Source organism: Salmo trutta, chromosome 1 (genome assembly GCF_901001165.1).
Source record: "Salmo trutta chromosome 1, fSalTru1.1, whole genome shotgun sequence".
NCBI lineage: Eukaryota > Metazoa > Chordata > Actinopteri > Salmoniformes > Salmonidae > Salmo > Salmo trutta.
In genome coordinates, this window is record NC_042957.1 from 39,402,953 (window position 1) to 39,547,131 (window position 144,179).

The following is a 144,179-nucleotide window of genomic DNA, read 5'->3' on the forward strand; positions in this document are numbered from 1 at the left end:
CCTGGCCCTGCGGCCTTGTGAATGTTAACCTGTTTAAAAGTCTTACTCACATCAGCTGTGGAGAGTGTGATCACACAGTCTTCCGGAAAACAACTGGTGCTCTCATGCATGTATCAGTGTTACTTGCCTTGAAGCCAGCATGGAAGTAATTTAGCTCATCTGGTAGGCTCGTGTCACTGGGCAGCTCTCGGCTGTGCTTCTCTTCGTATTCTGTAATTGTTTGCAAGCCCTGCCACATCCGACGAGCGTCGGAGCCGGTGTAGTACAATTCAATCTTAGTCCTGTATTGTTAGAGTCCTGCTCCTTGAAAGCGACAGCTCAACCCTTTAGCTCAGTGCGGATGTTGCCTGTAATCCATGGCTTCTGGTTGGGGTATGTACGTACAGTCACTGTGGGGACAACGTCATCGATGCACTTATTGATGAAGCCAGTGATTGATTTGGTGTACTCCTCAATGCCACCAGAAGAATCCCGGAACATATTCCAGTCTGTGCTAGCAAAAAGTCCTGTAGCTTAGCATTTGCTTTCATCTGACCATTTGTTATTGACTGAGTCACTGGTGCTTCCTGCTTTAATTTTTGTTTGTAAGCAGGAATCAGGAGGATAGAATTATGGTCAGATTTACCAAATGGAGGCCGAGGGAGAGCGTTGTACGTGTCTGTGTGTGGAGTAAAGATGGTGTAGAGTTTCTTTCCCTCTGGTTGCACATTTTTACATGCTAGTGGAAATTTGATAAAACGGATTTAAGTTTCCCTGCATTAAAGTCACTAGGAGCGCCCATCTGGATGAGCATATTCCTGTTTGCTTATGGCCTTATACAGCTCATTGAGTGCGGTCTGCATTGGTCTGTGGTGGTATGTAGACAGCTACGAAAAATACAGATGAAAACTCTCTATGTATATAGTGTGGTCTACGACTTATCATGAGATACTCTACCTCAGGCGAGCAAAACCTCGAGACTTCCTTAGATATCGTGCACCAGCTGTTGTTTACAAATATACATAGACCGCCACCCCTTGTCTTACCAGAGGCTGCTGTTCTGTCCTGCTGATACAGAATAAAATGTTGTATGTTGTTCATGTTCAGGCACGACTCGGTGAAACATAAGATATTACAGTTTTTAATGTGCCGTTGGTAGTTTAATCTTGCTCGTAGGTCATTGATTTTATTTTCAAATGATTGCATGTTTGCCAATAGAACAGATGGCAGTGGGGGTTTACTCACTCGCCTACGAATTCTCAGAAGACAGACCAACCTCCGCCCCCTTTTTCTCCGTCTTCTCTTCACGCAAATGACGGGGATTTGGGTGTATTCCCGGGAAAGCAGTATATCCTTCACGTCGGACTCGTTAAAAGGAAAAAGCTTCTACCAGTTCATGGTGAGTAATCGCTATTCTGATGTCCAGAAGTTATTTCGGTCATAAGAGACGGAAGCAGCAACATTATGTACAAAATAAGTTTAAAAAAAGATACAAACACAAAAAAAGAACAAAATAACACAGTTGGTTAGGAGCACTTAAAACATCAGCCATCCCCTCCAGCGCCATTCTACAATTCGCATTGTAGAATGATGGATGACGTTGTACACAATTGCACACAATTTTCAGGTACCCGTTTTGGCTTGTGAGATCTTTCAAAACTACTGACTGAAATGATACAAAACCTCTTTAACTGTTGTCTCTACAGGGCCCCTGACTACCTCTGGTGGTGATCACAATGTTTTTTTATCGTCTAAAAATGTGGGCACAATCAGAAAGTGGACAACAAGACAAATGATGCATGATTAAGTAGCCTAAAGCCTAATGATTATTATAGTCATCATTCACCAATAAGACAGCACGAATAAAAAAGTTATTTTGAGCCACAAATATTCTATGTCATCAGCTTTTTATAGCCTATTACAGGCTAGAGAAGACTCACAGGCTACCAAGTAAGCAAAATTACATTGAAAATACATATTTTCCAGACGTTGAAGTTAGGTTCATTTTAGGTTCTGCATGAAAGGGGAAAATACGACTTTTCCGGATGTTTAAAATATGTATTTTCTGTGTGTTAAATTTTTTTACAAATCTGGACGTTGAAAATAGGTATTTTCCGGCTAGTGAAATCAACGTAATTTCCTATTCTGAATGAAAGTTGAAATTATGTATTTTCCGGACTTTAAAAATGTGTTTTTCCCAATGTTTAAATCAGTTCTTTTTCAGTTCTGAATTAAAGTTTTCTACAGACGTTGAAAATACATATTTTTTGGTCATTGATTCTACACATGCATTCTCATTGAAGTAAGTATTATATCACAATAATACTTTTAAAATCCATTTAATGTAGGACAGAAGAGATTCCAACATATAATATAATTATTATTGCACCCATCTGTCACCTGCACTTAAGCTATATTTTTCAAAAGCTTTAAAACTGCCAGCGATGTGATGAGTTCCTAAGGATTCCAATCTACTGAATAAAACAATAGACTACTTTCACTACAATAACATTCTCAGTAACAGTTACAAAATATTTTTTCTTGCTATGACTGTGATTTGTTGTTGTTTATCTACCTTAGTTGAATGCACTGACTGTAAGTCGCTCTGGATAATAGCGTTTTCTAAATGACCAATATGTAAATGTAAAACAAACACTTGCAAAGCATTCTGCATAATATTCTAATGAGCTCCGCCCCAAAACAAGTACCAAGTCTGAACGTCTAGACTTTGTTTTACAAGTTTGAACAGCACAATACAGTATGGCACAGTTCAGTACAGTAGAGCATAGTAAAGTACAGTGGAGTACAGTACAGTATGGTACGGCACGGGACAGTAGTTATATTCAGTAGAGTACAGTACAGTTTAGTTCAGCAGAGTAGAGTACATCAGAGTAAAGTAGGTTACAAGACAGTACATTACACTGTATTGTAAACTGGCTGGTTCAAGCCCTGAATGCTGATTGGCTGACAGCCATGGTATATCAGTCCATATACCACAGGTATGACAAAACATGTATTTTTACTGCTTATAATGTTTATAATAACAGTAAGGCACTTTGGGGGTTTGTGATATATGGCAAATATAGACCTGTGCGGGCCATACCAAATCTGAACCAAACATAGACGTCTAAATCAGGACCCCAATAAAAGACATGCAGAAGACATTGGGATTTGTCCGTGCTTTATGGTACACATGAGCGTTCCAAAACTATTGAAAGTTATGGCGAGTATGAGCTGTGACGGTAAAATCAATCAATGAGATAAGAGGAGAGGAATTCCTGTCAATTAAGAAACTTTGCATTTACACCAAGATAATAGTTGAGTCATGCTGAGCAGAGTTCAGGAGTTCAACAAGGTTGCAGCAGTCGACACTGTCATATGATAAACACCACCAAATGAATGAGTGAATTCTACTCGGGGAGATTCTGTCAGGATTTGAGTTTGAAAACCAACTTTAATGCCGAATAATACGTTGAGAATTATTAACCCGTTTATACCGTCAAAACAGCGCGTGTTCAGTGGAGCTGTCAGTTTTTATTGCTCATTCAAACAACCTGCAGTAAAATTATTGAGTTGTCTGGAGCGCTGCCCGCCCGCGTTTTAAAGGGCCACGGCAGGTATTGACAAGTTTGTTGTCCGAACATTTCAGTTTGCCATCACATACCATTAACGGATCTGGATTCACAAAATTGTTATCATGTCGTCGGGAGCGGAGAAAAGGCTGGACAGCCGGCTGAAAAAGTTGGAATTCATGATCAGAGACCCGAAGTCAGCGTTAAACTTGGAGAGTTTACTGGTAAGGTTGTAACAATACATATGTCAAAGAGAGTAGCTTGGCTTTTTATGTGTAAATTTAGCTGACGCTCTTATCCAGAGCAATTTACAGTAGCATACATTTTAATATTGGTCCGCCGTGGGAATCGAACCCCCAACCCTGGTGCTGCAAGCTCATTGATCTACAAATGTAGCCACACGGGACCCTTATCAGAGTAATCAAATTGCTATCTCCATAGCTAACTAGCTATAGAATGGACGTTTGATCAGATAATCTATGAGATGGTGATATTCACTTGGGAATTTTATTTTGGATACTCAGGGAATTTAGAGATTAGGGGAGACTAGGGCTATACCGGAGATATAGGCTACTCGATATAGCCTATTCACGTCGCAGTTAGAGTGACTATTGCGCTGTTTGCTCCCGCATGTTGGAAGACCAAAGTGAATGTAAAATGAAAATTGGGACACAGAAGTGACGCTTCATGATAATCATAAATGGATTTAAAGTGAGTATTTTTGTTCAATGAACAAATTACTTGCATGGACACGTGGTTTTGTTTCGAAATTGTTGTTATTTTGACATTTCGCAATGTTAAACCAACCGAACCAAATGAAAATAGTCGAACTCAAGATTCAAACTATAGCTCAAAACTATGTGTGAAAACGTCCTAAGAAAGGGAAGCGCTGCATTGCATCATGTATAGGCTACCTCTATGGGCCACATCTGAGACACAGATAAAGACAGCTCAAAGAGTATTTGCTAAGTCACCATGTAGTAGGCTCAGCTGTTAGATAAGAGCAAGAGCTGGGTAAACACTCATGTTGGTCTCCCTGACAGCTAGCTACCTTGGTTATGGCTAGAAGAGATCCAGCTTTTGTCAAATTAAATCAACGTTTTTTTGTTTATTGTTGCTAATCCTAACCTTAATCCTTTTCCTAACCATAACCGAATTATCCTAACCTGCTACATTAATTCTCATAACCTGCTCCGTAAATTCTCCTAACCTGCTACTAAATATCAAATCAGACGTTAATTTGACAAAAGCTGGATCTCTTGTAGCCATGACCAGCTACCTCTCCTCTGCTTGGACAAGCCCCTTGTGACCTGGCTGGCAGACATTTAGGAATGCACTATCATATTGCTGAATGCCACCTTGTGTGGGTGGAGCTCATTGAAACTACAGTATGCTACTAACAACAAACATGGCAGCATGTTGTTAGCTGATAAATCAGGCGATAGGGGACTCACTTGGTTTTTGTTCTAGCCTGTTATCAGTGCATTCATTTGACTAAATCTCAGCACACACCCCATAGCCCAGGGATCATCACCTAGATTTAGCCGGGCCGATTTCGAGGGTCGGAACATAAATACAAATTATTTATATACACACATACATTACCAGTAAAAAGTTTGGACAGACCTACTCATTCAAGGGTTTTCTTTATTTTTACTGTTTTCTAAACTCAGCAAAAAAAGAAACTTCCCTTTTTCAACCCGTTTCTTCATTGTAAAGGGTTTAAAGACTGTTTCCCATGCTTGTTCAATGAACCATAAACAATTAATGAACATGCACCTGTGGAACGGTCGTGAAGATACTAACAGCTTACAGATGGTAGAAAATTAAGGTCACAGTTATGAAAACTTAGGACACTAAAGAGGCCTTTCTATTGACTCTGAAATACACCAAAAGAAAGATTCCCAGGGTCCCTGCTCATCTGCGTGAAGGTGCCTTAGGCATGCTGCAAGGAGGCATGAGGACTGCAGATTTGGCCAGGGCAATAAATTGCAATGTCCATACTGTGAGATGCCTAAGACAGCGCTACAGGGAGACAGGATGGACAGCTGATCGTCCTCGCAGTGGCAGACCACGTGTAACAACACCTGCACAGGATCGGTACATCCAAACATAACACCTGTGGGACAGGTACAGGATGGCAACAGCAACTGCCCGAGTTACACCAGGAACGCACAATCCCTCCATCAGTGCTCAGACTGTCTGCAATAGGCTGAGAGAGGCTGGACTGAGGGCTTGTAGGCCTGTTGTAAGGCAGGTCCTCACCAGACATCACTGGCAACAACGTCACCCTGTGGGCACAAACCCACTGTCGCTGGACCAGACAGGACTGGCAAAAAGTGCTCTTCACTGACCAGCCGCGGTTTTGTCTCACCAGGGGTGATGGTCGGATTCACGTTTATTGTCGAAGGAATGAGCCTTACACCGAGGCCTGTACTCTGGAGCGGGATCGATTTGGAGGTGGAGGGTCCATCATGGTCTGGGGCGGTGTGTCACAGCATCATCGGACTGAGCTTGTTGTAATTGCAGGCAATCTCAACGCTGTGCGTTACAGGGAAGACAACCTCCTCCCTCATGTGGTACCCTTCCTGCGGGCTCATCCTTACATGACCCTCCAGCATGACAATGCCACCAGCCATACTGCTCGTTCTGTGCATGATTTCCCGCAAGACAGGAATGTCAGTGTTCTGCCATGGCCAGCAGAGAGCCCGGATCTTAATCCCATTGAGCACGTCTGGGACCTGTTGGATCGGAGGGTGATGGCTAGGGCCATTCCCCCCCAGAAATTTCCAGGAACTTGCAGGTGCCTTGGTGGAAAAAATGGAGTAACATCTCACAGCAAGAAGTGGCAAATATGGTGCAGTCCATGAGGAGGAGATGCACTGCAGTACTTAATACAGCTGTGGACACACCAGATACTGACTGTTACTTTTATTCAATTTCTGTTAGTCACATGTCTGTGGACCTTGTTCAGTTTATGTCTCAGTTGATCACTCTTGTTATGTTCATGCAAATATTTACACATGTTAAGTTTGCTGAAAATAAACGCAGTTGACAGTGAGAGGAAGTTTCTTTTTTTCCTGAGTTTACATTGTGGATTAATAGTGAATACATCAAAACTATGAAATAACACATATAGAATCCTGTAGTAACCAAAAAAGTGTTAAACAAATATTTGAGATTCTTCAAAGGAGCCACCCTTTGCCTTGATGACAGCTTTGCACACTCTTGGTATTCTCTCAACCAGCTTCATGAGGTAGTCAACTGGAATATATTTCAATTAACAGGTGTGCCTTGTTAAAAGTTCATTTGTGGAATTTCTTTACTTCAGTTGTGTTGTGACAAGGTAGGGGTGGTATAAAGAAGATAGCCCTATTTGGTAAAACTCCAAGTCCACCAAGATTGAACTCTTTGGCCTGAATGCCAAGTGTCACACCTGGAGGAAACCTGGCACCATCCTAAAGGTGAAGCAGGGTGGTGGCAGCATCATGCGGTGTGGATGTTTTTCAGCGGCAGGGACTGGGAGACTAGTCAGGATCGAGGGAAATATGAACGGAGCAAAGTACAGAGAGATCCTTGATGAAAACCTGCTCCAAAGCGCTCAGGACCTCAGACTGGGGCAAAGGTTCACTTTCCAACAAGACAACAACCCTAAGTCCACAGACAACACAGGAGAGCCTTCGGGACAAGTCTCTGAATTTCCTTGAGTGGTCCGGCCAGAGCCTGAACTTGAACCTGATTTCTGTACTTTGCTCCGATCATCTTTCCCTTGATCCTGATTAGTAGGGATGGTGCAGGTTTCCTCCAGATGTGACTCTTGGCATTCAGGCTCAAAAAGTCCAATTTTTGTTTCATCAGACCAGAAAATCTTGTTTCTCATGGTCTTAGAGTCTTTAGGTGCCTTTTGGCAAACTCCAAGCATGCTATCATCATGTGCCTGTTACTGAGGAGTGGCTTCCGTCTGGCCACTACCATAAAGGCCTGATTGGTGGAGTGATGCCGAGATGGTTGTCCTTCTGAAAAGTTATCTCATCTCCACAGAGGAACTCTGGGTCTCTGTCAGACCATTGAGTTCATGGTCACTTCCCTGACCTTCTCTCTCGATTGCTCAGTTTGGCCGGGCGGCCAGCTCTAGGAAGACTCTTGGTGGTTCCAAACTTCTTCCATTTAAGAATAATGGAGGCCAATGTTTTTTGGGGGATCTTCAATGATGCAGACATTTTTTGGTACCCTTCCCCAGATCTGTGCCTTGACACAGTCGTGTCTCGGATCTCTACGGACAATTCCTTCGACCTCATGGCTTGTTTTTTGGTCTGACATGCACTGACATGTCAACTGTGGGACCTTATATAGACAGGCGTGTGCCTTTCCAAATCATGTCTAATCAATTGAATTTACCACAGGTGGAGTCCAATCAAGTTGTAGAAACATCTCAAGGATGATCAATGGAAACAGGATGCGCCTGAGCTCAATTTCGAGTCTCATAGCAAAGGGTTGGAATACTTACAGTTTAAGTCGGAAGTTTACATGCACTTAGGCTGGAGTCATTAAACAGCTTGGAAAATTCCAGAAAATTATGTCATGGCTTTAGAAGCTTCTGATAGGCTAACTGACATAATGTCCTAACCGACTTGCCAAAACTATAGTTTGTTAACAAGAAATGTGTGGAGTGGTTGAAAAACAATTTTTAATGACTCCAACCTAAGTGTATGTAAACTTCCGGCTTCAACTGTATATAAACAGTCAACGTATTAATCATAACCTGGTATCATATCATCATTCTGAACAGTCGTAACCTCCTTGCATCTGCAAACACCCACATCTTACTTATGATTTAGTACAACACAAATTGGTTTAATTGTTTACTAGTTAATTAAATGGCAACATAGGATAAACATACAGAGTGCTGCACCGGTTATTGACTGGAGACCTAATTTGCTGAAAACAGGTCCCTAGCGGAATTACAACAACATTGATGCTTGTGAAAGAAGAGATGGAGAGAGCGGGACAGAGACACTTAACATTGGCACGTTCAAAAACTACTCTCACCTACAGTAACCGTATACTTTGCACACAAACCACCGCCTGCTTTGAGTAAGAAATCATTCATGTATTTATGTGAAATACCTTGGTTCGCCGGGGGTCTCTTGGTGAACAGGGCAGCCTTGGAAAGGGGGTTGGGCCTTCTTCGCAGCATGCTTGTAAGGCTCTGATTGTTCGAACTGGTTCCAACAAGTCTTCTATTGTTGTCCCTCTTTGCAGTTGTCCGGTATCCGGTGACTTGTCGTGTAGTCCTGAACAGAACTACAGAGTTGACTTTTCTTCCATTCGCTCTTGAAGAGGCTTCTTTGAAGATAGGCCAGCCAGTCATATCAATAGTTTGAGCAGAGTAACAGGACGGTCCAACTTAAAATCGCTTTCGAAGATACTTTACTATCAGCCGTACCAGTGATTGTCCGGGGGGTGAGTTTATTGTCTCCACCTCATTTTAAGATTCAAAGTTCAAACCATGTGCAGCTTCATGTATTTCTGGTCTAATGTGTTTTTTTTTCTTAACCCATCATTTATACAGTTTGCTCGAAAGGGGCAGTTCCGGTAGGCTGGCATGCTTCCTGACTTCACTCCGGGCAGTAACTACTCACTGTACAATGTTAGGTAAAATAATTATTTCTTAATGCTTCTCAAATCACATCCCTCTCTTAACAAAAACACTTCAATCATTTTTCATTTTATTACATGCACAATGCAGAGTATGGAAACTTCATATATGTGGTGGGTATACCGCCAGTTGGGGAAACCTGCCTTAGCCTCAGGCAGTGGTCAGATGCCTTAATCTCTATGATGTTCTCAGGGTTTGGGGCACACCTAATGTGCTAAATGAAGCCCTTTAAAGAATACACATACAAATGTCTAGGCTGGATTGACATGCTTTTTAGGTGGGGGTGTACATACGGTATGTACCCACTCTGCTCATTTAATCTCTTTCAATCCCTCCCCCATAACGCCCATGTGCGTATTTAACTGGTTTGGAAAAAACAGATTATCTATGTAGTCAGATTGTTGTTAGGCAGATTAGATCATTATGGGATTATAAAAGAAAGATTAGCTAGCAAACTCCATAGACAGATTCTGAATCATACATTATGGGCGTGTATGTATCACGGATCTCAAAGTAGGATGGCTGATTTAGGATCAGTTTTGCCTTTTAGATCACAATGAACAAGAATAAATGTATGGGGGGACCTGATCCATATATTCAGCACTCTTACTCTGATACGCTTGATAAATATGGCCCCTGACCTAACAGAGGGTCTACTCTTGGAGTGGTTGGTTGACGTTGGTTGTAAGAAAAAGTCTCGTGCTCCAAGTTTCAAGTTTTATTAGTCGTATCTACTAGAGGTCGACCGATTATGATTTTTCAACGCCGATACCGATTATTGGAGGACCAAAACATCCGATAACGATTAATCGGCAGATTATTGTTATGATTTCTTTTTAATATGTGTATATATACACACACACACAGCTCTGAAGTGACAACGATACTGAAGAGTCTGCTTAGGAGACAAATTCTCTCAACTGTTTGAATAATAAAAATTGAGTTTAAGTTACCTGTGATGAATGCTGAAAACAAAAGCTAATTTCTATATGCAGGAAATCCTATTTTAATAATGGGCATGGTAAGAATTGACTACCAAAGTGCGAGTCACAATTCCCAATTCTAGCAAAATCTGAAAAGCGGTTCCTTCATTTATTCCATAGGATATTTTTAGATGAACTTAAAATAAGGTCTGTGTTTGGTTTAGGCTTACACCACCTTGCCAATTTTATAACTGTGTAGATATCCATACGATATAACTCTGATGAATATAAGCGAATATTATTTTTTTTGTAGAGTGGATTTATGAAAATATGTTGACAAACGTTACCTCGTGAGATTTACACGGGTATCAAAACGCCGAGGCGGTTTAAGCACAAAACACAGACCTTATTTGAAGTAGATCAAGATATTCTCTATGGAAGACATGAACAGTAAAATAACGAAGGAACCCCTTTCAATTTCAGCCGCAAGTTATTACAGGAATTATGACGCGTTGACTATTTCTCTCTAAACCATATATCTTTGACTATTACGAGCCTGCTGCTGCCTACCACCGCTCAGTCAGACTGCTCTATCAAATATCAAATCATAGACTTAACTATAATATAATAAACCTTAGGTCATTAATATGGTCAAATCCGGAAACTATCATCTCGAAAACATTATTCTTTCAGTGACATACGGAACCGTTCCGTATTTTATCTAATGGGTGGCATCCATAAGTTTAAATATTCCTGTTACATCGCACAACCTACAATATTATTTCATAGTTCCGTACAATTCTAGCAAATTAGTTCGCAACGAGACAGATTCTGTATACCCTGATTCTGCGTGCAACAAACGCAAGAGAACTGACACAATTTCACCTGGTTAATATTGCCTGCTAACCTGGATTTCTTTTAGCTAAATATGCAGGTTTAAAAATATATAGTTCTGTGTATAGATTTTAAGAAAGGCATGGATGTTTATGGTTAGGTACAGTCGTGCAACGATTGTGCTTTTTTTCGCAAATGCGCTTTTGTTAAATCATCCCCGTTTGGCGAAGTCGGCTGTCTTTGTTAGGAAGAAATACTCTTCACAGTTCGCAACAAGCCAGGCGGCCCAAACTGCTGCATATACCCTGACTCTGTTTGCAAGAGAAGTGACACATTTTCCCTAGTTAAAAGAAATTCATGTTAGCAGGCAATATTAACTAAATATTCAGGTTTAAAAATATGTACTTGTGTATTGATTTTAAGAAAGACATTGATGTTTATGGTTAGGTACACGTCGGAGCAAAGACAGTCCTTTTTCGTGAATGCGCACCACATCGATTATATGCAAAGCAGGACAGGCTAGATAAACCAGTAATATCATCAACCATGTGTAGTTAACTAGTGTTTATGATTGATTGATTGTTTTTTTATAAGATAAGTTTAATGCTAGCTAGCAACTTACCTTGGCAACGTAAAGCAGGTGGTTAGAGCGTTGGGCTAGTTAACGTAAGGTTGCATCCCCAAGCTGACAAGGTAAAAATCTGTCGTTCTGCCCCTGAACAAGGCAGTTAACCCACCGTTCCTAGGCCGTCATTGAAAATAAGAATGTGTTCTTAACTGACTTGCCTAGTTAAATAAAGGTTAAAAAAATAAACATAAGAAAAAAAGAAAATTGGCAAATCGGTGGCCAAAAATACCGATTACCGATTGTTATGAAAACTTGAAATCGGCCCTAATTAATCGGCCATTCCGATTAATCGGTCGACCTCTAGTATCTACAGGATACACATAGTATACACCGTTCAACGAAATGCTTACTTGCAGGTTCCTTCTCGACAATGCAACAACAATAAGAAATTATAAACGATAAGAATAAAAACATAAAGTAAATGGCTCAATAGAATAAAAAATGTTGCGTAAGTAAAATACTGGAAGGCACAATGTATAGTCCAATATTTACACGTGTTTTGGGGAAGGGGGGATTTGGGCAAGTGTTTAAATTGTGCAGTATTTAGCAATCATAATAAGAGTCTGGTAGCAGCAGTTGTGGTGTGTGTGTGTAGCATGAATGTATATGTGTGTGTTTATAGGTGTGTATGTGTTTGTGTGTGTGAGTGAGTGCATGTGTGCTAAGGTGCGGAGAATCAGAGCAGGTGGTCAGTCCAGTTCAAGTGTTCAACTGTCTCTGAGCCTGTTGGTATCAGACCTCATGCTCCGATATGGGTGGGATGCACAGTCCCAGTGATGTACTGGTCTGTGGTCGTGGACAGAGCAATTCCTGTACCAGATTGTGATGCGACTAATCAGGACACTCTCGATCGTGCAGTGGTAGTATTTGGAGAAGACCCGGGGTGGCATGCCAAATTTCTTCATCCACCTTAGGAAGTGGAGATGCTGTTGCGCCCTCTTGACAAGAGTGGTGGTGTTGTTGGCCATGATATGTCCTTTTAAAAAAATATATATATATATTTAACCAGGCAGGCTAGTTGAGAACAAGTTCTCATTTGCAACTGCAACCTGGCCAAGATAAAGCATAGCAGTTCGACACATACACAACACAGAGTTACACATGGAATAAACAAACATACAGTAGAAAAAAAGGAAAAGAAAAAGTCTATACACAGTGAGTGCAAATGAGGTAGGATAAGGGAGTTAAAGGCAATACATAGACAATGGTGGCGAAGTAATTACAATATAGCAATTAAACACTGGAATGGTAGATGTGCAGAAGATGAATGTGCAAGTAGAGATACTGGGGTGCAAAGGAGCAAGATAAATAAATACAGTATGGGGATGAGGTAGTTCTTGTTGAGTAGAGTGTTGGAGGCTATTTTATAAATGACATCGCCGAAGTCGAGGATCGGTAGGATGGTCAGTTTTACGAGGGTATGTTTGGCAGCATGAGTGAAGGATGCTTTGTTGCAAAATAGGAAACAGAGTCTAGATTTAATTTTGGATTGGAGATGCTTAACGTGAGTCTGGAAGGAGCGTTTACAGTCTAACCAGACACCTAGGTATTTGTAGTTATCCACATATTCTAAGTCAGAGCCGTCCAGAGTAGTGATGCTGGATGGGTGGGCAGGTGCGGGTAGTGATTGGTTGAAGAGCATGCATTTGGTTTTACTTGCATTTAAGAGCAGTTGGAGGCCACGGAAGGAGAGTTGTATGGCATTGAAGCTCGTCTGGAGGTTAGTTAACACAGTGTCTTACGATGGGCCAGAAGTATACAGAATGGTGTCGTCTGCGTAGAGGTGGATCAGAGAATCACCAGCAGCAAGAGCGACATCATTGATGTATACAGAGAAGAGTGTCGGCCCGAGAATTGAACCCTGTGGCACCCCAATAGAGACTGCCAGAGGTCTGGACAACAGGCCCTCCGATTTGACACACTGAACTCTATCAGAGAAGTAGTTGGTAAACCAGGCGAGGCAATCATTTGAGAAACCAAGGCTGTTGAGTCTGCCAATAAGAATGTGGTGATTGACAGAGTTGAAAGCCTTGGCCAGGTCGATGGATACGGCTGTACAGTAATGTCTCTTATTGATGGCGGTTATGATATCATTTAGGACCTTGAGCGTGGCTGAAGTGCACCCATGACCAGCTCTGAAACCAGATTGCATAGCGGAGAAGATACGGTGAGATTCGAAATGGTCGGTAATCTGTTTGTTAACTTGGCTTTCGAAGACCTTAGAAAGGCAGGGTAGGATAGATATAGGTCTGTAACAGTTTGGGTCTAGAGTGTCTCCCCCTTTGAAGAGGGGGATGACCGCTGCAGCTTTCCAATCTTTGGGAATCTCAGACGATACGAAAGAGAGGTTGAACAGGCTAGTGATAGGGGTTGCAACAATTTCGGCAGATCATTTTAGAAAGAGAGGGTCCAGATTGTCTAGCCTGGCTGATTTGTAGGGGTCAAGATTTTGCAGCTCTTTCAGAACATCAGCTATTTTGGTGAAGGAGAAATGGGGGAGGCTTGGGCGAGTTGCTGTGGGGAGGGCAGGGCTGTTGACCGGGGTAGGGGTAGCCAGGTGGAAAGCATGGCCAGCTGTAGAAAAATGCTTATTGTGGATTTATAGTGGATTTATTGGTGGTGACAGTGTTTCCTAGCCTCAGTGCAGTGGGCAGCTGGGAGGAGGTGCTCTTATTCTCCATGGACTTTAGTGTCCCAGAACTTTTTTGAGTTTGTGCTACAGGATGCAAAATTCTGCTTGAAAATGCTAGCCTTAGCGTTCCTAACTGCCTGTGTATATTGGTTCCTAACTTCCCTGAAAAGTTGCATATCACGGGGGCTATTCGATGCTAATGCAGAACGCCACAGGATGTTGTGCTGGTCAAGGGCAGTCAGGTCTGGAGAGAACCAAGGGCTATATCTGTTCCTGGTTCTACATTTTTTGAAAGGGGCATGCTTATTTAAGATGGTGAGGAAGGGTATTATAGCCCAGGAGTGGCTGTTGTGCTTCTTCTGCTAGCCGGGATATGGGCCTAGCATGGGCTAACTCCAGGCTAATTGGTGCTAGCTTCTGGACAGGGATGTGACGTTAAACCAGGAATAGTCACTCGGATTACAGCAAACTTGCTGTGGTGATCCGGGTGAAAAGGTTCAGAGCTTGCGGTAGGAAACTGGGAATATGGAGAGAGAATAGGTCCGGTATGCTTTGTTTTGAATCGCGTTGTACAGACTGGCGAGAGCTTTCCGAGCTAAAGGTTAGCTGATGACCGCTAGCAGTGGTTAGCCGGCTATTAGCTAGTTAGCTGGCTAGCTTCTGTTGGGGAATACCGGTTTGGAGGTGGATAATAATACTTTAGAAGAGACAGATCCACACCACATTGGGTGAGGCGGATTGCAGGAGAGTATTTTGAAGTTGAAGTTTAGAAAAATATAAAAGATATGCAAAAAAATATATATAAAAAGATATATACATGGGACATATTCAAGACGAAGAAAAAAGACGTCTGACTGCTACGGCATCTTGGATCAGTTGGTGATGTGAACGCTGAGAAACTTAAAACTGCTGACTCCCTCCACTACAGTCCCATTGATGTGGATCAGGGCATGTTCCTTCCTCTGTTTCCCAAAGTCAACAATCAGCTCAACAATCAGCTCCTTTGTTTTTATGACGTTGAGGAAGAGGTTGTTGTCCTGGCACCACAATGTCAGTTCACTTACCTCGTCCCTATAGGCTGACTCATCATTGTTGGTTATCAGGCCTACAACTGTGGTGTATTCAGCACATTATGGAGGTGGTGTTGTGAGAAGCCATGCAGTCGTGAGTGAACAGGGAGTACAGCAGGGGGCTGAGGACACACCCCTGGGGGGCTTTTGTGTTAAGAGTCAGTGTGGAGGAGGTGTTGTTGCTAGTCCTCACAGCGTGCGGTTTGCCCATCAGTTGCAGAGGGTGATGTCCAGGCCCAGGCCTCTGAGCTTGTTGTCGAGCTTGGAGGGAACAATAGTGTTGAATGCTGAACTGTAGTCAATGAACAGCATTCTCACATAGGTGTTCCTCTTGTCCAGATGTGTTACAACCATGTGAATTGCGATGGCAATGGAATTTTGCGTGGATCTGTTGGAGTGGTAGGCAATTTGGAGTGGGTCCAGTGTGCCTGGCATGCGGGTCTTGATGTGGGCCATTGCCATCCTCTCGAAGCACTTCATGATGAAGCATAAGTGCGATGGGACTATAGTCATTTGGGCATGACAATTTGTTTTTCTTGGGTGCTGGGACAATGGTAGTCTCCTTGAAGCAAGTGGGGACTACAGCCTGGGACAGGGACAGGTTGAAGATGTCAGAGAAGACGTGTGCCAGCTGGTCAGAACACACTCTGAGGACGTGGCCAGGGATGCCATCTGGGCCTGGGCTTTGTGAGTATTCACTCTTTTGAGAGTTTTCCTCAAGTCAGCCTCGGAGAGTTGAAATCACCTGGTCATCCGGAGCAGAGAGAGTCTTCCTGGATGGCTCAGTATTGTCTGCCTCAAAGCAAACATAGAATTTGTCTGGTGGGCACCACGCAGCTAGATTTGCCTTTCTAGTCTGTGATAGTCTGTAGACCTTGCCACACGCGAGTCTGAGTTGTCAAACATCAATTCAAGTTTGAGTCTGTATTGTCTTTTTGCGTCCCTGATGGATTTGCAGAGCTCGTACCTGCTTGCCTTGTATGCATCGCACGCCACCGAGTCATCAGGCTTCGTTCTGCTGACATTGAATGCTGCAGGCATGGTAAGGATATCTCCGTTCATCCAGGGTTTTTGGTTGGGGTATGTCCGGATTGTTATTGTGGGTACAACATCAACACATTTCCTAATGAAGCCTGTAACTGACGATGTATATTCCTATATTCCTGGATTAGTCCTGGGTGGATGAATCTTTGAACATATTCCAATCAGCATTCTCAAAACAATGTTGTGCCATTGAGTCAGCCTCATGTCCAGCGCCTCACTATTCTCAGTGATGGTAGCTCCGTCTTAAATTGCTGCTTGTAGTTGGAGTAGGAACAGAGGAGGAGGATGGCTTTGTATGTGTCACAGATGTTTGTATATACATGATCCAGCGCGTTGCTTCCTCTTGTGGGGCTTGATACATTATGGTGATATTTTGGAAAAATGTGTTTTAAATGTGCTTAAATTCACCCGTGACACTAAAGACTGCTTCCAGGTGAGAGGATTCTAGCTGGCTAATGAGCTTGTACAGTTCGCGGCGTGCCACCTTGGTGTTTGCTTGTGACAGTATATACACAGCTGTGATAATAACACACGTGAATTCCCTTGGCATATAGTGGGGCCAGCATTTAAGTGTCGGGAGAACAGGAGCTCGAGATGTTTTCAACCTTTGGTACACGAAGAATGGTTGATAAGGAGACATATCCCTCCTCCTACTCTTACCAGAAGCCACCGTTCGATCCATACAGAAGATGGAAAAGCCATCTTGTTGAATAGTAGAGTCGAGTGTATTGTCTGTAAGCCATATCTCTGTAAAAACAGACACAGCGTTCACTGATGTTCCTCTGTGATTAAAGCCTTGCTCTGAGTTCACAAAGTTTATTTTCCAGCGATTGGACATTAACCATCAGAATACTAGGAAGAGGAGGCCGTGTAGCCCGTCTTTTCAGCCTAGCTTGGAGTCCCCCTTACCTTCCTCTTCTTTGTCACCAGCTTGGTCAGCAGCAACAGGTAAGCCTGCTTGTGGGAAACAAAGGAGCGAATGTAGTATTCCAAATCTAGAAGGCTGAGTGTGTAGCTTCCGATTCATGATCCAGAAGTGTTTGTCGGTCGTAGGAAATTATTGCACAAACATTCTGAGCAAACAAATGAATAATTTACGCAAAAATAGCCATAAGTCGAGCTGGAACTGGCAAGACGTGCGCCCTCCTCAGCATCGCCATCTGATCTAAATCCACAGACATCGAAAATAAATCCATATTTTACCCACAACATCAGTTTACTGCAACTAGTTTGTTTTGGTACACCCAGCACATTCAGTGCCTTCAGAAAGTATTCACACCCCTTGACTTTTTCCACATTTTGTTGTGTTACAACCTGAATGTAAAATTAATTGCATTGAGATTTTTTTGTCATTGGCCTACACATAATACCCCATAATGTCAAAGTGGAATTATGTTTTTCAAAATTAATGAAAATGAAAAGCTGAAATGTCTTGAGTCAATAAGTATTCAACCCCTTTGTTATGGCAAGCCTAAATAAGTTCAGGAGTAAAAATTTGCTTAACAATGACTAAATTGCCTCACCTTGCTTTCCTGGTTGGCTGGATGCAAGTTACACCGTCCAATGATAATAAATTATCTATAGGAGTGCAAGTTTCACTATGGCATAGATTGTGCGGCGACATGTTGGCACATGAAAATTAATAGAATATGACAAATATGAGTAAATTCTTGCATTCTATCCATGCTGGTTTTTGTGGGCAACCTGAGATGTAAAACAGGTAGCTGTCGCCAATGTATTAATGAGCAATTTGCCTAAATGGGTAATGAAAACACTTCAACCACTTCATTAGAAAAAGGCCCATAGAAACCCTCAGACTAAAGCACTATTGTGAGATTACTAGAGCTTGATCTGTCATGGATTCAACTATAAGCATTTTACTTTACATTATAGGCTAGTTGCTATCCCAGCTATGCTAAGCCACACCTATTCAACCATACCTAAATTAATAGACAGTTGTTATTTTACAATGATAATCTATTGTTATTCAGATACAGTGCCTTCAGAAAGGATTCATACACCTTGAATTATTCCACATTTTGTTGTGTTACAGCCTGCATTCAAAATGGAATCAATAAATGTCTTTCTCCAGTCATCTACACAATACCCCATAATGACAAAGTCAAATCATGTATTTAGAAAAGGTACAATTTATTGAAAATGAAATGCAGAAATATAGTATCTAATTTACATAAGTATTCACACTCCTGAGTCAATCACAGGAGGTTGGCGACACCTTAATTGGGGAGAATGGGCTCGTGGTAATGGCTGGAGCGGAATCAGTGAAATGGTATCAAATACACCAAAAACATGGCTTCCATATGTTTGATGTCATTCCATTCTCACCGTTCCAGCCATAATTATGAGCCGTCCTACCCACAACAGCTTCCACTGGTCAGTCAATACATGTTAGAATCGACTTTTGTAGCGATTACAATTGTGAGTCTTTCTGGATAACTCTCTAAGAGCTTTGCACCCCTGGATTGTACAATATTTGCACATTATTCTTTAAAAAAATTCTTAAAGCTTTGTCATGTTGGTTGTTATCATTGCAAGACAGCCATTTTCAAGTCTTGCCATAGATTTTTAAGCCGACTTAAGTCAAAACTGTAACTAGACCACTCAAGAACATTCAATGTCATTTTGGTAAGCAACTCCAGTGTACATGTGGTTATTGTCCTGGTGAAAGGGGAATTTGTCTCCCAGTTTCTGTTGGAAAGCAGACTGAACCAGGTTTTCCTCTAGGATTTTGCCCGTGCTTAGATCCATTCCTATTATTTTTAACCAAAGAAATCCCTAGTCCTTGCCGATAACAGGCATAACCATAACATGATGCAGCCACCACAATGCTTGAAAATATTAGTGGTACTCCGTGATGTGTTGTGTTGGATTTGCCCCAAACTTAACCCCAAAAAATATGTATTGTTAGGTTCTAAATGAACCGAGTAAAACTCACGGCTCAAACCAAGTTTATTCCCCCAAGGGTCGGACAGCTGCACAGACAAAGACATGTTTCCACCAGTGGTACTGTAGTATATATATATAAACTACTCTCACCTACAGTAACCGTATACTTTGCACACAAACCACCGCCTGCTTTGAGTAAGAAATCATTCATGTATTTATGTGAAATACCTTGGTTCGCCGGGGGTCTCTTGGTGAACAGGGCAGCCTTGGAAAGGGGGTTGGGCCTTCTTCGCAGCATGCTTGTAAGGCTCTGATTGTTCGAACTGGTTCCAACAAGTCTTCTATTGTTGTCCCTCTTTGCAGTTGTCCGGTATCCGGTGACTTGTCGTGTAGTCCTGAACAGAACTACAGAGTTGACTTTTCTTCCATTCGCTCTTGAAGAGGCTTCTTTGAAGATAGGCCAGCCAGTCATATCAATAGTTTGAGCAGAGTAACAGGACGGTCCAACTTAAAATCGCTTTCGAAGATACTTTACTATCAGCCGTACCAGTGATTGTCCGGGGGGTGAGTTTATTGTCTCCACCTCATTTTAAGATTCAAAGTTCAAACCATGTGCAGCTTCATGTATTTCTGGTCTAATGTGTTTTTTTTTCTTAACCCATCATTTATACAGTTTGCTCGAAAGGGGCAGTTCCGGTAGGCTGGCATGCTTCCTGACTTCACTCCGGGCAGTAACTACTCACTGTACAATGTTAGGTAAAATAATTATTTCTTAATGCTTCTCAAATCACATCCCTCTCTTAACAAAAACACTTCAATCATTTTTCATTTTATTACATGCACAATGCAGAGTATGGAAACTTCATATATGTGGTGGGTATACCGCCAGTTGGGGAAACCTGCCTTAGCCTCAGGCAGTGGTCAGATGCCTTAATCTCTATGATGTTCTCAGGGTTTGGGGCACACCTAATGTGCTAAATGAAGCCCTTTAAAGAATACACATACAAATGTCTAGGCTGGATTGACATGCTTTTTAGGTGGGGGTGTACATACGGTATGTACCCACTCTGCTCATTTAATCTCTTTCAATCCCTCCCCCATAACGCCCATGTGCGTATTTAACTGGTTTGGAAAAAACAGATTATCTATGTAGTCAGATTGTTGTTAGGCAGATTAGATCATTATGGGATTATAAAAGAAAGATTAGCTAGCAAACTCCATAGACAGATTCTGAATCATACATTATGGGCGTGTATGTATCACGGATCTCAAAGTAGGATGGCTGATTTAGGATCAGTTTTGCCTTTTAGATCACAATGAACAAGAATAAATGTATGGGGGGACCTGATCCATATATTCAGCACTCTTACTCTGATACGCTTGATAAATATGGCCCCTGACCTAACAGAGGGTCTACTCTTGGAGTGGTTGGTTGACGTTGGTTGTAAGAAAAAGTCTCGTGCTCCAAGTTTCAAGTTTTATTAGTCGTATCTACTAGAGGTCGACCGATTATGATTTTTCAACGCCGATACCGATTATTGGAGGACCAAAACATCCGATAACGATTAATCGGCAGATTATTGTTATGATTTCTTTTTAATATGTGTATATATACACACACACACAGCTCTGAAGTGACAACGATACTGAAGAGTCTGCTTAGGAGACAAATTCTCTCAACTGTTTGAATAATAAAAATTGAGTTTAAGTTACCTGTGATGAATGCTGAAAACAAAAGCTAATTTCTATATGCAGGAAATCCTATTTTAATAATGGGCATGGTAAGAATTGACTACCAAAGTGCGAGTCACAATTCCCAATTCTAGCAAAATCTGAAAAGCGGTTCCTTCATTTATTCCATAGGATATTTTTAGATGAACTTAAAATAAGGTCTGTGTTTGGTTTAGGCTTACACCACCTTGCCAATTTTATAACTGTGTAGATATCCATACGATATAACTCTGATGAATATAAGCGAATATTATTTTTTTTGTAGAGTGGATTTATGAAAATATGTTGACAAACGTTACCTCGTGAGATTTACACGGGTATCAAAACGCCGAGGCGGTTTAAGCACAAAACACAGACCTTATTTGAAGTAGATCAAGATATTCTCTATGGAAGACATGAACAGTAAAATAACGAAGGAACCCCTTTCAATTTCAGCCGCAAGTTATTACAGGAATTATGACGCGTTGACTATTTCTCTCTAAACCATATATCTTTGACTATTACGAGCCTGCTGCTGCCTACCACCGCTCAGTCAGACTGCTCTATCAAATATCAAATCATAGACTTAACTATAATATAATAAACCTTAGGTCATTAATATGGTCAAATCCGGAAACTATCATCTCGAAAACATTATTCTTTCAGTGACATACGGAACCGTTCCGTATTTTATCTAATGGGTGGCATCCATAAGTTTAAATATTCCTGTTACATCGCACAACCTACAATATTATTTCATAGTTCCGTACAATTCTAGCAAATTAGTTCGCAACGAGACAGATTCTGTATACCCTGATTCTGCGTGCAACAAACGCAAGAGAACTGACACAATTTCACCTGGTTAATATTGCCTGCTAACCTGGATTTCTTTTAGCTAAATATGCAGGTTTAAAAATATATAGTTCTGTGTATAGATTTTAAGAAAGGCATGGATGTTTATGGTTAGGTACAGTCGTGCAACGATTGTGCTTTTTTTCGCAAATGCGCTTTTGTTAAATCATCCCCGTTTGGCGAAGTCGGCTGTCTTTGTTAGGAAGAAATACTCTTCACAGTTCGCAACAAGCCAGGCGGCCCAAACTGCTGCATATACCCTGACTCTGTTTGCAAGAGAAGTGACACATTTTCCCTAGTTAAAAGAAATTCATGTTAGCAGGCAATATTAACTAAATATTCAGGTTTAAAAATATGTACTTGTGTATTGATTTTAAGAAAGACATTGATGTTTATGGTTAGGTACACGTCGGAGCAAAGACAGTCCTTTTTCGTGAATGCGCACCACATCGATTATATGCAAAGCAGGACAGGCTAGATAAACCAGTAATATCATCAACCATGTGTAGTTAACTAGTGTTTATGATTGATTGATTGTTTTTTTATAAGATAAGTTTAATGCTAGCTAGCAACTTACCTTGGCAACGTAAAGCAGGTGGTTAGAGCGTTGGGCTAGTTAACGTAAGGTTGCATCCCCAAGCTGACAAGGTAAAAATCTGTCGTTCTGCCCCTGAACAAGGCAGTTAACCCACCGTTCCTAGGCCGTCATTGAAAATAAGAATGTGTTCTTAACTGACTTGCCTAGTTAAATAAAGGTTAAAAAAATAAACATAAGAAAAAAAGAAAATTGGCAAATCGGTGGCCAAAAATACCGATTACCGATTGTTATGAAAACTTGAAATCGGCCCTAATTAATCGGCCATTCCGATTAATCGGTCGACCTCTAGTATCTACAGGATACACATAGTATACACCGTTCAACGAAATGCTTACTTGCAGGTTCCTTCTCGACAATGCAACAACAATAAGAAATTATAAACGATAAGAATAAAAACATAAAGTAAATGGCTCAATAGAATAAAAAATGTTGCGTAAGTAAAATACTGGAAGGCACAATGTATAGTCCAATATTTACACGTGTTTTGGGGAAGGGGGGATTTGGGCAAGTGTTTAAATTGTGCAGTATTTAGCAATCATAATAAGAGTCTGGTAGCAGCAGTTGTGGTGTGTGTGTGTAGCATGAATGTATATGTGTGTGTTTATAGGTGTGTATGTGTTTGTGTGTGTGAGTGAGTGCATGTGTGCTAAGGTGCGGAGAATCAGAGCAGGTGGTCAGTCCAGTTCAAGTGTTCAACTGTCTCTGAGCCTGTTGGTATCAGACCTCATGCTCCGATATGGGTGGGATGCACAGTCCCAGTGATGTACTGGTCTGTGGTCGTGGACAGAGCAATTCCTGTACCAGATTGTGATGCGACTAATCAGGACACTCTCGATCGTGCAGTGGTAGTATTTGGAGAAGACCCGGGGTGGCATGCCAAATTTCTTCATCCACCTTAGGAAGTGGAGATGCTGTTGCGCCCTCTTGACAAGAGTGGTGGTGTTGTTGGCCATGATATGTCCTTTTAAAAAAATATATATATATATTTAACCAGGCAGGCTAGTTGAGAACAAGTTCTCATTTGCAACTGCAACCTGGCCAAGATAAAGCATAGCAGTTCGACACATACACAACACAGAGTTACACATGGAATAAACAAACATACAGTAGAAAAAAAGGAAAAGAAAAAGTCTATACACAGTGAGTGCAAATGAGGTAGGATAAGGGAGTTAAAGGCAATACATAGACAATGGTGGCGAAGTAATTACAATATAGCAATTAAACACTGGAATGGTAGATGTGCAGAAGATGAATGTGCAAGTAGAGATACTGGGGTGCAAAGGAGCAAGATAAATAAATACAGTATGGGGATGAGGTAGTTCTTGTTGAGTAGAGTGTTGGAGGCTATTTTATAAATGACATCGCCGAAGTCGAGGATCGGTAGGATGGTCAGTTTTACGAGGGTATGTTTGGCAGCATGAGTGAAGGATGCTTTGTTGCAAAATAGGAAACAGAGTCTAGATTTAATTTTGGATTGGAGATGCTTAACGTGAGTCTGGAAGGAGCGTTTACAGTCTAACCAGACACCTAGGTATTTGTAGTTATCCACATATTCTAAGTCAGAGCCGTCCAGAGTAGTGATGCTGGATGGGTGGGCAGGTGCGGGTAGTGATTGGTTGAAGAGCATGCATTTGGTTTTACTTGCATTTAAGAGCAGTTGGAGGCCACGGAAGGAGAGTTGTATGGCATTGAAGCTCGTCTGGAGGTTAGTTAACACAGTGTCTTACGATGGGCCAGAAGTATACAGAATGGTGTCGTCTGCGTAGAGGTGGATCAGAGAATCACCAGCAGCAAGAGCGACATCATTGATGTATACAGAGAAGAGTGTCGGCCCGAGAATTGAACCCTGTGGCACCCCAATAGAGACTGCCAGAGGTCTGGACAACAGGCCCTCCGATTTGACACACTGAACTCTATCAGAGAAGTAGTTGGTAAACCAGGCGAGGCAATCATTTGAGAAACCAAGGCTGTTGAGTCTGCCAATAAGAATGTGGTGATTGACAGAGTTGAAAGCCTTGGCCAGGTCGATGGATACGGCTGTACAGTAATGTCTCTTATTGATGGCGGTTATGATATCATTTAGGACCTTGAGCGTGGCTGAAGTGCACCCATGACCAGCTCTGAAACCAGATTGCATAGCGGAGAAGATACGGTGAGATTCGAAATGGTCGGTAATCTGTTTGTTAACTTGGCTTTCGAAGACCTTAGAAAGGCAGGGTAGGATAGATATAGGTCTGTAACAGTTTGGGTCTAGAGTGTCTCCCCCTTTGAAGAGGGGGATGACCGCTGCAGCTTTCCAATCTTTGGGAATCTCAGACGATACGAAAGAGAGGTTGAACAGGCTAGTGATAGGGGTTGCAACAATTTCGGCAGATCATTTTAGAAAGAGAGGGTCCAGATTGTCTAGCCTGGCTGATTTGTAGGGGTCAAGATTTTGCAGCTCTTTCAGAACATCAGCTATTTTGGTGAAGGAGAAATGGGGGAGGCTTGGGCGAGTTGCTGTGGGGAGGGCAGGGCTGTTGACCGGGGTAGGGGTAGCCAGGTGGAAAGCATGGCCAGCTGTAGAAAAATGCTTATTGTGGATTTATAGTGGATTTATTGGTGGTGACAGTGTTTCCTAGCCTCAGTGCAGTGGGCAGCTGGGAGGAGGTGCTCTTATTCTCCATGGACTTTAGTGTCCCAGAACTTTTTTGAGTTTGTGCTACAGGATGCAAAATTCTGCTTGAAAATGCTAGCCTTAGCGTTCCTAACTGCCTGTGTATATTGGTTCCTAACTTCCCTGAAAAGTTGCATATCACGGGGGCTATTCGATGCTAATGCAGAACGCCACAGGATGTTGTGCTGGTCAAGGGCAGTCAGGTCTGGAGAGAACCAAGGGCTATATCTGTTCCTGGTTCTAAATTTTTTGAAAGGGGCATGCTTATTTAAGATGGTGAGGAAGGGTATTATAGCCCAGGAGTGGCTGTTGTGCTTCTTCTGCTAGCCGGGATATGGGCCTAGCATGGGCTAACTCCAGGCTAATTGGTGCTAGCTTCTGGACAGGGATGTGACGTTAAACCAGGAATAGTCACTCGGATTACAGCAAACTTGCTGTGGTGATCCGGGTGAAAAGGTTCAGAGCTTGCGGTAGGAAACTGGGAATATGGAGAGAGAATAGGTCCGGTATGCTTTGTTTTGAATCGCGTTGTACAGACTGGCGAGAGCTTTCCGAGCTAAAGGTTAGCTGATGACCGCTAGCAGTGGTTAGCCGGCTATTAGCTAGTTAGCTGGCTAGCTTCTGTTGGGGAATACCGGTTTGGAGGTGGATAATAATACTTTAGAAGAGACAGATCCACACCACATTGGGTGAGGCGGATTGCAGGAGAGTATTTTGAAGTTGAAGTTTAGAAAAATATAAAAGATATGCAAAAAAATATATATAAAAAGATATATACATGGGACATATTCAAGACGAAGAAAAAAGACGTCTGACTGCTACGGCATCTTGGATCAGTTGGTGATGTGAACGCTGAGAAACTTAAAACTGCTGACTCCCTCCACTACAGTCCCATTGATGTGGATCAGGGCATGTTCCTTCCTCTGTTTCCCAAAGTCAACAATCAGCTCAACAATCAGCTCCTTTGTTTTTATGACGTTGAGGAAGAGGTTGTTGTCCTGGCACCACAATGTCAGTTCACTTACCTCGTCCCTATAGGCTGACTCATCATTGTTGGTTATCAGGCCTACAACTGTGGTGTATTCAGCACATTATGGAGGTGGTGTTGTGAGAAGCCATGCAGTCGTGAGTGAACAGGGAGTACAGCAGGGGGCTGAGGACACACCCCTGGGGGGCTTTTGTGTTAAGAGTCAGTGTGGAGGAGGTGTTGTTGCTAGTCCTCACAGCGTGCGGTTTGCCCATCAGTTGCAGAGGGTGATGTCCAGGCCCAGGCCTCTGAGCTTGTTGTCGAGCTTGGAGGGAACAATAGTGTTGAATGCTGAACTGTAGTCAATGAACAGCATTCTCACATAGGTGTTCCTCTTGTCCAGATGTGTTACAACCATGTGAATTGCGATGGCAATGGAATTTTGCGTGGATCTGTTGGAGTGGTAGGCAATTTGGAGTGGGTCCAGTGTGCCTGGCATGCGGGTCTTGATGTGGGCCATTGCCATCCTCTCGAAGCACTTCATGATGAAGCATAAGTGCGATGGGACTATAGTCATTTGGGCATGACAATTTGTTTTTCTTGGGTGCTGGGACAATGGTAGTCTCCTTGAAGCAAGTGGGGACTACAGCCTGGGACAGGGACAGGTTGAAGATGTCAGAGAAGACGTGTGCCAGCTGGTCAGAACACACTCTGAGGACGTGGCCAGGGATGCCATCTGGGCCTGGGCTTTGTGAGTATTCACTCTTTTGAGAGTTTTCCTCAAGTCAGCCTCGGAGAGTTGAAATCACCTGGTCATCCGGAGCAGAGAGAGTCTTCCTGGATGGCTCAGTATTGTCTGCCTCAAAGCAAACATAGAATTTGTCTGGTGGGCACCACGCAGCTAGATTTGCCTTTCTAGTCTGTGATAGTCTGTAGACCTTGCCACACGCGAGTCTGAGTTGTCAAACATCAATTCAAGTTTGAGTCTGTATTGTCTTTTTGCGTCCCTGATGGATTTGCAGAGCTCGTACCTGCTTGCCTTGTATGCATCGCACGCCACCGAGTCATCAGGCTTCGTTCTGCTGACATTGAATGCTGCAGGCATGGTAAGGATATCTCCGTTCATCCAGGGTTTTTGGTTGGGGTATGTCCGGATTGTTATTGTGGGTACAACATCAACACATTTCCTAATGAAGCCTGTAACTGACGATGTATATTCCTATATTCCTGGATTAGTCCTGGGTGGATGAATCTTTGAACATATTCCAATCAGCATTCTCAAAACAATGTTGTGCCATTGAGTCAGCCTCATGTCCAGCGCCTCACTATTCTCAGTGATGGTAGCTCCGTCTTAAATTGCTGCTTGTAGTTGGAGTAGGAACAGAGGAGGAGGATGGCTTTGTATGTGTCACAGATGTTTGTATATACATGATCCAGCGCGTTGCTTCCTCTTGTGGGGCTTGATACATTATGGTGATATTTTGGAAAAATGTGTTTTAAATGTGCTTAAATTCACCCGTGACACTAAAGACTGCTTCCAGGTGAGAGGATTCTAGCTGGCTAATGAGCTTGTACAGTTCGCGGCGTGCCACCTTGGTGTTTGCTTGTGACAGTATATACACAGCTGTGATAATAACACACGTGAATTCCCTTGGCATATAGTGGGGCCAGCATTTAAGTGTCGGGAGAACAGGAGCTCGAGATGTTTTCAACCTTTGGTACACGAAGAATGGTTGATAAGGAGACATATCCCTCCTCCTACTCTTACCAGAAGCCACCGTTCGATCCATACAGAAGATGGAAAAGCCATCTTGTTGAATAGTAGAGTCGAGTGTATTGTCTGTAAGCCATATCTCTGTAAAAACAGACACAGCGTTCACTGATGTTCCTCTGTGATTAAAGCCTTGCTCTGAGTTCACAAAGTTTATTTTCCAGCGATTGGACATTAACCATCAGAATACTAGGAAGAGGAGGCCGTGTAGCCCGTCTTTTCAGCCTAGCTTGGAGTCCCCCTTACCTTCCTCTTCTTTGTCACCAGCTTGGTCAGCAGCAACAGGTAAGCCTGCTTGTGGGAAACAAAGGAGCGAATGTAGTATTCCAAATCTAGAAGGCTGAGTGTGTAGCTTCCGATTCATGATCCAGAAGTGTTTGTCGGTCGTAGGAAATTATTGCACAAACATTCTGAGCAAACAAATGAATAATTTACGCAAAAATAGCCATAAGTCGAGCTGGAACTGGCAAGACGTGCGCCCTCCTCAGCATCGCCATCTTATCTAAATCCACAGACATCGAAAATAAATCCATATTTTACCCACAACATCAGTTTACTGCAACTAGTTTGTTTTGGTACACCCAGCACATTCAGTGCCTTCAGAAAGTATTCACACCCCTTGACTTTTTCCACATTTTGTTGTGTTACAACCTGAATGTAAAATTAATTGCATTGAGATTTTTTTGTCATTGGCCTACACATAATACCCCATAATGTCAAAGTGGAATTATGTTTTTCAAAATTAATGAAAATGAAAAGCTGAAATGTCTTGAGTCAATAAGTATTCAACCCCTTTGTTATGGCAAGCCTAAATAAGTTCAGGAGTAAAAATTTGCTTAACAATGACTAAATTGCCTCACCTTGCTTTCCTGGTTGGCTGGATGCAAGTTACACCGTCCAATGATAATAAATTATCTATAGGAGTGCAAGTTTCACTATGGCATAGATTGTGCGGCGACATGTTGGCACATGAAAATTAATAGAATATGACAAATATGAGTAAATTCTTGCATTCTATCCATGCTGGTTTTTGTGGGCAACCTGAGATGTAAAACAGGTAGCTGTCGCCAATGTATTAATGAGCAATTTGCCTAAATGGGTAATGAAAACACTTCAACCACTTCATTAGAAAAAGGCCCATAGAAACCCTCAGACTAAAGCACTATTGTGAGATTACTAGAGCTTGATCTGTCATGGATTCAACTATAAGCATTTTACTTTACATTATAGGCTAGTTGCTATCCCAGCTATGCTAAGCCACACCTATTCAACCATACCTAAATTAATAGACAGTTGTTATTTTACAATGATAATCTATTGTTATTCAGATACAGTGCCTTCAGAAAGGATTCATACACCTTGAATTATTCCACATTTTGTTGTGTTACAGCCTGCATTCAAAATGGAATCAATAAATGTCTTTCTCCAGTCATCTACACAATACCCCATAATGACAAAGTCAAATCATGTATTTAGAAAAGGTACAATTTATTGAAAATGAAATGCAGAAATATAGTATCTAATTTACATAAGTATTCACACTCCTGAGTCAATCACAGGAGGTTGGCGACACCTTAATTGGGGAGAATGGGCTCGTGGTAATGGCTGGAGCGGAATCAGTGAAATGGTATCAAATACACCAAAAACATGGCTTCCATATGTTTGATGTCATTCCATTCTCACCGTTCCAGCCATAATTATGAGCCGTCCTACCCACAACAGCTTCCACTGGTCAGTCAATACATGTTAGAATCGACTTTTGTAGCGATTACAATTGTGAGTCTTTCTGGATAACTCTCTAAGAGCTTTGCACCCCTGGATTGTACAATATTTGCACATTATTCTTTAAAAAAATTCTTAAAGCTTTGTCATGTTGGTTGTTATCATTGCAAGACAGCCATTTTCAAGTCTTGCCATAGATTTTTAAGCCGACTTAAGTCAAAACTGTAACTAGACCACTCAAGAACATTCAATGTCATTTTGGTAAGCAACTCCAGTGTACATGTGGTTATTGTCCTGGTGAAAGGGGAATTTGTCTCCCAGTTTCTGTTGGAAAGCAGACTGAACCAGGTTTTCCTCTAGGATTTTGCCCGTGCTTAGATCCATTCCTATTATTTTTAACCAAAGAAATCCCTAGTCCTTGCCGATAACAGGCATAACCATAACATGATGCAGCCACCACAATGCTTGAAAATATTAGTGGTACTCCGTGATGTGTTGTGTTGGATTTGCCCCAAACTTAACCCCAAAAAATATGTATTGTTAGGTTCTAAATGAACCGAGTAAAACTCACGGCTCAAACCAAGTTTATTCCCCCAAGGGTCGGACAGCTGCACAGACAAAGACATGTTTCCACCAGTGGTACTGTAGTATATATATATATACACTGCTCAAAAAAATAAAGGGAACACTTAAACAACACAATGTAACTCCAAGTCAATCACACTTCTGTGAAATCAAACTGTCCACTTAGGAAGCAACACTGATTGACAATACATTTCACATGCTGTTGTGCAAATGGAATAGAAAACAGGTGGAAATTATAGGCAATTAGCAAGACACCCACAATAAAGGAGTGGTTCTGCAGGTGGGGACCACAGACCACTTCTCAGTTCCTCTGCTTCCTGGCTGATGTTTTGGTCACTTTTGAATGCTGGCGGTGCTTTCACTCTAGTGGTAGCATGAGACAGAGTCTACAACCCACACAAGTGGCTCAGGTAGTGCAGCTCATCCAGGATGGCACATCAATGCGAGCTGTGGCAAGAAGGTTTGCTGTGTCTGTCAGCGTAGTGTCCAGAGCATGGAGGCGCTACCAGGAGACAGGCCAGTACATCAGGAGATGTGGAGGAGGCCGTAGGAGTGCAACAACCCAGCAGCAGGACCTCTACCTCCGCCTTTGTGCAAGAAGGAGCACTGCCAGAGCCCTGCAAAATGACCTCCAGCAGGCCACAAATGTGCATGTGTCTGCTCAAACGGTCAGAAACAGACTCCATGAGGGTGGTATGAGGGCCCGACGTCCACAGGTGGGGGTTGTGCTTACAGCCCAACACCGTGCAGGACGTTTGGGATTTGCCAGAGAACACCAAGATTGGCAAATTCGCCACTGGCGCCCTGTGCTCTTCACAGATGAAAGCAGGTTCACACTGAGCACGTGACAGACGTGACAGAGTCTGGAGACGCCGTGGAGAACGTTCTGCTGCCTGCAACATCCTCCAGCATGACCGGTTTGGCATTGGGTCAGTCATGGTGTGGGGTGGCATTTCTTTGGGGGGCCGCACAGCCCTCCATGTGCTCGCCAGAGGTAGCCTGACTGCCATTAGGTACCGAGATGAGATCCTCAGACCCCTTGTGAGACCATATGCTGGTGCGGTTGGCCCTGGGTTCCTCCTAATGTAAGACAATGCTAGACCTCATGTGGCTGGAGTGTGTCAGCAGTTCCTGCAAGAGGAAGGCATTGATGCTATGGACTGGCCCGCCCGTTCCCCAGACCTGAATCCAATTGAGCACATCTGGGACATCATGTCTCGCTCCATCCACCAACGCCACATTGCACCACAGACTGTCCAGGAGTTGGTGGATGCTTTAGTCCAGGTCTGGGAGGAGATCCCTCAGGAGACCATCCGCCACCTCATCAGGAGCATGCCCAGGCATTGTAGGGAGGTCATACAGGCACGTGGAGGCCACACACACTACTGAGCCTCATTTTGACTTGTTTTAAGGACATTACATCAAAGTTGGAACAGCCTGTAGTGTGGTTTTCCACTTTAATTTTGAGTGTGACTCCAAATCCAGACCTCCATGGGTTGATAAATTGGATTTCCATTGATTATTTTTGTGTGATTTTGTTGTCAGCACATTCAACTATGTAAAGAAAAAAGTATTTAATAAGATTATTTCATTCATTAAGATCTAGGATGTGTTATTTTAGTGTTCCCTTTATTTTTTTGAGCAGTGTATGTATATATATAGTATCCTCCTTCCCTCTAAACTTTCCCTCTAAACATTACATCTTTATTTCTAGGAAATTAAGTGATGCGGGCAGTAAACTGTTCCTTCTCCCTTAATGTGACCTGACCTCCATTCCTCACTAATCCACATCTCTCCACCCTTATCAGTGACTGCAACCATGTCATTGCCTTTCCTTTACTCAGTACATTCCAAGCTTAATTGCCTCCACCATATACATTCCTCCTACAGATAACCATTAACTTCTGGTGTAGAAACCAGAATATGGCTGTCAATATTTCAATAGGATACCTGAGAATTAACAATATTTAAAGTTTAGTAGTCAGAACCCATCAGTATTTAAGACATCAAGTTAATTTCTTTGCCACATTTTTTCCAGTTTTAAGTGCCTTGTGGCAAACAGGATGCATGTTTTGGAATATTTTTTTATTCTATACAGGCTTCCTTCTTTTCACTCTGTCATTTAGGTTAGTGTTGTGGAGTAATTACAATGTTGTTGATCCATCCTCAGTTTTCTCCTATGACAGCATTAAACATTGTAACTGTTTTAAAGTCACCATTTGCCTCATGGTGAAATCCTTGAGCAGTTTCCTTCCTCTCCGAAGATACATCTGTATCTTTGTAGTGAATGGGTGTATTGGTGCACCATTCAAAGTGTAATTAATAACTTTACCATGCTCAAAGGGATATTCAATGTCTGCTTTTATTATTTTTTTCTCCCATCTACCAATAGGTTCCGTTCTTTGCGAGGCATTGGAAAATCTCCCTTGTCTTTGTGGTTGAATCTGTGTTTGACATTCATTGCTCAACTGAGGGACCTTACATATAATTGTATGTGTGGGGTAGAGAGAAGAGGTAGTCATTCAAAAATCATGTTAAACACTATTATTGTATACAGAGTGAGTCCATGCAACTTATTATGTGACTTGTTAAGCACATTTTATTTAGGCTTGCCATTACAAAGGGGTTGAATACTTATTGACTCAAGACATTTCAGCTTTACATTTTTTCATTAATCAGTACAAATTTAGAAAAACATAATTCCACTTTGACATTATGGGGTATTGTGTGTTGGCCAGTGACACAAAATATAAATGTAATCCATTTTAAATTGAGGCTGTAACACAACAAAATATAGAAAAAGTCAAGGGGTGTGAATACTTTCTGAAGGCACTGTATCTCAATAACAATAGATTATCATTATCATCAATGAACCCTCAATCCACCTCACTTAGTTAAATCACACGCGTGGTAGGCTCAGATGGGTACACCTGGTGATATGAGGCCACTGAATGATACTAAAGCAGTGTAATGTTCGGGCGAAAACGTTTTGATACAGAGTGAATCATAGAGGTACTGCCACCTGAACTTGGCCAATAAGTAACGCAGATTTTTGTGTTCTGTTGTAAAAATAATTGCTACGCTGTGCCCTAATAAACACACCCAGCTCTCTAGAAGGCCTAACAATGAGGCATGCTGGCCCCAGGGTACCACCCCTCAGGAAGCTCTCTCACTTCCTGGAATTGAGCATGGAGATAACCCACCATGACCTTACAGTACTATTTGCTGTTTGTTCACGCTTATTTTGGTGTAGTCGCTGGCACTCAGCAACGTTTGTGAGGAAAATAAATAGGAATACATGTTTCAATGAGACGTGTGTCTCCTGAGTCAGTTTACCATAGGTCTGTTTGTTCCTGTATTTGTTTTCTTTTTTCATCTCACATTCAATCAGAATGTAAAGACAGGCCTGTAAGGAGTTTTTTTGTGAGAGAAATGTGATAGCGCTAAAACATTAAGAGTACCAAACACGACTCAAAGTTTAATGTACAGTAAATCATCTGAATGTAAAGTTATGTGGCCCTATTGCAAATGCATGCAGTCAATGACAAAATTGACTTAGTCACACACTCACACTGCCCCTTAAATGAAGTGGACCCTGAGCTCCCAGAAATGCTGGGTAAAGTCAGAGAACTCTGTCCCATAAGGGACTGTACGTTATTTATAATGAGGGCTACCTGGAGAAAATCTGACCTTTATGAAATTAAAATGGATGTCCTTCCCTTCAGTAAAATATATTTTACCCAACCCTCCCTGAAAGCTTGGAGGAAAAAAGCAAGTGGCCCTCGACTATACCCAAAATAATAATAAAATATAAGTGGATAGCAGAGAACATGTCTACCGTTTACCCTCACTCCTAGTACAGACCAGGGCTGGGTTTCCCAAAAGCATCGTAGCACTAAGATCATCTTAATTCCATTGACACTAAATGGACGGAAGATTATTTTAGTGCTACGATGCTTTTGGGAAACCCAGTCCAGAGCCTTAGCTATGCAGTTTTAGAAACTGGTCTTCGTTTTGTAAGCATTACATGGCAAAGTAGCCATAAGGTTGCGGACAAGGGTAGGGGTGAAAAGAGTTCGATTTTAATAAAAGCCCTGCATGAATCATTTGTTATTTAACACAGCAGCCGTATATCATCAGGTAGGCTTATATGCACTTGAAACTTCTTTCATTTGGGAAACTATAATTTTCTAATTTATTCTTATTTTATTCCATGATATTGTTGTTACAAAATAGATATGTGTTGACTGATTAGGGCATGGGAATATAAAGCTAAATTTACAAGCTAGGCATGCATAGCTCACTGCATGATCCTCAAACCAAAGACTGGCCAAACTTGTGTTTCTAAAAGCGAATTAAAAGTCACTGTAGAATGACTGTATAGCCTAATAAGGCATTTTTTATTAAATTATTATTTAATTCTAAGTACTTTATTTGCATGTTCTTGAAGTGCTGTTGAAATGCTGAGTGCCCCTGTTGGTGTGTTGTTGAAATGCTGAGTGCCCCTGCCAGCCTGTAGCCAAATGCTGAAGCCAAATGCTGAAGCCAAATGCTTCACAATTGATTTCTAAAATGGCAGGCAATAGCCTTGAAATAATAGTCATACAGCCTAAATAAGTTATTTTTGTTCCTTCTTAGGCTACCTGGCTTGCTCCTGACTGATTTAGAGTTAGTATGTTATTTAATGTCTAACGTCAATTGATATTGACAGAATTACACATTACTTCCCAAGCAAAGTCAATTTATTTTTGTCTCCTCAACTATAGAAGGTTGTAGTGCAGCCCCTGAATGACATAGAGACAAACAACATATATCCCATATGAATCAGAGTCACGTCTTTCCCTGGCATTTTACAGCTTGTTTCTAGCATAAAGCATTACGGACTAAAGCATTGTTATAGATCGCTTTATATAATCCGGTCCATTAAATGTTTTTCAAAGGGGTAGACCTATGCTTTTAGCCATTTTCTATAACAAAAGTCACTATCTTCACATACCCCCTCAATTCGAGCCCTGGTTTTAACTTAACACACCAAGCTCTTCGCTGAGATATTTAAAGAGTGACTGTCAAACAGGTAGATCTATCTCGTATTTCTTGAATAGGAAGAAATAGGCTCCAACACAAAGCACTCTTGTTTTTAGTAGCTTAAAGTCAAATTAAAATGAAGACTGTTTGAATGAATTAGGCCTTCTCGAATTGGCCTACTTTCAGCACCCATGCACACTATCTCCGCAGCTGCGCTTCATAGTAATATAAGTTATGTAAATTACTTGAATATGGCTTAATGTGAGGTCAATAACTCTGATAAATAGCTTCATTATTTTTTATTCAAATAAATTCTAGCAGTAGCAAGCTTACCTCCGGTCCTTCTTCTCATCTTCGTGCTCTCCCTCTCAAACTGAACTGGACATCAGTAGGCCTAGTCCACTTGCAATGTTCAGGGTTTCCATTAGCATGCAATTGCCGGCTTTTAGCTAATTTTGTCGTCTTTTGGCCAACATCCACAAATAAAACTGTTGCCGGCCAAAATGACCTGGAGAAAAGAAATCCCATTGCAAAATAATGCTTTTTATTCATTGATGGAAATACCACTCGATGTAAACACATTTGACCATCATGTTTATTCATCGATAGGTTAAATTGCATAATTTAAATTGACCTGTGCATTTTTGTTAGTCATCATGTACAGTTGAAGTCGGAAGTTTACATACACTTAGGTTGGAGTCATTAAAACTCGTTTTTCAACCACTCCACACATTTCTTGTTAACAAACTATAGTTTTGTGCATGACACAAGTAATTTTTTCAACAATTGTTTACAGACAAATTATTTAACTTATAATACACTGTATCACAATTCCAGTGGGTCAGAAGTTTACATACACTAAGTTGACTGTGCCTTTTAACAGCTTGGAAAATACCAGAAAATGATGTCATGGCTTTAGAAGCTTCTGATAGGCTAATTGGCATCATTTGAGTCAATTGGAGGTGTACCTGTGGATATATTTCAAGGCCTACCTTCAAATTCAGTGCCTCTTCGCTTGGCATCATGAAAAAATCTAAAGAAATCAGCCAAAGACCTCAGAAAAAGAATTGTAGACCTCCACAAGTCTGGTTCATCCTTGGGAGCAATTTCCAAACGCCTGAAGGTACCACGTTCATCTGTACAAACAATAGTACGCAAGTATAAACACCATGGGACCACAAAGCCGTCATACCGCTCAGGAAGGAGACGCGTTCTGTCTCCTAGAGATGAATGTACTTTGGTGCGAAAAGTGCAAATCAATCCCAGAACAACAGCACAGTAAATTGACCTTGTGAAGATGCTGGAGGAAACAGGTACAAAAGTATCTATATCCACAGTAAAACGAGTCCTATATCAACATAACCTGAAAGGCCGCTCAGCAAGAAAGAAGCCACTGCTCCAAAACCGCCATAAAAACGCCAGACTACGGTTTGCAACTGCACATGGGTACAAAGATCGTACTTTATGGAGAAATGTCTTCTGGTCTGATGAAACAAAAATAGAACTGTTTGGCCATAATGACCATTGTTATGTTTGGAGGAAAAAGGGGGATGCTTGCAAGCCGAAGAACACCATCCCAACCGTGAAGAACGGGGGTGGCAGCATCATGGTGTAGGGGTGCTTTGCTGCAGGAGGGACTGGTGCACTTCACAAAATAGAAGGCTTCATGAGGAAGGGAAATGATGTGGATATATTGAAGCAAAATCTCAAGACATCAGTCAGGAAGCTAAAGCTTGGTTGCAAATGGGTCTTCCAAATGGACAATGACCCCAAGCATACTTCCAAAGTTGTGGCAAAATGGCTTTAGAACAACAAAGTCAAGGTATTGGATGGCCATCACAAAGCCCTGACCTCAATCCCATAGAAAGTTTGTTTTGGAAGGATGATGTTGAATGACCTTGACCAGGAGGCCATCCTTCTGAGAGGCCATCCCAGTCCCTGTACATCAGAGGCAGAGCTCTACTAGTCATTGTGCCATATCCTTATTGTGCTGTCTATTAGCAGACTCATCTTCTCTCCCAGCTGTGTTGCATTTGGGAGAACACTGCTATGGAGGGCAATAAGGGATGATGGAGGGTAAAGATATTGAGTTCATTAGCCTAGTAGTTTTGATTTTTAACCATTAATATTAATACATTTTAATGTATTAATCATTGGGTTGATTGATGGAGATGAGACAGTAGCATACTACTTAGAATGCATGCCCAGCCCGATACAGTACATTGCTTCATTCTTAGTGCCTGTGTGGTTAAGTTATTGAAACATAGCATGTTTTAGTTAAAAAGATTTCAAACTTAAAGGGATAGTTTAGCAATTTTACATTGTTGTGTCTTTACTATGGATGAAATGATGACGTGCTGTTTTATTAAATCAATTCTCTGTAATTAATATTACCTGATTAAACTAATCATGTAAATGTAATTAACTAGGAGGTTGTGGAACCATAGAATAATGTTTTATAGAGCTGTTGTCTTCCGAATAAACTCTTAATCTTTTATATCAATAGCAGTCAATTATTAATCGTCACTTTATTCAGTCTCATCTGAACGTCATGAAATTCTTGGTTATCTTCACGAACCCTGGCTAACAAGTTGAATCAGCAATGCAAAATTTGGTTTAATTATTTATTTACTAAAAACCTAAAAAATGACACAGAATTACATATACACAGGATGGATCATACATTGATTACTAATTATGTCATAAAAGAAAACGTCCCTGGCGGATAGAACCGATATGACGGCTGGGTACACAAAGAAAGAGGGTTGGGTTTGAATGAAAGAGCGGGAAGACTGAGGAACAAAAGGATTGGGTCTCTATCGGACCTTATGAAGCTATGCTATCGTAAATACGGAATCTTATGCATTCTTAATAAACAGCCATTCGGAAAAGGAAAATGCAAGAAATACATTTACTCTGAGCTGCAATTCGATAGATTTGTCGAAGATGGAAGGCTGGGTTGCCCAGCAGAGATCTCCCTTGTCCTTTTGAAGAATATTTCTGGCTGGATACAGTGGGGGAAAAAAGTATTTGATCCCCTGCTGATTTTGTACGTTTGCCCACTTACAAAGAAATGATCGGTCAAAATTTTAATGAGGGAAATAAGTATTTGACCCCTCTGCAAAACATGACTTAGTACTTGGTGGCAAAACCCTTGTTGGCAATCACAGAGGTCAGACGTTTCTTGTAGTTGGCCACCAGGTTTGCACACATCTCAGGAGGGATTTTGTCCCACTCCTCTTTGCAGATCTTCTCCAAGTCATTAAGGTTTCGAGGCTGACGTTTGGCAACTCCAACCTTCAGCTCCCTCCACAGATTTTCTATGGGATTAAGGTCTGGAGACTGGCTAGGCCACTCCAGGACCTTAATGTGCTTCTTCTTGAGCTACTCCTTTGTTGCCTTGGCCGTGTGTTTTGGGTCATTGTCATGCTGGAATACCCATCCACGACCCATTTTCAATGCCCTGGCTGAGGGAAGGAGGTTCTCACCCAAGATTTGACAGTACATAGCCCCTTCAAATGATGCGGTGAAGTTGTCCTGTCCCCTTAGCAGAAAAACACCCCCAAAGCATAATGTTTCCACCTCCATGTTTGACGGTGGAGATGGTGTTCTTGGGGTCATAGGCAGCATTCCTCCTCCTCCAAACACGGCGAGTTGAGTTGATGCCAAAGAGCTCCATTTTGGTCTCATCTAACCTCAACACTTTCACCAGATGTCCTCTGAATCATTCAGCTGTTCATTGGCAAACTTCAGACGGGCATGTATATGTATTCTTGAGCAGGGGGACCTTGCGGGCGCTGCAAGATTTCAGTCCTTCACGGCGTAGTGTGTTACCAATTGTTTTCTTGGTGACAATGGTCCCAGCTGCCTTGAGATCATTGACAAGATCCTCCCGTGTAGTTCTGGGCAGATTCCTCACCGTTCTCATGATCATTGCAACCCCACAAAGTGAGATCTTGCATGGAGCCCTAGGCTGAGGGATATTGACAGTTATTTTGTGTTTCTTCCATTTGCGAATAATCGCACCAAATGTTGTCACCTTCTCACCAAGCTGCTTGGTGATGGTCTTGTAGCCCATTCCAGCCTTGTGTAGGTCTACAATCTTGTCCCTGACATCCTTGGAGAGCTCTTTGGTCTTGGCCATGTTGGAGAGTTTGGAATCTGATTGATTGATTGCTTCTATGGACATGTCTTTTTTACAGGTAACAAGCTGCGGTTAGGAGCACTCCCTTTAAGAGTGTGCTCCTAATCTCAGCTCGTTACCTGTATAAAAGACACCTGGGAGCCAGAAATCTTTCTGATTGAGAGGGGGTCAAATACATATTTCCCTCATTAAAATGAAAATCAATTTATAACATTTTTGACAAGTGTTTTTCTTGATATTTTTGTTGTTGTTCTGTCTCTCACTGTTCAAATAAACCTACCATTAAAATTATAGACTGATCCTTTCTTTATCAGTGGGCAAACGTACAAAATCAGCAGGGGATCAAATACTTTTTTCCTCCACTGTACGTTGTAGTCTGTCATCGTGTGGTAGAATGGATATGTTGTAGAACCCTGTCGTTCTGAAGAGATTGTCCGTCCTTTCCTAGGCCACGCACGTTTGCAGCTGCTGCTGATAACTCGACGTCTAGGATGTATCACTTCTTTAGTGAATAAGAGTTCAAAGTTTGTTCCAAGTTGCCATACTCAACTCGTGCAATATTCTGGCTGGTGAAGCCGAAATTCATCCTTCCAGCGTGGCGATCATCAACTCCACGTTGAAATTAGCCCTTTTAAACGTATGGACATCAGTCCTCACGTCATCGGGAACACAAGTGTGAATTTCGTTAGGTTGTAGTTGTTCAACCATTCGCAACCAGAGCTCACGCTGGGGTTGGCTTAGTCTGCCGTGAATTGTGTCACGGGGGCTCTTATAGAAATGTAGAAAAGGGGTTGGTTCATAATTTCCATCCAATGCCTATTCACTTGGGCGTGGCCACTGAGTGAGCATATTTTGCTTATGAAAACAGTTCTCTAATTTTAAAAACTAAAATTACATGTCATGATTTCACAAATAGTTTCATATTTAAAAGTTTAATTTGCAAAACAATCACAGGTGAATCCGATAACTAGAATGTGTAGACTTTCCAAGATACAGTTTATGTCGTCCTATCATCAGTAATAATGTTTCAGACGACAACTGATCTAACATCATATTCTTTAAGTACCAACGGATACTTTCAACTCGTTGGATTACCTAAATATTGTTCCGTTCCCAACCTTTTGATGTTACCATACTCTCTCTATGTTAACAAAGGGCTTTCCAAGAGTCCATTCTGTAGAGTAGAGAGAGAAAAGGGGGAAAGGTATTTATGGGGGGTCATAAACCTCAAAAACAGGGCAACGTCATGACAACATTTAGATCATCAGCTTTCAAGGTAAGTGAACAGATATCTAAATATGTAACATCGCCGAACTATCCGTATTTTTTATTTTTTTTAGCAGGGGAACTGAATTCTCAGATTAATTGTATATAAGACATAAAACCATTTCAAACACAGTAAATGTATTACATGTATTTTTCTTTTCCCAGGAGTCCATGAATGCATTGGCCCTGGATCTGGACTACCCGGCGCTACGGAAAAACAAAAATATAGACACCTTCTTAAACCGATGTAAGAGCTTCCCTAATATAATTTCTTTTGATAATAAGATTATCATGCATTGCATTATCTAGACTTCTTCCCTATCAGACATAATGGAAGACAGGTTCCTGATTGTTTTACAGTCGACTTCTGATATTCGCACATTTGACACTGTTGTGTGTTTGTGCCTAACTGAAGCATGGACATTAAAATAATATATATATTTTTAATTAGGACAGGTAGATTGCATTGTTACGGAGTTAGCTCTCACTGTATTGCAGTGGAGGGTTGTGACTAACAATTGAGGAGGATGGGAGAACCACAGTATAGGCGCGAAACAAACGTAGATGACAGAGTGTTAATAAAATTGTCAAGGACTGACAGAGGTTGAGGTGTTCATAGGCTTTAGTGCAGGACAGGCTCATCATGGATGGATGGTGTAGGAGAAGAGGTCAACTCCTCCACTGAAGACAGGACAGGATTTAATTGAAAAGACAAAAACAACAACAACAACAGATTGTTACGTGAAATAAGTTATCAATGTTTTTAAACCGAACTTCAATTAAACTACTCAGTCTGCCCCCCCCGCAGAGTGTGTAAGATTCTGGTTGAATGAAGCAGACGGATAGCCAGCCCACAAGGGTCAAAACGTTTATTTATGAGAGCTCTGAAAATCCTTACGATGTACAAAGCCTTTTATATTAACACACACACTAACTTACATCAGTAGAGAACTCCACCCAGCTTTAGGCGGCTGTATTTTTCCACAGTACCCAGACCACCTGTCTCCTTATCTTTTGCCATCCTAGCTGTTCCCAGGCCGTTGTTTCTCTCCCTAACTTAGGGAGACATCTTCTCCTGTTCCTTTCCCAAGGTCGTCTTATCAACTCTGCCCTGCTCATTTTGAAGTGGTAAAAGTGTCTTACTCACACACAGTATTGGAATATAGTTTTTAACCCATTATTATAGCCTTATTTCGAATACATTTCAACAGGTTATAGGGTTTCTGAGTGAAATCATTTAGTCAAACCTTTAATCATATAATTTCCATTACACAGATGAACTCAGACATCTCAGAAATCACAAAGTCAAACACCGACTGCGCATTTCGCCCACTTGACACACCAAAGTCGCCCAAAAAACGTTCCTGAATGAAGCCCTGATCATCCACATACCTGACGATAACTGACAACTGCAAGCAGACTGGTGGCACCGTAAGTCCCAGAGTGATGGGGCAATTTTTACCCCCTGGGGCCTGGAGTTTTTAGGACAACTCTGGACCCTATAAGGTATGACAGTGATTAATCAGTTGTAAAAATTATTTCTATGGGCTATGATGTGACCAGTTTTTCCTAATCAGGTCACATGGTTTTAAAAAACTCCTGGTCTTCGGGGGGATGAAAACCCTGTCAAACTGCAGCAACCTTATACAGTGCTTCAGAAAGTATTCAATACCCTTGAATTTTTCCACATTTTGTTACTCTAAAATTGATTAAATAAAACAAATCCTCAGCAATCTACACATAATACCCCATAATGACAAAGCAAAAAACAGGTTTTTAGAATGTTTTACAAATGTATTAAAAGCAGAAAACCTTATTTACATACATTACCCTTTGCTATGAAACTCGAAATCGAGCTCAGGTGCATCCTGTTTCCATTGACCATCCTTGTTTCTACAACTTGATTGGAGTCCACCTGTGGTAAATTTGGACATGATTTGGAAAGGCATACACCTGTCTTTATAAGGTCCCACAGTTGACAGTGCATGTCAGACCAAAAACAAGCCATGAGGTCAAAGGAATTGTCTGTAGAGCGCTGAGACAGGATTGTGTCGAGGAACAGATCTGGGGAACTGTCTGCATCATTGAAGGTCCCCAAGAACACAATTACAGCCTTGTGTCTTCTTGGGTATCACGCTACAAGCTTGGCACACCTGTATTTGGGGAGTTTTTCCCATTCTTCTCTGCAGATGCACTCAAGCCCTGCTAAGTTGGCTGGGGAGCGTTGCTGCACAGCTATTTTCAGGTCTCTCCAGAGACGTTCGATCAGGTTCAAGTGCAGGGTCTGGCTGGGCCACTCAAGGACATTCAGAGATTTGTCCCGTAGCCACTTCTGCGATGTCTTGGCTGTGTTCTTAGGGTCGTTGTCCTGTTGGAAGGTGAACCTTCGCCCCAGTCTTAGAACCTACTCCAGAGTGGCCAGGATTTCATCTGTACTTTGCGCTGTTCATCTTGACCTCGATCCTGACTAGTCTCCCAGTACCTGCCGCTGAAAACCATACCCACAGCATGATGCTGCCACCACCATGCTTCACCGTATTGATGATGCCAGGTTTCCTCCAGACGTGACACTTGGCATTCAAGCAAAAGAGTTCAATCTTGGTTTCATCAGACCAGAGAATCTTGTTTCTCATGGTATGAGAGTCCTTTAGGCTTCCATCTGGCCACTCTACCATAAAGTCCTGATTGGTGGAGTGCTGCAGAGATGGTTGTCCTTCTGGAAGGTTCTCCCATCTCCACAGAGGAACTCTGGAGCTCTGTCAGAGTGACCATCGGGTTCTTGGTCACCTCCCTGACCAATGCCCTTCTCCCCCAATTGCTCAGTGTGGCTGGGCGGCCAGCTTGAAGAAGAGTCTTGTTGGTTCCAAACTTCTTCCATTTAAGAATGATGGAGGCCACTGTGTTCTTTGGGGACCTTCTATGATGCAGAAATGTTTTGGTATCCTTCCCCAGATCTGTGCATCGACACAATCCTGACTCCGAGCTCTACAGACATTTCCTTCAACCTCATGGCTTGGTTTTTGCTCTGACATGCACTTTCAACTGTGGGACCTTATATAGACAGGTGTGTGCCTTTCCAAATCATGTCCAATCAATTGAATTTACTACAGGTTGACTCCAATCAAGTTGTAGAAACATCTCAAGGATGATCAGTGGAAACAGGATGGACCTGAGGTCATTTTCGAGTCTCATAGCAAAGGGTCTGAATACTTATGTAAATAAGCAGTGATAGAAAAAGTACTCAATTGTCATACTTGAGTAAAAGTAAAGATACCTTAATAGAAAATGACTCAAGTAAAAGTATCAAAAGGAAATGAAATTGCTAAAATGTAGTATCAAAAGTAAAAGTATAAATCATTTCAAATTCCTTATATTAATAAGCAAACCAGACTGCACCATTTTCTTGTTATTTTTATTGACGGATAGCCAGGGGCGCTCTCCAACACTCAGACATAATTTACAAATGAAGCGTTTGTGTTTAGTGAGTCCGCCAGATCAGAGGTTGTAGGGATGACCAGGGATGTTCTCTCAATAAGTGTGTGAATTGGACCCTTTTCCTGTCAAAATGTAACAAGTACATTTGGTTGTCAAGGAAAATGCATGGAGAAATATAACATTATTTTCTTTAGGAATGTAGTAAAGTAAAAGTTGGCAAAAATATAAATTGTAAAGTACATATACGTAAACAAAAAGTACTTAAGTAGTGCTTTAAAGTATTTTTACTTAGGTACTTTACACCACTGTCAATACGGTATTTCTGTTTCATATACATTTGCAAATATTTCTAAAAACCTGTTTCCTCTTTGTCATTACGGGGGTATTGTATGTAGATTGCTGAAGATGATTTTAAAAAAATCAATTTTAGAATAAGGCTGTAACGTAACAAAATGTGGAAAATGTCAAGGGGTCTGAATACTTTCCGAAAACACTCGTACAAACAGATTAAAAACATTAAAATGTCTGCTTCTGTGTGAGTGCTTGCGTGTGTCTACCTTTCCAAGGTGACTGCCTGTCTATAATGTACGTCTGTACGTCTAGCTGTGTGCATCTGGCTTTCCTCTGTGTTTTGCTGCTTCTGTGTGCCTTGTAATTGAGACATGTTTAGACAGGTCCGGAGAGTGAGTGTGTGTATGTCTGAGAGATATTCATTCTGTGTTTGTGTTTTGAGGTGTTGTGTGAAGAGGGGGCTTGGTGATCTGTGTGTGGTACACCACATTCATGTGTGTACATATCCTGCTGTGGGTATGTGTCTTATTATGGTGGTTTTCTGTGTTGTCATGTTGGTTGCAGGACGTTATGTTATCAAGGGTATTTGAGTTTGAGAAACAGACGCCTCGCAAGTCCTCAACTGTGCTACCTGTCCAAGACCTGCTGTTTTCAACTCTCTAGAGACAGCAGGAACGGTAGAGATACTCTGAATGATCGGCTATGAAAAGCCAACTGACATTTACTCCTGAGGTGCTGACCTGTTGCACCCTCGACAACCACTGTGATTATTGTTATTTGACCCTGCTGGTCATCTATGAACATTTGAACATCTTTGCCATGTTCTGTTATAATCTCCACCCGGCACAGCCAGAAGAGGACTGGCCACCCCACATAGCCTCGTTCCTCTCTAGGTTTCTTCCTAGGTTCTGGCCTTTCTAGGGAGTTTTTCCTAGCCACCATGCTTCTACACATTGCTTGCTGTTTGGGGTTTTAGGCTGGGTTTCTGTCGAGCACTTTGAGATATCAGCTGATGTAAGAAGGGCTTTATAAATAAATTTGATTTGAACTGGCAGCTTCATTAAATAGTACCCGCAAAACACCAGTCTCAATGTCAACAGTGAAGAGGCGACTCCGGGATGCTGGCCTTGTGTCTGTGTCTGTGCCAATGTCTGTGTTCTTTTGCCCATCTTAATCTTTTCTTTCTATTGGTCTGAGATATGGCTTTTTCTTTGCAACTCTGCCTAGAAGCCAGCATGACGGAGTCGCCTCTTCACTGTTGACATTGAGACTGGTGTTTTGCGGGTACTATTTAATGAAGCTGCCAGTTGAGGACTTGTGAGGCGTCTGTTTCTCAAACTAGACACTAATGTACTTGTCCTCTTGCTCAGTTGTGCACCGGGGCCTCCTACTCCTCTTTCTATTCTGGTTAGAGCCCGTTTGCTCTGTTCTGTGAAGGGAGTAGTACACAGCCTTGTATGGGATCTTCAGTTTCTTGGCAATTTCTCGCATGAAATAACCTTCATTTCTCAGAACAAAAATAGACTGACGAGTTTCAAAAGAAAGGTCTTTGTTTCTAGCCATTTTGAGCCTGTATTCAAACCCACAAATGCTAATGCTCCAGATACTCAACTAGTCTAAAGATGGCCAGTTTTATTGCTTCTTTAATCAGTACAGCAGTTTTCAGCTGTGCTAACATAATTGAAAAAGGGTTTTCTAATGATCAATTAGCCTTTGAAAATGATAAACTTGGATTAGCTAACACAACGTGCCATTGGAACACAGGAGTGTTGGTTCCTGATAATGGGCCTCTGTACGCCTATGTAGATATTCCATAAAAAAATCTGCCGTTTCCAGCTACAATAGTCATTTACAACATTAACAATGTCTACACTGTATTTCTGATCAATTTGATGTTATTTTAATGGACAAAAAATGTGCTTTTCTTTCAAAAACAAGGACATTTCTAAGTGACCCCAAACTTTTCAACGGTAGTGTACATATTACATAATTCAAGGATTATGTTTAAAGTGTTCATAAGTATGGTTAATTTGTGTACATTTCACTGTTTTCAAAATATATTGTTCAAAATAAGCTGTTCAGTTACCTGATGCTCTGCCATCAGCAGCTCTGGGTATTTGACCTGCCGCCCAGCGCTTGGATTCCATTGCAAGGCTATTACATTGCTTGCTGTTTTCACAGTTAGACCATTTGTTTTCACTTGTCGCATCTGTGCTTGTTGCATTTTCCCTGTGCTTGTGTCACTGATGCACTCGTGAGCTGGCTGCGCACTGCTCGTTCTAAAAATATAACTTTTGGTAATCAAAACAGTGGCAGCATGTGCAGCAATGGTGATTCTGTTTTTACATGCAAAAGTGAAATAGGTGTTTATGCTGTTCTTCAAATGCACAGATCACTTTATATATATTCCTGAAGAAACAAACGGTAATTTGAAAACTTTGGCTAATAATTCTGTCATGCTGTTTTGTGGACGTTATGTCAGACATAAATAAATCACATGAAGTAAATGATGATCTTCAGAAAGCAACCAAATAGCTAGGGCTTTACAATGGTGGTGAAATTTTGGTTAAAATCTTCCTATAACTGACACAGGGTTGATGGTGTGACATGTCAAAATGTGTGTGTGTGTTTGTGTGTGTGTCATAACTCATCATATAACTCGCCCCTCCAGGTCCGCCACAAGGCATCTCAGAAGGTGTACGCCATGAAAAAGCTGAGCAAGTTTGAGATGATCAAGCGCTCTGACTCTGCCTTCTTCTAGGAGGAGAGAGACATCATGGCTTTCTCCAACAGCCCCTGGGTCATCCAGGTGAAAGGGAGACTGAGACTCACACACACAAACACACGCACACATACGCAAACATGTGCACACCTACACGCATGTACAGTACACACACACACACACAGAGACCTACAGTCATCTCCAAAATGATTGGCACCCTTGATACATAATTCAAATACCGAGCTATCCCCATAATCTCCAGTGTTCTCTTTCAATTGCTACCATAGTCATGCATATGCTTTTTATATTTCTTCTGTTAGAAACATTTCAATTTGTCCCTATCCATATAGGCCTTTTTCCACAAGTATAAAGGGTTAAGGAACTATTGTGGCCTTCCATGTAGGGCTGCACGATATGAGCCAAAAATCGAATTGTGATTTTCTTACCAAATATTGTGCTTTGACTTGAGATATAGATCAACACACTTGGATGAACTGTTGGAATCATAGAAATACAATTATGTATATTAAGAAGCAAAGTGTAAATCAGCATCGTTCTTGTTTGTAACAATCTGTTTACTGCATTTGACCAAACAGAACAGCATGATAACTTACAGTGAATCTAACTGAGGAGGAGGAACTGCACTGCTTATGTCACGCCCTGACCATAGAGAGCCCGTGGTTCTCTATGGTGTTGTAGGTCAGGGCGTGACTAGGGGGTGTTCTAGTCTGTATTTTCTATGTTGGTGTATTAGTATGGTTCCCAATTAGAGACAGCTGTTTATCGTTGTCTCTAATTGGGGATCATACTTAAGTTCTACATTGTTCCCACCTGGTTTGTGGGATATTGTTTGTGTTAGTGTGTTTAGCACTACGGCTTTCACGTTCATTTTATGTTTGTTTATGGTTTTGGTAGTTTCACTATATAATAAAGTATGTGGAACTCAACTCACGCTGCGCCTTGGTCCGCTCTGTGCGACGATCGTGACAGCTTAATTGACAGGGGTGGGGCTTGGTGTGTGTTGGAAGCAGCCACAAGAGGACACGCGGCTGAGTGGTGTTTCAAAATATTGGATCTCTTGAGATATGGGTATTACACACGTCAATATTGCGATTTCGATGTGAATTCAATTACTTGTGCAGCCCTACTTCCATGGCTTCCTGTTTCACTGGGGTATAAAATGACTTAACAAGCATGTAAAATCACCAGGCAAAGAAATCACAAATGAAAAGAGACAAATGGTTGTTGACTTTCATAAATCAGGCAATGGGTAGAAAAATCTACTGAAAAAACAAATATACCATTTACCAATATTACGGCAACAATTAAGAGGTTTAAAAACCCCTGCAACAGTGGTAAACTTGCCTGGTAGAGGACCCAGGTGTATCACACAGTGAGCACGGTTACATGAAAACAATAATGCTTTGCAAGAACGATTTCCCTAATCATCCAGTTTACATGGACACATCTGAAATCAGGCTACTGATGGGACTTTGATAAATACTGAAAATCGCCAAACAAAATAAATGTTGTACAACAGTAACCATGTTATTTTTGCTAAGACTTATTTGATTCTGAGTTTGGACATAGAAGGTTTGTATGTGAAATCTAATTATAAGATGCGTACTTTACTTGCACATAATAGGAGGAGGCTTGCGATAACCGGTGTTGGCACGTGTGCAGATCAAATACAGAGCTGGAATGCTGATTTAAGCTGTTTACATGTCCTAATCATTTGACAGATTACCTAATCATTTGACAGATTACTTACAAGTGTGTAAGTGCTAAGGCAAAAACAAAAATGTGCACCCCTTTGGCTCCCTAGGACCAGGATTGAGAAGCACTGGGTCTAGGGAAGTGCTTCCCAATTCTGGTCCTGGGGAGCAAAACGGGTGCACATTTTTGTTTTTGCCTTAGCACTTACACACTTGACTCAACAAATCAAGTCATCATCAAACTTTATTTTGAATCAGGTGTGTTAGTGCTAGTGCAAAAACTAAAATGTACCCCTTTGGGTCCCCAGGACAAGGCTTGGGAAACACTGGTCTATGGCCTAGACTGGGCATTAAGGGTTTGCTGAGGGAGACTCCGTCCTATCCCGTAAATTGTCTTGTTATGGTCATTCTCTCTGAAATGGCAAACTCAAGCCCTAGACCAGAATTTTTTTCTGCTTTCGTCTCTTGAGCTAAAATTGAGCAAATGTTTTGCTATTTTCAAGGCAATGAACTGTGTCTGGCTGAAATCTGTATTTGAGAGAATTTCACTGCTCCAGTTGAACACCCTGTGGTCAGATTTGGAATGCAATGTCAATTTCCCCAGACAAATTGCATCAGATTTTGTTACTGAATCATGTCTTATAAGCACAGGTGCAGTGTGTGTGCAAAAAGCTGTTGGACAAAATATATGGGCCAGTTTCCCAGCCACTGATTAGCCCTAGTCCTGGACTAAAAAGCATGCTCAATGGAGACTCACCAAAGGTGCTTTTTAGTTCAGGACTAGGCTTAACACTAGAACCGCTGGCCCTCGAGGCATGGCAGACGTGTTGTTTCCTACTCTTACCACCTGGGGGCGGCCCATCAGGAAGTCCAGGATCCAGTTGCAGAGGGAGGTGTTTAGTCCCAGAGTCCTTAGCTTAGTGATGAGCTTCGTGGGCACTATTGTGTTGGAACACTGAGCTGTAGCCAATGAACAGCATTCTCACATAGGTGTTCCTTTTGTCCAGATGAGAAAGGGCAGTGTGGAGTGTGATTGAGATTGCGTCATCTGTGGATCTGTTGGGGTGGTATGCGAATGGGATTGGGTCTAGGGTTTTGGGGGATGCTGTTGATGTGAGCCATTACCAGCCTTTCAAAGCACTTCATGGCTACCGACGTGAGTGCCACGGGCGGTAATCATTTAGACATGTTACCTTCGCTTCCTTGGGCACAGGGACTATGGTGGTCTACTTGAAACAGGTATTACAGACTCGGTCAGGGAGAGGGTGAAAATGTCAGTGAAGACACTTGACAGTTGGTCCGCGCATGCTTTGAATACACGTCCTGGTAATCCATCTGGCCCAGCAGCTTTGTGAATGTTGACAGTTTAAAGGTCTTGTTCACATCGGCTACAGAGAGCATTATCACAGTCATCCAGAACAGCTGGTGCTGTTGTGCATGCTTCAGTGTTGCTTGCCTCAAAACGAGCACAAAAGGCATTTAGCTCGTCTGGGAGGCTCGCGTCACTGGGCAGCTCGCGTCTGGGTTTCCCTTTGTAATCTGTAATAGTTTTCAAGCCCTGCCATCCGACGTGCGTCAGAGACGGTGTAGTAGGATTCAATCTTAATCCTGTATTGACGCTTTGCTTGTTTGATGGTTCATCAGAGAGCATAGTGGGATTTCTTATAAGCGTCCTGATTAGTCTCCTGCTCCTTGAAAGCGGCAGCTCTTGCCTTTAGCTTGATGCGGATGTTGCCTGTAATCCATGGCTTCTGGTTGGGATATGTACGTACAGTCACTGTGGGGATGACGTCGTGGATGCACATATTGATGAAGCCGATGACTGAGGTTGTGTACTCCTCAATGCTATTGGATGAATCCCGGAACATATTCCAGTCTGTGCTAGCAAAACAGTCCTGTAGTGTAGCATCCGCGTCATCTGACCACTTCAGAATTGAGCGAGTCACTAGTACTTTCCGCTTTCATTTTTGCTTGTAAGCAGGAATCAGGAGGATATAATTATGGTCAGATTTGCCAAATGGAGGACGGGGGAGAGCTTTGTATGCATCTCTGTGTGTGGAGTAAAAGTGGTCTAGGATTTTTTTTTTCTGGTTGCACATGTGACATGCTGGTAAAAATGTGGTAAAACTGATTTAAGTTTGCCTGCATTAAAGTCCCTGGCCACTAGAAGCGCCACTTCTGGATGAGCATTTTCTTGTTTGCTTATGAGAGTGGTCTTAGTGCCAGCATCGGTCTGTGGTGGTAAATAGACGGCTACGAATAATATAGATGAGAACTCTCTTGGTAGATATTGTGGTCTACAGCTTATGATAAGGTACTCTACCTCAGGCGAGCAATACCTCGAGACGACTTTAATATTAGACATCGCGCACCAGCTGTTCTCGACAAATAGACACACACCCCCACCCCTCATTTGACCAGAGGTAGCATCTCTGTTCTGCCGGTGCATGGAAAATCCCGCTAGCTCTATATTGTCCGTATGGTCGTTCAGTCACGTCTCTGTGAAATATAAGATGTTACAGTTTTTGATGTCCCATTGGTAGGATAATCTTAATCATAAGTCATCAATTTTATTTTCCAATGATTGTACATTAGCAAGAAGAACGGATGGCAGTGGGAGTTTACTCGCTCGCCTACGAATTCTCAGAAGGCTGCCCGATCTGTGGCCCCTTTTCCTGCGTCTTTTCTTCACTCAAAAGGCGTGGATCTGGGCCTGTTCCAGTGAAAGCAGGATATCCTTCTTGTCGGACTTGTTAAAGGAAAAAGTTTCTTCCAGTCCGTGGTGAGTAATCGCTGTTCTCATGTCCAGAAGTTATTTTCGTTCATAAGAGACAGTATGTACACAATATGTACACAATACGTTTTTAAAAAGTTACGCAAAAAAAAAAAAAAAAATAGCAGAATTGTTGGGAAAATGTAAAACGTCAGCCATGTTCTAAGGCTGATGCATCCCTGCCCTATGATTGAGGGGAGGGAAGGGGTGGAGAGGGTGTCGGTAGCCACTCTGGGGGCGGGCTGGGTTGGATTGGGGTAATGAGAGGGGATGCCCCAGAACCGCTGCACCAGGCCCCAGATCAGATTCGAGGTACGTTCGCTCCTTCCTCTCTCCACTCTCACTGTGGCCACAGCTGCCTGTCATTAGCCTACCCGCTATCAGAGAGCATGCTGGGTAAGCAGCGCCGTAATTGGCCTCCGCAGAGCTAGAGCGGCATCTCTTTTTCCAATCTCACCGCACAACTCTTTTTCTCTTTCTTTCTTTCCCTCTCTTTTATCACTCACTCTCTGTATCTGTTACGCCCCTGAAAAAGGGGAGAAATAATCACGAGAGTGATACGGTATTGTTTCCTCAATGAGAACTTTTACTGTAATCATTTTACCAAAGTAACACATTTTACACAAGTAACACATTTTACAAAACAACAGATCTACAGGAAAGAGCTAGTGTTGTAGGGTACAAGGCTTATTCAAGTCACAACAGTATACTCTGTAATTCACTGAAACATACACTCATTTCAATGTAACTGTCAAGCACAAAGCTTTAACTCAGTAAACCATAACTTAATTTATCTACAGTCAACAAAGTGTTTGAAAAACCATTACACAAATAACACCGCAACATATCTTATTAGCAACGCACATGTTCATTCACATGTTCATTCACGATCGACATAAAATGGCAGCTACTCTCAGTACGAAGCTAGCCTTAGCTGCAACCGAGCAGGGCTCACATTACTCTGCAAACGTAACTCTAACTTTCTCAAGATGTTACCAAGACACACCTTAAACACTCTTGACATGTTAGCGAGTTATTACATTTAAATGACTCTGTTTTATCATCAATAACATACCTGAAAAAGGGGAGAAATAATCACGAGAGTGATACGGTATTGTTTCCTCAATGAGAACTTTTACTGTAATGAGGAAAAGACCGCGATTTCCCCGCGAACTTGGGTGGAGACCAGAGCAATCGATCTCAGGCTCATGGATTAAAGAGCATTTAGTAGATCACAGATTAACACTTTTACCCTTCAATTAGGCACCACAAAATAAAGTAATCAATATAACGTTTGCACATTCCTTTTACAATTCTTACCCTTTGTACACTTGATGGATTTTAACTTTAACACAATTATATTAATGTTATCAATCTCTATCAACTAATACAGAATGCATGATCTTTTTAACCTTAATGTTTTAAGATCCTCACATTCTATGAACTTACTTATACTTTTTAATGTATAACAGGCTATGAGTATTTCCTTTAACCTGTCACATATCCATATATCTTTCTCTCCTGTCTTTCATCCATCCATCTCTTGATCTCTCCCTACTGAGGGTCTGTCTTAAACTTGCTTATCTTTGCCTGGAGCCAGAACAGATCCTGTTGAAGAAAGGGGATTCAATAAGGCGGCTTAGTTTCCTGCAGAGCAGGCTTACTTTTTCAGCTTTCGCCTCCTGGCCCTTATAACTTATTTCTGTCCGCCTGCTCTGCAGCCAGGGGCCTTTAAAAGAGCAGCAAAAGAAGGAGAGTTGGTTCTATCTCTCCTGGAGTGTGTTTAGGCTGCATGTGTGAAAGGCAACAGTGTGTGTTGGGACACAAAGCGGGTACTGTAGGGGGAGAGAGGAGTGGCGGGTCTGGCGTCAGCTCGCTCTCCTCTCGCCAGCTCGCTCACACACACACACACACACACACACACTTAGAAAATCACAAACTATATTGTGAAAATAACCACACACTGATTGAGAATCGGAGGAACTGATGGTTAGCTCTGTGTTAAGGTATCTTGATTGACACCAATTTTAGCGCTGAGTTGGTTGATTTTAGACATATTTTAATCAGCTATGTCTCCCTCTCCCTTCTTTACCCAAACCCACACTATTTCCACCCCTTTTCTATCCTCTCACGCTCACACACACACTCTGCTTCTTTATGACTCTGCATCTCTCTCTCTCTGCCCATCTCCCCCTCTCTGCTTCTCCCGCTTCCTCTCTGCCTCCCTCTCGCTCTCCCTTCTTCAGCCGTGGCCCCAGTAGTACCAGAGCTGAGCAGTGACATAGACACCAGTAACTTTGACGAGATTAAGGATGACAAAGGCGACGTGGAGACCTTTCCCACACCAAGGGCCTTTGTGGGCAACCAGCTGCCATTCGTGGGCTTCACCTACTTCAAGGAAGACCAGTAAGACTAATTGGTTTCTATCTATTCTAAGAGTTAAGTTTAGTGTCCATACAGTGTCTGTGTACATTCATGTTAGTGTTATATTTAGCTTCAACAAGTGTGCCAATTATCTAGGAATCTGGTTTGGTTTTCTAAATTTACATTGGAATGAGTCTGCTGTATGTTTTTAAGGGTGTTTTTGTAAGACTCTCTGTACTGTGCAGAAAATGTGCTTAAGGTCATGTCTGTGCCTGCAGCTGTAGAGAGAGGAAATTAAAGAGGGAGAGAGTGAAAGAAAGAAGGTAGAGAGTTCTATGTTGAAATGTAACACTGTTTTAAGCCAGTCGTACACGCTGCGTCAGTACTTTACACTGCCTCCTTGTTCCAATAGCCCTTTTAATAAAGCCACTAAGCTCATGATAAAAGTCTGTTCTTATGCTCACGATCATGATCATTGAATGGGAATTGTAGAGCTGGACTCTGAGCTGGGTGGGTTCTTTGTTGGACAGGATGTGTTATGGGGCGGGATACGGGCTTGGGTACTCAGAGGGCGAGGAAGGTTGGCATTGAGGTTGGCATGGCTGGCAGGGCACCTCAGGTAAAGCCAGTTTAAAGACCTCTCTCCTCCCTCTTGCTTCTCCTTCTCTAACAGGCTGCTGAGAGGTGGGAATAAAGGGATATCTGTGGAGGACTGTAAGGATAGCTCTGAGGAAAAAGAGGACAGCATCGAAGGAGAGGTAGGTTGTTGCATTGTTGCGTACGTACATGCATGCATTTATGGGTTAGGGTTTGTTTTTAAAACAATAAGGGAAGACGTGTACATGCATGCATTTATGGGTTAGGGTTTGTTTTTAAAACAATAAGGGAAGACGTGTGCTCAGAAGGGACAAGACTGACATTTGAGTACAAATTCAATATTGAAATGGTCGGTGCAACGTAGTAGCTCTCAAGACAGACCAATGGAATAGAACACTCAGACAGACAGACTGAAAAGAACACTGAGACCTACTGACTTCTCGGATGACTCAAATACAACCAAGTTCACTCTAGCCTTTTGGGGGCCCTAAGTGAGATTTGGTTGCCCCTCCCTACACTTTTTGCAATGGGGCGGAGTGAAAATGTTGCAATTTTCTAACAAATTTCATGCAATTCTACTCATTTGGCAATGGGGCAGAAATTTAAAAAAAATATATTTTTTACAGCTAATTCCCTGTAATTCTACTCATTTTGCCATGAGGTGGAGAGACATTTTTTCAGTTTTAAAGCTAATTACCTGCAATTCTACACATTTTGCTATGACTTATGCAATGTTAATGATATCTGAGTGAAAGTGACTAACAAATCAATGGGGGACCCCTGGAGGTCAGGGCCCCTGGGCACGTGTCCTGAGTGTGGGGCAAGCGGCCTGGAGCCCTAAGCGACCGCTTATGTCGCTTATCCCTGGAGCCGTTTCTGAGTTCACTAAACAGGTGCCTCACAAACCCAACAAAAATACAAGGCCTACCCTGATTTGATGATACTTTATGGCAAGTTATGAAGAAGAGATACTGTTCTATAACAGTCTCTAAAATCTGCCCTAGATGTTACGTTTTAGTCATTTAGCAGATGCTCTTATCCAGAGTGCATACATTTCATACTTTTTTTTCTCTTCTCCGTACTGGTCCCCCGTGGGAATCGAATCCACAACCCTGGCGTTGCAAGCACCATGTTCTACCGACTGAGCCACACGGGACCATGTTGACCAACTAACCTATAAAGGAGTGAGAAACAACGTGACAATGAGTCTCAGGAAAGCCAAAGCCAATTTCTTTCTCAATATCATCAATGAAGCAAAAGGGAACAGCAAGGCCATATGGAAAAATATTAACAAACTCACTGAGAAAGATCATGCCGAGTCTACAATTGAAAGTCAATGGCTTCAGGACAACAGCTCAATCATCGCACCCACCTTTAATGATTATTTCATTGACTCAGTCTTAGAGCTGGGACCAAAGTTCACCCCAAGAGACCTGTCCATGATCCCCAGCAACGAAAGCCATTCCATTTTTTGTTGTTGTCCACCAGTGAGGTAAAGGTCAAGAAAATGCTCTCCTCACTCAAACTCTAAAGCAAAAGATGTGTTTGGTCTTGATACTGTATTTCTAAAAAAGTACAGTGACAGCCTAACCACCCCAATTACCCAGATAGTCAAGTTATCAATGCAAGAAAGTTCATTCCCAAAAGCATGGAAGACAGCCATCTTGAACCCCTGTACATAGAGTTGAAGTCGGAGGTTTACATACAGCTTAGCCAAATACATTTAAACTCAGTTTTTCACAATTTCTGACATTTAATTCTAGTAAAAATTCCCTGTCTTAGGTCAGTTAGGATCACCACTTTATTTTAAGAATATGAAATGTCAGAATAATAGTAGAGAGAATGATTGATTTATTTCATCTTTTATTTCTTTCATCACATTCCCAGTGGGTCAGAAGTTTACATACACTCAATTAGTATTTGGTAGCATTGACTTTAAATTGTTTAACTTGGGTCAAACGTTTTGGGTAGCCTTCCACATGCTTCCCACAATAAGTTGGGTGAATTTTGGCCCATTCCTCCTGACAGAGCTGGTGTAACTGAGTCAGGTTTGGAGGCCTCCTTGCTTGCACACGATTTTTCAGTTCTGCCCACACATTTTCTATAGGATTGAGGTCAGGGCTTTGTGATGGCCACTCCAATACTTTGACTTTTGTTGTCCTTAAGCCATTTCGCCACATCTTTGGAAGTATGCTTGGGGTCATTGTCCATTTGGAAGAACCATTTGCGACCAAGCTTTAACTTCCTGACTGATGTCTTGAGATGTTGCTTCAATACATCCACATAATTTTCCATTCCTCATGATGCCATCTATTTTGTGAAGTGCACCAGTCCCTCCTGTACCAAAGCACCCCCACAACATGATGCTGCCACCCCCATGCTTCATGGTTGGGATTATGTTCTTCAGCTTGAAAGCCTCCCCCTTTTTCCTCCAAACATAACGATGGTCATTATGGCCAAACAGTTCTATTTTTTTTTCATCAGACCAGAAGACATTTCTCCAAAAAGTACGATGTTTGTCCCCATGTGCAGTTACAAACCGTATTCTGTCTTTTTTATGGCGGTTTTGGAGCAGTGGCTTCTTCCTTGCTGAGCAGCCTTTCAGGTTATGTCGATATGGGACTCGTTTTACTGTGTATATAGATACTTTTGTACCTGTTTCCTCCAGCATCTTCACAAGGTCCTTTGCTGTTCTGGGATTGATTTGGACTTTTCGCACCAAAGTACCTTCATCTCTAGGAGACAGAATGCGTCTCCTTCCTCAGCGGTATGACGGCTGCGTGGTCCCATGGTATTTATTCTTGCGTACTATTGTTTGTACAGATGAACGTGGTACATTCAGGCGTTTGGAAATTTTTCCCAAGGATGAACCAGACTTGTGGAGGTCTACAATTTATTTTCTGAGATCTTGGCTGATTTTCTCTTGATTTTCCCATGATGTCAAACAAAGAGGCACTGAGTTTGAAGGTAGGCCTTGAAATACATCCACAGGTACACCTCCAATTGACTCAAATGATGTCAATTAGCCTATCAGAAGCTATGACATAATTTTCTGGAATTTTCCAAGCTGTTTAAAGGCACAGTCAACTTAGTGTATGTAAACTTTTGACCCACTGGAATTGTGACACAGTGAATTATAAGTGAAATAATCTGTCCGTAAACAATTTTTGGAAAAATTACTTGTGTCATGCACACAGTAGATGTTCTAACCGACTTGCCAAAACTATAATTTGTTAACAAGAAATTTGTGGAGTGGTTGAAAAATCCGTTTTAATGACTCCAACCGAAGTGTATGTAAACTTCCGACTTCCGACTGCAAATCTGGAGACCAGCTGGAAGTGGGCAACAACAGGCCTATCAGTATACTCCCTGTCATCTCTAAGTTTGCTTAAGTTGTAGGAACAGCTCACAGCACACCTGAATACAGGGTCTGTCCCTCTTCACCCCATGCAGTTTGGGTTTAAGGTGAACCGCTCAACAGAGGCAGCATGTTGTTAACGTCAACCGTAAAAGTCCTTCTCTCAAAACTCTCCAGTTTCAACCTCTCCCAAAATGCTCTTGACTGTGGTTCAGCCTATATATCAATGACCTTCCTCCTTTATGCCTGGGAGTGGAGATCCAAATGTACGCTGACGACACAGTCATCTACATCCATGGAAAGAGTGCTGAGCAAGTGGCTGCAAAGTTAACATCAATTATGGAGAATGTTTCACAGTGGCTCAATGACTCCTGTCTCATCCTAAATGTGGGGAAAACAGTGGCCATGTATTTCTCTGTCAATCAAAAGCAGCAGGTCTACCCCGACATCCTCATAAATGTCCAAAAAATCAAAACTGTTTCAGAATTCAATACCTTCAAATCAAAGTCAAATCAAAGTTTATTTGTCACGTGCGCCGAATACAACAGGTGTTGTTGTACCTTACAGTGAAATGCTTACTTCCAGGCTCTAACCAATAGTGCAAGAAAAAAAAGGTGTGTGTGTGTGGGTAAGTAAATAAATTAAACAACAGTAAAAAGACATTTGAAAATAACAGTAGCAAGGCTATATACAGACACTGGTTAGTCAGGCATATTGAGGTAGTATGTACATGTAGGTATGGTTAAAGTGACTATGCATATATGATGAACAGAGAGTAGCAGTAGCGTAAAAAGAGGGGTTGGTGGGTGGTGGGACACAATGCAGATAGCCATGTTAGCCAATGTGCGGGAGCACTGGTTGGTCGGACCAATTGAGGTAGTATGTAGATTAATGTATAGTTAAAGTGACCTTGGCATAATCCTTGAGCCCAACCTCAACTTAATAAAAAAACACATTAAAAAATGACCAACACAATCCAATATAGCCATGCCAATTTCCGGTTAATCAGAAACGCTCTCTCCATCGAGCCTTCCAGAATATTCTTGTATGCTTTGGTTTTCTCCCCATTTCGCCTACTGCATCACCAGCTGGTTAAAAGCTTGTGAGACATCCCTGAAACCAGTGGTGTAAAGTACTTCAGTAAAAGTACTTTTTTGGGGTATCTGTACTTTACTATTTATATTTTTGAACTTTTACTTCACTACATTCCTAAAGAAAATATTGTACTTTTTACTCCATACATTTTCCCGGACACCCAAAAGTACTCATTACATTTTGAATCCTTAACAGGATGGGAAAATGGTCCAATTCACACACTTATCAAGAGAACATCCCTACTGCCTCTGATCTGGCGGACTCACTAAACACAAATGTTTCATTTGTAAATTATGTCTGAGTGGATAGCCCCTACCTATCCATACATATAAAAAACAAGAAAATGGTGCCGTCTGGTTTGCTTAATATAAGACATTTGAAATGATTTATACTTTTACTTTTGATACTGAAGTATATTTTAGCAATTACATGTACTTTTGATAAGTACATTTCAAACTAAATAATTTTAGACTTTTACTCAAGGAATATTTTACTGGGTGACTTTCACATACTTGAGTCATTTTCATGTTAAGGTATCTTTACTTTTACTCAAGTATGACAATTGGCTACTTTTTACACCACTGCGTGTAACCTCTCAAATCACTCTACAAAGAAGCACTGAAAATATTGGACAAAAAAACACGTCACTACTACCACTGCAATATAATCACCAAGTTCAACTTGTTTAGTTTTTACAACTTAATTCTGTTCTCAGATATCGGCCTGGTTTACAAGATAACTCACAATCTAACACTTCCACCCCTGAGGGTCTTTGTAAACCTCTGCTCCAATCAAAATAGCAGGGTAACAATAACCTCCACCAGGGGGGACTATAACATCCCCAAATGGTCCACCACCTTTGCACAATCAACCTTCTCATTCAAAGCAGCTAAGAAATGGTATGGTCTCCCCTCTGCTTTGAAAACATGTAGCAGCGTCCAAGCGTTCTCGACTGAGATTGTTTTTTGTTTGTTTATGAAGTCCAATCAGTCATGCACTTATTGATTTGAACTTAAAACGCCATAATGACTTTTATTGCAACAGAAGACACATTAGTAAATATGCAGGTTTAATTTCATTATGTGCAATAACTGGGCTATGTACAATACTTCCTTTTTATTAATAGGTATTACCATTTCTATCCAATAGCAATATGTTTCTATGTGCAATGTTTTGACTTCTGTGTTGAAACACGTCTCTATGTCCTGATTTCTTTGGGTTTTGTTTACTGTATGATGTATAATTTTTTATGTATATAATTCACCTATGTCTAGATGTTTTAGGGACTACAGATAGAAATGAGCTATTAGCAAAATCTGGTGCGACATGTTTTCTCAGTGCTGAGTCTTATTTTTTTGGAGTGCATTGTCCCATCCAAATAAAGGTTATACTTTTTTTTTATTAAAAGAAGAAATATAACTCTCAGATAAACAAAATAGAACTTTCAGACAGAAGAAATAGAATTGTCATACAAAATACAACTCTCAGAAATAACAAATGGAACTCGCAGACAAAATGAAACTCCTACAGATAGACAAAATAGAACTCTCAGGCAGACAGACAAACTATAACTCTCAGGGTACTCTCAGGGCACACCCACAACCCTAACGCAATGGTAAATAATAGAGATGGCGGTAGCACTATAGGTCCAGGGGTGTGTCAGAAATATTTGAGCTATTTTCACTGTGGGAATTATGGGCGCAGTAGCTGGTGGTGGCGCGAAAGGGCTGGGTTTTGATTAATAAATAAATGGTTGGCTTGACCCCTCACAGGCCGATCAGAACGTGTTACATGACTAAGTATGTGGTTTCTCCAAGTTGTGTATTTACAGTCTTATGTATTATGTTGTCATCAACTCCAATTTGAATGTTAGTCCGTTATAGCCTAGTTTGTTAAATAGTCTACAGCAGTAATGGGCAACATTGATGTGGGTGGGGGCCACAAAAAATCTGAACCCATTATGAGGGGCCGCAGTGCCCAAAGAAAAATTTGGCATAATGGAACCGTCTTACAGATCGCATTCACACTTCTCCAAAGATAGGAGACGGCTCCTAAATTCCATTGCGTGTGAACTAGACATTTTCATAAAGCCAGGATGAGCAATCATTCAAACAAGTTTTTAAAAAATAAAACGAAAAACAATCAAACGTTTTTTTTTCAACAACACTATATTTCTAAATAGCTTGGGGTCAGAAGCAAGATATATTAAAATCGACGGGATAAAAAAGACAAAGGATTGCTGTTAAACCAGCCTTAGTTATAGCCTATAGGCCTAGGGTAAGGGGAGACTATGGAGGGCTTGGTTTTTAATCGTATGAAATAGAAAAGCAATTGTTACAGGAAAATAAGTTTTAAATACAAGGGTCACCAGCATCATCTCATCTCTCGTTTCATGATGGGCACATGGACACGGGTAGCCTACGTGGAAGGGTTTTTACACACGCCCAAAACAGGAGCTGGCTAAAATAATGTCACAATACAAAGAAAAAAAGGGGATGTCTGCTCAAGGTTTTGCTGCTCCCAAACTTGATCTTTTAATAAAGCTTTGGTGATTTAAGATTTATTTCAAAGCAGTCTCACAAGTCAAATCCTTTATTGATAGACTTGGCTACTTGGTGAACGCATTCGGCAGGACAAAAAAACAGCCTTCATCGAAGGGAGGCTATTTGCTTGGTTTTTAACCAAATGAAACCAAATGGAAAAAAAACATGAGTTTTTTATGTTTATTAATACGAGTGTTACCAGCACAAAGATCACATCTCCTCTCTTGTTCCATGGGCATTAGGGCATTGTGCATCACAGCTGGATAGGTTGCGCTTCCTCTCATAAAATCCATGCCGTTACCAACCGCGTTACCGCTAAGACCTTCTTTTCATTTTTCTTAAATGGTCACTTTTTGTCAGAAAGACAGACACAATAGAACTATCTGACAGACAAACTAGAACTCTAATACAAACTAAATATAATTCTGCCTGACAGACATATTGACACTTGAGTGTGCATCTGGTGAGCTCCATGTTAGTGTGTGTACTTAACTCTACCCCCTCTCCTCTTTTATTCCGATCAGCTACAAAATAAACTCCATTGTCTGGAGGAGCAGCTCAACCATGAGATGCAGGCCAAAGACGACCTGGAGCACAAGTGCAAGTACGGCTCACCTCAGAACAAACACACAAGCACACACACCACACACACACTCACACATGCTCCTCTCTCCCCAGGACTACCACTAGTCGTCTAGAGAAGCTGGTCAAAGAGCTCGACGAGGAGGTGAGACTAGCAATGTCCAATAGAGTTAATGGTCAGTAATATTTTGACTATGTACATCACACATGAACCCTTCCTGGTCCCTGTAGATGAGCAGCAGGCAGAGAGTGGAGTCATCTCTGAGGCAGCTGGAGAGAGAGAGGGCCCTGCTGCAGCACCAGAGTGCTGAGAACCTCCGCAGGGTGGAGATGGAGGCAGACAGGAAACGCAGCCTCGAGAATGAGCGTAAGCTAAGCCCAGTATACTGATTATAATGAGTTGGTAATGAGCTTATAATGCATTGAAAGACTTGTCATAAGCATGTATAACTGGCTCTTGTTTTATTATCACTTTACAGTGATCCTGACTATTACTTGCATTTGTGTAATTTTAACATTCCTTCACAGATACAATAACAAGGGCTTGTGCATGCTTATTACAAATCAAGACATTTTATCTGTTGGCTTTAATGCCAGGCACCACACCCTAATAGTGATTTTTTTAAATCATATCACAATACATTTTTACCAGTTGAATGTAGACACAAATATAATACTTTTTGTATACAATATGCAAATGACGTGATATCTCATTAAATATGCACATATTTGCATATCATACAAATCAATTTTTCTGGACACTGGATGAAGTCAGCCTAAATATTTTGGTTTAATTTTGTTTAGACACTCCAGGACTAGATTTATACAGAAGAGATTATGGATAAATACTTTTTTCATCTTTCCATCTGTAAAATTCTAAAGCCATTTTTGGCGAATTGTTCCAAGAAAATGTTATCTAGAATACAAATGTAACAACATATCAACAATTCCCTTTGAGTAAGTCTGGAGAATGTATCTAAGGATAACTACACAAACTGTGGTGACTGTAGATTATTCTGAAACTGAGAAAAATGTGTTGGCGTGTGGGAAGTCTGACTTGCGAGAAATCGAATTTAGCCTACCAATCGACAAATGCCTATTTTGACCATCATCTCTTCACTATCTCTTCAAAGTAAGTTACTTTATAGTTCAGTTTCTAACATTCTCTATGAAATGGGCTTGACAATAATGTGTGATTAAATGTAGTGAGCTTTTAAATGATAGATGTATGTCCATTTAAAAGTTGTTAAAATTCATGAAATGTTGATTACGGTGGTATGATAAACTAAAGAAAATATGCATTTACATTGTTTGTTTACTTTTTCAAGGTACTCATTAAAGGACCAAAATACCAAAAACATCTCAAAATTGGTTAGTAACGTACATTTTTGCCTGTGGTGCCTGGCCATTAAAGATATTTTTTGTTTTGTTTCGTTCCACTGTTCCGACCAGCAAAAGAAAGCTCTGAACCGATTTGAACCCTAAAAAAGTACCGGTTTATATTGTCCCTTTCTGTTCCTTTTTTAAACTGTGAAATCAACCTTTTTTTACATGTAGCTAATTAAATTACTTCACCAATCAGTGCAGATAGAGCAGGCAAGCTAGTTGTTTACATGCGTGACGGACAGACAAGTGGAGCCTATGGCGCAAGATGCGACTGAAATGCTGCAGGTGGGGAGAGAACGAGAGAGGATTGAGGAGGGGGCTTGATGCGCTGGGCATCTTGTTATAACATGCATTATATGAATTAGGTTCACATAATTATACTTAGGAGGAGAGGCTGCTATGGAGGAACTTTGAATGTCCTTTGTGATAGCTAGCTAACAAGCTTGTGTGGGAATTTAAAAACACATCTTCAAATCAAAGTTTATTTGTCACGTGCGCCGAATACAACAGGTCTACGTAGACCTTACAGAAATGCTTACTTACAGGCTCTAACCAATAGTGCAGCTTTTAAAGTTTTTAAATCAAACGTGAAGAATGATAACTATGCTTATAGTAACCTTAACTAGCATTAAAAAGTGAATCCCTCCGGTGCACGTTTTGGTTTTTGCCCTAGCACTACACAGGTGATTCAAATAACCAACTCGTCACCAAGCTGAGATTGTTTTAATCCATTCCATGACCATGTCTAGTTAACAGCCTGCGGGACCAGCTTGAAGAGCTGAAGAGGAGGAACCAGAACTCTCCGATCTCCAATGAGAAGAACATCCACCTGCAAAGACAGGTGAGGGAGAGCAAGCTTGTATGCATGCATTCCTTTGAATAAGTATGCTTCACTATCTTGTGATTTTCAGATCACAGAAATTAGTGTTTTTTTGCTTTCTTAACCCAACCTGTTGAGAAACACAAACACACACACAAACTCCATGAGGGGATGTAAGCTTGGGTGCCTTGCTCAAGGGCACAATGACAGGAGTTGGCTTCTAAAATACAAAGAATATATGATAGCCGACCAGGAATGGACTGACTACTTTCACTTTATTGAATACAAAAATGAAGAAATTAACATCATACAAATTGCATAGAAAATATCATAAGAAAACACTTACTTAGGCACAATACCTAAATAAATAAATATTCAGCTTTTTCTTATTTATTTCTCGATGTATCGTTATAAATGTTACTTTAAAAACATTTAACAACTACAGTTATTGTACAGTCGAACAGCAGCGGTAGAGTGGCATTTCTCAGGCGGTTCCTTCTCTCCATCTATATCTCTCAGCTGGTGGAGGCAACAGCGGTGCTAGCCGAGGAGCAGGAGGCGGCGGGGCGGCTGCGGAGAAGCCAGTCAGAGGCCCAGAAGCAGGCCCAGGCCCTGGAGTTCAACCTCAGGGAACTGGTGGACAACTGCACCCAGCTGGAGAACGCCAAGATGGGCCTGGAGCAGCAGCTGATGGGCCTGCAGGCTGACCTGGAGGCCGAGAGGAGGGACCGCAGCCTAGGGACAGAGATTATACTGGACCTGCAGGGTGAGACTGGGGCTGGGGCTGGAGCAAGGGTTGTCAGATCGGCAGAGTTTGCACTTTTACTTTTTGTTTCAGTGTCATGGACACGTTTAAATAGAAAACAAATTGACAATACAACTTTCATAACAGATACATACCAATAAAAAGAGACTAGCCTGCTGGTTTACTGGGTCGATAGGAACATTAGCCCGAGCTATTTAGGAAGGATATCACACCTGGCACAAATTGTTGTCTAGTTCTGTTTTTCCTGCCGAGGGGTACCCTATTCCTGCTCCCAGAGGGGAGTAGTTCAAAGTCCGGGTACAGGGGGTGGCTTGGGTCTAAAACGATTTTGTGAGCCTTGCGGAGGGCCCTGACCTTAAAGATCTCATCCAGGCCTGTCTGTTTGACTCCAAGTACCTTGCTTGCTGTGGTGATAATCCTTCTCAGCATATTTCTCTGGCTGACAGTGGCATTGCCAAACCAACAAACAATACAAAAAGTTAAAATATTCTCAATGAAAGGTTTGTAAAAACAGAGTCAGTATAGTACAGTGTACATTAAAAGATACCAGCTTTTTGAGAAAGTTGTCACGTCCTGACCATAGAAATAAATTTTTCTATGGTAGAGTAGGGTTTTGTCTAGTTTATTTATGTCCATGTTGGTTCTAGTTTATTTTTTCTATGTTGGGGGTTTTGTCTAGTTTATGTATTTCTATGTGGGGTTCTAGTTGTATTTCTATGTTGTTTTTTGGGATGATCTCCAATTAGAGGCAGCTGGTCATCGTTGTCTCTAATTGGGGATCATATTTAAGTGGTTGTTTTTCCCACTTGGGTTTGTGGGAGATTATTTTGAGTAAGTGTATTTTGCACCTCTTCGTCATGGTTTGTTGTTTTGTTTATTCGTTTATTTGTATGTCTTGCATAGTTTCACAGTTATAATAAATATGTGGAACAATACACACGCTGCGCCTTGGTCCCATTCTTCAGACAGCCGTGACAGAATCTCCCACCACCAACGGACCAAGCAGCGTGGTCAGGAGGACTGGACCTGGGAGGAAATCCTGGATGGGGCAGAACCCTGGACAAGGCCCGGGGAGTATTGCCGTCCAAAGGAGGAGATTGAAACAGCGAGAGCAGAACGGTGATATTACGAGGCGTTATACCATCAAGGCAAGCAGGCGAAGACAGCGAGAGAGGAATGGCGACAATACGAGGAACTAGCACGGCAACGACAGAAGCCCGAGAGGCAGCTCCAAAAAAACATTGGGGGGGCACACGGTGAGTTTGCTGGAGTCAGGTTTGGGACCTGAGCCAACTTCTCGTGCTTACCGTGGAGAGCTGAGGGGTGAATCAGAGCCAGTCAGGGAGACGAGTGAGGAACTCGACGCAAGATTCCGGAGAGAGGTGGTGGCATTGGGAGTGCTGCAGAGCGGGCGTGCTGAGGAGCGTGACACCAGTCCGGTGTCATATGCACCAGTTTCACGCATCTGGCCTTCAGTGCGCCTCCCCAGTCTGGTACGTCCTGTGTCTCCTCCACGCACTCGCTTGAGGGAGCGTGTGACCTGTCAGGCACCATGTTTTGCAGAGATAAGCACGGTGTCTCCAGTGCGCATTCACAGCCCAGTGCGTCCTGTGCCAGCGCCTCACACTTGCCGGGCTAAAGTGAGCATCCAGCCAGGACGGATTGTGCCAGCCCTACGCTCCAGATCTCCAGTGCGCCTCCACAGCCCAGTACGCCCTGTACCTGCTCCTCGTACTCGCCCTGAAGTGCGTGTCACCAGTCTGGCGCCACCTGTGCCAGCCCCACGCATCAGGCCTCCAGTGCACCTGCCCAGTCCGGTGTGTCCTGTTCCTGCTCCACGCACTCGCCCCGAGGTGCATGTTACCAGTCTGGCGCCACCTGTGCCAGCCCCACACATCAGGCCTCCAGTGCGCATTCCCAGTCCAGAGAACAGTTCCCGTTCCAGAGCTTCCGGCGACAGTTCCCGTTCTAGAGCTTCCGGCGACAGTTCCCAGTCCGGAGCCTCCTGAGACGGCCCGCAGTCCGGAGCCTCCTGAGGCGGCCCGCAGTCCGGAGCCTCCGGCGATGATCCACGGTCCAGTGACACGAAAGAGGGGGGGATCAGCTAGCGGAGCTGGGGCTACGCCCCGAACCGGAGCTGCCTCCTATGCTGGCGGATAAGCAGGATGTGAGGGTTCTTTGTTCTGCACTAGAGCCGCCATCGACATTAGACACCCACCCTAACCCTCCCTGTTTTTTTTTTTGTTGTTTGGGGTTGTGCGTTCGGAGTCCGCACCTTTGGGGGTGGGGGGTACTGTCACATCCTGACCATAGAAAGCTTTTATTTTTCTATGGTAGAGTAAGTCAGGGCGTGACATAGGGTTTTGTCTAGTTTATTTATGTCTACAAATCATTAAAATCCAGACAGAAAATAATTACACAAGAAGCAACATAATATCACACAGTCAAACTCTGTAATTTAGTAAGTTCACCATTCTAGTTTATTTTTTCAATGTTGGGGGTTTTGTCTAGTTTATCTATTTCTATGTGGGGTTCTAGTTGTTATATTTCTATGTTGTTTTTTTGGGGGGTGATCTCCAATTAGGGGCAGCTGGTCATCATTGTCTCTAATTGACGATCATATTTAAGTGGTTGTTTTTTCCACCTGGGTTTGTGGGAGATTATTTTGAGTAAGTGTATGTTGCACCTCTTCGTCACGGTTTGTTGTTTTGTTTATTAGTTTATTTGTATGTCTTGCATAGTTTCACAGTTATAATAAATATGTGGAATGATACACACGCTGCACCTTGGCCCCATTCTTCAGACAGCCGTGACAAAAGTACAGTCTCTGTTGGCTCTTTTTGTAGATCAGGTCTGTACATTTACTCCACTGAAGCTTATTGTCCAAGAGGACACCCAGATATTTGTATTCCTCTACAATTTCTATGTTCTGATCTCTGATAGATGTTGCAGAGGTACAGTTGAAGTCGGAAGTTTACATACACTTAGGTTGTAGTCATTAAAACTCGTTTTTCAACAACTCCACAAATTTCTTGTTAACCTCCTAGGACATTATGTTATACAATACATGCATGTTTTGTTCAATCAAGTTCATATTTATATCAAAAAACAGCTTTTTACATTAGCATGTGACGTTCAGAACTAGCATACCCACCCACTTCCGGTGAATTTACTAAATTACTCACGATAAACGTTCACAAAAAACATTATTTTAAGAATTATAGATACAAAACTCCTTTATGCAATCGCTATGTCCGATTTTAAAATAGCTTTTCGGTGAAAGCACATTTTGCAATATTCTGAGTAGATAGCCCGGCCATCATGGCTAGCTATTTTGACACCCACCAAGTTTGGCACTCACCAAACTCAGATTTACTATAAGAAAAATTGGATTACCTTTGCTGTTCTTCGTCAGAATGCTCTCCCAGGACTTCTACTTCAACACCCAATGTTGTTTTGGTTCCAAATAATCCATAGTTATATCCAAATAGCGGCGTTTTGTTCTTGCGTTCAAGACACTATCCGAAGGGTGACGCGCAGGCGCATATCGTGACAAAAAATGTCAAAATATTCCATTACCGTACTTCGAAGCATGTCAAACGCTGTTTAAAATCAATTTTATTGCGATTTTTCTCGTAAAATAGCGATAATATTCCGACCGGGAGATGTCGTTTTCGTTCAAAGACTGAAAATATAAAATGGACTCTTCACGTGCACGAACGCCCCCGTTTCATTGTTCTCAGATCGACCACTTTCCAACTGCGCGTTTTTCAGCCAGGGACTGCAGAGTCATCATTCCCCGTTCTGGCGCCTTCTGAGAGCCTATGGAATCTTAGAAAATGTCACGTTACAGCAGAGATCCTCTGTTTTCGATAAAGAGGCTATAGAAGGCCAAGAAATGGTCAGAGAGGGCACTTCCTGTTTAGAATCTTCTCAGGTTTTGGCCTGCCATATGAGTTCTGTTATACTCACAGACACCATTCAAACAGTTAGGGTGTTTTCTATCCAAATCAAACAATTATATGCATATTCTAGTTTCTGGGCAGGAGTAATAACCAGATTAAATCGGGTACATGTTTTATCCGGCCGTGAAAATACTGCCCCCTATCCTAAACAGGTTAACAAACTATATTTTTGGCAAGTTGGTTAGGACATCTACTTTGTGCATGACACAAGTAATTGTTCCAACAACGTTTACACATAGATTATTTCACTTATAATTCACTGTATCACAATTCCAGTGGGTCAGAAGTTTACATACACTAAGTTGACTGTGCCTTTAAACAGCTTGGAAAATTCCAGAAAATGATGTCATGGCTTTAGAAGCTTCTGATAGGCTAATTGATTTCATTTGAGTCAATTGGAGGTGTACCTGTGGCTGTATTTCAAGGCCTACCTTCAAACTCAGTGCCTCTTTGCTTGACATCATGGGAAAATCAAGAGAAATCAGCCAAGATCTCAGAAAATAAATTGCAGACCTCCACAAGTCTGGTTCATCCTTGGGAGCAATTTCCAAATGCCTGAAGGTACTACGTTCATCTGTACAAACAATAGTACACAAGTATAAACACCATGGGACCACGTAGCCGTCATTACACTCAGGAAGGAGACGAGTTCTGTCTCCTAGAGATGAACGTACTTTGGTGCGAAAAGTGCAAATCAATCCCAGAACAACAGCAAAGGACCTTGTGAAGATGCTGGAGGAAACAGGTACAAAAGTATCTATATCCACAGTAAAACAAGTCCTATATCGACATAACCTGAAAGGCCGCTCAGCAAGAAAGAAGCCACTGCTCCAAAATCGCCATAAAAAAGCTACGGTTTGCAACTGCACATGGGGTACAAAGATCGTACTTTTTTTTTTTAGAAATGTCCTCTGGTCTGATGAAAAAAAATAGAACTGTTTGGCCATAATGACCATCGTTATGTTTGGAGGAAAAGGGGGAGGCTTGCAAGCCGAAGAACACCATCCCAACCGTGAAGCACGGGGGTGGCAGCATCATGTTGTGGGGGTGCTTTGTTGCCATATTCTGACATTTCACATTCTTGAAATAAAGTGGTGATCTAACTGACCTAAGACAAGGAATTGTGAAAAACTGAGTTTAAATGTATTTGGCTAAGGTGTATGTAAACTTCCGAATTCAACTGTGGGTGTTGTACGCTTCCTGAAGTCTATGCACCTTCTCTTTGGTCTTGTTGGTATTGCGGACCAAGTGTGATTCGTCACACCACTATACAAAGTCATTTAGGACCGGGTCATGGTGTTCCTCGTCGTCATACAACAGGGTGATCGAGGCAGTGTCATCAGTGAACTTAACGAGGTGTCTGTCAGGATGGGAACTAGTACAACTATTAGTGTACAAGATGTACAGGAGTGGGGACCAAAAACACATCCCTGATGAGAGCCTGTGTTGGTGGTGTGTATGTCTGACACGTGGGGACCTATTTTGACTCAATGTGCCCTCTGTCTCAGAAAGTCCAACAGCCGCAAAACTAGCCCCCCATCTAAGGAGAAGTCCCGAATGAGTCTCTGTGGCAGAATGTAGGGCTGGATTGTGTTGAAGGCAGAAGAAAAGTCAACAAACAAAGTCCTGACATGGGATTTTGCACAATCTAGATGTCTATAGACCATGTTGAGAAGAGTAAGAATGACATCATCCACTCCTCTGCTTGGCTGATAGGCAAACTGAAACGGGTCGAGGAGCTTCTGGGTGTCGCTGAGAACATGACTTTTCACAATTTTCTCAAGGCATTTCATTACTAAGGATGTCAAGGCGACCGGGTGGTAGTCATTCAGCACAGAGGGATTAGATGCTTTAGGAATTTGGTATAATTATTGAGTTTTTCCACAATACTGGCACGTGTTGCTGGTCGAGCGAGGATTGGAAAATGTCTGTTAAAACACTGGCCAATTGTTCAGCACAGTGCTTTAACACATGTCCACTTATTTAGTCTGGGCCTGGGCTTTTGTGTGCGTTACATCCCCTGAACAACTTTGAAACATCAGCCTGTTTAACAACAACCCTCTCAAACATTTGTAATGATGTTTCCATTTGTTTTACCTCTGACACAAAGTTGTCTGATTCAAATCTTGAGAAGAAAACATTCAGTTCATTAGACATGTTCTGGCCCTCATGTCTCCCAAGGGGAGCACTGGGTTTCTCCCCCATCTATGTGGGGGGTGTTAGCCATGGATCTAATCCCTTGCCAGGCCACCCTTGAGTTCCCTGAGGAGAGGGTACTCTCCACCCTTTGCTTGTATGCCTTCTTGTCCACCTGTATCTGTCTTTTGATCTCACGTTGTACATCTCTTAAAGCCTGTCAATCACCCACAGCATAAACCGCCTTCTTCCTATTAAGTAGTGATTTTAGATTATTTTGATACCCAAGACTTGCTAGGGAAGATTTTACAGGTTTTAGTAGGCACAACTGACTCACCACAGAAGTTTACATTGTCTGAAACAACATCTGTGAGTACATCAAGATCAGAGCTGCTGTCCTCAAATACCTCCCACATAGTACAGTCAAAACACCCCTGGAGACAAGTGATACTGCTGTCGTTTCAGATCTGGATAGGTTTAACTGTGGGCACTTTGGAACCATTCCATTGGTTCCAATGTGACATGAGGGGCAAGGTTGCACTTTTGGAACCATTCCATTGGTTCTATTACACTAGGCAAGTTTAACCAAGCATAAATAGGATCCAGGAATGCCTGGGAGTATGTCACCCTTATAGAGGGACTCTGTTTTGGAAAATTTGGTAACATTGGTCTTTGTGTTCATTCAGGGGAAGCCGCTACATGATTTCAGAAAGGCCTGTTTCAAATTGTCCTATGTCGGCCTTCCGCATCTGTGATGGTTAGGTTACCAGATCAGAAAAAACTATGGGCCCCAGAATAGTTTTTCCGCCACACCATTCTGGGACCTGTGGTGCCACCTCTGCCTCACAGATACCTCAAAATTATACTAATCTCTGCCTCTCTCACTCCCTTTTTCCCTATTTCTGTACTTGTGTTTCTCCACATCATTTTCTCTCTCGCTTTCTCTACCTTTACTCTCGTCCCTACCTCCCTCACTCTCTCTCTCGCTGTTCTTTATCTTCCCTCTCTCTCTCAGGGCATATCCAGGGTCTGGAGGAGGAGGTGAAGCAAGTGAAGGGTTCTCTCTCCAATTCACAGACGGAGAAGAGGCAGCTACAGCATAGGCTCACTGACATGGAAAAGGTAAGAGGCCTGGGTCGTGAAACATTAGGCACCAAATGGAAGAAAACAGACTGAAACAGCGAGGGCCTACCTCGACCTGTCCAATAGTAAACGTTTATTGTTTTCTGTTGCAAAATATGCCAAGATGAACACAACCCTGCACTTCACTGGGAAGACTTACTCTACTAAACACTCAGGCTCAATGGGATTGCCCCAAGACCAAATCAACCCCTAGCCTCTACCCTCTACTTGTGGAGATCTGAGAGGATTAGATAGGAACATCTTTATAGTGTTGCTTATACCTATTAAAGAGCAAGATACAGAAAGTAACTTTTTCCACATTTTGTTTTGTTACAAAGTGGGATTAAAATGATTTTAATTCATTTTTTTTGTAAATGATCTTCAGGAACATCCAATGTCATCTTGGTAAGCAACTCCAGTGTATATTTGGCCCTGGGTTTTAGTTTATTGTCCTGCTGAAAGGTTCATTTGTCTCCCAGTGTCTGTCGGAAAGCAGACTGATCCAGGTTTTGCTCTAGGATTTTTCCTGCGCTTAGCTCTATCTCGTTTCTTTTTATCCTAAACAAACTCCCTAGTCCTTGTTGATGACAAGCATACACATAACATGATGCAGCCACCACCATGCTTGAAAACATGAGGAGTGGTACTCAATGATGTGTTCTTGTGTTGGATCTGCCCCAAAGATAACGCTTTGTATTCAGGACCAAAAGTTTATTTTTTGCCACATATTTTGCCGTATTACTTTAGTGCCTTATTACAAACAGAATGCATGCTTATGAATATTTTTTATTCTGTGCAGACTTGCTTATTTTCACTCTGTCAATTAGGTTAGTATTGTGGAGTAACTACAATGTTGTTGATCCATCCTCATTTTTCTCATATCAAAGCCATTAAACTCTAACTTTTTTTCAATCACCATTAGCCTGAGTGGTTTCCTTCCCCTCCGGCAACTGTTAGGAAGGACGCCTGTACCTTTGTACTGCTGCTCCTCCTATGGACATTCCCTCGGGGACATTCTACCCCCCCCCCCCCCCCCCCCCCCCCCCCCATTGACATTTATCATTGTTACAGTTGTAAATATGTATTTATTATTATTGTCACTTCTCTTTTTGACCTGCACTGTTGGAGTGCGGAGCTTAAGCATTTCACTGTATCCTGCAATTACATCTGCGACCCTGTGCATGTGACTAATAAACTCATCTAGTCTAATCTGACTGGGTGCATTGATGCACCATCCAAAGTGTAATTAATAACTTCACCATGCTCAAAGGGATATTAAATGTCTGCTTTTTTTATTTTTACCCATCTACCAATTGGTGCCCTTCTTTGCAAGGTATTGGAAAACCTCCCTGGTCTTTGTGGTTGAATCTGTGCTTGAAATTCACTGTTTGACTGAGGGACCTTACAATTATCTGTAAGTGTGGGCGGGGTACAGAGATGAAAATTATGTTAAACACTATTATTTCATACAGAGTCAATTCATCTTATAATGTGACCTTGTTAAGCCACATTTTACTCCTGAACTTATTTTGGCTTGCATAACAAAGGGATTGAATACTTAGACTCAAGACATTTCATTTTTTTATTGTTAACTAGTTTCCCAAAAAAGTCTTAAAACATAATTACACTTTCACATTGTGGGGTATTGCAGGGTCCCCCAACTGGTGGCCCGTGGGACGAATTTGGTCAGCGGGGGGGGTTTATTTGGCACCCCAAGTTTTCTGAGCAAAATAATAAAAAAGATGTATGTGTTTTGGGGAGGGATATTGATTGCTGGACATAAAAGACTAAAATGCCAGAAAATCATGCTCCAAGTGATTTAAAGAAATCTGTTCCCAGGCATTACCACGTATAATAGAGAGACACGTGATTGTATACAAATGTACGCAAGGTTTGAAATTATTATGTTTTAGTTAAACATTCTATCTGTTTGGGCTTCTTGCAGTCAATTTGCAGTCTACAAATGATTTGTAATTATGTTCCAGCCCCCCGACCATCTGCTCCAGAAAAAATTGACCCACGGCTGAATCTAGTTGATGATCCCTGGGGTATTGGGTGTAGATCAGTGACACAATTGAATATTGTGGAAAGGTCAAGGGGTGTGAATACTTTCTGAAGGCACTGTAGATCTTCTATTGATTTATTAGGTCTAATAATCTCAAGTCCCCTTAGATCTCTCACAGTGGCAATCAATTTGGTATTGGGCGGCTGTCCCCTCTTTTTCCTGTGGCTGTACACAGATTACAGCCACACACACAGAGACACGCATACACAGCTGACCTTTGACCTCTGGTTGGGTCCATTAGGAGAAGAGCAACCAAGAGATTGACCTGGCGTTCAAGCTCAAGTCACTGCAGCAGAGCTTTGACATGGAGCGGGCAGAGCACAAGGCCACCAAGACACGCCTGGCCGACAAGAACCAGATCTACGAGTCCATCGAAGAAGCCAAGTCTGAGGCCCTGAAAGGTAAGGGGGGGGGGGGGGGGGGGGTAGAGGTGTTTGGGAATTGATAGATTAGTGAAATGGAGCATAAGAGAAAAATATATGTTACAACAAGAAGCAGGGGGAAAATGGGCCCCACGTAGTGAGTATGTGTCACTGTCAATAATGACAATCTGGATAAACGTGTTGACTAAATCAGGACTTTTCAAACCTCTCCTCTGGGACCCCCAGCTGTTCCATCTATTCTAGCACATCTGAATCAACTTGTCAACTAATCACCAAGTCCTTGAATAGGTGAATAAGATCTGCTAGGTCAGGTCTGCAACAAAATTGGGAAACATCTGGCAGTCCATATTATACAATTGTCTATTACTATCATAACATTGTCTCCTTATGTTTGTGAGGGATGGAGCGGACGCTGCAGGAGGAGCGGAGCTACAAGCTGCAGTTGGAGTCCAGACTGCTGCACCTGGAGAAGGAGTACTCCATGCTGGACTGTGACTACAAGCAGGCTGAGCACAAACTGGACAAGCTGCGCACGCACAAGGACAAACTCGCTGAGGAGGTGTGTGTGTGGGGGGGGTTCAGGGTTGTGTGTGTGTGTGCGGGGTTCAGGGTTGTGTATGTGTGTGTGTGTGTGTGGGGAGGGGGACAAGTCTGTGCGTGTCTCTACATTCATTGTGCGTCTTTGTGTGAGAGAGCGTGTAAAGGTGTGTGTGTGTGTGTGTGTGTGTGTGTGTGTGTGTGTGTTTCGTGAAGATTTCTCTCTGTCTGTTCTATTAGCTGCAAGAAAAGATCTTGGTGCTGTCTTTACCCTAAACTAACCTCAACATCTCTCACTCTCTCACACTCATTCACTCTCACACTGTCTCATTTCTCTTCACTCTAGGTGAAAAACCTGAGCCTGTGTATGGAGCAGGAGGAGCAAAAGCGCATGCTGAGCCAGAATGACCTGAATGCCCAGACCCAGCAGGTGACTGCCCTGTGCTCCTCGGAGAAGCAGCTGAAGCAGGAGCTCAACCACCTGCTAGACATGAAGCACAGCCTGGAGAAACAGAACCAGGAGCTAAGCAGGTAGAGGGGATAACGCGAGCGCACACACACGCTTTATAAACACATATACAGTCGAGCTGGCTTGGACATACAGTGCCTTTGGAAAGGATTCAGACCCCTTGACTTTTTCCACATTTTGTTAGGTTATAGCCTTAGTCAAACATGTATTAAATTGTTTTTCTTTCTTCATCAATCTACACACAATAACTTATTTACATAATGTTCAGACCCTTTGCTATGAGACTCAAATTGAGCTCAGGTGATCATCCTTGAGATGTGTCTACAACTTGATTGGAGTCCACCTGTGGTAAATTCAGTTGATTGAACATGATTTGGAAAGGCACCCACCGGTCTATATAAGATCCCACAGTTGACAGTGCATGTCAGAGGAAAAGCCATTAAGTCGAAGGAATTGTCCGTAGAACTCCGAGACAGGATTGACAGGAGGCACAGATCTGGGGAAGGGTACCAAACATTTCTGCAGCATTGAACGTCCCAAAAACAACACAGTGGCCTCCATCATTCTTAAATAGAAGAAGTTTGGAACCACCAAGACAGGGAGGTGACCAAGAACTCTATGGTCACTCTGACAGAGCTCTAGAGTTCCTCTGTGGAGATGGGAGAACCTTCCAGAAGGACAACCATCTCTGCAGCATCCTACCAATCAGGCCTTTATGGTAGAGTTGCTAGACAAAAGCCACTCCTCAGTAAAAGGCACATGACAGCCCACTTGGAGTTTGCCAAAAGGCACCTAAAGACTCTGACCATGAGAAACAAGATTCTCTTGTCTGATGTAACCAAGATTGAACTCTTTGGCCTGAATGCCAAGCATCACATCTGGAGGAAACCTGGCAGCATCCCTACGGTGAAGCATGATGGTGGCAGCATGTTCTTCAGGGACTGGGAGACTAGTCAGGATTCGGGCAAAGATGAACAGAGCAAAGTACAGAGAGATCCTTAATGAAAACCTGCTCCAGAGCGCTCAGGACCTCAGACTGGGGCAAAGGTTCACCTTCCAACAGGACAATGACCCTAAGCACACATCCAAGACAATACAGGAGTGGCTTCAGGACAAGTCTCTGAATGTCCTTGAGTGGCCCAGCCAGAGCCCGGACTTGAAACTGATCGAACATCTATGGAGAGACCTGAAAATAGCTGTGCAGCACACTCCCCATCCAACCTGACAGAGCTTGAGAGGATCTGCAGAGAATAATAGGAGAAACTCCCCAAATGCAGGTGTGCCAAGCTTGTAGTGTCATACCCAAGAAGACTTGAGGCTGTAATTGCTGCCAAAGGTGCTTCAACAAAGTATTGAGTAAAGTGTTTGAATACTTATGTAAATGTCATATTTCCTTCTTTTTAAAAAATAAATAAATTAGCAAAATAAAAAATAAACCTTTTTTGCTTTGTCATTTTGGGGTATTGTGTGTAGATTGCTGAGGAGTTTTATATATTTAATCAATTTTAGAATAAGGCTGTAACGTAACAAAATGTGGGAAAAGTCCAGGGGTTTGAATACTTTCCCAAGGCACTGTATGAGTGTGTGAGAGAGAGGATGTGATGGCCAATAGATGTTACTCAATCAGTAGGTATCATTTCTGTCTTCCCCAGGCACTACATGTTGGGAGTTGTGTGTTGCTTGTTTTAGATTGATTTGACATGACAGTGATTGACAGTCCTTTTCCCCAATCACAGGGAGAGACAGGAGACTGACGGACAGCTGAAGGAGATGAAGGACCAGCTGGAGACAGAACAGTATTTCACGGTACTGTTGACTTCTAGATTTTCCCCAAATTCCCATGTTTACCAGAAATCCTGGTTAGAATACTGCTGGGAATTTTTGTAAAGTTACCAGAATGTTTTCAACCCTAAGAAAGACTATATATTTAGCAGTTTCTCAGTCTAGTAATTCTGCTTTCCAGTGTTTGTTATGTCTCAAATGGCATCCTATCCCTATTGACCCTGGTCAAAAGTAGTGCACTACATAGGGAATAGGGTGCCATTTGGGATGTACATAGTTGGTGTGTGTTGACGTAGCTGTCCTCTGTACCAGACCCTGTACAAGACCCAGATCCGGGAGCTGAAGGAGGAGTGTGATAAGAGGAACAAGCTGTATAACGACATTCTGCAGAGACTGGAGGAGTACCAGGAGGAGAGGTACTGGAACAGGATCCTACCATAAACTGTGCCTTGACACTAGGAGTGCGAAATTCCTGTAAGTTTCCCCAAAATTCCCATTTATTTTCTGGAAATCATTCAACCGTGATTTCTGGAAACCCTGGGAAAGTTACCGGAATTTTACAACCCTACCTGAAACTCAATTATATATTTTTTCCCACTACTGAGCCCAGCTGTACTGCACTGGCCTGGTTACACATCCACTGTAGTTGCTGGACCCATGCTAGAAAGAAGCACTTCTAACAAGCTCTTGGAGATTAGTGTCCTTAGCACAAAGTTCATCTCTCATGGACAGACTACGTAAACATACATGGTACCACTTATGTTTAAGTAGTCTGTCCACGAGTGATTAGCTGTAGCCTCGTGTAATAATGCGTTCCACCCTTATCATGGCGAAATGATAGCTGACAATACTGCAGGTAATGTGATCAGAGCGTAACCTAACCTCTTGTGATGCCTAGTCTACAGGTGATGTGCCATCAATCACCATTTTACAAACACAATGATCTTCGAGAATCTGACCAAATTACACAAGATGTTTGATTATTAGCACACACTGTAAAGTCACACAGACAGACTTTAAGCTCTAAACTCCTGTTACAGCCAGCCCGGAGGTCTAATTTTATCTCAATATCAAATCATTTCTGGGTAACAATTAAGTACCTTACTGTCATTGTTTTCAATGAAAATGGTGGGGAGGGGAAAACTGAAAACTAGCTATTGGCAGAGGTTTGGAACTCTCTTATTCATCTATTAACTAATTTAATGCCTGGTGATGTCACCAGGCAGGCCAAAACTCCATCCCACCAAAACAGGCTGACACTAAACAGCTCTTAGACTATTATATGGGCATTATCATCATTTTCACAATTTCACAATATTACTCTAACCTCATTGTGTGGAAGTATATATAAAACACAGCAATATCATGTTTTTGACTTGACTGCACCTTAAATAGAAGTCAAAATTGAACTCATTGACATATACTACCGTTCAAAAGTTTGGGGTCACTTAGAAAAGTCCTTGTTTTTGAAGAAAAGCACTTTTTTTGTCCATTACAATAACATGAAATTTATGTTAGAAATATAGTGTAGACATTGTTTAGAAATATAGTGTAGACATTGTTAATGTTGTAAATGACTATTGTAGCTGGAAACGGCAGATTTCTTTTTTTTTATGGAATATCTACATAGGCCCCATTATCAGCAACCATCACTCATGTTCCAATGGCACGTTGTGTTAGCTAATTCAGGTTTATAATTTTAAAAGTCTAATTGATCATTAGAAAACCTTTTGCAATTATGTTAGCACAGCTGAAAACTGGTGTACTGATAAAAAAGATGCAATAAAACTGGCCTTCTTTAGACTAGTTGAGTATCTGGAGCATCAGCATTTGTGGGTTCGGTTACAGGCTCAAAATGGCCAGAAACAAAGACCTTTCTTCTGAAACTCGTCAGTCTATTCTTGTTCTGAGAAATTAAGGCTATTCCATGCAAGAAATTGCCAAAAAACTGACGATCTCGTACAACGCTGTGTTCTACTCCCTTCAAAGAACTGAGCAAACTGGCTCTAACCAAAATAGAAAGAGGAGTGGGAGGCCCCGGTGCACAACTGAGCAAGAGGACAAGTACATTAGAGTGTCTAGTTTGAGAAACAGACACCTCACAAATCCTCAACTGGCAGATTCGTTAAATAGTACACGCAAAACACCAGTCTCAGCGTCAACAGTGAAGAGGCGACTCTGGGATGCTGGCCTTCTAGGCAGAGTTCCTCTGTCCAGTGTCTGTGTTCTTTTGCCCATCTTAATCTTTTATTTTTATTGGCCAGTCTGAGATATGGCTTTTTCTTTGCAACTCTGCCTAGAAGGCCAGCATCCCGGAGTCGGCTCTTCACTGTTGAAGTTGAGACTGGTGTTTTGCGGGTACTATTTAATGAAGCTGCCAGTTGAGGACTTGTGAGGCGTCTGTTTCTCAAACTCGACACTAATGTACTTGTCCTATTGCTCAGTTGTGCACCCACTCCTCTTTCTATTTTGGTTAGAGCCAGTTTGTGCTGTTCTGTGAATGGGAGTAGTACACAGCGTTGTACGAGATCTTCAGTTTCTTGGCAATTTCTCACATGGAATAGACTTCATTTCTCAGAACAAGAATAGACTGACGAGTTTCAGAAGAAAGGTCTTTGTTTCTAGCCATTTTGAACCTGTGATCGAACCAACAAATGCTGATGCTCCAGGTACTTAACTAGTCTAAAGATGGCCAGTTTTATTGCTTCTGTAATTAGCACAACAGTTTTCAGCTGTGCTAACATAATTGCAAAAGGGTTTTCTAATGATCAATTAGCCTTTTAAATTGATAAACTTGGATTAGCTAACACAACGTGCCATTGGAACACAGGAGTGATGGTTGCTGATAATGGGCCTCTGTACGCCTATGTAGATATTCCATTAAAAATAATCTATTTCCAGCTACACTAGTCATTTAAATCATTAACAATGTCTACACTGTATTTCTGATCAAATTGATGTTATTTTAATGGACATAATGGGCTTTTCTTTCAAAAACAAGGACATTTTTAAGTGACCCCAAACTTTTGAACGGTAGTGTACTTAGGCCTAACCTCAGGCCAGCCTTCTCCTATTACAAAGTTTGGCAATGCAAGATGAATGTATTCCTAGGTCAAGTGACCGTCCCGACATACAGTACAGGACACTGATGTCATTAGCTTAATTTTCCCATATTATAGTGCACAGATTCCACCAAACCAGGATTTTCCTGGTATTCCGGGATTTCCTTTCTGGCCTTCCAGTGACTGCTCTGACATAAAGCACTGGACTAGATTCAGTCATTTTCCCATACATTAGTGTCAGTATTTCTCCAAATTCACACATTCCCTGGTATTCCGGGTCTTCCTTCCCACAGGGATTCCCTGGCAGCACAGCTGGGGGTGAGCCTGACAAAGGTGGACTCTGAACAGCTGGCGCGCTCCATCGCCGAGGAGCAGTACTCCAATCTGGAGAAGGAGAAGATCATGAAGGAGCTGGAGATCAAGGACATGATGGCCCGACACAGGCAGGAGCTAGGGGACAAGGAGGCCACCATCGGCTCGGTGAGGGGGGTGGGTTGGAGAGAGAGACAGAGCGGGGAGGAAGAGAGACTGAGGCTTGAGTTTAATCAGTCAAATAAGATTGTTGTCAAAGAGTGGGTGTCACTGAATACTTTTGAGACCCTTCTCCCATTGTACTTGGTGTCTGTAATGCTCACCTGTCATCTGTGGTCCCTTACAGTTGGAGGAGTCCAACAGCACCCTGACCGTGGACGTGGCCAACCTGGCCAATGAGAAAGAGGAGCTCAATAACCAACTGAAGGAGATGCAGCAACGTGAGTAGCATCCCCCCCCCCCCCCCCCTCTCGCCCTTACTACTTTGAGCCCAGGACCAGAATGTTCCATAAATGTTGTGGGAATGTTTGTTCACAGAGCTCCAGAAGGCCAGGGAGGAGGAGAGACATATGAACAGCGTGAAGATGTCCTTCGAGAAGAATCTGCAGACGGAGAGAACGCTTAAGATACAGGTGAGGGACTGTTTGGATGTGTATCACATATGAGCTAGCTGGCTAGAAAGCACTGGTTAGCCACAAATAGTGTCGCTGTTAAAGTAGTGTCACCCTTTCCCAACCAAGACCACGTTATTGGTAGGGTAATTGTTAGCATAACACGTTAGCTCCTGGAGTACAAAAATATCGGGAGTTCATGGTCCTGGGTTCAGCAGAACAGATACAAAACTAAAATGTTACATATTATGCAATATATACAGTCAGTTTCCTAGAATCTACATCAAAAGCGCTTTTTGTTCCAGGACTAGGCTGAATCGTGTGTCCGGGAAACCAGCCCATAAAGTATTTTTCATTGCAAATATACACTGAGTGTACAAAACACTGCTCTTTCCATGAATCCAGGTGAAAGCTATGATCCCTTATTGATGTCACCTGTTAAATCCACTTTAATCAGTGTAGATGAAGGGGAGGAGACAGGTTTAAGAAGGATTTTTAAGACAATTGAGACATGGATTGTGTGTGTGCCATTCAGAGGGTGATGGGCAAGACAAAATATTTAAGTGCCTTTGAACGGGTTATGGTAGAAGGTGCCAGGTGTACCGGTTTGAGTGTGTCAAGAACTGCAACGCTGTTGGGTGTATCACGCTCTAATGTTTCCCGTGTATCAAGAATTGTCCACCACCCAAAGAACTTCCAGACAACTTGACACAACTGTGGGACGCATTGGAGTCAACATGGGCCAGCATCCCTGTGGAATGATTTTGACACCTTGTAGAGTCCGTGTCCCAACGAATTGAGGCTGTTCTAAGAGCAAATATTAGGAAGGTGTTCCTAATGTTTTGTACACTCAGTGTATATTGCGGCGTGCTGTCCATTTCCGTCCCCATAACATATTGTGTATATGTATGGCTTTATCCACCAGGCGGTCAACAAGCTGTCTGAAATCATGAACCGGAGGGAGATGATGCGTACGGGTCGCCACCGCGACGACACCCTGGACATGCGCAGGAAGGAGAAGGAGAACAGGAAGCTACAGCTGGAGCTGAGGTCGGAGAAGGAGAAACTCAACAGTACCATCATCAAGTACCAAAGAGAGATAAACGATATGCAGGCGGTAAGTCTATAATATAACCACAACCTTACACTAACCATCACGCAACCACTTAAACAGGTAGTCAGTCCAACCAAACCACAACCTTAAACTAACCATCACACAACCTTGTACTAGGTTGGGCTCCCGAGTGGCGCAGTGGTCTAAGGCACTGCATCTCAGTGCTAGAGGCATCACAACAGACCCTGGTTAGATTCCAGGCTGTATCACAACCGGACGTGATTGAGAGTCCTGTAGGGCGGCGCACAATTGGCCCAGCGTCGTAAATAAGAAATTGTTCTTAACTGACTTGCCTAGTTAAATGAAGGTTAAATAAATAAAATACTAACCATCACACAACCACTTCTTGCTGTGAACGTTTTACTATGAGAGCATTTCATTTTCTTATTACTATGCAGTGCTGTGGGAACAAAGTTAGGCCAGTTGGCTGGAATGGTCTCCCAAAGTCACATCGATCTAAAGACACCAGTAAATATTACCTACTTGATGCTACTTCAGCTAAAAGTGTGTGCATGTGTGTTTCCATCAGTGGAGGCTGCTGAGCGGAGGACAGGCTCGTGGTAATGGAATGGCATCAAACACATGGAAACCATGTGTTTGATACAATTCCACTTATTCCACTCCAGCCATTACTACGAGCCTGTCTGTCCTCCCCATTTAAGGTGCCAGCAACCTCCTCTGATTTCCATCTGTACTGTAGGTGTTATCAGATGAGAGCCAGGTACGCATGGAGCTCCAGATGGCCTTGGACAGTAAGGATAGTGACATTGAGCAGCTGCGCTGTCAGCTGACCTCTCTTAGCATCCACTCTATGGACTCCATCAGCAGCGGTAACGACCTGGACAAGGACGACAGCGGTTACCCAGGTAAGACCGCCCTCACACCCCTCACTTTAACACTGGCCACTTAACTCTTCAATTGGAAACCCTTAATAGGCAGGTGTTACCTTTATGTACTCAAATGTTCAGTGTTTTAACTTGAGCGTTAAATAATTAATATTTAACATTCAAGTCAAAGCACTGAACACACCTATCATTCCCTCTATCCTTCCCTATCTCTCTGTCTCAACACAGTTTTCTTCACACCTTTTATTTTCCCACCTGTCACTCCTTTATTGACTTCCCCACCCCTTTCACTTTGCCTAAACATCTGCCTTGAATACACCTTTAATTCCTTATTCCTTTCTTTCCCTTCAATATCCACTCCCACGCTCCCTCTTTCTGTCTGTTGTGATGGTGTAGTGTTCATCAGTCACTCCCACACCTCCGAATTCATGCCTTCCACACTACCAGCGCAGGCAGAAATCTGTCAGCATTGCCACCCAGCCCTCCTTTAGAGTGGCTCACCCTCTCTTTGGCTCCAACTCTAAAAATGAGGAGGAAGAGAAAGAGTATGAAGTAAATGATGGCCGGTTAGAACATGGCCGCCGACCTTTGGCCCTCACCTTCGGCCGCCGACCTTTGGCCCTCATGGTGGATCAAACGCAACGAAGCAAGTCTCCAAAATACGTACACTCTCTATCCCGCCTCGGCCGTCTGTCAGTCTGTAACACTCCGGCAGTGACTCTGCAGTGCAACTACAGTAATGGTGGTTGGTGTTTCACAGCTGTGTGCGGAAAGTCGCAGCCTAACATTGTGTGGCCCCTGTTAACCTTGAGTTGAGTCAACTCAAACTATGTGGACTTTCAAAACGTTTTCCCTATTTGTGTAGGAATCCTGAGCTGCATCTCAAATGGCCCCCCTATTCCTTATATAGTGCACTACTTCGACCAGAAATGGTACCATTTTGGATAAGAAATAGGGTGCCATTTTTTTTTTCAAGCACTATTAGTAGATTCATTTAGCGAAATAAAAACCTTTGTTGGGAAGGCATGTAAAAAACGTATAGAGACAATAATTAGCTACAGCGCATTACATGATGCGCGCAACACGTTACGACAACAATGGTTTAACTGGTTGAAACAATGAAGTGGGCCGTGTGGATTGGCCCCTGACCTCAGCTCTCTGCAGTATGTAACAGAGCTGTAATGAAGCTCTTATGAAGCAATATTAATGTACTTCCTGTTTCCTGTATGCAAAACAGATACCAGGCTGGAGGGCTGGCTATCACTTCCGGTGAAGAACACCAAGAGATTTGGATGGGATAGAAGGGTATGGTGCCCCTTCTGCCTCTCTGACTATTCTGTACCAGATTATTGGTCTTTATTGATTATTCCACTGACACGTGAGTCATACTGTGTGATTTCTCTCTCTCTCTCTCTCTCTCTCTCTCTCTCTCTCTCTCTCTCTCTCTCTCTCTCTCTCTCTCTCTCTCTCTCTCTCTCTCTCTCTCTCTCTCTCTCTCTCTCTCTCTCTCTCTCTCTCTCTCTCTCTCTCTCTCTCTCTCTCTCTCTCTCTCTCTCTCTCTCTCTCTCTCTCTCTCTCTCTCTCTCTCAGTACGTGGTGGTAAGCAGTAAGAAGATCTTGTTCTACAATAGTGAGATGGACCGAGAGCAGTCCAACCCCTACATGATCCTAGACATTGAGTGCGTCACAAAGCTTGTTTGTCCTCATTTGACCTTTTTTTCCTCACTGCTTCTATTGAGATGCCTATCATTTTGCCATTCTTTCCTCCATGCAGTAAGCTGTTCCACGTCCGACCGGTCACTCAAACAGACGTGTACCGTGCTGACACCAAAGAAATCCCCAGGATATTCCAGGTGACAACTCACATTGACATCAATATCTTTTCTTCGAGACTTTCAACAGAATCCTCATTTACAGAAACGTAACATTATCTGTTCCTCATTCCTCTTCCATCTCTCCACCTCACAGATCCTTTACGCCAATGAGGGCGAGAGCAAGCGGGAGCAGGAGTTTGCGGTGGAGCCGCCGGCGCTGGCGGGCGAGCACTCCTCCTACGTCACGCACAAGGGTCACGAGTTTATCCCCACTCTCTGCCACCTGCCGTCGAGCTGTGAGGCATGCACGCGGCCCCTGTGGAACGTGTTCAAGCCGCCGCCCGCGCTGGAGTGCCGCCGCTGCCACACCAAGTGTCACAAGGACCACTTAGACCGGAATGAGGAGGCCATCGCCCCCTGCAGGGGTCAGTAAGAGGGGAATGGTCACAATATTTAACCCTCCCTTGTCTCCCACTTTCCATAAAACTCTATAAACCCAGTGGTGTTCACTCATAGAGTTCTAAAACCAAGAGGGCTCACTTGCCACAAAATGTGCCACTTTCCCATCTAGGTTAGGCAAGCGAGGGTTAAATATTATTTATGAGTTTTCAAACAATGGGAATTACTGTTTAGAATGTTAGTCCCCCTTGAACATTGCCACTTTAGCATCTGTATTATTAGGACAGTGAAGTTAAAGCACATTTTGGTAGGCATACATATTAGTCAGTTTTCTTTAAATAAATTGTTTTCCTGTATTTGTGTATTCATTAACTTCAACCCTCCTCCCTTAGTGAACTACGACTTATCCACGGCCAAAGACCTACTCCTATTGGCCGGCTCTCAGGAGGAGCAACAGCGATGGGTCAGCCGGCTAATCAGACGCATCCCGAGGAAACACCCTGGACCCGCCTCCGTGGCCCAAGCTGCCGAGCCACCCTCCCACTCCTCCCCCCGACTCTCTCCTGGCGCCTCCCCCTGCAACTCTCCAAGCCTGTCCCCCCACCGCGGAGCCATCAAGGTCCAGCACAGTCGCCAGCAGACTCAGCCTGCAGGGAAGCCCAGGTAAGACTATGGATGGTAAAGAGGGTGGCTTTCAGACCTGGGTTCAAATTGTTTTGGAAATCATTCAAATATTTTCAGTATTTGCTTGAGCCTGCCTGGAATGCCAGATCGGCGGTGTTTGCACTTTTGGGGCTATTCCGTTGGTTACACTGCACCAGACAAGCTCAATCAAGCAATATTAACCATTTACACTCGTGGGAATTGGCCTATATGGATAGGGCTAAATATAAATGTTTCTTACAGAAGAAATATGAAAACGCATATGCATAACCATGGTAAGCTATTAAAAGGGAACAGTTTGGAAAATGATTAAAGGTGAGGACAAAACAGTTAATCTGGCAGAAGACTGAATCCAAAATTATACTGTTGATTTTATGTTCATTTTACATTAACTGTACTTTTTGATGCATTTGTTGATAATGAAATCTGAAAATACTCTGGATACATTCAGTAACATGAAATAACACATTTGAGGTAGGTGCAACATAAAACAAACAAATGACAAGGGTTTGAGTGAGAGATCTAACAATTCATCCCAAAGGTGTGGGTTGAGGTCAGGGCTCTGTGCAGGCCAGTCAAGTACTTCCACACCGATCTCAACAAGCCATTTCTGTATGGACCTTGATTTGTACATGGGGGTGTTGTCATGCTGAAACAGGAAAGGGCCTTCCCCAAACTGTTGCCACAAAGTTGGAAGCACAGTGTTAAACGATTTCCCATCTCTAGAACTAAGGGGCCTAGCCCGAACCATGAAAAGCAACCCCAGATCATTATTCCTCCTCTACCAAACTTTACAGTTGGCACTATGCATTGGGGCAGGTAGCGTTCTCCTGGCATCCGCCAAACCCAGATTCATCCGTCGGACTGCCAGATGGTGAAGTGTGATTCATCACTCCAGAGAACGCATTTCCACTGCTCCAGAGTCCATTGGCGTCAAGCTTTACACCACTCCAGCCGATGCTTGGCATTGCTCATGGTGATCTTAGTCTTGTGTGCAGCTGCTCGGCCATGGAAACTCATTTCGTGAAGCTCCCGACAAACAGTTCTTATGCTGACGTTGCTTCCAGAGGCAGTTTGGAACTCCGTAGTGAGTGTTGCATCTGAGGACAGATTATTTTCACGGGCTACGTGCTTCAGCAGTCTCGTTCTGTGAGCTTGTGTGGCCTACTACTTTATGGCTGAGCTGCTGTTGCTTCGAGACGTTTCCACTTCACAATAACAGCACTTCAGTTGTCCGGGGCCACTGTAGAGGGGCAGAAATGTATTGACTTGGCCAATGCTTTTGATACGGTAGACCATTCCATTCTTGTGGGCTGGATAAGGAGTATTGGTGTCTCTGAGGGGTCTTTCGCCTGGTTTCCTAACTACCACTCTCAAAGAGTGCAGTTTATAAAGTCAGAACATCTTCTGTCTCAGCCACTGCCTGTCACCAAGGGAGTATCCCAAGGCTCGATCCTAAGTCCCACGCTCTTCTCAATTTACATCAACAACATAGCTCACGCAGTAGGAAGCTCTCTCTCATCCATTTATATGCAGATGATAGTCTTATACTCAGCTGGCCCCTCCTCGGATTTTGTGTTAAACGCTCTTCAACAAAGATTTCTTAGTGTCCAACAAGCTTTCTCTGCCCTTAACCTTGCTCTGAACACCTCCAAAACAAAGGTAATGTGGTTTGGTAAGAAAAATGCCCCTCTCCCCACCGCTGTGATTACTACCTCTGAGCTTGAGGTAGTCACCCCATACAAGTACTTGGGAGTATGGCTAGATGGTACACTGTCCTTCTCTAAGCACATATCAAAGCTGCAGGCTAAGGTTACATCTGCACTTGGTTTCCTCTATCGCAATCACTCCTCTTTCACCACAGCTCCCAAACTAACCCTGATTCAGATGACCATCCTACCCATGTTAGATTACGGAGATGTAATTTATAGATTGGCAGGCAAGGGTTCTCTCGCAGCTTCTTTACCATTCGGCCATCAGATGTGCCACAAATGCTCCTTTATAGGACACATCACTGCACTCTATACTCCTCTGTAAACTGGTCATCTCTATATACCCGTCGCAATGCTTATTTATAAAACCCTCTAAGGCCTCATTCCCCCTTATCTGAGATACCTACTGCAGCCCTCATCCTCCACATACAACACTCGTTCTGCCAGTCACATTCTGTTAAAGGTCCCCAAAGCACACACATCCCTGGGTCGCTCCTCTTTTCAGTTCGCTGCAGCTAGCGACTGGAACAAGCTGCAAAAAACACTCAACCTGGACAGTGGTATCTCCATCTCTTCATTCAAAGACTCAATCATGGACACTCTTACTGACAGTTGTGGCTACTTCGCGTGATATATTGTTGTCTCTACCTTCTTGCCCTTTGTGCTGTTGTCTGTGCCCAATAATGTTTGTACCATGTTTTGTGCTGCTACCATGTTGTGTTGCTACAATGTTGTTGTCATGTTGTGTTGCTGCCATGCTATGTTGTTGTCTTAGGTTTCTCCCTTATGTAATATTGTGGTGTCTCTCTTGTCGTAGATGTGTTTTTTTGTCATATATATATATATATATATACACACTGCTCAAAAAAATAAAGGAAACACTTAATTATTAAACAACACAATGTAACTCCAAGTCAATCACACTTCTGTGAAATCAAACTGTCCACTTAGTAAGCAACACTGATTGACAATAAATTTCACATGCTGTTGTGCAAATGGAATAGACAACAGGTGGAAATTATAGGCAATTAGCAAGACACCCCAAATAAAGGAGTGGTTCTGCAGGTGGGGACCACAGACCACTTCTCAGTTCCTCTGCTTCCTGGCTGATGTTTTGGTCACTTTTGAATGCTGGCAGTGCTTTCACTCTAGTGGTAGCATGAGACGGAGTCTACAACCCACACAAGTGGCTCAGGTAGTGCAGCTCATCCAGGATGGCACATCAATGTGAGCTGTGGCAAGAAGGTTTGCTGTGTCTGTCAGCGTAGTGTCCAGAGCATGGAGGCGCTACCAGGAGACAGGCCAGTACATCAGGAGACGTGGAGGAGGCCGTAGGAGGGCAACAACCCAGCAGCAGGACCGATACCTCCGCCTTTGTGCAAGGAGGAGCAGGAGGAGCACTGCCAGAGCCCTGCAAAATGACCTCCAGTAGGCCACAAATGTGCATGTGTCTGCTCAAACGGTCAGAAACAGACTCCATGAGGGTGGTATGAGGGCCCGACATCCACAGGTGGGGGTTGTGCTTACAGCCCAACACCGTGCAGGACGTTTGACATTTGCCAGAGAACACCAAGATTGGCAAATTCGCCACTGGCTTCCTGTGCTCTTCACAGATGAAAGCAGGTTCACACTGAGCACATGTGACAGACGTGACAGAGTCTGGAGACGCCGTGGAGAATGTTCTGCTGCCTGCAACATCCTCCAGCATGACCGGTTTGGCGGTTGGTCAGTCATGGTGTGGGGTGGCATTTCTTTGGGGGGCCGCACAGCCCTCCATGTGCTCGCCAGAGGTAGCCTGACTGCCATTAGGTACCGAGATGAGATCCTCAGACCCCTTGTGAGACCATATGCTGGTGCAGTTGGCCCTGGGTTCCTCCTAATGCAAGACAATGCTAGACCTCATGTGGCTGGAGTGTGTCAGCAGTTCCTGCAAGAGGAAGGCATTGATGCTGTGGACTGGCCCGCCCGTTCCCCAGACCTGAATCCAATTGAGCACATCTGGGACATCATGTCTCGCTCCATCCACCAATGCCACGTTGCACCACAGACTGTCCAGGAGTTGGCGGATGCTTTAGTCCAGGTTTGGGAGGAGATCCCACAGGAGACCATCCGCCACCTCATCAGGAGCATGCCCAGGCGTTGTAGGGAGGTCATACAGGCACGTGGAGGCCACACACACTACTGAGCCTCATTTTGACTTGTTTTAAGGACATTACATCAAAGTTGGATCAGCCTGTAGTGTGGTTTTCCACTTTAATTTTGAGTGACTCCAAATCCAGACATCCATGGGTTGATAAATTGGATTTCAATTGATTATTTTTGTGTGATTTTGTTGTCAGCACATTCAACTATGTAAAGAAAAACGTTTTTAATAAGATTATTTCATTCATTCAGATCTAGGATGTGTTATTTTAGTGTTCCCTTTATTTTTTTGAGCAGTATATATATATATATATATATGGTGTGTCAAGAGTTAAAGTATTTGAAAGATTTTCATTACTATTTGAACCCTTGATTTGCTAGGTTTGTGTGTAAACCTGGGTCGTGTTCAATAGTCCACAACTTTGCAAAACGTTTTGCAGCGCGAAGCAAAAACCAGCGTTCTTTTTGGATATGTTCAGTTTGTACCTTCCCATTTGAAAATGTTTTCTCCCTACTAAACATGGTCCTGGTTAAATTAAACAAGATGGATAGACAGCTAATGTATTCATAAATCAGATGTGTGTTACTGATATTGGATTTGTACATTTCGGACAATTTAAATCTAGATTATTCTTGTCCAATTTTTTTTTTTTACTTGTTCTGGGCAAGAGGACCAGCATTAATGTCAAGCTCTGCTATAACTGCTCGAAAAATTCCCTTAACTTTCTCCCTAGGTTTGCACTCCAATTCACACATTTAAAAGCATTGGATTGGCATCTGAATAGACTGGACTAGGGAATTCCCCATATTTCCTACACCAGTCTTTTCTTTTAAATCGATGAAGGTGTACAGAAAGTTAGAGAATTGGGACACAGGCACCTTTAGAAAAATGTATTGTCCAGAATGGAAAATTGTCTTTGGCGCTCTTGCTTGCATTTAAGCATTTAAAATGATAAAATCAGACATAAAACATGCACATTACACACATTGAGCATTTCCATGTCAGTTCATCAGTCTTAGTTAGGACTAAGTGTGAAGGGGATAAAGGATTTCTTTAGTCCATTCTTCCATGCGGTTACTGTAGTCTGACTAAAACTGGATGCCTCAATGATGCAACCTGTTGGACACTGCATGGACTGCACAGACCTTGTAACACTATTGCAAGTTCCTTCTGGGCTGTAGGTTGACAACTGGGCGACACCCCAACTGTTTCAGATTGATTGTTGACTTTGAAGGACTGGAGTTGGTTATTGGAGGTTGTCGATGATGATGATATATTTGGCTTCTGAGGAAGTGGTTGGGCCAGTAACCGAAATGTTGCTGGATCGAATCCCCAAGCTGACATGGTAAAAGTATGTTGTTCTGCCCCTGAACAAGGTAGTTAATCCACTGTTCCCCGGTAGGCCGTCATTGTAAATAAGAATTTGAGTTCTTAACTGACTTGCCTAGTTAAATAAAGGTTTAATAAAAAAATATATAAAGTGAGAGGGGTATCTTCAGCAATGGCTGCTGGGAAATAGAGTTTGTGTGAAGTTTGTTAGAGGCCTTGAGTCCTGATGAATATGTGAATCCATTGATAAGAGCGTGGCACCCCAGGGTCGTGGATTCCATTCCGGGAAGGATCACATAGGCCAGGGTTCCACAAACTCGGTCCTGGGGCCCCACCTGGGTGCAGGTTTTGGTTTTTCCCCTAGCACTACACAGCTGACACAAATAACCAACTAATTATCAAGCTTTGATTATTTGATTCAGCTGTGTAGTGCCAAGACAAAAAACTAAATGTGTTCCTGGGGAGGAGGGGGGGCAGGACCGAGTTAGGGAAACCCCGACATAGACACAAAATGTATGCATTCACTGTACTGTAAGACACTTTAGAGAAAAAAGTGTCTACTCTATGGAATATTATGCATGTTTTGTGTGATTTCAATAGGGGCATACAGAATTGATTGCCGTTAATGGTTTTGTTGTTTAGAGCTTTGCCCTTTCTGATGGCAGTCACTTGTCGTGGAAATTCTACACAGGGACACTCAAAGTCAATCTTAAATAAATAATTGTTTATTATCAGCACGCTGGAGAGGATCCAACCAACTCAATGCACCAAGTACACATGTCGATCAGGAGCTCCACCCAGTGCAGTCCCGTTAGTTCTCTTATATACATTGCATGATTTAGCTTATTCATCATTAATGTTTTGCTTCATTCCTGTGACCGACCAATACTGGGTCATGCATGTGACAGACCAATACCTCACGGGGCTTCTTCTCTCTAAACTGAGACCTTAAAACTGAGATATCTTTCTCAAAACAAGGTTCTGGGCGTACTGCCAAATTGCAGATACTGATAGTGAGGATTTGTTCAATCATGAACACAAATTGGTTATTAGAAAAGCACAAACTTAATCATTTCCATCCCACTTCTGGGCTGTTCTTATGTGTGTGTTTGCGCGCGCACAATTATCTGAATAAATTGACTTAATCTAGCAAAATGCCATTATTCATTTGTACTTATTTTTCTCCTCTCTCTTCACAGCTTACCTCTGTAATAAAATGGTTTGGTGTGGACTTTGACTGGAGCCTGGACACACAGTGGAACACACATCTACTGGCCTTGTTCTCAAATGGCACCCTATTCCCTATGGCTCTGGTCAAAAGTAGTGCACTATATAGGGAATTGGGTGCCATTTGAGACACACCCAAAGACTGCAAAACGCCAAGCATTTACATATCTTTTAGGGGAAGAGGGTAAAGGTTAATGTTCCATTTACAGTGCCATCGGAAAGTACTCAGACCCTTGACTTTTTCCACATTTTGTTACGTTACTGCCTTATTTGTATAAATTTTTGCAAATGTATTAAAGATAAACAGAAACCTTAATTACATAAATATTTAGACCCTTTGCTATGTGATTCGAAATTGAGCTCAGGTGCATCCTGTTTCCATTGATCACCCTCGATGTTTCTACAATTTGATTGGAATCCACCTGTGGTAAATTCAATTGATTGGACATGATTTGGAAAGGCACACACCTGTCTATATAAGGTCCCACAGTTAACAGTGCATGTCCGAGTAAAATCCAAGCCATGAGGTCTAAGGAATTGTCCTTAGAGCTCTGAGACAGGATTGTGTCGAGGCACAGATCTGGGGAAGGGTACGAAAACATTTCTGCAGCATTGAAGGTCCCCAAGAACACAGTGGCCTCCATTCTTAAATGGAAGAAGTTTGGAACCACCAATACTCTTCCTAGACTTAGCTGCCCAGCCAAACTGAGCAATCGGGGGAGAAGTACGTTGGTCAGGAAGGTGACCAAGAACCCGAAGGTCATTCTGACAGAGCTCTAGAGTTCCTTTGTGGAGATGGGAGAACCTTCCAGAAGGACAACCATCTCTGCAGCACTCCACCAATTAGGCCTTTATGGTAGAGTGTCCAGATAGAAGCCACTCCTCAGTAAAAAGCTCATGACAGCCTGCTTGGAGTTTGCCAAAAAGCACATAAAGGTCTCTCAGACCATGAGAAACAAGATTTTCTCGTCTGATGAAACCAAGATTGAACTCTTTGGCCTGAATGCCAAGCGTCATGTCTGGAGGAAACCAGGCACCATCCCTACGGTGAAGCATGGTGGTGGCAGCATCATGCTGTGGGGATGTTTTTCAGCGACAGAGAATGGGAGACTAGTCAGGATCGTGGAAAAGATGAACAGATCAAAGTACAGAGATCCTTGATAAAAACCTGCTCCAGATTGCTTAGGACCTCAGACTGGGGCGAAGGTTCACCTTCCAACAGGACAATGACCCTAAGCACACAGCCAAGACAACGCAGGAGTGGCTTCGAGGCAAGTCTCTGAATATCCTTGAGTGGCCCAGCCAGAGCCCGGACTTGAACATGATAGAACATCTCTGGAGAGACTTGAAAATAGCTGTGCAGCAATGCTCCCCATCCAACCTGACAGAGTTTGAGAGGATCTGCAGAGAAGAATGGGAGAAACTCCCCAAATACAGGTGTGCCAAGCTTGTAGCGTCATACACAAGATGACTCGATGCTGTAATCCCTGCCGAAGGTGCTTCAACAAAGTACTGACTAAAGGGTCTGAATCCTTATGTAAATGTGATTTTATTTTATTTTTTACAAATTAGCAAACATTTCTTAACCTGTTTTTGCTTTGTCATTATGGGGTATTGTGTGTTGATGAGGGGAAAAAAAACAATTTAATCCATTTTAGAATAAGGCTGTATCGTAACAAAATGTGGAAAAAGTCAAGGGGTCTGAATACTTTCCGAAAGCACTGTATGTAAGCACTGCAGTCTGACTCACATCTGTCTCAGTTAACCAAATGGTTTCACATTTTGCCTTATACAGTGTAGTCTGGCCCCAGATCTCTTTGTGCTGTCCATTGCTGTGTCATTGTGACACCAATGGCAGGATGGCACAAACAGATCTGTGACAAGGCTTTATACAGTATTCATGTCATAGCAATTGTCTATTTCATGACTTCATGGATTGAGAAAATCAAATACTTTGCAGGTCGCTCTAGAACTGCCTTATTTTATAAATGATTCCTGTCATAATGAAATACATAGACATACACTGAGTGTACAAAACATTAAGGACACCTTCCTAATATTGAGTTGCGCCCCCTTTTGCCATCAGAACAGCTTCAATTCGATGAGGCATGCTCTCTACAAAGTGTCAAGCGTTCCACAGGGATGCTGTCCATGTTGACTCCAATGCTTCCCACAGGTCTGTCTTCCCACAGCACCTGTCTCTTCCCCTTCATCTACACTGATTTGAAGTGGATTTAACAGGTGACATCAATAAGGGATCATAGATTTCACCTGGTCAGTATATGTCATGGAAAGAGGTGTTCCTTATGTTTTGTACACTCAGTGTATATCTACCCGTCTTTAACATAGAAATAGAATGAATGGCCGCCATTATAAACATTATGGCTTAATAGACCTGAATGGGGGCATCTGTTCTATTCATTCTAATTCTATGGTCTTTACATGCCTGGGTGATCCTCAGAAACGATATTATTGTAGATGGTGTTGTATTAAGTTAACTATTAAGTATGTTTGCGAGAGTGTATTGCCACATAAAGATATGCGACACATAAAGATATGTGACAATTGTATTTCCCTGTAATGTTACAAGATGGGCTATGTATGTAGAAAAAAATGGGCAAGATTGAAATCTGAAGTCAGTCCAAAATTGATATTCAGATGAGTGCATTGCTCCATTCAAATCAGTAAGTGTGTTGTAGCCTGGTCCCAGGTCTGCTTGTGCTGTCTTGCCAACGACAATAGGAGCAAGACCGCACAAACATATCTGGGTCCAGGTTAAAGTGTTTGTCTTTATGACAAAATAAGGTGAAGCGTGATGTACAATATGGGAATATTCTTTCGCAGTCGCCCCAATCATATAGAGTAAAGTTGTCCCTAGATGCATTTCCCTCAATAATGGTAAAGGATTGTGGGAGGGAAAGCTGGTCTGTACCTAGGAGAAACTTCACCCCGGAGCTTCTCACTCCTCAGTTCACAGGCTTCTGTAAACTATGGTGACCCTCAGACAGAACTGTATCAATATAATTCTGTACTGTATTGTACCATATGACTGCCTGTCCACTACATAGCTTGTTTAAAAAAATATGACTGTACTCTATAAGACATCAACAGAGAATATTTATTTATTGTGCACTTACTTGTATTGCTTATCATTTTGCTTTGGAAAAGTTAAGACACTTTTTCTATCTGTTGTCAAAACACTATGTTCTGGGACCAAAATGTATTATTAAGACAAAAGACCAGTTGTTAAGACGTTGTTAGTGGTTTCACAAGTCAAGGACATACTCATCAGGGCACGCAACAAAAAACATTTTGAAAATTAAAATGAGCGTTTCTTATTGGACAAGTACAGTTAGTTCCTCCATGTTTCAGTCCGTTTTCTGTCATTTGGTGCCTAAAGAACATGGCCCAGGTGACTAACTCTCCTCTCCAAAGCTCATTCCACCTTTTTGACACCTCTTCTGTAGTGGAATATCATGGCCAGCACAAATCCATTGAGCGATGGCAAGGCAGCAAACCGGGTAAGAACTGAACGAATTCAAGAACCAAACGTTATAAACTGATCACGGTATGAGCTCATTTCCTAATGTTTATAACCACAGAAACGTATCTTCTATATCTATTACATAGATCAAACAAAGAATTAGTTGGTTAGATGATGCACTTCGTCCAAAGCATGCTTGAACAAAGGTATGAGATGAGCTCTCTAATTACTAGTTTAGCACATCTTTATGAACTAAGATCACATTGATTGCCATGTTTCTACAAAGCAGGCAGTAGATACTGACCTTATGTCTGTCGTCATGATTGTATTGAACGTCTTCTCTGAAACATGATTTGAGTGTGAAAACAAACCTTCCAAACAGTCAGTAATCACGTTTTCATAACTGCCAATCTCATCATGTAGACTAGCCTAACCGCGCAGCCTACTCGCACTGTATCTGTGAGCTGTTGGCTAGAGCGCATGTGCCAAGACCAGAGTAGGCACATTTACTATTTAACGCAACAGTTTTTGTGATAAAATTATCGGTAGAGTTGAAAATGCGATGGAAACACATTGAACTTTAGATTCACATCCGGTACATGTAAACAAAAAATTACATTTTATGTGCATTATGTCATCATGCACTGATTTGCATCTGCAATATGTTGGTGGGAAAATGTGCAGATTTTCTTTATGCAGATTCTAGAATATTTGCATGAAAATCTGCCACCAATTGGATGGAAACCTAGCTAGTGATACCTCCATATCTGTAATAAATTACGAAAGGGTGAACTATCCCTTTAAAGCTGGAATCCGTAGCAGTGAAACTCCCACTTCTGTTTGCGATATATTACAAAGCATTACTTAAAACAGCAAACATATTTATTTTCCCTCTGACATCATTACATGTGCGATGGTACATACTATGCTGTTCTATGATAAAAAAAATTACTACAATGTAGGATGCTCCTCTGCCCCGTTTCAAAAACAATAACAAATGTACCTGGGGTGACCAGTGTCGCTGTTTCACCTTATGCGACGCTCCACTTTAAGTATTCAGACCCCACAATACCGAAGGACCAATGGAAGGGGCACACTGTTCTAGTACCAGACCTGTGGTCAGATTCCCTACCCTTCATCCTGAAGTGTACACCTGTTCACTCCCCCCTATGGATTTAAAAGCAGTGGAAAGGTGTCAGTATTGAGAGTTTCCACCATTTCCTTCCACCAATCCATGGACCACAGCCCCTCTACCCCTCTCCCTTGGCGTGATACTCACCCAGGCAGGTGTAAAAGGATATGCTCCAGGCGAGGGCACTGACCCCGGATGAGTCCTTGGAGTGATACAGGCACTGGGCGGAGGTAAACTTACTGCTGGCACTGATGAAGGTACAGGCGCTCTGATGGTGTAGAAACAGGACCAAGACCACAGACATCAATATTTAACCCCTACTAGGTAAGAACTGAGGCAGACCAGTACTAAAACACCTGATTGAACTAAGGGCTTCATAATCGGGTTGTGTTGGGCTGAAACAAAAGCCTGCAAACGCGCTGTGGGCCCGCAGAATCAGGATATAAGACCTATACAGATGCTTCACAAATCATTTACAAGAAAAATTACCTAACAGCTGAATTATTTCTGGAGCATCTATGTAGACCATTATAATGTGTTTATGAATCGTTCAATAAGCCTTAAAGTTTTTTTGTTTTTTTAAGCGGGACCTAAAGTACTGTACTCGCCATGGCCAGATCAATGATCCAATCTTGTCGTGTGACAAGTTTCCATCCCCCTACAAATCTACAGTGGAACATTAAAGACTACAACAGTTGACAGCGAACAATGTTGGTAATTTCTCAGTGATTGGTTGTCATAATTGTTGTCATAATAATCAGAGGCCTTTACTGGCTGGTCTCAGTGGTCTGTAATGTAAAATTGTATCAGTGAAACATTGTAATTGGTCAGATCTGCCTAGGCATCTGCATTCTGATTGGGTGAAGGATACAGTGCAATGTAAATCATGCTGCGCTTGATGTTCCCATTGTAGTAAATGATGAGCAAAAGCAGGACAGTGTCTAAAACAAAAATACTGTGTACATCAATTTCAAACTCTTACTTCATACTTTACAGTAGCAACCACAAACAGGCAGCACATAGCATGTTCAGTATTTTACAATTAATGTAAGTCTATGAGGCAGGAGACTGATCCATGGTTTGGATTTCCTTAAACAGCCACTATAAACTTCAGCTAACTTTAGCCACTGCTTGCTAAGAATTAATGGGAGTGCAATTGCAAAAATATCATGGCCGAATCAACTCAATTATTTAGTTTGACGTTACTAAAAGGTGATTTAGCTTTTTTTTTACATGCACGATTGTAATTTCCATACACTTTTAGCTAGTGGCTAAAGTTAGCAGAAGTTTGTAGCGGCTGTTTAAAGAATGGATGGATTAAAGTTTCTCCTGGCCCATAGACTACTTTAAAGGTGAGGAACCATCTAACACTATGTTGTAAAATACTGAAGTTCCCCTTTAAGATCTTCTCTGTCATACACACAATGATGCTCTATTTTTTTCACTCAGAACACAGACACAAAGAAGACCCTTTCATGACTCTTGTTCTGATGGGGACACTTTGCACATGATACCATCACCTTGTGCAATACTACCTTGTTCAATGAGTATCGGGTACTCCAGGAATGTGGAAGATGGTGCAGCATGGTGAATCTGGTAGATGACAAACACGACGTAACACATAATCACAAGGCTCTTCTACAGGGAATTAGGGGAGTCCTGTTTCTGTATAACAGTATATTGTAGGGAAGTCAGTGGGTTGTCCCGACCGGGGTTTGAACACGGGACATTTTGACTGTCAACCGAACACCTTAACTGTTGTGTCCGAATCTCTTGACGAGATTGCTAGGTGTCGGGTTAAGGTCGCCCTTGCCTTTACCCTTGCCATTACCATGCCGCCAACTGACACCCCGATTCCCTCAACCCTCCCTCCCACTAGCAGACGCTCCCCACTAGTCAGTGCCCCATCCATTTTCAGTTTGACCTTTACCAGAAGGGAGGGAACTGGGGTGGGGAGTGACAGCATAACGGTTGCCTGGCTACCCAAACTCTTTGCTCCAGCCAAACGCTACGCCAAGTCCACGGACGTTAGTTTCTTCGCAATGAGTCTGGATCTGAGTACCTCCCGATGATTTCTACAGCGCAAGCATATTCTAACAGTTCTGATTGGTCCCAGAAACCGATGGGTTAGCCAGAGCCACTTATTTTGACGTCACCAAAAAATGACTTCAGCGATGGCTGTCTCAGACTGTAGTATGTAGCAAACATAGAGCAGCAGGGTTGGGGTCTCAGGAGGTTGATGGCAACTTAATTGGGGAGAATGGGCATGTGGTAATGACTGGAGTAGAATCAGTGGAACGGTATCAAAGACATCAAACACATGGATACAAGGTGTTTGATGCCATTCCATTAGCGCCGTTCTGGACATTATTATGAGCCGTTCTCCCCTCAGCAGCCTCCTGGGGTTGGGATCAATTCCATTTTAATTCCAGGCAATTCAGAAAGTAAACCAAATTCCAATTCCAAATTTTCCTCATTGAAAAGCTTTGAAGAAAATTGAAATTGGAATGGAATTTAAATGGAATTGACCCCATCCGTTTAGCGAAGTGGAATAATTCAGTACGAGTAGTCAGGCAAGCATAATGGGGCACCACATCTGCAGCAGAGCTATACTGAGCTGAGAGCAGTACAATTATAAAATGCCTAGTTTAACCCCTGCATGCACATGCCTTCTCCTAACATGTTGCTGCAAAGTTGGTGAAAGCTGAGGAAAAGTTCAGAGTTGATCAAAGTTATTTCAGAAGATAGACAGGACTGTAGCAATAGCATCTGGAAATGTTATCTGAAATGCACCTTTGCTGGGTTGTACACTACCGGTCACGTTTTAGAACATCTACTCATTCAAAGTTTCTTTATTTGTACTATTTTCTACGTTGTAGAAAAATAGTGAAGACATCAAAACTAAACTCAGCAAAAAAAGAAACCTCCTCTCACTGTCAACTGCGTTTATTTTCAGCAACCTTAACATGTGTAAATATTTGTATGAACATAACAAGATTCAACAACTGAGACATAAACTGAACAAGTTCCACAGACATGTGACTGACAGAAATGGAATAATGTGTCCCTGAACAAAGGGGGGGGGGGGTCAAAAGTAACAGTCAGTATCTGGTGTGGCCACCAGCGGCATTAAGTACTGCAGTGCATCTCCTCCTCATGGACTGCACCAGATTTGCCAGTTCTTGCTGTGAGATGTTACCCCACTCTTCCACCAAGGCACCTGCAAGTTCCCGGACATTTCTGGGGGGAATGGCCCTAGCCCTCACCCTCCGATCCAACAGGTCCCAGACATGCTCAATGGGATTGAGATCCGGGCTCTTCGCTGGCCATGGCAGAACACTGACATTCTTGTCTTGCAGGAAATCACGCACAGAATGAGCAGTATGGCTGGTGGCATTGTCATGCTGGATCATGTCAGGATGAGCCCGCAGGAAGGGTACCACATGAGGGAGGAGGATGCCTTCCCTGTAACGCACAGCGTTGACATTGTCTGCAATGACAACATGCCCAGTCCAATGATGCTGTGACACACCGCCCCAGACCGTGACGGACCCTCCACCTCCAAATCAATCCCGCTCCAGAGTACAGGCCTTGGTGTAATGCTCATTCCTTCGATAAACGTGAATCCAACCATCGCCCCTGGTGAGACAAAACTGCAACTCGTCAGTGAAGAGCACTTTTTGCCAGTCCTGTCTGGTCCAGCGACGGTGGGTTTGAGCCTTACAACAGGTCTACAAGCCTTCAGTCCAGCCTCTCTCAGCCTATTGCGGACAGTCTGAGTGCTGATGGAGGGATTGTGCGTTCCTGGTGTAACTCTGGCAGTTGTTGTTGCCATCCTGTACCTTTTCCCGCAGGTGTAATGTTCGGATGTACCGATCCTGTGCAGGTGTTGTTACACGTGGTCTGCCACTGCGAGGACGATCAGCTGTCCGTCCTGTCTCCCTGCAGCGCTGTCTTAGGTGTCTCACAGTACGGACATTGCAATTTATTTCCCTGGCCACATCTGCAGTCCTTATGTCTCCTTGCAGCATGTCTAAGGCACGTTAGCGCAGATAAACAGGGACCCTGGGCATCTTTCTTTTGGTGTTTTTCAGAGTCAGTAGAAAGGCCTCTTTAGAGTCCTAAGTTTTCATAACTGTGTGTAACGTCCGTCGTCAAGAATGGACCAAGGCGCAGCAGGTATGTGGATACTCATGTTTTTTAATTTAACCTCTATGGGACCGGCGGGACGAATTCGTCCCACCTACGTAACAGCCAGTTGAATCCTGTGGCGCGATTTTCAAAACCTTTGTAATGCTATTACTTCAATTTCTCAAACATATGACTATTTTACAGCTATTTAAAGACAAGACTCTCGTTAATCTAACCACACTGTCCGATTTCAAAAAGGCTTTACAACGAAAGCAAAACATTAGATTATGTCAGCAGAGTACACAGCCAGAAATAATCAGACACCCATTTTTCAAGCTAGCATATAATGTCACAAAAACCCAGAAGACAGCTAAATGCAGCACTAACCTTTGATTATCTTCATCAGATGACACACCTAGGACATGATGTTATACAATACATGCATGTCTGTTCAATCAAGTTCATATTTATATCAAAAACCAGCTTTTTACATTAGCATGTGACGTTCAGAAAAAGCATACCCCCCGCAAACTTCCGGGGAATTTACTAACAATTTACTAAATTACTCACGATAAACGTTCACAAAAAGCATAACAATTATTTTAAGAATTATAGATAGATTACTCCTCTATGCACTCGATATGTCCGATTTTAAAATAGCTTTTCAGATGAAGCACATTTTGCAATATTCTGAGTAGATAGCCCGGCATCACAGGGCTAGCTATTTAGACACCCACCAAGTTTAGCACTCACCAAAATCACATTTACTATAACAAAAATGGTCTTACCTTTCCTGTTCTTTGTCAGAATGCACTCCCAGGACTTCTACTTCAATAACAAATGTAAGTTTGATCCCAAATAATCCATAGTTATGTTCCATCAGCGACGTTTTGTTCGTGCGTTCTAGACACTAGCCCAATGGTAAATAACGGTCGTGCGCATGGCGCATAACGTGACAAAATATAAATATTTCATTACCGTACTTCGAAGCATGTCAACCGCTGTTTAAAATCAATTTTTATGCCATTATTCTCGTAAAAAAGCGATAATATTCCGACCGGGAATCTGCAATTAGGTAAACAGCCGAAGGAAAATACTGCACGGGGTCGATCGGTCACGCGCCTAATTCCATTGTCCTCTCATGGGCCACTTGGAAAAGGCGATAATGTGTTTCAGCCTGAGGCTGCCTCGTCATCGTTCAGGTTTTTCCCGGGCTCTGTGAGCCTATTGGAGCCGTAGGAAATGTCACGTTACAGCTAAGATCCTAACTCTTCAATAAACAGAAGCAAGAACAACAACACCTTGTCAGACAGGCCACTTCCTGCATGAAATCTTCTCAGGTTTTTGCCTGCCATAGGAGTTCTGTTATACTCAGACACCATTCAAACAGTTTTAGAAACTTTAGGGTATTTTCTATCCAAAGCAAATAATTATATGCATATTCTAGTTACTGGGCAGGAGTCGTAACCAGATTAAATCGGGTACGTTTTTTACCCGGATGTGAAAATACTGCCCCCTAGCCCAAAGAAGTAAAAAAAAAAAAGGAGTAAAGCATCCACTGGACAAAAAACAATAAAGACAACAGCAACAGTCTTGCAGGCACATACAACGCAGTGCAAGGACAACTACCCACAAAACCAAGTGACAAACATACTCCTACATATATGACTCCCAATCAGGAACAACGATCCCCAGCTGTTCCTGATCAGGAGTCACAAGACCAACACAGAACATTCACACACACAAGACTGCCACGTCCTGACCCCAAAACTACTACAACAGCTCCATCTGCTGGTCAGGACGTGACAGTACCCCCCCCCCCCTCAAGGTGCAGACCCCGGAATGCACCTAACAACAGAAAACACCAACAAACAAAATCCCCAACAAAACCCATAAACAATAACCCCTAAACAATAAGGGAGGGAAGGGAGGGTGGCTGCCGTCCCCGACGGCACTGTGCTACACCCTCCCTCCCCAACCCACCTATCCTGGAAATGGCTCAGGTGCAGGACGTGGACCTCGCTCCACATTCGGCGTCGACCACTTTGGTGGCGCCGATAGCTGCGCCGGGCAGACGGGCCACTCGGGCTGGGCCGGAGGACAGGCGGGCCACTCGGGCTGGGCCGGAGGACAGGCTGGCCACTCGGGCTGGGCCGGAGGACAGGCGGGCCACTCGGGCTGGGCCGGAGGACAGGCGGGCCACTCGGGCTGGGCCGGAGGACAGGCGGCCACTCGGGCTGGGCCGGAGGACAGGCGGGCCACTCGGGCTGGGCCGGAGGACAGGAGGGCCACTCGGGCTGGGCCGGAGGACAGGAGGGCCACTCGGGCTGGGCCGGAGGACAGGAGGGCCACTCGGGCTGGGCCGGAGGACAGGAGGGCCACTCGGACTGGGCCGGAGGACAGGAGGGCCACTCGGGCTGGGCCGGAGGACAGGAGGGCCACTCGGGCTGGGCCGGAGGACAGGAGGGCCACTTGGGCTGGGCCGGAGGACAGGAGGGCCACTCGGGCTGGGCCGGAGGACAGGAGGGCCACTCGGGCTGATCCTGACTGACGGGCCACTCTGGCAGATCCTGACTGACGGACCACTCTGGCAGATCCTGACTGACGGGCCACTCTGGCAGCTCCGGTCAGTCTGGCCACTCTGGCAGCTCCGGGCAGTCTGGCCACTCTGGCAGCTCCGGGCAGTCGGGCCACTCTGGCAGCTCCGGGCAGTCGGGCCACTCTGGCAGCTCCGGGCGGTCGGGCCATTCTGGCAGCTCCGGGCAGTCGGGCTCTGGTGACTGTTGACTGGCGAGGCTGGGCTGACACACTAGACTCCTGATGCGTGGGGCTGGTACTGGACGTGCCAGCCTGGAGACACGCACCTCCATGCTAGTGCGTCTAGCGGGAAACACCGGACCGAAAGGGCGCACTGGCGGTCTTGAGTGCAGGGTTGGCATCACCCCTTCCGGCTCGATGCTCACCTTGCCCTGGCACCTGCGGGGCGCTGGTACCGGGCGGACTGGGCTGTGCGTCCGTATAGGCGAGATGGTGCGTACCTCAGCGTAACATGGCGCCCTCCACCTCATACGCACCTCCCTGTAGTCACGGGTAGCTGGCTTACGGCTCTTCCTTGGCCTGGCCAAACTACCCGTGTGCCCCCCCAAAAAGAATTATTGGGGGTGCCTCACCAGCTTCCTCGCCAGCCGTGTTCCAGCATAACGTTCGCGTTGGTTCCTCTGTCCAGCTGCCTCCACTCTCCTGAGTGCCTCCACCTGTTCCCATGGGAGGCGATCCCTTCCGGCCAGGATCTCTTCCCAGGTGTAGGCTCCCTTGCCGTCCAGGACGTCATCCCATGTCCATTCCTCCATTTTGTTCTCCTGTGGCTTCCCCCTCTTCTGCTGCTTGGTCCTTTGGTGGTGGGTAGTTCTGTAACGTCCGTCGTCAAGAATGGACCAAGGCGCAGCAGGTATGTGGATACTCATGTTTTTTAATTAAAAAAAAGGAGTAAAGCATCCACTGGACAAAAAAACAATAAAGACAACAGCAACAGTCTTGCAGGCACATACAACGCAGTGCAAGGACAACTACCCACAAAACCAAGTGACAAACATACTCCTACATATATGACTCCCAATCAGGAACAACGATCCCCAGCTGTTCTTGATCAGGAGTCACAAGACCAACACAGAACATTCACACACACAAGACTGCCACGTCCTGACCCCAAAACTACTACAACAGCTCCATCTGCTGGTCAGGATGTGACACTGTGACCTTAATTGCCTACCGTCTGTAAGCTGTTAGTGTCTTAACAACCATTCCACAGGTGCATGTTCATTAATTGTTTATGGTTCATTGAACAAGCATGGGAAACCGTGTTTAAACCCTTTACAATGAAGATCTGTGAAGTTATTTGGATTTTTACAAATTATCTTTGAAAGACAGGGTCCTGAAAAGGGCCGTTTCTTTTTTTGCTGAGTATATGAAATAACACATATGGAATCATGTAGTAACCAAAAGTGTTAAAGATGTTTTATATTTGAGATTCTTCAAATAGCCACCCTTTGCCTTGATGACATTCTCTCAACCAGCTTCAACTGGAATGCTTTTCCAACAGTCTTAAAGGAGTTCCCAGATATGCTGAGCACTTGTTGACTGCTTTTCCTTCACTCTGCGGTCCGACCCATCCCAAACCATCTCAATTTGGTCGAGGTCGGGGGATTGTGGAGGCCAAGTCATCTGATGCAGCACTCCATCACTCTCCTTCTTGGTAAAATAGCCCTTACACAGCCTACAGGTGTGTTGGGTCATTGTCCTGTTGAAAAACAAATGATAGTCCTACTAAGCACAAACCAGTTGGGATGCCGTATCACTGCAGAATGCTGTGGTAGCCATGCTGTTTAAGTGTGCCTTGAATTCTAAATAAATCACAGACAATGTCACCAGCAAAGCACCCCACACCATACCACCTCCTCCTCCATGCTTTACGGTGGAAAATACACATGCAGAGATCGTCCGTTCAGCCACACCGCGTCTCACAAAGACACGGCGGATGGAACCAAAAATCTCCAATTTGGACTCCAAAGGACAAATTTCCACCGGTCTAATGTACATTGCTCGTGTTTCTTGGCCCTAGCAAGTCTCTTCTTATTATTGGTGTCCTTTAGTAGTATCAGGAATCAAGGTAAGACCCAAGTGCAGACTGTGTGAAGTAACAATGTTTATTGTAACCACAGGGGCAGGCAAACGACAGGTCAAGACAGGCAGGGGTCGACAATCCAGAGTAGGAGCAAAGATAAAAGACTGCAGGCAGGGTCAGGGGCAGGCAGAGTTCAGTAATCCAGGGGTGGAGCAAAGGTACAGGATGGCAGGCAGGCTCAGGGTCTGGCAGAGTGGTCAGGCGGGTGGGTACAGGGTTAGGACAGGCAAGGGTCAAAAACCAGGAGGAACTGGCAACAGACAAACAGAAACACAGTTATAAGTACACAGGTGATAATGGGGAAGATGGGTGACAGCTGGAGGGGGGGTGAACACGAGCACAAAGATCTGTGAAACAGATCAGGGTGTGACAAGTAGTGTTTTCTTTGCAGCAATTAGACTATGAAGGCCTGATTCACACAGTCTCCTCTGAACAGTTGATGTTGAGATGTGTCTGTTACTTGAACTCAGTGAAGCATTTATTTGGGCTGCAATTTCTGAGGCTAGTAACTCTAATGAACTTATCCTCTGCAGCAGAGGCAACTCTGGGTCTTCCATTCCTGTGGCGGTCCTCATGAGAGCCAGTTTCATCATAGCTCTTGATGGTTTTTGCAAGGCACACCTGTTAATTGAAATGCATTCCAGGTGACTACCTCATGAAGCTGGTTGAGAGAATTCCAAGTGTGCAAAGCTGTCATCAAGGCAAAGGGTGGCTATTTGAAGAATCTAAATATATTTTGATTTGTTTAACAATTTTTTTGTTACTACATGATTCCATATGTGTTATTTCATAGTTCTGATGTCTTCACTATTATTCTACAATGTAGAAAATAGTAAAAATAAGGAAAACCCCTTGAATGAGCAGGTGTTCTAAATCTTTTGAGCGGTAGTGTATATCTCATGAAGAGTTTTTATAAGGAAACCTGAGTAAATGGAATATAATATGTTCCAACTCAGAGTAGATGGGATGTTTCAAACCACTTTGTAAGCAAACAAAACATTGTGAGTACAATATCAATATAGTAATTGATGGTGTAACATGTTATTTGATAAACATGAAAATAGCAAGCATTGCACAAAATGGTTGTGCTTTCTAACTATTCCAAAATCATCAAAATCTACTAGAATAATTTTTGTCTCAATATATCCATCCACATTAGACTACTGTACAAGGTTACACATACAGTTTACAGCATCATTTAGACCCATGATGGAACGAGAGTAAGTTACATTTCAAAGATCATAGTTTTGGACAGAAATCTAAGGGCATGTCTTCAGCTTATTAAAAACAAAAACAATGTTATAAGTGAGAAGTGGGCATTGGTCTGATGCCGAAAAATAAAGAAAATTCACGAACACCACGGTGCCTACTCCACCCATGCTTTACCAAGGTTTTCCAGCACACAGCTTTGACCTACTTCAGTAGCTACGTTGGTCTATTGTACTTCAAACAATGTGTATGCAGGTTGCTTAGGAGTCATACCTTCTCAAACAGTCTAATTCATACTCTTAGAGGAGGAGATGCTCCTACAATAATGTGATTCTTACCATATACAAGAACCTTTTAGGGATAGGGGGCAGTATTTTCACGTTCGGATGAAAAACGTGGACAAATTAAACTGCCTCTTACTCAGAAGGTAGGATATGCATATTATTAGTAGATTTGGATAGAAAACACTCTGAAGTTTCTAAAACTGTTTGAATGATGTCTGTGAGTATAACAGAACTCATATGGCAGGCAAATACCTGAGAAAAATCCAACCAGGAAGTGGGAAATCTGAGAATTGTAGTTCTTCTTTTGAATCCCTATCGAAACTACAGTGTCTGTGGGGTCACGTTGCACTTCCTAAGGCTTCCATTGGCTGTCAACAGCCTTTTAGAAACGTGTTTCGTCCTTCTCCTGTTACTGGGCAGAAAATAGGAGCTCAGTCAATCAGTGGCCTGTCTGAGGACAAGGGATTTGGTGATGCGCAAGCCCGCGAGCACGCCTTTCCTTCTTTTCCTTCTGGAATGAATACGCTATTGTCCGGTTGGAAAATTATCGCATTTTTACGTTAAAAATACCCTAAAGATTGATTGTAAACATCGTTTGACATGTTTCTACAAACGGTAATGGAACTTTTGAGCTTTTCGTCTATTTATTTGCGCCCCCGCCTCGTGCCTTTGGAATAGTGTTCTGGATGCGCCAACAAAACGGAGGTATTTGGACATAAATGATGGACTTTATCGAACAAATGAAAATTTCTTGTGGAAGTGGGAATCCTGCGAGTGCATTCCGCCGAATATCAGCAAAGGTAAGGAAAGATTTATAACACTAATTCAGAGTTTTGTTGATGCTATGACTTGGCGGGTAGCTGTATAGCTTGCATTGATGTAGTCAGAATATTGAACAATGTGCTTTCTCTGTAAAGTTATTTTGAAATCTGACACAGCGGTTGCATTAAGAAGTAGTATATCGATAATTCTTTAAATAATTGTTATATATTTTGTCAACGTTTATGATGAGTATTTCTGTAATATGTGTGCTCATTGTGCTCATTCACCGGAAGTTTTGGAGGCAACACATTTTCTGAACATCACGCGCCAATGTAAAATGCTGTTTTTGGATATAAATATGAACTTGATCGAACAAAACATACATGTATTGTGTAACATGATGTCCTAGGAGTGTCATATGATGAAGATCGTCAAAGGTTAGTGCTTAATTTTAGCTGTATTTCGGGTTTTTGTGACACATCTCCTTGCTTGGAAAATGGCTGTGTGGTTATTTTTGTCTATCTACTGTCCTAACATAATCTAATGTTTTGCTTTCGCTGTTTTTTTTTAAATCGGATAGTCATATGTTTGAGAAATAGAAATTATTAGATTTTTGTTGTTTTGAATTTCGCGCCATGCTATTTTGTCAAAGGATCCCGTTACCGGGATCCTGTTACCGGGATCCTATCTCGAAGGGGTCACTAAGAGGTTAAAGTATTGGATTCTTCACACACACCACACTAATCCCATTACACTACCTTTCAAATATTTTTTTAAGGCCATGCACCACACCTTCATAGGGTATTTTTTTCTTCCCTTAATCATATCACAATCATATTTTACCAGTTGAATGTATACACAAATATAAGACTTTTTGGTATTACGATTGTTCTTAAATATGTTATAAAAATATGCTGATATTTGCATATCACAGAAATCTGTTTTTCTGGACACTGGATGAAGTCAGCCTAAATACTTTGGTGTCATTTTGTTAAGACACTCCAGGACCGGACTTGTCCAGAGCCGATTGTGAATAAGTACTTTTTTCATCTTTCTATCTGTAAAATAAAAAAATTTGTGCAATTTTATATACAGTACCAGTCAAAAGTTAGGACACACCTACTCATTCAAGGGTTTTTCTTTATTTTTACAAATTTCTACATTGTAGAATGATAGTGAAGACATCAAAACTATGAAATAACACTTCACTAAGAGTGTGCAAAAATGTAATCAAGTCAAAGGTTTGCTACTTTGAGGATTCTCAAATATAACATATGTGGATTTGTTTAACACTTTTTTTTGGTTACTACATGATTCCATATGTGTTATTTCATAGTTTTGATGTCTTCACTATTATTCTACAATGTAGAAAATAGTAAAAATAATGAGTAGGTGTGTCCAAACTTTTGACTGGTACTGTATATCACAGGAGGTTGGTCGCACCTTAATTGGAGAGGATGGGCTAATAGAGGATGGGCTGGAGTGGAATCAGTGGAATGGTATCAAATACATCCAATGCATGGTTTCCATCTGTTCGATGCCATTCCATTTGCTCCGTTCCAGCCATTATTATGAGCCGTCCTACCCTCAGCAACCTCCTGTGAGATATGTATTTATAAGAGTTTTAATAGCAGGACACTGTAAAGTCCATTATTCCTCTGTAGAGTATGAATTTGGCTGTTTAAGGTTTGAATCCTACGCAAACCTAAATACACAATAGACGTACAATAGACTAAAGCTGTGTGCTGGAAAACCTTGGTAGAGCATGGGTGGAGTAGGCATTGTGGTGCTCGAATTTCCTTTATTTTTAGGCTTCAGACCAATGCCTAACAACAGGAGGCTGCTGAGGGAAGCACAGCTCATAATAATGGCTGGAACAGAGCGAATGGAATGGCATCGAACGTATTTGATACCATTCCACTGATTCCGCTCCAGCCAATACTATGAGCCCATCCTCTCCAATTAAGGTGCAACCAGCCTCCTGTGATATACAGTACCAGTGGCTGCATCATCATCTTTCTAATTGATCTAGTTATATTCCATTCTCTTGTTTTTATTATGGACATATTCCCACTAATATTGGAATTAAGCTTTCACTTGTGTTTTACACTTTTTATCAAGCTGTTCTATTTATGCCAAATAATTTGACCGCTGTAGGTTGAGATTCTTGTTTTCTGTATTCCTTTACAATTTTATGTAGCAAAAATAGAAGACCATACAGTATACCCATCACATCTCACATTATGATAATGAAGTCCCCATTTAGGGTCTGAATTGGGAAGGTGTGAAACATATCTGTCACGCGGAGCAGAACAGGTGAACCCAAGAGCAGACTCCGATGAGGAGACAGTGATGAGGTAACCAAGGTATTTATTGAAACACTAGGAAGATGAGCGGGTTGCAGGAAGCCCGGAGTGGTGGCTGGAGCGAGGGGAGTTGGGACTGGGTAAGCAGGTTCCGGGAGGACGCAGTGGAGTGGGGGGTCCAGGACAGAGTAGCAGGACTGACGAGACGTGGTACTGGAGACGGGCCAAAGTCAGAGCGGGCAGAACTGTAACGGAGAAGAAAACAGGCATAATACGAAAACAGGAACAAATGGCTAAAAACTGCAGACTGACTGAGCAGAGGTTACGATCTGACAGCTTGGAAGTGGCAGGGCTGAGTATTTGTAGAGGTCTTGATTATGGAACAGGTTGCAGCTGGTGGGGATCTGCTCTGTCTCCAGCACAGCTGACTCCGCCCATATAATCACACACACACACACACACACAGAAAGAGAGGGAGAGAGCACTGGGGGAGTGGTGGCTTGTTTAGGGAGACACAGGATGAGAAGTAGAGGGCGTGGCAGGAGCAGATGTAACAGCATCAATGAGAGAAAGAAGCCAATCAATCTTATCATAGACGTTCTCTCCAGTTTATGAGCTATTTCACTCCTCATGCCATGAAGGAGAAAATAATACCAACATTAAACTTTGATTCCTTCATTGATTGACTAAAACTATACCAATGCATTTGAGTCATGTCCGATTCAGATTCACGCTTGTCTACAAGTGGAAATCTACAAGAGCACTTCTCACACATCAGGCTTAAACAAAACATAGCCTATAGAAAACAAAGCAGGAAACAAACAATAGGTACAGTCAGACAAATACCTTTCATACCCGACCATCCCACCCCACCCAACACCTGCCCATATGAGGAGTTGTTCATAATAGTGATAGCCCTTGGGATGAAACTCCTGCCGAAGTGCGTGCCATTTATACTGAACAAACATAAACGTAACGCAACAATATCAACGATTTTACCGAGTTCCAGTTCATATAAGGAAATCAGTAAATTGAAATAAATTAATTAGGCCCTAATCTATGATTTTGACATGACTGGGCAGAGGCGCAGGCATTGGTGGGACTGGGAGGGCATAGGCCCACCCACTGGGGAGCCAGGCCCAGGCAATCAGAATGAGTTTTAACACACAAAAGGCTTTATTACAGACAGAAAAACTGTCTGGGTGGCTGTTCTCAGGCAATCCTGCATGTGAAGAAGCCGGATGTGGAGGTACTGCCAAATTCTCTAAAACAACGTTGGAGGTGGCTTATGGAAGAGAAATTAATATTAAATTCTCTGGCAACAGCTCTGGTGGACATTCGTGCAGTCAGCATGCTAAATGCATGCTCCCTCAAAAGTTGAGATATCTGTGGCATTGTGTTGTGTGACAAAACAGCACATAGTGGCTTTTTATTGTCCTCACACCTGTGTAATTAAAAAAAAATGTAACCTTTATTATTTAATGATCATGCTGTTTAATTAGCTTATTGATATGCCACAGCTGTCTGGTGGATGGATTATCTTGGCAAAGGAGAAATGCTCACTAATAGTGATGTAAACTAATTTGTGCACAAGATTTGAGAGAAATAAGATTTTTGTGCCTATGAAACATTTCTGGGATCTTTTATTTCAGCTCATGAAACATGGGATCAACACTTTACATGTATCGTTTATATTTTTTGTTCAGTATAAATGTCTGATGTCTCCGACCTGATGGGAGATCAAAGCAGTGGTGGAGTGGGTGATCTTGGCTGGAGATCATGTTGCAGGCTTTGAGCTGTAGAACGTTCACTCTGTAGGTAAGGGGGATTCAATCAGTTTAGATTCCATGAAGAAATTGAATGTAGGCCTATAGACTAGCCTATTCCACTGACAGGTAAAAGCCTGTACACTTTCTTTTTATACAAACCTTCAGAACATACAGTGCAAAACTTGAAAAGAATTGTGGTTCTCACGGACAAGCTAAATTATACAATTTATCACTTGTACACCAGTGTGACCTGAAAAGGAAACAACAATACAATGTAGCCTAACATAGCTCGCAAATGGCACAGATGTAAGATATTTTTCCGCTATATAGCACTGGTACACTTACATTTTTATTCCAGGGTGCATATCACAATATTTAAGCACGTATCTGATGGTCTGCTCTGCATATACAGTACATGAGAAAAGTATTCAGACCCCTTGACTTTTTACACATTTTGTTACGTTACAGCCTTATTTTAAAATTGATTAAATTGTTTTTTTCCCGTCATCAATCTACACACAATACCCCTTTACTCAGTACTTTGTTGAAGCACCTCTGCAGCGATTATAGCCTCGAGTCTTCTTGGGTATGACACTACAAGCTTGGCACACCTGTATTTGGTGAGTTTCTCCCATTCTTCCCTGCAAATCCTCTCAAGCTCTGTCAGGTTGGGTGGGGAGAGTCGCTGCACAGCTATTTTCAAGTCTCCAGAGATGTTAGATCGGGTTCAAGTCCGTGCTCTGGCTGGGCCACTCAAGGACATTCAGAGACTTGTCCGGAAGCCACTCCTGCGTTGTCTTGGCTGTGTGCTTAGAGTCGTTGTCCTGTTGGAAGGTGAACCTTCGCACCCAGTCTGCGGTCCTGAGCGTTCTGGAGCAGGCTTTCATCAAGGATCTCTGTGTACTTTGCTCTGTTTCCGTCGATCCTGACGAGTCTCGCAGTCCTTGCTGCTGAAAAACATCCCACAGCATGATGCTGCCACCACCATGCTTCACCGTAGGGATGGTGCCAGGTTTCCTCCAGACGTGACGCTTGGCATTCAGGCCAGAGTTCAATCTTGGTTTCATCAGATCAGATAATCTTATTTCTCATGGTCTGAGAGTCTTTTAGGTGCCTTTTGGCTAACTCCAAGTGGGCTGTCTGGCCACTCTACCATAAAGGCCTGATTGGTGGAGTGCTGCAGAGATGGTTGTCCTTCTGGAACGTTATCCCATCTCCACAGAGGAACTCTTGAGCTCTGTCAGAGTGACCGTCAGGTTCTTGGTCACCTCCCTGACCAAGGCCCTTCTCCCCCAATTGTTTCGCCGGGAGGCCAGCTCTAGAAAGAGTCTTGGTGGTTCCAAACTTCTTCCATTTAAGAATGATGTAGGCCACTGTGTTCTTGGAGCTTCAATGCTGCAGACATTTTTGGTACCCTTCCCCAGATCTGTGCCTCGCAATAATCCTGTCTCGGAGCTCTACGGACAATTTCTTAAACCTCATGGCTTAGTTTTTGCTCTGACATGCACTGTCAACTGTGGGACCTTATATAGACAGGTGTGTGCTTTTCCAAATCATGTCCAATCAATTGAATTTACCACAGGTGGACTCCAATCAAGTTGTAGAAACATCTCAAGGATGATCAATGGAAACAGGGTGCACCTGAGCTCAATTACCAGTCTCATAGCAAAGGTTCTGAATACTTATGTATAAAAGGTATCTGTTTTTGTATTAATTACTTTTATGTTTTTAATTTCCATGTTTTTTACACCGGAACAAAATTATACAACATTTCACATGCAAAAGGTGTCTTACAAAAAACGTTATTTGCAATTCAAATGATGTAAAATAAATATGTGTTTTGTCTGACATTTGTTGTCCAGGGCCCGGTTTCCCAAAAGCATCTGAAGGCTAAGTTAGAACCTTCGTAGGCACATCAATAAATCTCAGATTTGATTTCCAAAACCATTGTTCGTAAAATTGCACTTGAAAACGCTCCTTATTTACGAGTAGAACCACTAACTGGGTCGTTAGATGCCCACATGCAGGAACGTCCTGAATTTCAGGCTGCAGTTGCACAGTATTGGTCATGGGTGAGGTTCTACGTGGTCTAAATAACACAACTGGCTAGTTTGCCTGTCTGTAAAGAGAAGGGTGGGCTGTACGTTGATCCTGCTCCTCTGATTGGATAGAGTGAAGCTGTATTTCTCCCGCCACTTGCTTCATAATTTCACCAATCACTTTTCCTCACATTTTTCGGTCTGATCATTTAGATTGCTGCTGACTGCTACTACGATAAATCACATGGCAAGGACATTTGCTATCAAGCTATAAGGTGCATAATATACTGCTAAAAAAATAAAGGGAACACTTAAAACCTGTTGAGGCCAGGGGGCAGGATCTTATCCCGGTATTGGGATTCATTGTCATGTGACCATGGTGGGGAATTCAAAACTGCAAGAGTAATCATTTCAAATAATCAAATAATCAACTATTTTCCTCCATTTGAAAGATATATCTCCTAAATCTAACCACGCTGTCCGATTTTTCAGAGGCTTTACGGAGAATGCATAAAGTTAGGTTATGTGAGGAGAGTACATTGACAATAGCTGCGTGTAATGTTTAGCCAATTCAAAGAAGGGCATCAACAGACAGAAAACTAGCTAGAATTACGCACTTACCTTTGACAATCTGCATCAGATGACACTCATAGGACATTATGTTAGACAATACATGCATTTTTAGTTCCATCAAGTTCATATTTATATCCAAAAACAGCATTTACAGTCGCGGTGAAATTCAGAATTTTTTTCGGCTCGAATGCTCCCAGTGAATCCAGCATTACAAATCACGGAATTACTATTCGAAAACATTGGTAAATTATAATATTGTCATTCAAAGAATAATATATTATCATCTCGTAATTGCTACCGAATGGCCAGATCTCAAAATAACTTTACTGGGAAATCACATTTTGCTATAAACTGGGTACTATGCTAACAACATAAGCTAAGCTATAAGCTAAGCTAAGCTAAGCTAAGCTATACCGTTAGCATTAGCATCATCTAATATCGATAATAACATTCTAAATATCCCCTTACCTTTGATTATCTCCATCAGAAGGCGCTGCCAGCGATCCCAGGTCCAGAACAAATGTGGTTTCTTTTGACAAAGTTCATAATTTATGTCCAAATAGTTAGCGTTCAGTAGGCTCCCACAAAATGAGGTGGGCAGTGTAAAGTCACGCCGAAAAGCTAAAAAAAACCTAGTAAATAATCTATTTATGTTTGTTCAAACATGTCAAACGTTGTTTAGCATTAATCTTTTGGTCCATTTTTAACGTGAAACATCAGTAAACATCAGTAATATTTTCACACAACCTATCAAGTGTCTAGAATAAACGATTATGACAAAGACACTCTTCTCAGATTCATGCGCAGGCGCAAAAAATGAAGTGATGACGTGTCAACTTGTAAGCATTCTAATTCGGTCTGTATTCATGACAGATGCTTCCAACAACTTTCTAAAGATCGTTGACATCTAGTGGAAGCAGTAGGAGTTGCGAACTGAATCCTTTCTCACTGTGGTATCTATAAAACAATGACACTAAATAGTACAGTCACAAAATTCTCATTTTTTTTAATCTATTTTTCACAGGTTTTTGCCTGCAATATGAGTTTTGTTATACTTACAGACACCATTCAAACTGTTTTAGAAAATTCAGAGTGTTTTCTATCCAAATCTGGTAATAATATGCATATCCTAGCTTCTGAGTTGGTGTAGGTGGCAGTTAAAAATGGGCACATATTTTTTCCAAAATTCTCAATACTGCCCCCGTAGCCCGTAGAGGTTAAACAACACATCCTAGATCTGAATGAAAGAAAAAATCTTATTAAATACTTTTTTCTTTACATAGTTGAATGTGCTGACAACAAAATCACACAAAAATAATCAATGGAAATCCAATTTATCAACCCATGGAGGTCTGGATTTGGAGTCGCACTCAAAATTAAAGTGGAAAACCACACTACAGGCTGATCCAACTTTGATGTAATGTCCTTAAAACAAGTCAAAATGAGGCTCAGTAGTGTGTGTGGCCTCCACGTGCCTGTATGACCTCCCTACAACGCCTGGGCATGCTCCTGATGAGGTGGTGGATGGTCTCCTGAGGGATCTCCTCCCAGACCTGGACTAAAGCATCCGCCAACTCCTGGACAGTCTGTGGTGCAACGTGGCGTTGGTGGATGGAGCGAGACATGATGTCCCAGATGTGCTCAATTGGATTCAGGTCTGGGGAACGGGCGGGCCAGTCCATAGCATCAATGCCTTCCTCTTGCAGGAACAGCTGACACACTCCAGCCACATGAGGTCTAGCATTGTCTTGCATTAGGAGGAACCCAGGGCCAACCGCACCAGCATATGGTCTCACAAGGGGTCTGAGGATCTCATCTCAGTACCTAATGGCAGTCAGGCTACCTCTGGCGAGCACATGGAGGGCTGTGCGGCCCCCCAAAGAAATGCCACCCCACACCATGACTGACCCACCGCCAAACAGGTCATGCTGGAGGATGTTGCAGGCAGCAGAACGTTCTCCACGGATTCTCCAGACTGTCACGTCTGTCACGTGCTCAGTGTGAACCTGCTTTCATCTGTGAAGAGCACAGGGCGCCAATGGCGAATTTGCCAATCTTGGTGTTCTCTGGCAAATGCCAAACGTCCTGCACGGTGTTGGGCTGTAAGCACAACCCCCACCTGTGGACATCGGGCCCCTCATACCACCCTCATGGAGTCTGTTTCTGACCGTTTGAGCAGACACATGCACATTTGTGGCCTGCTGGAGGTCATTTTGCAGGGCTCTGGCAGTGCTTCTCCTGCTCCTGTGGGTCCTGCTGCTGGGTTGTTTCCCTCCTACGGCCTCCTCCACGTCTCCTGATGTACTGGCCTGTCTCCTGGTAGCGCCTCCATGCTCTGGACACTACGCTGACAGACACAGCAAACCTTCTTGCCACAGCTCGCATTGATGTGCCATCCTGGATGAGCTGCACTACCTGAGCCACTTGTGTGGGTTGTAGACTCCGTCTCATGCTACCACTAGAGTGAAAGCACCGCCAGCATTCAAAAGTGACAAAAACATCAGCCAGGAAGCAGAGGAACTGAGAAGTGGTCTGTGGTCACCACCTGCAGAACCACTCCTTTATTGGGGGTGTCTTGCTAATTGCCTATAATTTCCATCTGTTGTCTATTCCATTTGCAAAACAGCATGTGAAACTTATTGTCAATCAGTGTTGCTTCCCCAGGTGGACGGTTTGATTTCACAGTAGTGTGATTGACTTGGATTAACATTGTGTTGTTTAAGTGTTCCCTTTATTTTTTTGAGCAGTGTATATAAAAAGCGGGGCAAGGGTAGGGTAAAAAGATGATATGCCAATGCACATTCTGACTGAGTGACAACAAACTTAGCTACCTGCTGCAAGTTGAGGACACACACACAGACACACACACACACCCACCCCTCTGCTCTCTGCTCCTAATCTGCAGCTTTTTTGCAGTGAGAATGTGTAGGGAGGTATTTTGCCAACATGTATTTAAGCATATTAAAGCACTTCTGTTTTTTACGATCACGAGTATCATCTTTTTATGTCCTCTTGTTCTGGTCCAGAATGTTTTGTATATTTCTGACCACCATTTGACCAGTCATAATTCTGACCACTATATTATGTGATGTATTATGTAGCCTACTGGTCATAGTTAAGACTTCATCATAACCTGGTAATGACCACCTAACTACAATGTATTACCTACACTCTTAGAAAAAGGGTTCCAACAGTGTTCTTCGTCTGTCCCCATAGGTGAACCCTTTTTGGTTCTAGAGAGAAGCCTTTTTGGTTTCACGTAGAACCCTTTTTGGTTCCATGTAGAACCCTCTGTGGAAAGTGTCCTACATACTGTAGAACCTAAATATGTAGGTTCTACCTGGAACCAAAAAGGGTTCTTCAAATGGTTCTCCTATGGGGAAACCGAATAAATGTTTTAGTTTTTTTTTTACAGAGTGTACTGTAAAAAGTATTTCAGAGGATGAAGTTGGATATTAAAAATATTTGTTTCCAAAGTCACCAATTAAAGTTAATCTGCAACAGGGGTATATTTTAGGGCTTTCCAGAGGGCCCACAACACTTCAACCTCTTGAGTTTTCATGACAGTTACTATAAGCAAAAATGTACGATTGGCAAACTGTCACGGCTGTCTAGGACCAGTGGAGATGTGGAATCAGGAGCAGGAGACAGAGGGCCGGAGCAACAGTGTTTTAATAATAATTGCAAACGCAATAGCCGTAGGGAACAGGGCGCGTGGCGAAGTCCGCCAGGGGAAAAACACTCTGGAAAAAGCGCACGGGGCGCAGCCCGGCTATACAATGGACAATAACAGCGAAAAAAACAGCTTACACTCGCAACTGTCCTGAGTGGACAATAAACAATCCCGCACAAGAACCCCAACTGAAAATACACACTAAATAACCCCCCACTAATGACAGACACAAAACAGGTGCGGGATAGACAGACAAAACCAAAAGACACAGAAACAACGATCGGTGGCAGCTAATAGGCCGGCAACGACGACCGCCGAGCGCCGCCCGACTGAGGAGGGGCGCCACCTTCGTTAGATACTGTGACATTACCCCTCCCCTGACGGCCGACGCCAGCCTCGAGGACGGCCCGGAGGGCGAGATGCTGGCCGATCAGGACGGCGACGGTGGAATTCTTGTAGCATAGGTGGATCTAGAATGTCCGCCGCCGGAACCCAGCACCTCTCCTCCGGACCGTACCCCTCCCAGTCCACGAGGTACTGCAGGCCCCCTACCCGACGTCGGGAGTCCAGGATGGCTCGGACTGTGTACGCCGGGGCCCCCCCGATGTCCAGGGGGGGCGGGGGGACCTCCATCACCTCATCGTCCTGCAGCGGACCAGCTACCACCGACCTGAGGAGAGACGCATGAAACGAGGGGTTAATGCGGTAATATGAAGGGAGTTGTAACCTGTAACACACCTCGTTTATTCTCCTCAGGACTTTGAACGGCCCCACAAACCGCGGACCCAGCTTCCGGCAGGGCAGGCGGAGAGGCAGGTTCCGGGTCGAGAGCCAGACTCTGTCCCCCGGGTTAAACACGGGGGCGTCACTGCGGTGGCGGTCAGCGCTCTCCTTGTGTCGTTCACCAGCCCTCCTTAGGCACTCCTGGACACCATTCCAGGTCTCCTGAGAGCGCTTCACCCATGCCTCCACCGCAGGAGCCTCCGTCTGGCTCTGTTGCCATGGCACCAGGACCGGCTGATACCCCAATACCACCTGGAAGGGTGACAGGTTGGTAGAGGAGTGGCGCTGAGAGTTCTGGGCCATCTCGGCCCATGGCACAAACTGCGCCCACTCCCCTGGCCGGTCCCGTCAATACGACCGCAGGAACCTGCCCACATCCTGGTTAATGCGTTCTACCTGCCCATTACTCTCGGGGTGGAACCCCGAGGTCAAGCTGACCGAGACCCCCAGCCTCTCCATAAACGATCTCCACACCCTGGACGTGAACTGGGGACCCCGATCAGATACGATGTCCTCGGGCACCCCATAGTGCCGGAAGACATGGGTGAACAGGGCCTCCGTGGTCTGCAGGGCCGTAGGAAGACCGGGCAAAGGGAGCAGACGGCAGGACTTAGAGAACCTGTCCACAACGACCAGGATCGCCGTATTCCCCTGGGACGGCGGGAGATCCGTGAGGAAATCCACTGAGAGGTGAGACCAAGGCCCGTTGTGGAACGGGGAGGGGCTGTAATTTCCCTCGAGGCAGGTGCCTAGGAGCTTTGCACTGAGCGCATACCGAACAGGAGAGACATAACGTCGAACATCCTCAGCCAAGGTGGGCCACCAGTACCTTCCCTTCAGGCCCCGCACTGTCCGTTCCACCCCAGGATGACCCGAGGAGGGTAGAGTGTGGGACCATCGGATCAGGCGATCGCGAACACCAAGCGGAACGTATTTCAGGCCCACGGGACACTGTGGTGGAGTGGGTTCTGACCGACCCGCCCGCTCGATGTCCGCATCCACCTCCCATACCACCGGTGCAACCAGACAGGAGGCGGGAAATATGGGAGTAGGATCGATGGTCCGCTCCTCGGTGTCGTAGAGACGCGACAGTGCGTCAGCCTTCCGGTTCTCGGGAACCTGGAATGTACGAGAGGGTAAAGTGAAACCTCGTAAAAAACATGGCCCACCTTGCCTGACGGGGATTAAGCCTCCTCGCTGCCCGAATATACTCAAGGTTACGGTGGTCGGTCCAGATGAGAAAAGGGTGACGTGCCCCCTCAAGCCAATGTGTCCATACCGTCGAAGCCCTGACCACGGCTAACAGCTCCCGGTCCCCCACATCATAGTTGCACTCCGCCGGGCTCAGCTTCTTAGAAAAGAAGGCACATGGGCGGAGCTTCGGAGGAACGCCCGAGCGCTGCGATAGCACAGCTCCTACCCCAGCCTCGGACGCGTTCACCAACACTATGAATGGCAAAGAGGGGTCCGGAGGCGCCAGGACGGCTGCGTTGGTAAACAGAACCTTCAGACGATGGAAGGCTCTGTCCGCCTCTGCTGACCATCGTAGCCGCACCGGCCCCGCCTTCATCAGTGAGGTAATGGGAGCCGCCACCTGGCCAAAACCCCGGATAAACCTCCGATAATAATTAGCGAACCCCAAGAACCGCTGCACCTCCTTCACAGTGGTTGGGGTTGGCCAATTACGCACAGCCGTCACGCGGTCACACTCCACCTCCACCCCCGAGGTGGAAATGCGATATCCTAGAAATGAGACGGCTCGTTTGGAGAACTCACATTTCTCAGCCTTGACGTATAGGTTATGCTCCAGCAGCCGCCCAAGCACTCTACGCACCAGGGACACATGCTCGGCGTATGTGGCAGAGCAAATCAGGATGTCATCGATGTACACCACCACACCCTGCCCAAGCATGTCCCGAAGAACCTCGTTCACAAAGGATTGGAAGACAGCGGGAGCGTTCTTTAACCCATACGGCATGACGAGGTACTCATAATGGCCCGATGTGGTACTAAATGCGGTTTTCCACTCGTCTCCATCTCGGATACGCACCAGGTTATACGCGCTCCTGAGATCTAATTTCATGAAGAAGCGCGCCCCGTGAAATGACTCCACTGCCGCAGCAATGAGAGGTAGCGGGTAACTGAAACCCACTGTGATAGCATTTAGACCTCTATAGTCAATGCACGGGTGCAGACCTCCTTCCTTCTTCTTCACGAAAAAAAAGCTAGAGGAGACGGGGGACTTAGATGGCCGAATGTATCCCTGTCTCAAGGACTCAGTGACGTATGTATCCATAGCCACTGTCTCCTCCTGAGACAGAGGATACACGTGACTCCTAGGAAGAACCGCGTCGGCCTGGAGGTTTATCGCACAATCCCCTCATCGATGGGGGGGTAATAGAGCCGCCTTCATCTTACTGAAGGCGATAGCCAAATCGGCATACTCTGAGGGAATGTGCACGGTGGAGACTTGGTCTGGACTCTCCACCGTAGTCGCACCGATGGAAACTCCTATGCACCTACCTGAGCACTCCCTCGACCACCCCGTAAGAGCCCTCTGCCTCCACGAAATCTGAGGGTTGTGCGTGGCTAGCCAGGGGATTCCCAGTACCACCGGAAACGCTGGGGAGTCAGTGAGGAACAGGCTGATACGCTCCTCATGACCCCCCCACGTGTGCATAACCAGTGGCACTGTGACCTCCCCTACTTGGCCTGACCCTAGCGGTCGACTATCTAGGGCGTGCACGGGGAAGGGGTGGTCCAGCTGAACCAGGGGAATCCCTAACCTCTTCGCTAACCCACGGTCCATAAAACTCCCAGTTGCACCTGAATCGACTAGTGCCTTATACTGGAAGTGAGGGGGAAAATGAGGAAAACAAACGGAGGTGTACATGTGGTCTACAGGGGGCTCTGGGTGTGACTGGTGCGGACTCACCTGGGGGGTCGAAGTAGTGTTCTGCCTGCCCTCCGAACTCCCGGGGGGACCTCTCCAGCACCGGTCCACAGTGTGTCCTCTGCACCCACAGCGGGTGCAGGAGAGACCCCCCCCCTCCGGTCCTCCTCGACGCAGCCCCCTCTATCTCCATGGGCTGTGGAGCGGGAGGACTGGGAGGCGGAACGAACAGGCCCCGACTGGAACGTCCCCGGGCAGCCAGCAGGTTGTCCAGTCTAATGGACAAATCCACCAGTTGGTCTAGGGTGGAGGCGTTGTCCCTACAGGCCAGCTCCCGGCGGACGTCCTCGCGAAGGCTACACCTATAGTGGTCTATCAAGGCCTGCTCGTTCCACCCCGATCCAGCGGCGAGAGTCCGGAATTCCAGGGCGAAATCCTGAGCGCTCCTCGTCTCCTGTCTCAAATGGAATAGCCTCTCACCCGCCGCCCTGCCCTCCGGGGGATGATCGAAAACCGCCCGGAAGCGGCGGGTGAACTCAGAGTAGTCGCCCCGAGCCGAGTCCGCATTGGCCCATTCCAGGGCTCGACCCGTGAGACACGAGACGAGGACGCTCACCCTCTCTTCGTCGGAGGGGGGGGGCGGACGGTCGCCAGGTATAGTTCCAATTGGAGCAAGAACCCCTTGCACCCAGCAGCCGTCCCATCGAACTCCCGGGGAGGAGTAATCCGGATACCGCCGGCGCCCGCTTCAGTGGGTGTGTGTAGGGGCGCAGGGTGAGGGACCGGAGCTGGTCCAGCTGGGGAAGCACCTCTCTCCCAGTTCTCCAACCGGGCCAACACCTGGTCCATGGCCGAGCCTAGGCGGTGGAGGAGGCTGGCGTGTTGAGAGACCTGCTCAGCCATGGACGGCGCTTCTGCTCCTGCTGACTCCATAGTCGGTGCGGGATTCTGTCACGGCTGTCTAGGACCAGTGGAGATGTGGAATCAGGAGCAGGAGACAGAGGGCCGGAGCAACAGTGTTTTAATAATAATTGCAAACGCAATAGCCGAAGGGCACAGGGCGCGTGGCAAAGTCCGCCAGGGGAAAAACACATTCCCAAAATAAACGCTCTGGAAAAAGCGCACGGGGCGCAGCCCGGCAATACAATGGACAATAACAGCGAAAAAAACAGCTTACACTCGCAACTGTCCTGAGTGGACAATAAACAATCCCGCACGAGAACCCCAACTGAAAATACACACTAAATAACCCCCCACTAATGACAGACACAAAACAGGTGCGGGATAGACAGACAAAACCAAAAGACACAGAAACAACGATCGGTGGCAGCTAATAGGCCGGCGACGACGACCGCCGAGCGCCGCCCGACCGAGGAGGGGCGCCACCATCTGCATTTAACACATTTACCAACATCTTAGCTTTTTTCCATTTAACTTTTTCACCCCAGACACTTTATCTGGACATGGTTTTACAGGACCTCCACCAGCCAAAAAAATCTAAGTAGTAACATTAACACTATGCCATCTAATTACATCGCTGTACTCATAATATACGGGAGAACTATCACCTTATGGTGAGGATAACCGTGTTGCAAGCCCAGCTTCAAATGCAATCGTTAGGCAAGGGTAATTTAAGTGTCGGAAAGGATAAAAGAGCGTCTGTGCCACCGGTAAGTACAAATAGTAGTATAAATCCCCTCGCACAGTCCCCGCACCGGACAATTTTCTCAAGGCTTCTGGAACAAATGCTGTCGGCATGCTCAACTGGTGTCGCTCATTCAGCAGACAGAAACTTTCAACCGGTTCTCCCCATTAAGCAACGAGTCGGAATCAGAGGCCAAGCCTTCTCAGGTCTCTCCTCCACCCGTTACAGGGTATGAGCCGACAAAGCCTCCCACCATTAGCTGTGACAAATCATACACTGTTTACCAGGGGGCAGGGCTACCGACGTAAAGGCTAATCTGAAGAGAGTGCTGGCTAAGGCTAACACTGGCGAGCGTAGAGAGTAGGGATATTGATATTCATGTCGGCACCAACTTGTTTGGATGAAAAAGTCAGAGGTCACCAAGAGCAACATAGCTTCAGCGTGTAAATCAGCTAGAAAGATGTGTCGACATCGAGCAATTGTCTATGGGCCCCTCCCAGTTAGGGGGAGTAATGAGCTCTACAACAGAGTCTCACAACTCAATTGCTAGTTGAAAACTGTTTTCTACCCCTCCCAAAATATAGAATTTATAGATAATTGGCCCTCTTTCTGGTACTCACCCACAAACAGGACCAAACCTGGCCTGCTGAGGAGTGACAGGCTCCATCCTATCTGGAGGGGTGCTCACATCTTATCTATCAATACAAACAGGGCTTTAACTCCTCTAGCTCCACAATGAGATAGGGTGCAGGCCAGGCAGCATGCTGTTAGCCAGCCTGCCAGCTTAGTGGAGTCTGCCACTAGCACAGTCAGTGTAGTCAGCTCAGCTATCCCCATTGAGACTGTGTCTGTGTCTGTGCCTTGATCTAGGTTGGGAAAACTAAACATGGCAGTGTTCGCCTTAGCAATCTCTCTGTCATTATTAAAGACCTCCTCCATTCCTGTCATTATTGAAAGAGATTGTGATATCTCACATCTCATAATAGGGCTACTTAATGTTAGATCCCTCACTTCCAAGACAGCCATATTCAGTTAACTAATCACTGATCATAACCTTGATGTGATTGGCCTGACTGAAACATGGCTCAAGCCTGTTGAATTTACTGTGTTAAATGAGGCCTCTCCTCCTGGTTACACTAGTGACCATATCCCGCAAAGGCGGAGGTGTTGCTAACAATTACGAAAGCAACTAAAAAAATTCAAAAAATACTTTTCGTCTTTTGAGCTTCTAGTCATGAAATCTGTGCAGCCTACTCAATACATTTTTATAGCTACTGTTACAGGCCTCCTGGACCATAACAGCATTCCTCACTGAGTTCGCTGAATTCCTATCGGACCTTGTAGTCATGGTAGATAAAATTCAAATTTTTGGTGACTTCAATATTCACATGGAAAAGTCCACAGACCCAATCCAAAAAGCTTTTGGAGCCATCATCGACTCAGTGGGTTTTGTCCAAAATGTCTCCGGACCTACTCATTGCCACAGTCATACCCTGGATCTAGTTTTGTCCCGTGGAATAAATATTGTGGATCTAAATGTTTATCCTGAACTATCGGACCGCCATCTTATTACGTTTGCAATCGCAATAAATAATTTGCTCAAACCCCATCCAAAGATCATCAAAAGCCGTGCAGATTCCTAGATGTCCTTCCAGACTCCCCCCACCTACCCAAAAATTGGTTAACCACCTGAGGATCTAAATTTAACCTTGCATAATACCCTAGATGCAGTCGCACCCCTAAAAACAAAAAACATTTGTTACAAGAAATTAGCTCCCTGGTATACAGAAAGTACCCGAGCCCTGACGCAAGCTTCCAGAAAATTGGAACGGAAATGGCGCTCCACCAAACTGGAAGTCTTCCAACTAGCTTGGAAAGGGAGTACCGTGCAGTATTGAAGAGCCCACACTGCTGCTCAATCATTCTATTTTTCAACCTAATTGAGGAGAATAAGAACAATCCCCCCCCCAAAAAATGTATACTGTCACAAAGCTAATTAAAAAGCAGCATTCCCCAAGAGAGGGTGGCTTTCACTTCAGCAGTGATGAATTCATGACCTTCTTCTTCGACAAAAAGATAATGATCATAAGAAAGCAAATTACGGACTCCTCTTTGTATCTGCTTATTTTTCCAAAGCTCAGTTGTCATGAGTCTGCACAGAACTGCCAGGACCTAGGATCAATGGAGACACTCAAGTTGTTTAAACTGTGTCTCTCGACACATTCATGAAAATAGTCATGGTCTCTAAAATTTCAAGCTGCATACTGGACCCTATTCCAACTAAACTACTGAAATAGCTCATTCCTGTGCTTGGCCCTCCTATGTTCAACATATTAAGTATCTCCCTATCCTCAGGATGTGTACCAAACTCACTAAAAGTGCCAGTAATAAAGCCTCTCTTGAAAAAGGTCAAACCTTGGGTTAGAAAAAAATAAAAATAATATTGGCCTATATCGCATCTCCCATTCCTCTCAAACATTTTAGAAAAAGCTGTTGCACAGCAACTCACTGCCTTCCTGAAGACAAATAATGTAAACAAAACACTATGGCACATCATAGCACTGAGACTGCACTCGTGAAGGTGGTAAGTTACCTTTTAAATAGTGTCAGACCAAGGCTCTGCATCTGTCCTCGTGCTCCAAGACCTTAGCACTGCTTTTGACACCATCAATCCCCATATTCTTTTGGAGAGATTCGAAACCTTAATTGGTCTACACGTACAAGTTCTTGCTTGGTTTAGATCTTATCTGTCTGAAAGATATCAGTTTGTCTCTGTGGATAGTTTGTCCTCTGACAAATCAATTGTAAGTTTTGGTGTCCCTCAAGGTTCTGTTTTAGAACCACTATTGTTTTCACTATATATTCTACCTCTTGGTGATGTCTTTCGGAAACATAATGTCAACTTTCACTGCTATACAACACACAGCTGTACATTTCGATAAAACATGGTGAAGCCCCAAAATTGCCTACTCTGGAAGCCTGTGTTTCAGACATAAGGAGATGGATGGTGGCAAACGTTTTACTTTTAAACTTGGACAAAACAGAGAAGCTAGTTCTAGGTCCCAAGAAACAAAGAGATCTGCTGTTGGATCTGACAATTTATCTTGATGGTTGAACAATCGTCTAAAACTGTGAAGTACCTTGGCATTACTCTGGCCCCTGATCTCTCTTTTGACGAACATATCAAGAATATTTCAAGGAGAGTTTTTTTCTGTCCCTAGGAGGGGTCCGTCACTTGAGTGGGTTGAGTCACTGACGTGATCTTCCTGTCCAGTTTTGCGCCCCCTCTGACTGGTGCGGTGGAGGAGATCTTCGTGGGCTATACTCAGCCTTCTCTCAGAGTAGTAAGTTGGTGGTCTGTTGATACCCCTATAGTTGTGTGTGGGGCTGTGCTTTGGCAAAGTGGGTGGGGTTAACACAAACACAGTTCACTTTCATAGCAGCAACATACAAACAGCATGATCAATTGCTTGTTATGTAATTCCTTCTCATGTCAATGTACTCTCACCTTTTTCCTTCGCTTGTGTACTTCAATGCACAATACAACAGCTGTCTGTGCCCAGGCAAAAAAATTATAATCCTAGCCAAACCTTCATGCCATAACCGCTAACTGCTACACACAGCCTACATTATTGTCACCATTATTAGCTAATGTCATAGTCAACATACACTACATGACCAAAAGTATGTGGACACCTGCTTGTCAAACACCTTATTCCAAAATCATGGGCATTAATATGGAGTTGGTCCCCCCTTTGCTGCTATAACAGCCTCCACTCTTCTGGGTAGGCTTTCCACTAGATGTTGGAACATTACTGCGGGGACTTGCTTCTATTCAGCCACAAGAGCATTAGTGAGGTTGGGCAATTAGGCCTGGCTCAAAGACGCCGTTCCAATTCATCCCAAAGGTGTTCGATGGGGTTGAGGTCAGGGCTCTGTGCTGGTCAGTCAAGTTCTTCCACAACGATCTCAAAATAAAACGTTTCTGTATGGATCTCGCCTTGTGCACCGGGGGGCATTGTCATGCTGAAACATGAAAGGGCCTTCCCCAAACTGTTGCCACAAAGTTGGAAGCACAGAATCATCTACAATGTCATTGTATGCTGTAGTGTTAAGATTTCCCTTCATTGGAACTAAGGGGCCAACCCCGAACCATGAAAAACAGCCCCAGACAATTATTTCTCCTCCATCAAACCTTACAGTTGGCACTATGCATTGGGGCAGTTAGCGTTCTCCTGGCATCCGCCATACCCAGATTCATCCGTTGGACTGCCAGATAGTGAAGCATGATTCATCACTCCAGAGAACGCGTTTCCACTGCTCCAGAGTCCAATGTTGGCAAGCTTTATACCACTCCAGCCAACATTTGGCATTGCGCATGGTGATCTTAGGCTTGTGTGCAGCTGCTCGGCCATGGAAACCCATTTAATGAAGCTCCCGACGAACAGTTCTTGTGCTGACGTTGCTTCCAGAGGAAGTTTGGAACTCGGTAGTGAGTGTTGCAACTGAGGACAGGTAAGGGCTGGAATTTATTCTGGATGCTCTAACAGCGACTTGTCTGTCTCGTTTGTTGATCTAGCTAATTAGCTAGCCAGCATGTGTACACTCACTGTAATGCACAGCCGATGCGCTACTTGCATGTGCATTGGCGGGGTTTAGAATCACCACAGCTAACTGTTTTCTTAGCAAGACAATTTTTTTATCAGCTAGTTTGTGTTGTGAGAGACTGGTCTTGATTGAGGAAATGTAAGCTAGCTAGCAGTGTTTGTGCTGAAACTGACATCTGCCTGCACACGTAGCTATCTAGTCAGATTGAGAGTATCATGCCGGAGCAGCTAGATGAGCAATGCCCATTTAATTTGTATTTATTAGGGATCCCCATTAGCTGCTGCCTTCCTGGGGTCCAAACACATTAAGGCACTTACATCACAAATAAAACAGTACATCATATAACATTATTACACCGCTCCATATCTACAATACAAAATGTATAATACTGTACCACCTTTCAACATTATTACAATGTGCGTGTGCTAGCGTGTGTGTGTCTGTTCCTGTGTGTGTGTGTGTGTGTGTGTGTGTGTGTGTGTGTGTGTGTGTGTGTGTGTGTATCACTTCACAGTCCTCACTGTTCCATAAGGTTTATTTTTACCAGTTTTTTTATCTGATTCTACTGCTTGCATCAGTTACCTGATGTAGAATAGAGTTCCACGTAGTCATGGCTTTATGTAGCACTGTGCGCCTCCCATAGTCTACTTGACTTGGGGATTGTGAAGAGGCCTCTGGTGGCATGTCTTGTGGGGTATGCATGGGTGTCCAAGCTATATGCTAGTAGTTTAAACAGACACCTTGGTTCATTCAGCATGTCAACACCTCTTCCAAAAACAAGTAGTGATAAAGTCAATCTCTCTTCCACTTTGAGCCATGAGAGACTTGCATGCATATTATTCATGTTAGCTCTCCTTGTACATTTAAGGGCCAGACATGCTGCCCTGTTCTGAGCCAGCTGTAATTTTCCACGGTCCCTCTTTGTGGCACCTGACCACACGACTGAACAGTAGTCCAGGTGCAACAAAACTAGGGCCTGCAGGACCTGCGCTGTTGATAGTGTTGTTCACCTCTTTTAAGAAGGCACAGCAGAGCTTTATTATGGACAGACTTCTACCCATCTTAGCTACTGTGGTATCAACATGTTTAGACCATGACAGTTACTCCAAGCAGTTTAGTCACCTCAACTTGCTCAATTTGGACATTATTCATTACAAAATTTAGTTGAGGTTTAGGGTTTAGTGAATGATTTGTCTGAAATACAATGCTTTTAGTTTAGGAAATATTTTGGACTAACTTATTCCTTGCCACCCATGCTGAAACGAACTGCAGCTCTTTGTTAAGTGTTTCAGTGATTTCCCTTGCTGTAGTAGCTGACGTGTATAGTGTTGAGTCATACGGACACAGACACACTGGCTTTACTCAAAGCCAGTGGCATGTCTTTAGCAAAAAATGCCCTGGGGAATTCCTGATTCTACCTGGATTATGTTGGAGATGCTTCCATTAAAGAACACCCTCTGTGTTCTGTTAGACAGGTAACTCTTTGTCCACAATATAGCAGGGGGTATAGAGCCATAATACATATTTTGTCCAGCAGCAGACTATGATTGGTAATGTCAAAAGCCGCACTGAAGTATAACAAAACAGCTCCCACAATCTATTTATCAGCAACTTCTCTCAGCCAATCATCAGTAATATTTGTAAGTGCCATGTTTGTTGAATATCCATCCTGTAAGAGTGCTGAAAGTCTGTTGTCAATTTGTTTACAATAAAATAGTATTGTGTCTGGTATAACACCATTTTTTCCAAAAGTTTACTAAGGGTTGGTAAAAGGCTGATTGGTCAACTATTTGAGCCAGTAATAGGGTTTTTACTATTCTTGGGTAGCGGAAAAACTTTTGCTTCCCTCCAGGCCTGAGGGTACACACGTACTAGTAGGCTTAGATTGCAGAAATAGCAAATAGGAGTGGCAATATCGTCCTCTATTATCCTCAGTAATTTTCCATCCAAGTTGTCAGAACCTGGCGGCTTGTCATTGTTGATAGACAACCATTTTTTTTTTTTTTACCTCTTCCACACTCACTTTATGGAATTCAATATTACAATGCTTGTCTTTCATAATTTGATCAGTAATACTTGGATGTGTAGTGTCAGCGTTTGTTGCTGACAAGTCATGCCTAAATTTGCTAATCTTGCCAAAGAAAAAGGAATTGGCAATATCGGCAAAGAGGACTTGGTCTCAAATATCGGAAGCACCCGGATGCCAGCCCTCCTAAATCCAGGGATCCGTCCAGGAAGCGGCATCGCGTGGACATCGGTGAAGTTATTGACATAGTGGACGATTCGCTATAAGTCCTCAGAGGAGAGCACCCGTTTTCTGGCAAGACAACCACCACACCTCTTCTTCCTTGGAGCCACACCATGTTCCTTTTATAACTGCAGTCAACTTACAGTATCTGTAAAAATTCTGAAACAAGAACATTTATTTAAAACAAGCCTTTAATATGTGCTGAAAGGCACAATTTATCCTCAGTTTTATTGCAGCTTGATTCAAAATATATAGTTAGCTAGTTTGTAATTCATTCATGATTTCGGAATAGGGGAGGGTTTTGATAGCACAGATAGTGCCGCAAAAGTGATGTGTTACAAGCATCTTATTTTTTTCATATATACCAAACCGATGTGAAAGTGCTCTATTGCTATGTTTCATCGAACGTTTAAGATTGCTAGCCAGCTGAGAATCAATTAAACAAATATAGACAATTTATACACATTCATCATTGCTACCAAATCACAGAGAATGAGTTAGCTATATTATATTGACAATTCTATTTTTAGTAACGGAGTGTTTTCTAGTCAAAGTTTGAGTAGTTGTCTACCAGATTGAGTTACTCCTATTTGCTAACGTTAGCTGAAAATCCCTCTGATCTTTGGTCACAGTAAGCATCATTCTTAATAGCCGCAAGTCACTAGCAGCTTTGGGGCAAATCTCTGGTTGGTAGAACGGTGAAAGAGAACATGTTTTTACGATTGCTTGTAATCAGCACAGCCAGACACAGAACATCACACATGCATGATGACAAACGTTAGTGAAAAATATGTGTGACTAGAGAAGTTCTAAGATTACTGTGTTGATTGTTCGAAGTAAACAACGCCATCAACCAATTCTTCTTCTGTGGATTTTATATGGCAGTTGGCAAGCAACTTTAAGGTGCATTACCGCCACCAACTGTACCAGAGACAGAGAAGGTCTCAGAATTTAAGGTGGCAGTGACGAAAAGAGCAACGGATCATTTATCCGTTTACACAATGGAGTTGTTGGCCATACTATTGGCTGCAGAGTGGGTGGTAGTCATCTGCTCTGACTCCTGTGAAGCACTGATGAGCTTAAATTCACGTGTGTCTAAGAGCAGACAGGATGTATTGTATGAGGTTTTGCAGTGCTTGTATAGGGTGAAACTGATGCGGTATTTGTTATGTTCCTCTGGGTAGCAGCTCATGTGGGAGTAGAGGAGAATGAGGAAGTGGATATTATCGCCAAGCAGGCTCTTGAATATCCTAATGTTGAGATGGAATTGTCAATCAGTAAAGCAGAAGCCAAGGGGTTAATAAGAACAGTGGTTATTAATAAGTTGCAATAGTTGTGGAACAGGGAGAGAAAGGAAATAAAATGTAGTCACAAGGCTGAGACTGGGACACACAAGGCGAAATAGTACATTGAAATTGGTGGGGAAACATCCGACTGGGAGGTGTGATCATTGTCAGGAGGAGATGGAGACAGTGGATGTTCTATTTCAGTGCCAGAAATATGTGAGAGAAAGGGAGTGATTGTTATTAGATTTGAGGAGTAATGGGGTTGAAGAGCCAGGATTAAGTGAACTGCTGGGGAAATCTTCAGGGAATGTAGAATTTAATTATATATATTTGTTCCTTAGGGAAACAAGATTATTGGGTAGGACTTAGACCTTAAAAGCTGCTCCTGTCCTCTCTGTTTTAGGGTCCTTAGATCCATCTGTGAATATATTCAAGAAATTGTATTGTGTTCTTAAATGTTCACTTACAACTGAATCTACTCCTTCCACAACATATCTTACCCTCTTAAGCAACCTTAGATCTATCACTGGCTGAGGGAGAAACCAAGGTGGGATAGCAGGAAAACCACAGAGGGGCTAAAGTCCCTCCCAGACCACCCCATCTCTCTCGCCATGCAATTGCCTTTCCACCCAAAGCTTGTATTATATGGAACGCCGTTTGGGTCTTTGAGTGTTAAAAATATACACGTCAAATAACACTGTTTGACGCATCAAATAACAATATGTAAACTATATGCAAATGTTGGCCAATCACTATATGAAAAACTTCTCATTCATCATCACCAACAAACGACTAAGTCATGTCGAACCTTGAAAACATGAGAGACCGCTTTTTCAGTTTTGCCAGCCAAGTGCAACCACCTTTACAACCACCCCAGGAGGTGGTTCAAAGGTTTGGATTAATTCTGGTAGGTTAGGAGTACCTTTTTTGTAGGATGTGTAACCTTATGTCCTTGTAGATTTACCCAATATGTCATGTCTAGCTGTTGTCTTCTTAACTTTAACGGCATCTCTCCAAACTCTACCTGCATCGCTGCCACCGGGGAGGTCCTGATTGCTCCACAACAAATTCATAGGGCTTGGGCCTGGATTACATCTAGTTATTTAAAAAATCTCTGAGCTGCTGATCCATATGCTATACTTCCATAATCCATTGATTACCTTAACAGTGCTATATATATCCTTTTCAACACCATTCTATCTGCCCCCCCCCCACTCCATTCCAGACAAGCAAAGCATCACATTCAATATTTTCTTTCCTTTCACAACTACTCTGTTAATATACCCCACACATGTCATTCGAGTGTCAAACCCTCCCACCTTCTCCAGATTCCTTCCATACAACTTCAAGTATAATTCCTCCCCAACCTTCCTTCTAGAAAAAAACCGAAGGGACCACTGCTCTACTTCACTAATCGCTTCTTGAACTCTTCTGGATGTATGGGTAATATTTCTCCCTCTCTTCCACATCGGTCCATCATCCGCAAACAATGACCTCCCAGTATCAGGTCTAACCTGAGAGAATACATTGTCAATCATAATGGAGAACAACAAAGGACTAATGACCCTTCCCTGGGGGGTACAATTATATACCTCAATGCTTTCTGACATAGAGCTCCCCACCCTCACTTGTATTGATCACCCAAAAAGAAAATCCTTTATCCAGTTAAAAACCCTTCCTCCAACCCCCATGTTATCCAGCTTGATAAGTAGGCCTTCCTTCCACATCATAAACCATCTCTACATCAAAGAAAACGGCTACCACCACCTCCTTATTTGCCTGTTCCTTCCGTATGACTGACTCAAGGCACAGTACAGGATCCATCATTCCCCTGACTTTCCTGAACCCACTTTGATCTGGTGACGTTAGTCCTCCACTCTCCAGGATGTTAATCAGTCTTTCCGCTATCATCCTTTCTAAAAGTTTACATACGTGAGATGCAACGCTATTGGCTTATAGCTTGAAGGACTAGTAGGGTCTTTCCCAGGTTTCCGTACTGGCACCACTACCGCCTGCTTCCAACTTCCAGGCAGTTTCCCTTCCTGCCACACCTTATTCTGATGTAACACATCTCATCCTTCCCTGGAGATGTTACCCCAGCTATAGCTAAAGCTCTCTTCAACTCAGCCAACATAAAAGGGCATATTCAATGTATCCCCCACCATCTCTCTCTGATCCAGGACCCCCGGATGTTCTCCTCTGACCGTCTCTTTCCCACGATGCCCCTCTTCTGTCAGATTATTTGAGCTGTGCACCTTCACAAATGCATGGGCTAACATCTCTGCCTTCTCCATATCTCTCACCGCAACAATCTCCCCACTTTTCAGCACAGGGAGATCCCAATCTCTTCTGTCCCCACTCGTGCTCTTAATCATCCCCCATACCTCTCCCACAGGAGTGGTCCTGCATATGTTTCCATAGAACCGGCGCCAATACTTCCTCTTAGCTTTCCTAATGACTAAATCAGGTGTTGGTATTTATGGGACATTTTCAACATTCTGAAAGCCCTGTTGCTACTCTTCACTGCTTCTCTACACTATTCACTCCACCAGGGGACTGCGTTACTCTTTCTCCCCCCTATACCCATAGGAATCACCTGCCTTGTGCTCCTCTTATTCCATCCTTGACTTTCTATATCTGAATTAAGATCTACCTGAGACAGCTCCTGTTCACTCAACTCCTGAAACTGACCCCACTCCGCTTTCCCAAATATAACATCTCCTCAATCATTTCCTTCTGATTCTTCCTCCCTCATTCCTACAGTACACATGTGTCATGACGTTGGCCTGTGGGTAAGGTTTATGACCCCCCCCCCCATAAATACCTTTCTCCCTTCCCCTCTCTTACTGACCCTACTGAAGGACTGCTGTCCTGTTAAATATAGAGAGTCTGGGAACATCAAACAAATGGGGAAAGGAACCATATTTTGGTAATAAAACCAGTTGGAAATATGCTTTGGAACGTAATGAGTATGGATGTCAGTTCAGTTGTCATCTGAGACATTATGACTGATGACAGGACGACATAAACTGTACCTGGGAAAGTATCCACCCTCTAGTTATCAGAGTCACATGGAATTGTTATGCAATTGAAATGTTTGATATTGAAATTGTTTGTTAGGAGATTAAATGTAATTTTAGTTTCCAAATGAGAGATGGGTTTTCATAAGGAAAGTGCCCTGCTTGATCAGTGGCCCACCCCTGTGAAGAGGAGGGGTTATAAACGATGAAACACATCCTTCCCCCCTCTCCACTATTTAAGCCTTTGACGAAAAGATAACCAGGTTGTTCCAGTACGTGAGGTCTGCAGCCTCTACGTTAGAAGGACACACATGTCAAGTACAGAACTAAGCCAACCTCGGCGTGAGCTTTGGTGGCGAATGGTATGAACTTTGAGCTTATTCACTACAGAAGTGATACTTCCTAGCCGTTGAGTTAGCAGTGGCCGCTGTAGACGTGGGCTAGGAAAGGATGGACGACGGATCCAGTCTAACAGACGAACAAAGATACCACCACGTATCCAATTTACCACCAGAGACATTCTTCCGGGGACAGGAAGATCTGTTGGCCAACCCGGCCAACATCTACGACCAATCTACCGAAGCGCAGCTCAGAGTAAATATTTATTGCATTTTCCTTTTCCAAATGGGCGGTAATTTAGAATGCATAAGATTCTGTATTTACAATAGCATAGCTGCTGTTTCTTTATTCCTAAATCTTCCCGCTCTTTCATTCAAGCCCAACCCCCTTTCCTTTGTGTAACCAGCCATCATGTATGACATCATTTGTATTCTGTGTATTTGTAATTCTGTGTGATTAGTTTAGGTATTTAGTAAATAAATAATTAAACCCAATTTTGTATTGCTGATTCAACTTGTTAGCCAGGGTTCGTGAAGATAGCCAAGAATTTACAACTTTCATTATGAGACTGAAAATAAGATAAGGGTTAATATTGACTGCTATCGATGTAAAATATTACTAAGTATTTTATGAGTTTATTCGGAAGATAACGGCTCTATAAACGTTCTTCCGTGGTGCCCCGACTTTCTAGTTAATTACATTTACATGATTAGCTTAATCAGGTAATATTAATTAGAGAGAATTTTATAGGTTAGCATGTCATATCACTTAATCCGGCATAGCCAAAGACACGACACATGATAGAATAGTGATCACTAGCCACTGTAGATTCCTCCAAAACCTCCCAACTACATCTGCTTGCCATTGAACTTGAGATCAAAGTAAGATCCAGAGCAGATTCGTTTCCAGTTACTGGGTCAATCCTGGTTCCCTGGGCCATCATTAAGACTCACAAGCCCTTTCTCATTTAATAGCTCCTCCAACACTCCGTAACCCTCCCCAGAGCGTACTATGTGCATTAAAATCCCCACACCACATAACCCGTCTCCTATCTTGACCTTCTACATTCCCAAGGGCCAGCAACTCCAGTCTCTTACACAGGTTGTAAAAGTTAACTATTACCATATTCCCCCTCCCAACCACACCTCTACCACTACATACTCCTGTTCCACTCCCTCTCCCACACACCTATATGGGATCCCCCACTTTAAAAAGGTAGCACACCCTCCTCCTCCTCTCCCTGCCACCCTACATCTACGGAATGCAACATAACCTTGTAATACAACATCTAGAGTAGGTTTTACCATGTCTCCTGGAGACATATCACATCAGGTTTGGCTGGTAACTCCTCAAGAAACTGTTTAAACTCTTTCTCACGGACACGGAGCTACAGCAGGACACGGTAATTAACCTCTCCAAAAAAGACCTTACTGACGCTCAAGTCTCAATCTTATCTAAGGGCCTCTCTTTTGTACCTACATGTACAGATAAACCATTTGATACGAAAGTAGATCGGTTTAAATTCTTTCGCAAGATTAAACTTAAGCATGTGTTTTCACAAAACACTCTTTCGGGCCTAGAAACACATAAACGAACTGGTACCCATTTTAAGCCCAAAAGCTAATTCTGTCCCATGGTTAACAACTCCTCGATTAATACCTATTGTAGGTTAGTCGAACAAGAAGCCATGTCAGTGTATACGAGACAAACAAACCACATTCAGAAAAATCTCACTGGAACAGAAGAACAGGCACTTAATGAATTAATGAAAGATTCATCTTTGGTTATTAAACCTGCAGACAAGGGGGGTGCTGTGGTTGTTTTAGACTATGAAAAATATAAAGAAGAAATTCAGAGACAACTCAGTAATGAACATTTCTATAAAAAACTGAGTGTTGATCCCACACAGGTGTTCCAAAGGGATATATGCTCTAATCTGGAGCAAGCCCTATTAAACCACTTATCTCAAAACCTGAATATGAATATCTTTGCTGTAAATGTGCCATACGTCCATGCCTGTACATTTTACCGAAATTACACAAACCTAAAACACAAGGCAATTATCCAGGCAGACCAGTGGTTGCAGGAATACGCTCAATGCTAGAGCATTGTCGAACTTTGTAGACGCTTTTATTAAAACTCATGTGCAAGCATTGCCATCATATGTAAACGACTCTATAGACTTCATAAACAAGATCTCACCAATAACGGGTTTAAAAGAAGACTGTATTCTGGTCACATTAGATGTCGAGAGTCTAAAAACCAGCATTCCCCATGTGGGGGGGCTGGCAGCACTAGCACACTATTTGGGAGACAGAGATACTAATGAATATCCACCAACAAACTTTATTCTAGAGCTGGCAGAATATGTTTTGAAGTATAACTATTTTAGGTTTGATGATGAATACTACCTCCAAACGAATGGAACATCGATGGGCTCCACATTCGCTCCGAGCTATGCTAACCTTTATGTGGGTCTATTTGAAGAACGTTTTGTCAATAATGAAAATGAAAACCCATTTTTGAATAAAATCCTGAAGTGGTATCGATATATTGACGCCATTTTTTTGCATATGGGAAGGAACTGAACAAGAGCTGTCAGATTTTATGGCACTACTCAATGACATTGACCCCAATCTCAAATTCACTATTGAAAGTGACACTCAACGCTTTCATTACCTCGAAATGTGGATTGAGACATCAAATGGAACCCTGTTTACAACTCTGTATAGAAAAGAAACGGACAGAAATACTCTATTACAGGGGGACAGCTTCCATCCCGAGCCATTAAAAAGAGGACTTCCAGGAAGCCAATTTTTCAGACTGCGCTGTATATGCCACTCCACAGAGGATTATCTAGAAAAAGCAGCGGAGATGCGCATTAGGTTTCGTTTCTAAGAAGAGGCTATTTGCCACAATGTGTGGATGAAGCTCTTAATTTGGCTTTGGGAAAAAAACTAGATGAATTGATACAAAAAAGACCCGCTAAAGCAAAAGAACACTCCGTAATGTTCACAACCACATATACTTTGAACTCGCGAAAAGTGGGAGGTGTGGTCAAGAAACACTGGCATATTTTATCATCGGACCCAGTTTTGCCTGCTGAATTTAAAATTCACCACTTATTGTGAATAGGAGAGGTCGCAATTTACGCGATAAATTGGTTCATGCCAACTGCCAGCAACAAAAGAAAATCAGCCAGGCTCTTTTACGCCCTCTACCAAATGGTAGCTATAAATGCAGAGGATGTGCACAGTGCAACAATATGATGAAGTGTGAATATTTCTGCCACCCCCACACAGGAAAACGGTTTCAAATAAATGATATCATTACGTGTACCACCACCCATGTTATTTACATTATTAAATGTCCATGTGGGCTGTGCTATGTCGGTAAAACCTCTCGTCCTCTCAAACAGAGAATTAGTGAACATAAGAGTTAAATCAGGAGAAACGACAGGGATTATCCAGTCGCAGTACATTTTAATGACCTAAAACATGACATTTCTACCTTTTAGATTTTGTGGCATAGAGAAAGTCAAGATATCAGACAGGGGAGGTGATATTAATAATACTCTGAGCAAAAGAGAATGTTATTGGATTTTCACCCTCCAGACATTATTTCCTTAAGGACTTAGGCATTTCATCACTATGTATGTTATGTTGTGAATTTGAACATGAATTATGTGCCTATTTAAGATTACTCTGATGTTTTTCATATGATGTACCCAATGATTAATGAAAACTTGCTATGTCCTCATTGTGGTTTTATGGACGTGTTCAATGCGTCTTATTTGTACACTTTTGTAGTGTTTGTGAAATGCATATTGTTATGTTTGGTAGCACTTATTTATTATTCCTTTGCCTCCAACCCCTTTCCATGCTTGGAATGGATGTGGGTGGGGCTAGGTCTACATAGAGGTGCTGTTTTCAGAAAATTCACAAAAGCTCTGACGAAGGCCGTGAGGCCGATACGTAAGCTTATTAAATATCAGTGATACTATCAAGAGCAGTGTGCGGTTTCCTTTTTCCTTCATCCTGTTTCAACTGTTGCCATGCACCTGCAATAAGATTGCTCAGATGTGCGAGTGCCTTTTGAATTTTGTAACTCTTTCTCATTAGCCATCAAACTTCTGGCAATCCATTGAAGGAATAACACCATAATGCAAATTAACCAATACATGATTCCTGGCTGGACTGATTTATTATACTTTTGTAAAAAAATGTTTACCTTTATTTAACTAGGCAAGTCAGTTAATTAAGAGCAAATTGTTATTTACAATGACGGTCTACCGAAAGTCAAAAGGCCTCCTGAGGGGACAGGGGCTGGGATTAAAAATAAAATAAAAATATAGGGCAAAACACACATCACGACAAGAGAGACACCACAACATGACATAAGAGACCTAAGACAACAGCATAGCATGGCAGCCACACATGACAACACAGCATGGTAGCAACACAACATGACAACACAGCATGGTAGCAAGACAATATGGCAGCAGCACAACATGATAGCAGCACAAAACATGGTACAAACATTATTTGGCAAGATTAACAGCATGAAGGGCAAGAAGGTAGACAACAATACAGCACACGAAGCAGCGACAACTGTCAGTAAGAGTGTCCATGATTGAGTCTTTGAATGAAGAGATGGAGATACAACTGTCCAGTTTGAGTTTTTGTTGCAGCTCATTCCAGTCGATAGCTGCAGCGAACTGAAAAGGGGACTGATCCAGGGATGTGTGTGCTTTGGGGATCTTTAACAGAATGTGACTGGCAGAACGGTGTTGTATGTGGAGGATGAGGGCTGCAGTATGTATCTCAGATAGGGGGGAGTGAGGCCTAAGAGGGCTTTATAAATAAGCATTAACCAGTGGGTCTTGTGACAGGTATACAGAGATGACCAGTTTACAGAGGAGTATAGAGTGCAGTGATGTGTCCTATAAGGAGCATTGGTGGCAAATCTGATGGCCAAATGGTAAAGAACATCTAGCCGCTCGAGAGCACCCTTACCTGCCGATCTATTGCTCTAAATCGAAAAGTTATTTTGCCTATTTCTCTTTTCTGTCTGGATAAAGCATAGATGGTGGACAATCTATTCCTAGTATTTACGGAATGTCTGTCTCTTACCAAATGAATACCGTTGTGAATAGAACTTGGCCGTTTTAAATGATGTATATTATGAAATAAAAATAAGCATGTTTTTTCAATATCTTGTAACCAACCAAGAACATTGCGCATGACTGCAACAGAAGAACCATATCTCGACCTTAAAACAATCCTTCCTGCTTTGTTCTGTGCATTCTGCAGCCTCCAGAAGAGAGAAATAGGCAAAAGAACATTGATTTAGAGCAATAAAGAAATTTAATAAATTAACTGAGCAAACCAGAAACCTTTCAATATAGAAATAATTTAAACATGATTTTAAAACGATTTAAATATAATACATATAAATGTTGTGGGACTATAGCAGATGAAGAATCAATATTTTTTAGATTGAGTATTTATTGGGTCATTATGTTAGTATATTATGTATATTTGTAATTGTGTGTTATATGTGAAAATGTGTTCGTATTATAAATTGATGATGCATTTCCCCAGACCACAGAACAGTAGTTCACCTGACTCAATTAATGCTTGTGTTATTTGCTTAAGAATTTTTCCTGGTAAATATTTAGCTATCCTTCTGATTATGCATGCTGTTTTAATAAAACATTTTTTACATAGATTAGTTATTTGAGACGACCATGATAAGCAGTTGTCTAGCTGCACTCCCAATAGTTTGGTTTCTGCCACTTCTTCAATTTGTACTCCTCCCATACTAAATTGTATCTCATGCTGTTTTGGCCTTTTCCTAGTGGAACAGACCGACATAACTTTGGTTTTCTTGGTGTTTAAAACAAGTTTGTTCTGGCAAACCCAATCCCTGATATTCTCCAAATCTCCTTGTAAAGCTTGCTGTACCTGTTGAAACGATTGTCTTGCTGCATAAATTGTAGTATCATCTGCAAATATAGTAGCTTGAGTTTCAGCTAAGGCATAGGGAAGGTCGTTGGTATATATTAAATAAAGAAGTGGCCCAAGGCAGCTGCCCTGCGGTATTCCACAGTTTAACACGAGGGGAAGAAAATGAACCATTGATATAGGTGGACTGTTTCCTGTCAGTTAGATATGACTGTACCCAATTCAATGCTACCTCCTTAAAACCATAATGCATTAATTTTGTCAAAATTATTTCATGATCCACTAAATTAAATGCTGCACTGAAATCTAAAAATAGTACACCCACAAACTTGCCATTATCCATAGCATTGAGCCACTGGTCAGTCATGTCAACCAATGCAGTGGTAGTGGAATGGTTTTTGTGATAAGCATGCTGATTGGCTGTAATCAGATCATTCTTTTCCATGTACTCCCATATTTGTCTACTCACAATACCCGCCAATATCTTACTGAGTGTAGGGAGTAGACTAATTGGTCGACTATTGGCAGGAGTAATGGGTTCTTTGCAGTCTTTCGGAAAGGACAGTTTCGCATGCTTCTATACATTTGCAAACATCCCCTTTTCCAGTGACCAATTAAATATGTATCTCAGTGGAACTGCAATCTGGGGAGCAGCACAGCAAAGCAAACAATTGTCCATAAGACCATAACCTGTAGATTTACCATCAGGTAATGACTTCAAAAGGTTTAACACCTCCTCCACTGACACCGTTTGCAGACTAAAAGAGCAGATCTTGTTGTTCTTAGTATGATCATAAATACATTGGACAATAGCTTGTTTGGAAGAAAGTATGTTTACATTGTTGCTCAGTAAATACATTTTCTTTGTAAAAAATCTGCAAAATGATTGGCAATATCAACTGGTTTTGTTATTATTCTCCCATCAACCTCCACACTAGATGGGCATGATGAGATAGATGTACCAAGTAAGCCCTTAACTGTGTTCCATACCTTTTTAGAATAATTTTTACAATCAATAAAAGCATTGTTCTAAAATACCTTTTTTTCTTTCGATTCAATTTAACGGCATAATTATGTAATGTTCTATAATTCTGTTAATCAATTTCTAATTTTGACTTGGCTGCTAAGACTTTTGCCATATTTCTTTGAGAAAAAGCCTCACCCAGTTCATCATAAATCCATGGAGATGGACGAGCACCAACTGTACTCTTTCTTATAGGGGCATGATGGTCCATTACCTCAGTGAGCAGAGAGCGGTTCACACCAGACATCCCAAGAACTGAACTGAAACAGTTTTGTAAAGAGGAATGGTCCAAAATTCCACTTGGCCGTTGTGCAGGTCTGATCCGCAACTACAGAAAACATTTGGTTGAGGTTATTGCTGTGTAACGGTCGTCGTGAACACAGGACCAAAACGCAGCGGGAATATGAATGCTCATCTTTTTTAATGTTTAAGAAAAGTGAACACTTACAAAATAAACAAAACACCGACTACACAGTTCCATAAGGCAAAGTAGCTATACAGAAAACATCTACCCACAAAACCCAAAGGAAAAACAGGCTGCCTAAGTATGACTCCCAATCAGCAACAACGATATACAGCTGTTCCTGATTGAGAGCCATACCCTGCCGGAACAAAGAAATCCCAAACATAGAAACACAGACATAGAATGCCCACCCAAATCACACCCTGACCAAACCTAAATAGAGACATAAAAAGGCTCTCTCAGGTCAGGGTGTGACATGCTGCCAAAGAAGGGTCAACCAGTTTTTAAATCCAAGGGTTCACATACTTTTCCCACCCTCCACTGTGACTGTTTACATGGTGTGTTCAACAAAGACATGAAAATGTATAATTTTGTGTGTGTTATTAGTTAAAGCAGACTGTGTTTGTCTATTGTTGTGACTTAGATGAAGATCAGATCAAATGTTATGATCAATTTCTACATAAAACCAGGTAATTCCAAAGGGTTCACATATACTTTTTCTTTCCACTGTATGTATACTGTAGCTAAAGTAATACTAAGTGTATGTTGTGTAGTAAGCGGTTAGTAGCCCATGTGCCTCACCCTAATAAGTTGGTCTATTTTCACCAACGCGGTATTGCAAACACATTGTTCGTAGCCAGTGTGTGTTTGTTTGCCTATAACCAGTATTAGAGAAATGCAATCATTGAATATTGTAAGAGCTTTCATTGTCTGTTTATATGTAATAACAGCCCATGTTCTGAATTCTGTCGCTGTACATTTCAAAAGTGCTGAACAAATAGTTATATTGACTACGTCCGTCATCTCTCGCTCATTAACGTCTTAATCTAAATTATGGATTGCCTCTTATCTGCTTGTTGTTCCCTTATGCCATAGTTTGTACATCTCAATTGTCAGTAGAAACCACATTTGTTTAAGCAAGTCAGCCATATCAGCTATGTTTTCCTAAAAGACAGTAAATGAGGCTGAATGAACTGTAGCAGTGGTAAGGTGTTGGGACTCTGCCGTTGGGACAGCTTTATGTAGGCCCTAACATTTTGTGGGCACCGTTTGTCACCGTTATAGTACAATTAATGTATTGTTTAGTGTTGTTGTTTTGCTGGCATGCATCCCACATTTTATTTGTTTGCCTCACCAAGATTTACAAACTAAAATCGACACTGCTCCTCCCCTTCATCTA

General features: G+C 43.0%; 1 protein-coding gene across 1 annotated transcript; it reads left to right on the top strand.

The window, feature by feature from the left end:
* Nucleotides 1-3,336: 3,336 nt before the first annotated feature.
* On the top strand, nt 3,337-93,079 carry LOC115195645 (rho-associated protein kinase 2-like). The gene is made up of 26 exons (XM_029755727.1): nt 3,337-3,775; nt 40,710-40,791; nt 53,727-53,886; nt 54,518-54,602; nt 61,962-62,041; nt 62,116-62,164; nt 62,251-62,386; nt 64,155-64,246; nt 64,745-64,991; nt 72,108-72,214; nt 74,521-74,680; nt 75,061-75,221; nt 75,546-75,730; nt 77,405-77,474; nt 77,763-77,866; nt 80,806-80,992; nt 81,171-81,264; nt 81,362-81,456; nt 82,361-82,552; nt 83,250-83,415; nt 84,632-84,699; nt 84,985-85,073; nt 85,169-85,247; nt 85,363-85,633; nt 86,000-86,270; nt 92,654-93,079. Exons 1-26 carry the CDS (start codon nt 3,677-3,679, stop codon nt 92,664-92,666), a joined length of 3,342 nt encoding a protein of 1,113 aa, XP_029611587.1. The 5' UTR covers nt 3,337-3,676; the 3' UTR covers nt 92,667-93,079.
* The last annotated feature ends 51,100 nt before the right edge of the window (nt 93,080-144,179 follow it).

Coding starts and splice junctions, on each gene's coding strand:
- LOC115195645 (XM_029755727.1), top strand. CDS start 3,677: ATGTCGTCGGGAGCGGAGAAAAGGCTGGACAGCCGGCTGAAAAAGTTG. Junction 75,731..77,404: donor CAGAACCAGGAGCTAAGCAG/GTAGAGGGGATA, acceptor CCCCAATCACAG/GGAGAGACAGGAGACTGACG. Junction 77,475..77,762: donor AGACAGAACAGTATTTCACG/GTACTGTTGACT, acceptor CCTCTGTACCAG/ACCCTGTACAAGACCCAGAT.